This window comes from Leucoraja erinacea, chromosome 4, assembly GCF_028641065.1.
Source record: "Leucoraja erinacea ecotype New England chromosome 4, Leri_hhj_1, whole genome shotgun sequence".
Taxonomy (NCBI): domain Eukaryota; kingdom Metazoa; phylum Chordata; class Chondrichthyes; order Rajiformes; family Rajidae; genus Leucoraja; species Leucoraja erinaceus.
Window position 1 is genome coordinate 106,308,166 of NC_073380.1, and position 121,896 is coordinate 106,430,061.

Consider the following 121,896-nt stretch of genomic DNA (forward strand, 5'->3'; position numbering starts at 1 on the left):
AGGACACTTGTTATCCATTGTGAGCTGATCAAGCAGATCATATGGGTAGAGTTCAATAAGAAAAAACTGAGAGAATTCCCACTGTGTTCCCTTGGTCTTCTGCTGTTATTTAAACAGAAAACTTTAAAGGTGCAATAAAAACGGACGCTTTTGACTATTTATCTTGTTTGTCTTGGGGTTTCTGCAACCTTCTACCAACATTTCAGCAGGAGCTTATGAATTCTTTTGAGATTTTTGCTGCTGTTGATTTTCTGTGCCAGTGTTAGAATTTCAAACTAAGCTATTGGTATTTGAACTTGCAAAACATTATTAGGAAGGGTTTGGCAGCTGGTGGCATCATTGTAACAGGTGTCAAAGCTGGCACTTTTGGGACCAGAAGTTCTTGTGTTGATTGAAATTTAGCATTTTTATGATCAAAGTCCTTTGAATCAAGAGCAGAGCATCCAAATGCTTAATCATTAACAAGTATTATTCCTCACAGTTCAGTTCTTCAGTCTACACTATTTCAATATTTTAATGAACCATTTCGTTAGGTAATGCAAATTACAATTTTCTATAGTTTTCTTAAACATCAGCATTGACAATTCGGTATTCATTCCATACCTCCCCTCACCAGTGAGAAACAAACCTCTGCAAATGATTGTGCTTGCGTAATGTATACTGCTTAAAAAAGGAAAGATAACATCGCAAACATTATAACGTTCTTGCAATGAAGGTTCATTTGGAAACCAATGCCCAGTGGCGAGGCACAGGGATCATTGCAGGAATCTTTACGGATTAAAGAGAATCCAAAGAGATTTTATAAGATTATTAAGGCAAAAAAGGGTAACTACAGTGAGAATGAGGCCCCTGAGAAACCAAAATGCTCCATATGGCCCTTGTGGCTAAATGGATCAGGGGATATGGAGAGAAGGCAGGTACAGGATACTGAGTTGGATGTGTCGGGGCGGCCCAGCCGAAGGGAGGAACAATGCCCGTGTCGGGGCGGCCCAGCCTGAGGTACTCACGTGAGGGTGGCTGGGACGGTGTTCTGTTGGTGGTGGCCTGAGTCCGGGGTTCGGCCGCGGGCCAGCGGCTGCGTCTGCAGGTCTGGGTGGGCGGCAGCTACGACCACCGCGGGCCGCGGTGTTGAGTCACGGGACTGTTATAACATCGCCCGGGGGGGGGGATATCGCCTCAGCGCAGAGGGGGAAGACGAGGGAAGAGACTGCAGACCAAAGACTTTTGCCTCCATCACAGTGAGGAGGTGTTGGGTGGTCTCACTGTGGTGGATGTTAATATGTGTTTATTGTTGTTTTTTATTGTATGTATGACTGCTTAAATTTCGTTCAGACTTCGGTCTGAATGACAAATAAAAGGCTATTCTATTCTATGATCAGCCATGATCATATTGAGTGGCAGTGCTGGCTCGAAGGGCTGAATGGCCTACTCCTGCACCTATTTTCTATGTTTCTATGTTGGGGCAGTCCAGAACCAGGGGCCACAGTTTAAGAATAAACAGTAAGAACGGAGACGAGGAGTGGTGAGTCTGTGGAATTATTTGCCTCTGAGGCCGTTGGAGGCCGGTTCTCTGGATGCTTTCAAGAGAGAGCTAGATATGGCTCTTAAAAATAGTGGAGTCAGGGAATATGGGGAGAAGGCAGGACCTATTTTCTATGTTTCTATGTAACTAGAGAGCGAATGAGGCCCTTGAGAAACCAATATAGTGAAGCTGTAAGAGGTGGGCAAGGTCCTCAATAAGTATTTTTCCTCTGTTCTTACTGTGGCAAGAGACAGGACAACTCGGGAGCTTGGGAAAGTTAATGAAGATGTCTTTAGGACTGTCCGTATTGCAGTTAATGAGGTGTTAGACATCTTAAGACGTATGAAGGTAGATAAATCTCCCAGGCATAATCAGATATGTCGACAAATACTGTGGAAAGCGAGAGAAATGATTGCAGGAGACTTCACTGAGATGTACAAGTCATTGATAGACACAGGTGAGGTGTTGGATGATTGGTGGGTGGCTACTGTTGCACCTCTTTTTAAGAAGGGCTGCAAAGAAAAACTTGGGAACAGTAAACCAAACATCTGTGCCAGGAAAGTTACTGGAGATGATACTGAGGGATACAAACATTAGGAAAGACAGGAGTTGATTTTGGATAGTCAGACTTGTTTTGTGCATGAGAGACTATCTCAGGAATTTTTTTAAAGAAATAACCAAGGTTTGTTGAGGGCAGAGCAAGGGGGTGGTATATATAGACTGCAGCAAGGCCCTCGATAAGGTTCACATGGTAGTTTGCTCTGCAAAGTTAAATTGCATGGATCCAGGGAGAGTTAGTTAACCGCTTACAGAATTGGCTTCATGGTAAGACATTTACAAAGATGCTGCCAGGACCTGAGGACCTGAGCTATATGGAGAAATGGGCAGGCTAAAATGTTATTCCTTGGAGCGCCGGAGCTAAGGGATTATCTTATAGAAATCATGAGGGGAATAGATCGTGTGAATGCACAGTCTATTTCCCAGGATATCTGAATCAAGAACGAGAGAGCAAAGGCTTAAGGTGAGAGAAGAAAGATTTAATATGATCTCAAGGGGCAACCTTCTCACTCAGAGGAGGTGGGTGTTTAGTAAGAGTTGCCAGAGGAAGAAAGTGAGGCATGTACAAACATAACATTTAAAAGACATTCAGACATACACATGGTTAGCAAAGATTTCAAGGGATACAGGATACAGACAAATGGGACGTGCTTAGATTGGTCATCTTGGTCAGCATGGACAAGTTAGGCTGAAAGGCCTGTCTCCCTGCTATATGACTGAATCTTAGACTATACATAATTACTGGGGAAAGAGTGTTGTCCCATCAAGCGAGACTAACTATGTTGGATCTGCATTCCTTTGATTTTAGAAGAATGATGGGTAACCTTATGTAAAAATATAAGATCGTAAGGGGACTTGGTAGGGTAGATGTTGTGGTAATTCCATTAGTGGGACAGTTTGAGCAGGAGGACATATCACAAGATAAAGGGCCATTCATTTACAACTGAGCTTTATTTAGAGCTAGAAATTTATTTCAGAAGGTGGTGAGCTTTTGGAAATCTTTACCTCAACAGGTGGTGGAAACTGGATCTATTTAAAGTGGAGGTGGATAATTATTTGAGAGATCAAATTATAGGAAGGATGTCAACAAAATAGAGAGAGTACAGAGGAGATTTACTAGAATGTTGCCTGGGTTTCAACAACTAAGTTACAGAGATAGGTTGAATAAGTTAGGTCTTTATTCTTTGGAGCGCAGAAGGTTAAGGGGGGACTTGATAGAGGTCTTTAAAATGATGAGAGGGATAGACAGAGTTGATGTGGACAAGCTTTTCCCTTTGAGAATAGGGAAGATTCAAACAAGAGGACATGACTTCAGAATTAAGGGACAGAAGTTTAGGGGTAATATGAGGGGGAACTTCTTTACGCAGAGAGTGGTGGCGGTGTGGAATGAGCTCCCAGTGGAAGTGGTGGCGGCAGGTTCATTGGTATCATTTAAAAATAAATTGGATAGGCATATGGATGAGAAGGGAATGGAGGGTTATGGTATGAGTGCAGGCAGGTGGGACTAAGGGAAAAAAAGTTGTTCGGCGCGGACTTGTAGGACCGAGATTGCCTGTTTCCGTGCTGTAATTGTTATATGGTTATATGGTTATCAATGAATAGAGGGGTATGAGGACAAGATTGAAGGATCTGTGGAACTAGCACCAAAGAGATGTTGAGGCCAGCATAGATTAGTTGTGATTATGTTGAATCGTGGGGCAGGCTTGAAGGGCCTGGTAGACAATAGACAATAGGTGCAAGTGTAGGCCATTTGGCCCTTCGAGCCAGCACCGCCATTCAATGTGATCATGGCTGTGATCATGGCAATGTGATGATGGCAAACATCTGCTCATATGTTCTAGTGTGTTGTTGATAGTGAGAAGTATAGCCTTGGACTGTAGGATGCTTCCCCAGTTCATCAAGATCCTGTTATAATTTTACATAACTCTCTTCAGTGTCCAACGTACCACCAATTTTGGTGCGATCCGCAAACATCCACACCTTAATTATAACGTTCACTTCCATTTCATCCCACTTCATCCAGATCTTTGCTTCTAATGGTGTTGCTATCCTTCTATCCTTTGCCCATTTATCAAGCTGATAAATAACTGAATGCTAATAGTCTTGTAGTCCCGACTATCTCCTGCGTCTGATATATGTTCTTTATTTACAGTAGGGAAGTTAATGAGCAGCAATTTGAAGTAAAAAAATCTGACTAATTTCTACAGCCCTTCCTCTCAAGCCCAAGGACTTGTTGGATAACTGTGCGCAATAGAAAAATGACAGAAATAGAGTGTCAGACAGCTGAACATTTCAGGTTGATGATGTTAGAAAATAAGCATGTTGTAGTGAAACAGGAGTGATGGAGAGAACGAAGGTAATATCTGTCGCATGGTAGAGAATGAGAGAAAGTGAATAATGCTGAGGGGTTTTGGTGCTGGTGAATATTAATCACAACTGGTTAATCACAATATTAATCACATACTTAATGATACAGTTAGACCAGTAACAATGTCACTTTTAACTGAGAATGATTTGATATTTAAGCAGATTAGGCAGTTATATTGCAAGGGCAGTTTTCACACAGAGAGTGGCGAATATCTGGAACTCTCTGCCACAGAAGGTAGTTGAAGCCAGTTCATTGGCTATATTTAAGAGGGAGTTAGATGTGGCCCTTGTGGCTAAAGGGATCAGGGGGTATGGAGAGAAGGCAGGTACAGGATACTGAGTTGGATGATCAGCCATGATCATATTGAATGGCGGTGCAGGCTCCAAGGGCCGAATGGCCTACGCCTGCACCTATTTTCTATGTTTCTATGTTTCTAAGAGGAACTTTTACCGATCATGCGTTGAGCTGGATGAAATACAGAAGTCATTGTAGTGGGCAGTGGAAGATCTTGGATGGTATTTAAACGTCTGATTTCTTCGCTGAATCCCTCTGGTCCAACGGTCAACGAGATGTACGAGTCAATTCACATGAAACAACCATGGATTCACCCATTCTGAATGTATCCCAACAACCTTGAAAGAGTTAACAGTGCCATCATCATCATTTCAAAATACTGTTAAACTCGGAGCATTTTGAAATGAAAACGCTTGTTTTACAATCGTGATCAAATATCGAACTGAATTAATTTCCTTGATGATAATGGGCCAATTCCCTAAATCAGTCTGTGTAGAAACTTACAATGAACAGAATGAATGAAGGTAGTGTAATCAAAAGTGCATAGAGGAAAGGGGGTTTGTGATAATCAAAAGGCCACAGGTGTGATATTTTTATTATGTGCAATGTATCTCTAATGAGGCATCCAGCTGAGGATGTGTTGGCAGAATTCATGCATAAACAGGTCTCATAATATTTCTGGCAAAGGAACTATTTTCAACAGTTAAGTTGTTTCCTTGTTTTCTGTTGCAGAGCATATATATCGAAGAATAATAAGTAGGAATGGATTCGCCAGAGATCGTATCACCATAATCATTTTGCATCAGCAAGCAAACCTCAGTTGCTTGTTTATGACATGTGAATCTTGAGGTCACCCCACCGGGCTGCAGTCCGTGGGTCTGTTTGCCAAGATATTACAATAAACTGAAACTTAGTATTTGCCTATTTATCAAGTCAAAGGTGTTTCATTGTCATATGTCCTAAACAGAATAATGACATTCTTACATGCAACAGTGCAACAGAATATGTAAACATAGCATAGAAACATAGAAACATAGAAATTAGGTGCAGGAGTAGGCCATTCGGCCCTTCGAGCCTGCACCGCCATTCAATATGATCATGGCTGATCATCCAACTCAGTATCCCGTACCTGCCTTCTCTCCATACCCCCTGATCCCCTTAGCCACAAGGGCCACATCTAACTCCCTCTTAAATATAGCCAATGAACTGGCCTCAACTACCCTCTGTGGCAGAGAGTTCCAGAGATTCACCACTCTCTGTGTGAAAAAAGTTCTTCTCATCTCGGTTTTTAAAGGATTTCCCCCTTATCCTTAAGCTGTGACCCCTTGTCCTGGACTTCCCTAACATCGGGAACAATCTTCCTGCATCTAGCCTGTCCAACCCCTTAAGAATTTTGTAAGTTTCTGTAAGATCCCCTCTCAATCTCCTAAATTCTAGAGAGTATAAACCAAGTCTATCCAGTCTTTCTTCATAAGACAGTCCTGACATCCCAGGAATCAGTCTGGTGAACCGTCTCTGCACTCCCTCTATGGCAATAATGTCCTTCCTCAGATTTGGAGACCAAAACTCTGTAAACAATATAATGAACAAGAAAAAAAGTTCAGTGTATGCAGTATATATATCTATATTACTAAAAGTCTGATCTTGACTGCTTTTGGCCCACTGTGCTGGTATCGGAGAAAACGCCGCCACCTATGGCCGTCATTTTTGGCCACCTCGCTCAGAGCCCCCCTCCGCTTTCCGGGACCGGAGGATATTTCCCATCGATGAAAAATCAGAGAAATATTATTATTTTTTTTTTAATTGCCATTCTCTCTGCTGGCGGCAGGGCGAAGGGACTATAAAACCCAGAAGTGTAGTCCCTCACTCAGTCTCTGCCAGACCCAGGAAGCTAGACTCTTTGTTCGACACATTCCCAAATGCTGACCATGAAGATCTCCTAGCAATTTTACTCCATATTTTTCAGGGATTACAACTCTCTCTCCCCACATGACACAACCTTGATCTACTGAGAGTTCATTCCTATGTACATAGAATGGTTTCAGTCTGCCTCTGAATCCAGCAATTTGTTTGGCCATCCATATTCCTGCACTCTTGACAAAAGTTTGTCAGTGCGAGTAGCCTTCCGAATGTCTCCTGAAGTGATAGGTAACTCATCTATCTGAGCAATTTTCATTCCTACATCAAAGATTTTTATGTTATGGTTTATGGGAATAGGTTACATGGTCTTTTGAGTCCAAGATCATGAAGTTACAGATATATACAGCATGAAAACAGACTCTTTGATCCAACTCATCCATGCATGCCAAGATGTCAACATGTCAACATCTCCAAGTTTACGGATGACACGAAGCTGGGGGGCAGTGTTAGCTGTGAGGACGATGCTAGGAGGCTGCAAGGTGACTTGGATAGGCTGGGTGAGTGGGCAAATGCATGGCAGATGCAGTATAATGTAAATAAATGTGAGGTTATCCACTTTGGTGGCAAAAACAGGAAAGTAGACTATTATCTAAATGGTGGCCGATTAGGAAAATGGGAGATGCAACAAGACCTGGGTGTCATGGTACACCAATCATTGAAAGTAGGCATGCAGGTGCAGCAGGCAGTGAAGAAAGCAAATGGTATGTTAGCATTCATAGCAAAAGAATTTGAGTATAGGAGTAGGGAAGTTCTACTGCAGTTGTACAGGGTCTTGGTGAGGCCACACCTGGAGTATTGCGTACAGTTTCGGTCTCCAAATCTGAGGAAAGACATTCTTTGGTCTCCAAATCTGAGGAAGGACATTATTGCTATAGAGGGAGTGCAGAGACGGTTCACCAGACTGATTCCTGGGATGTCAGGACTTTCTTATGAAGAAAGACTGGATAGACTTGGTTTATACTCTCTAGAATTTAGAAGATTGAGAGGGGATCTTATAGAAACTTACAAAATTCTTAAGGGGTTGGACAGGCTAGATGCAGGAAGATTGTTCCCGATGTTAGGGAAGTCCAGGACAAGGGGTCACAGCTTAAGGATAAAGGGGAAATCCTTTAAAACGAGATGAGAAGAACTTTTTTCACACAGAGAGTGGTGAATCTCTGGAACTCTCTGCCACAGAGGGTAGTTGAGGCCAGTTCATTGGCTATATTTAAGAGGGAGTTAGATGTGGCCCTTGTGGCTAAGGGGATCAGGGGGGTATGGAGAGAAGGCAGGTACGGGATACTGAGTTGGATGATCAGCCATGATCATATTGAATGGCGGTGCAGGCTCGAAGGGCCGAATGGCCTACTCCTGCACCTAATTTATATGTTTCTATGTTTCTATGAATGGCGGTGCAGGCTCGAAGGGCCGAATGGCCTACTACTGCACCTAATTTCTATGTTTCTATGTTTCTATGTCTGTCCAAGCTGGTCCCATTTGCTTTCATTTGGCTGTTATCTTCTAATCCTCTTCTATCTAAGTACTTTCCAAATGTAGTTGTACCATTGTAATTGTGCCATTGTTTACAGCTTCCTCTGGCAGCTTGTTCCATATACCTACTACATTCTCTGGAAAAATTGATGCCCCTCAGGTTCCCTTTAAATCTTCCCCTTAAATCTATGTCCTCCAATTTTAGACTCCCCTACCCTGAAAAAAGAATATGACAACTCACCTTATCTATGACCCTCATGATTTAATACATTTCTACTTTATCCCTCTGCCTCCTGTTCTCCAGCAGTAAAAGTTTCAGCCCATCCAGCCGTTCCTTGAAGTCAAGTCAAGTTTATTCGTCACATACACATACGAGATGTGCAGTGAAATGAAAAGTGGCGATGCTCGCCGACTCGGTGCAAAAAGACAAACAAACGAACAACCAAACAAACTACAAACAGAATGGAACACCCATTTCTTCAATGCTATTTTCACACATTAGGAAGCTGAAATCTAACTATCAGAGATTTTAATGATTAATCAACAAATGCTTGACCATGTGCCAGATAAATGTGTAATTTGGAACCCCATAACCTGGGGTCCAACTGTTTTGCAAGTTTTTTTATTTTGTGGGCTACAAAATAGGATTCATTTCTCGTACATCAATCGAGTGAGTTGCTGGAGTGAATCCAGTGAAGAGCAGAGTTCCGCAGGGGATCAGTCGCTGCTCTTCACGTTGTATATTAATAATTTGGGTGAGGGGTTTGATGGCTTTGTGACCAAGTTTGCAGATGATATAAAAATAAGTGGAGGTGCAGGTAGTGTAGAGAAAGCAGAGACTTTGTAGAAGGACTTGGAAAGGTTGAGAGAGTTGGCAGAGAAGAGGCTGGTGGAATATAGAGTAGCAATGTGTGGAGTCATACATTTTGGTAGTAAGAATAAAGGCATAGACTGAGTGGGTTAACATATGCTGAGCATTTGACAGCACTGGGCCTGTACTCACTGGAGTTTAGAAGGATGAGGGGACTCTCATTGAAACTTACCGAATAGCGAAAGGCTTGGATAGAGTGGATAAGGAGAGGGTGTTTCCACTATTGGGAGTGAAATACTGAGACCATAGCCTTAGAATTAAAGGAAGGAGATGAGAAGGAATTTCTTTCAGAGGGTGGTGAATCTGTGGAATTCTTTGCCACAGAAGGTTGTGAAGGCCAAGTCAATGGATATTTTTAAGGCAGGGATAGATAGATTCTTGATTAGTACGGGTTATGGGAGAAGGCAGGAGACTAGGGTTAGGAAGGAGAGATAGATCAGCCATGATTGAATGGCGGAGTAGACTTAATGGGCTGAATGGCCTAATTCTTCTCCTATCACTTATGACCTTATGAATTATCTTTCACCCAGTGGATCGGTCTAGATAAAAATCAGAAGCTGGCCAGTGGTGTTAAGGCTGCATTCTATTTGATCTTTATAGCATCAGGAAGGAATACAGAGACCCAATCAAAATGAACCCCAAAATGAACCTCATTAAGCATGCAGGTACAGCAGGCAGTGAAGAAAAGGAATGGTATGTTGGCATTTATAACAAGAGGAATCAAATATAGGAGCAAAGAGGTCCCACCGCAGTTGTACAGAGCCCTAGTGAGACCACCCCTGGAGTATTGTGTGCAGTTTTGGTCCCCTAATTTGAGGAAGGACATTCTTGCTATTGAGGGAGTGCAGCGTAGGTTTACAAGGTTAATTCCCGGGATGGCGGGACTGTCATATGTACTTGGGCTTGTACACTCTGGAGTTTAGAAGGATGAGAGGCAACCTCACTGAAACATATAAGATTGTTAAGGGTTTGGACACGCTAGAGGCAGGAAACATGTTCCCGATGTTGGGGGAGTCCAGAACCAGGGGCCACAGTTTCAGAATAAAGGGAAAGCCATTTTGAATGGAGATGAGGAAAAACATTTTCACACAGAGGGTTGTGAATCTGTGGAATTCTCTGCCTCAGAAGGCAGTGGAAGCCAATTCTCAGTGTACTTTCAAGAGATAGTTGGATGGAGCTGGTAAAGAAAGTAGAGTCAGGGGATATGGGGAAAAGGCAGGAACATGGTACTGAGCGTGGATGATCAGCTATGATCACAGTGAATGGCGATGTTGGCTCGAAGGGCTGAATGGCCTACTCCTGCACCTATTGCCTATTGTCTATTGACTCCAGAACCTGGGGCCACAGTTTAAGAATAAGGAGTAAGCCATTTAGAACGGAGACGAGGAAACACTTTTTCTTAAAAATAGCGGATACAGGGGATATGGGGAGAAGGCAGGAATGGGGTACTGATTGGGGATGATTCCATTGAATGGCAGTGGTGGCTCGAAGGGCCTATTCCTGCACATATTGTCTATTGCCTATTGCATTTCAGCCAATTAAGGAAAATCTCACTCCCAAGTCATGTAGAAAACAAGCATTTCTTCTCCAACATTTTTTTGCCTTGTCAGGCAAAAGGTTCACGGTGATTGAATACAATGACCTGGAAAGTCATTTATGGAGCACCTAATTATTTTAATACGTTACTCTATTGAATTGAAGGTTAAATCATTTGCTAAATACGATCAATACATCCTAACATGCAGAGCACATAATGAGAAATTGAACAATGCACATAATGAGATGAAGCATGAAGGTCATTGTGTGCAGTGTTTCTGTCAATTGGCATACAACATGCTTAATATGGAGACACAAGGAACTGCAGTTGCTGGAATCTTAGGTAAAACACAACGTTCTAGAGTAACTCAATGGGTCAGGCAGCATCTCTGGTGGACTTTGATAGGTGACGTTTCAGGTTGGCACTTTTCGAGGACCCTTTGTCTTTCCATATCCTCCACAGATGCTGCCTGATCCATTGAGTTGCTCCAGCATTTTGTGTTTTGCATATGTTTAATATGACTACCAATGTGGAACTCAAGAAATCAACCCCCATAAGTATCCGGACGTGGCATCGAAGGATGAGAAGCCGAAGCAAAGAAGTGGAAGATAAATAGCCGAATAGAAACAAAGCTGAAAGGCCAACTAACCGAAAGGGCGGGACGCCTAAAAGCCAACTAACCGAATGGCAGCGTCACCTAAACGCAAACTCACCGAATGGCCGCTGTGTTGAAATGCCACCTACCCAAAAGGCTACGTCGCCTACAAGCCAACGAACTGAATGCCGCTCAACAGAAAAGTCAAATAACGGATATGACGTTGCCGTGGGGGAGGGACTTGTCATCGATTGGTCCCGACCCTCGCGTCCATCACATCTCTGGCCAGTGGAGACCGAAGGGTGGGGGTCATTTTCCCACACAAGTCATAGGTGACTGGGCAATCTGAACCCGAGTGCCAAGTTGTAAGCGGCTGAAGGTGACAGCCCCCACTCTCCCAAAGCCACGGCCGCCCTCCGCCTTGTCTCCCCCGTGTGGCCACACTGTGATGGGCTGTGGGTCGGGTGGAGCGGAGGTGTGGGACAGGCTGGTCCCTCCGCCCATCCAGAGTCACTGACCGCAGTGCTCCGCCATCGGACCCCAACCCCCACATCAGGGTGATTCCCCCCCTTCCGACCCCCAGACCCTGACACGCACACTGGGTGATTGACCCCCACCCCTGCAATGGGGACAGATGGCGCGGGACATAGTAAATCGCTTATAAAACACGGGGACACACACATTCCCTGGAGGGCCGATGACAAGTATGCATGACAACTAACAATTTTATCTCCTCCCACTCCCCCCAACCCGATAACAAGAAGCACGTACGTTTTATTTATTACCGTCTGGTTGCCTGCACAATGCACACAAGCGCCCACGCACAAAACACCTGATAATCTATAAACTATTTTAACCGAAGATGGAAAGACAGAAACTCAGCGGAACAGGCATCATCTGTGGAGAGAAGGAATGGGTGACGATTACACATGTAACATTTTTGTTTTTAAATCCGCCAAAGATCATAGAGCGGATTCACGTCTGACTACACTTATGCAGAGCGTCTCTGGAAGTTGAGAAAACTGGCACTGACAGCGGTCCATGTGAAAGGACAGCACCTACCAACAATGCCGAAAATATCCTGATTTTAAATTGTCTGACAATAATCTTAGTGTCTGTAATAAGAAAAAATATCTAGGGCATATTATTACAGAACAAATGACAGATGATGAGGATATTTATAGGCAACGACGCATGCTGTATGTACAGGCGAATATTCTCTTGCGTAAATTTGGTGCGTGTGCAGATGTGGTGAAGATGTCGCTATTTAGAGCATACTGCACACCCCTCTACACTGCGCACCTGTGGTCGAACTATTTAAAGACAAGTATGCAGAGACTAAAGGTGGCATATAACGATGCCATGAGAACACTGCTAAGGCAACCTAGATGGTGTAGTGCCAGTAATATGTTTGTGGCTGCAGGAGTCAGTACTTTAGAAGCTATCCTAAGACACCACATGTATAAATTCATTTGCAGGATAAATGACTAAAAATGTAATTATTGTGGCCTTGTCAAACATAAGGGTTAGCACTACACGCTACGAATCCCAGTTGTGGAGACACTGGTTTTGTTGTCTCGTTGTAGGACATTGGTCATCTTTTAATCTGGATTTTTAACTTAAGTATTGTGGGTTTAAATTATGATGTTTTTATGTGATATACCATGATTTTATATATATTTATGATAATTGATATGCAATGCATTTTTAATGTAATGTTGCCCCTTGTCTGGAGTCCGAAATAAAGTTGATTATTATTATTACAATGAAGGCGCTATGAAACCAGCTGCCGCAAGCCCTTCCCACAAGTTGGGGTTTTAACTCAGCATTAAAAATCAAAAAAGAGTTATATTGATTTTAAACCAAAAATGTTACATGTATAAATAGTTCTTACATTCGGGAACCTGGTTAATTAAGTGGTGGGATTATTTCCCTGTCCTAACTATGTCTTTGCTTTAGCCGGTGGTCACATCCATTCCATCCCTCCCTCGCAAAGATGTGAGATTTCATTAATAGCGCACTTGGTTGAATAGATGCAAGCGGCATGTAAAGCATCTCTTCCATGCACACAATACATGAAGCCGATGAAATGAGACAACTGTCACACCAAAGATAGACACAAAATACTGGAGTGACTCAGTGGGACAGGCAGCGTCTCTGGGGAGAAGGAATGGGTGGCGTTTCAGGTCGAGACTCTTCAGACTCAGTCTTCAGGCCTGAAGAATGGTCTCGGCATGAAACATCACCCATTCCTTCTCTCCAGAGATGCTGCTTGTTCCAATGAGTTACTCCAGCATTTTGTGTCCATCTTCGGTTAAAATAGTTTACAGATTATCTGGTGTTTTGTGCGTGGGAGCTTGTGTGCGATCCGCAGGCAATCAGACAGTAATAAATAAAACGTGCTTCTTGTTGTCAAGAGGGGAGGGGGGGGCGGGGGAGAGTGGGTGGAGATAAAATTGTTCATTGTCATGCACACTTGTCATCGGCCCGCCAGGGAATGTGTGTGTCCCCGTGTTTTAAAAGCGATTTACTATGTCCCGAGCCGTCTGTCCCCACAGCCGGGGTGGGGGTGAATCACCCGGTGTGGGTGTCAGGTTCTGGGGGTCAGGTGGGGGGAATCACCCTGGTGTTGGGGTTGGGGTCCGATGGCGGTGCACCGCGGTCAGTGACTCTGGGTGGGCGGAGGGATCAGCCTGTCCCACACCTCCACCCCACCCGACCCAGAGCCCTTCACAGTGTGGCCACACTGGGGAGACGAGACGGAGGGTGGCCGTGGCCGTGGGAGAGTGGGGGCTGTCCCGAGGGATGCGCACCTTCGGCCGCTTACAACTTGGTGCTTGGGTTCAGATTGCCCAGTCACCTATGGGAAAATGATCCCCACCCTCACGTCTCCACCGGCCAGTGATGTGATGGACGCGGGGGTCTGGACCAACTGCTGACAAGTCCCGCCCCCCCCCCCCACCCCCCCTGGCAACGTCATGTCCGTTATTTGACTTTTCTGTTGAGCGGCATTTGGTTTATTGGCTTGCAGGTGAAGCAGCCTTTCGGGTAAGTGGCGTTTCGGCAGAGCGGCCATTCGGTGAGGTTGCTTTTAGGCGACGCAGCCTTTTGGTTAGTTGGCGTTTTGGCTTCGTACACTTTCGGTTATTCGGCGTTTCGGCTTTGTTTCCATACGGTTATTTGGCTTCCACTTCATTGCTTCAGCTTCTCGTCCTTCAATGCCACGCCTGCACATGACCCCCATAATCTGCAGCTTTTTACATACGGTGCATTGGTTTTGCCAAAAATGCATATAAGCTAACAAAATGGAAATGCTACTTAAATGGAAAGATTTGACTTGAGCAGTGATTGTGCAATCTTTATGGTAGGCAACAATTTGATCTTTCCCTGAAGTATCGGACTGGAGATGAGGCATGTAATTTCCGGTTTTGGATGGAGGCAATAGATTGAGAGGAGAGCAGCTTCATGGCCACAACTGCTTGTATACTCCGCTGCCGTAAAGTCTGAGTGAGTGTTGAAGAAGTTTGTTTCCTGTTACCAAGAGCATCCTGTCAGTTCGGGTATTAGGTGATAGAAAGAATAGATAGGTGGATACCAGGAAAGAGAGCAGGCAAAGAGTTTAGGAATCCCGTATGGCCATTCCCCGGTAAAACATGCATAAGTGAAGGAGTTGAGAACCTCCAGTTTAGTTACTCCAACTGTGCAGGGACGTCACCCTGGCAGGTTTGCTGTACTTATCCAGCCCATGAAAACAATGTGTAAACATAGAAACATCGAAAATAGGTGCAGGAGGAGGCCATTCGGCCCTTCGAGCCTGCACCGCCATTCAATATGATCATGGCTGATCATCCAACTCAGTATCCTGTACCTGCCTTTTCTCCATACCCCCTGATCCCTTTAGCCACAAGGGCCACGTCTAACTCCCTCTTAAATATAGCCAATGAACTGGCCTCAACTACCTTCTGTGGCAGAGAATTACACAGATTCACCACTCTCTGTGTGAAAAATGTTTTTCTCATCTCGGTCCTAAAAGATTTCCTCTTATCCTTGAACTGTGACCACTTGTTCTGGACTTCCCCAACATCGGGAATAATCTTCCTGCATCTAGCCTGTCCAACCCCTTAAGAATTTTGTAAGTTTCTATAAGATCCCCCCTCAATCTTCTAAATTCTAGCGAGTACAAGCCGAGTCTATCCAGTTTTTCTTCATATTAAAGTCCTGACATCCCAGAAATCAGCCTGGTGAACCTTCTCTGTACTCCCTCTATGGCAAGAATGTCTTTCCAAAGATTAGGAGACCAAAAACCACTATAAAAGAAGGGGGAATTACATTACGGAGTTGACCCTCAGTATCTCGTACACACATAAATCGTTCCCTTGAAGCCCCAGGGGTACCTGACACTGCCCACCTCCACACACATCTATGAGTGGCACAGCTTCAATCTCCATATTTTTATGTATTTTTCCTGACTGGTCAGATTTAGCATCAATTTAATCACCAGTCACAAGAACACCATCCAAGAACTGAATAACACCCTGATATTAAATATCGTTCATGATAGCTCGGCTAAAGAATGATGAGCACAGGATGATCTCAGGGAATAGAAGGTGAAGTGTAAGAGGTGAAGATGATGGTACAACAACCTATATTTGAATTCTGGGTTGAGTATTTACTCGGGAGTTTGTTTTCTAAAACAATAGGACAATTGAAAGTACTATTGCAATCTTTGAAGGAAATATTCGGGATACTTGCAGCATAGTAGTTGTCCAATCGGTCTGACAGATCTGTGTGAGTATTTATGAGCCATCAGAGCAAAGTGGGAAGATTTGATTTAATGGTTACAATGCTGTACACTCCACATATTATTTTGTGACCCCAATTCTTTTCTCTGTGTGTTTATTTAACATCTATGCTACCTGCCTCAACGAAATCCCATAGAGGTGAGTTCAGATTCTAACCACAGTCTAGAAAAGAGAGGTTCACCAAAATGTATTTTGTTTTGATAATCAACACAATTGGAAAATATGTTCACTGTGGCTATCTGATTAAATCTTGTATAATCTTAAACAGCCTTAGCAGGTCATTTCTCAGCTTTTTGTTCATTTCTCTGAGGAGTCTCTTCAATCATTTCTTGATGTTAGAAACATAGAAACATAGAAATTAGGTGCAGGAGTAGGCCATTCGGCCCTTCGAGCCTGCACCACCATTCAATATGATCATGGCTGATCATCCAACTCAGTATCCCGTACCTGCCTTCTCTCCATACCCTCTGATCCCCTTAGCCACAAGGGCCACATCTAACTCCCTCTTAAATATAGCCAATGAACCGGCCACAACTACCCTCTGTGGCAGAGAGTTCCAGAGATTCACCACTCTCTGTGTGAAAAAAGTTCTCCTCATCTCGGTTTTAAAGGATTTCCCCCCTTATCCTTAAGCTGTGACCCCTTGTCCTGGACTTCCCTAACATCGGGAACAATCTTCCTGCATCTAGCCTGTCCAACCCCTTAAGAATTTTGTAAGTTTCTATAAGATCCCCTCTCAATCTTCTAAATTCTAGAGAGTATAAACCAAGTCTATCCAGTCTTTCTTCATAAGACAGTCCTGACATCCCCAGGAATCAGTCTGGTGAACCGTCTCTGCACTCCCTCTATGGCAATAATGTCCTTCCTCAGATTTGGAGACCAAAACTGTACGCAATACTCCAGGTGTGGTCTCACCAAGACCCTGTACAACTGTAGTAGAACCTCCCTACTCCTATACTCAAATCCTCTTGCTATGAAAGCCAACATGCCATTCGCTTTCTTTACTGCCTGCTGCACCTGCATGCCTACCTTCAATGACTGGTGTACCATGACACCCAGGTCTCGCTGCATCTCCCCCTTTTCCCAATCGGCCACCATTTAGATAATAGTCTGCTTTTCCGTTTTTGCCACCAAAATGGATAACCTCACATTTATCCACATTATACTGCATCTGCCAAACATTTGCCCACTCACCCAGCCTATCCAAGTCACCTTGCAGTCTCCTAGCATCCTCCTCACAGCTAACCCTGCCCCCCAGCTTAGTGTCATCCGCAAACTTGGAGATATTGCCTTCAATTCCCTCATCCAGATCATTAATATATATTGTAAATAGCTGGGGTCCCAGTACTGAGCCTTGGGGTACCCCACTGGTCACTGCCTGCCATTGTGAAAAGGACCCGTTTACTCTCTGTTTACTTATGTTGATCCTCTCATTTCTAAAATCATTCCAGTAATTTTGTTTCTTTCTTCGTGGCTTCCATATTTATCGATAAGATGGACATCATTACAATCTCAGCACTGCCCAGTTCATCTAGTCAGAAAAGTACCCATCCCTGCATAAGGACTGAAAGTAAGCATGCAGGTACAGCAGGCAGTGAAGAAAGCGAATGGCATGTTGGCCTTCATAACAAGAGGAGTTGAGTATGGGAGCAAAGAGGTCCTTCCGCAGTTGTACAGGGCCCTAGTGATACCACACCTGGAGCATTGTGTGCAGTTTTGGTCTCCAAATTTGGAGAATGGAGCGGCTGGGCTTGTACACCCGGGAATTTAGAAGCATGAGAGGGGATCTTATTGAAACATATAAGATTACTAAGGGTTTGGACACGCTAGAGGCAGGAAACATGATCCCGATGTTGGGGGAGTCCAGAACCAGAGGCCACAGTTTCAGAATAAAGGGGAAGCCATTTAGAATGGAGATGAGGAAAAAGGTTTTCACACAGAGGGTTGTGAATCTGTGGAATTCTCCGTCTCAGAAGGCAGTGGAGGCCAATTATCTGTGTGCTTTCAAGAGAGAGTTGGATGGAGCTGTTAAAGAAAGTGGAGTGAAGGGATATTGGGAAAAGGCAGGAACGCGGTACTGAGTGGGGATGATCAGCCATGATCACAGTGAATGGCGGTGTTGGCTCGAAGGGCCAAATGGCCTACTCCTGCACCTATTGCCTATTGTCTATTGACTTCATTACCTCATGGGAGCCATTGTACTGGTAGAGACTGACCTTCAAACCATGTCAAGATTGCAATCAATAACACAAGAAAACATGGCACAGAAACAATTTCCTGCATGTCCATGTTGCTTGTCAAATTTGGCATTTCTGTTGCAAGAGAAAGGATTTTATTTATATGTCCTTTTTTTTTCTGAGAATCACTTACAGCAGAAAACAGATTCTTCATTCCACAGAAGTGGTCTGGGGCATCCTGGTGAAGTGCCTGCGGGACTACCTCCATGCTAGGAATGTAATATACTGTCACAGTTCAAGGTACCCAGAGGCGTAGTGTATGACAACTAATGAGAACAGCTGTTACTTCAAGTACCTCTGTATTCAGTAGCTGACTGGAGGCGAACTCATTCCCCTACAGGTTGATGCCACAGCCCTTCCTTCCACCAAAGTATTTATTTTATTAGCCCCACTGCTGCCACATGACAGCATCAACAATTCTACTCAATGCTATGATTTAAAAAGCTGAATGAATTATATTTCAATCTAGAGTCATGGCATTCGAGGGCGTTAGCTGCCAATCACCAAGGTTCACTATGTAACAGTTGTTATGCTTCTCTTTAAAATATCATCAGTTTAGTGCCACCAAGTGGACAGAAGCCAATGTGAGGGAAGATTGCTACAGTTCAGGATGTCCTTTTTGTAAATAGATCTTCTCCTCCCACACACACAAAAATGAACTTTCTGATAATGTAAATAATTCAAATCAATTAGGAAAACATCTGCAATGTATCTGAGTTATGTAAGTATGTTGACTTTGTTTGTTTAACAAAAGGCCAATCTATCTTCTCCAAGTACTATTACATATGGGGCTGTTCCACTGTACGAGCTAATTCAAGAGTTATCCCGAGTTTCCCCTAATTCGAACTCGGAGAATTACGGTAATAGTCGCTCGTAGGTACTCGGGACTCTCGTGGACATTTTTCAACATGTTGAAAAATCTTCACGAGTCTTCCAGAGTCTTACCGCGTTCCCCGAGTACCTGCCGTTAGCGTTACGAGGCCCTAAGAGACGTCCCGAGCTCCAACGTATCCGCTACGTAATTCTACGTGCTCACCACGAGTTTGATTTTTTTTTTAAACTCAGGAGAGTTCTTGAATTACCTCGTACAGTGGGACAGCCCCTTTACACATCCATACTGCAGATGCCTACTTGTTTACTGTTAATAGCTTTACTTGCAAGGCCCATTAATGGTTTAGTAGATGGTGTGAGATTGAAACCATAGAGACCAAGAGCTCCGAGTCGTGCTGGGTTAGTTAACCTCAGCTGAGCTGATTGACAGCAGACTTGTATAATGATCTCAATGCTTTTGAGTTTAAAATGGAAAAGAGTAAAAGTACATCAAGCTGGTGACATTTATCACGTGAAGAAAGACCATTTGATAAAGGAATGGGAAGAGACATGGTTTGTACATCTCTGCACAAACCAATGACTGAAATATACAGTGAAAAAAAAGAAGAATATATAAGCAAGCAAAATTATTATGCTGAGTGGTGGATTCATATTTGATGCATTTGCACAATGTGGTCTATTTGATGCATTTGCACAATGTGGTCTATTAGAAGTATTTTTTTAATGGTTCATTATATGAATATAATAATTGTGCTTTATAATAGCGGGTAATGTAATACTGCAATAAAGTTTAATTTGGTTTAGTTTTGAGATACAGTGTGGAAACAGGCCCTTCAGCCCACGGAATCTGTGTTGGCCAACATTCACCCATATGCTAGTTCTATCTTACACACTAGGGGCAATGAACACAAACCAATAAACTTAAAACCTGCATGTCTTTTAAACGTGGGAGGAAGCCGGAACACCCAGATAAAACCCACGTGGACACAGGGAGAATGTACAGCCTCCGTATAGACCATATTTTCGTTGGTATCATTTAAAAATAAATTGGATAGGCATATGGATGAGAAGGGAATGGAGGGTTATGGTATGAGTGCAGGCAGGTGGGACTAAGGGAAAAAAAGTTGTTCGGCACGGACTTGTAGGGCCGAGATGGCCTGTTTCCGTGCTGTAATTGTTATATTGTTATATTGTTATATGGTTATATGGTATAGACAGCACCCGTAGTCAGGATTGAACCCATATCTCTGGGGCAATATAGCAGCAACTCTACCGCTGCACCACAGTGCCACCCTCTAAAGCTAGAGTTGTGGCTTAGATACCAGTCAAAGCTTTGCTTGGTAATTTTATAGATGGTCCACCCATGTGTCTTGATTATATTGTGCAGGTGCCTGGCATCATGCAGACCTCACCAGCCAGGTTCTGGATGTTGGTAGCCAGTTCTGTTCTACATTACCAGAACCCGGTGAGTGGAAGGTAATTGGGGAATGCAAGCAATGAGTGTGGGCCAATGGCTAAATCCAGGCAAGTGTATTTAAGAGTTTTTTTATATATTTGGTTTTATGTCAAATATTGAAGCAATTACTTTCCTTCTGTTTTCATACTTTGCTGTTTTAAAGATGCTCAGTCTTGCCCTGACTTGTTTTTGTTTTGTGGAAGAAACATCAAAGCAAATAGGCAGGATTATCTAATCCTGACAGATTAGGAAATTGGGAAGCAGAATATGAACAAGGTGTCCTTGTTCTTCAGTCGATGAAGTAAACATGCAGGTGAAGAGTCAAGGATGTTATATTGTCATATGTACTTATGTACTTATAATGGAACAATTAAATTCTTACTTGTAGCCGCATAACACGCATAACATAATACTCAATCAATTAAAAACACCAATACTGATGCAAAAAGCCCAAAGCCCTTAGTGCAACTAAGACAGCTCATAGTTCATAATTTAGTTAATGTTTTGTAGTATTCAAGAATTTGATGATTGATGGGAACAAGCTGTTCCTGAACCTGGAGGTCACGGTTTACAGACTCCGAAATCTTCTTCCCGATGGTAGGGGCGAAATGAGAGTGGTGTGGGTCTTTAATGATGTTTGCTTCCTTTTTAAGGAAGTGCCTTCCATAGATGCCTTCAATGGTGAGGAGGTCAATATCCATAATGAACATGTGGTGCCCACTGCATTGTGTAATCTCCCTTGTTCCTGGGCATTTCAGTTGCCGAACCAGGCCATGATATACCAGAGTATCAATATGTTAATATATCAATATGAACTAGTCAATATGTTCTCTATCATATACCAATAGAAGTTCAAGAGAGTATTCGTGGACAAACCAAATCTCCTCAATCATCTAAGGAAGTAGAAGGGTTGATGGACTTGTTTTTATGATTGTACCAATGTGCTGGGTTTAGGAATGATCTTCAGTGTTATGCATGCCCAGCAACTTAGAAACATAGAAACATAGAAAATAGGTGCAGGAGTAGGCCATTTGGCCCTTCGAGCCTGCACCGCCATTCAATATGATCATGGCTGATCATCCAACTCGGTATCCTGTACCTGCCTTCTCTCCATACCCCCTGATCCCTTTAGCCACAAGGGCCACATCTAACTCCCTCTTAAATATAGCCAACAAACTGGCCTCAACTACCTTCTGTGGCAGAGAATTCCAGAGATTTACCACTCTCTGTGTGAAAAATGTTTTTCTCATCTCGGTTTTAAAGGATTTCCCCCTTATCCTTAAACTGTGACCCCTTGTTCTGGACTTCCCCAACATCGGAAACAATCTTCCTGCATCTAGCCTGTCCAACCCCTTAAGAATTTTGTAAGTTTCTATAAGATCCCCTCTCAATCTTCTAAATTCTAGCGAGTACAAGCCAAGTCTATCCAGTCTTTCTTCATATGAAAGTCCTGACATCGCAGGAATCAGTCTGGTGAACCTTCTCTGTACTCCCTCTGTGGCAACAATGTCTTTCCTCAGATTAGCTTGAAGTTGTTGCCTCTCTCCATCCCCAACCTGCGATGTAAACCGGTTTGTGGTTCCTTGGCTTTCTTCTAAAGTCAGCTCTTTGGCCATGCTGATGTTGAGGGCAAGGTTGTTCTGGCACCAGATTATTAAACAACAATACAATACAATACAATACAATACAATACAATACAATACAATATCGTTTATTTGTCATTTGAACCTCACATGAAGTTCAAAAGAAATTTGGTTTCTGCAGTCATACAATTGAAAAGAACCAAGACACACACCAACACAATTCACACAAACATCCATCACAGTGAATCTCCTCCTCACTGTGATGGAAGGCAAAGTCTTGTCTCTCCCCTGCTCTCCATTCGTCTCCCGAAGTCAAAGTCAAAGCCCCGGCGGGTGCTAGCAAGTCCCACGGCCACTCAAAGCCGCGCCGGGCGATGTAAGGCCCTGCTCCGGGTCCCGATGTCGGAGCCCCCGGCGGGCGCTAGCAAGTCTGCGGCCATTTAAAGCCGCGCCGGGCGATGTAAGGCCCCGCTCCAGGTCACTCTCAACCCCGCAATTCGAGCGGGAGAAGTCGCCGCTGCTGGTGCCCCGCAAAGCGGTCTCCCACCGGGGACCCACGAGCTCCCGGCGTCACCACCCACCAGAGTCGGGTCGCAGCAGCGCGCCACCACAGCTCTCCACACTCCGGCGCCGGCCAGCTCCACGATGGTAGGTCCGCAGCTCCGCAGGCTCCGTGACTTGAGCTGTCGTTGCGATTGGAGGCCGCTCCACGGTGCTAGGCCCCAACGGCAACGGAGACCCGACAGGGAAAAGTTCGGGTCCCCGTACAGGGAAGAGATCTAAAAGTTTCCCCCCCCCTCCCCCCACCCCCCACACATACAGTCAAAAACCCACCACAAACTATACACTCAACAGGACAATAAAATTTAAAAAGACAGACGGACTGCAGAGGCCGCTGCAACGTCAGTCACGCCGCCAACCCTCTCTGCGCCAACCATCAAGCAACCGTGGTTTCATTGGTAAATTTTAAAATGGTTTTGGAACTCGGACAGTCATGGGGTATAGGCTGAGTAGAGCACAGATTTGAGCACACAGCCCTGAGGTTGTTCTGCACTGATAGTTATCAAGGAGGAAGTGTTGTTGCCAATTTGTACTGATTGTGGTCTATTGATGAGGGATGCACAGAGGCCGAGAGCTCGACAACAAGTTTGGAGGGGATGATGGTGTTGAACGGCAAGCTTTAGTTGATGAAAAACATCCTGACACATGTTTCTTCTTGACGAAGCGGTCCAGTATAGAGTGCTCACATCCCCTGTTAATATATTGGGATGGCAAGACTTTCATATGAACAAAGACTGGATAGACTCGGCTTGTACATGCTAGAATTTAGAAGATTGAGGGGGGATCTTATAGAAACGTACAAAATTCTTAAGGGGTTGGGACAGGCTAGATGCAGGAAGATTATTCCCGATGTTGGGGAAGTCCAGAACTAGGGGTCACAGTTTAAGGATAAGAGGGAAGTATTTTAGGACCGAGATGAGAAAATCATTTTTTACACAGAGAGTGGTGAATCTGTGGAATTCTCTGCCACAGAAGGTAGTTGAGGCCAGTTCATTGGCTATATTTAAGAGGGAGTTAGATGTGGCCCTTGTGGCTTAAGGGATCGGGGGTATGGAGAGAAGACAGGGATGGGATACTGAGTTAGATGATCAGCCATGATCATATTGAATGGCGGTGCAGGCTCGAAGGGCCAAATGGCCTACTCCTGCACCTATTGTCTATGTTTTCTATGACAATAGGCAAATTGTAGTGAGTCCAGATTCTTGTTAAAATAGGAGTTGATGTATGACATAACCAACCCCTCAAAGTATTTAATCACTACTGACGTTAGTGCCACTGGTCAGTCATCGATGTATCTTCCTCTTCCAGGGCACCGGTATTATGATGCCCTTTTAAAGCAGGTGGGGACTACAGACCTCATTAATCAGAGGTTGAAGATGTCCGCAAAAACTCCAACCAGTTGGGCCGCGTGGGATCTTGATCGATTGGGCAGATGGGCTGAGGAATGGTTGATGGAATTTAACACAGAGAAATGTGAGGTGTTGCATTTTGGGAAGTCTAACATAGGTAGGACCTACACAGTGAATGGGGAGGCTCTGGGAAGTGTTGTAAATCAGAGGGATCTAGGAGTGCAGGGAAAGTGGGGTCATAGGTAGATAGTGTGGTCAAAAAGGCTTTCGGCACATTGGGGTTCATTGGACAGAGCATTGAGTATAGAAGTTGGGAGCTCATGTTGCAGTTATATAAGACATTTAGAGTAGTGTGTTCAGTTTTGGGCACCCTGTTATAGAAAAGGTGTTGTCAAGCTGGAAAGGGTGCAGAGAAGATTTACAAGGATATCGCCAGGATTTGAGAGCCTGAGTTGCAGGGAGAGGTTGAGCAAGCTTGGACTTTATTCTTTGGAGCGTTGGATGATGAGGGTGATTTTATAGAGGTGTACAAAATTATGAGAGGAATAGATTGGGTAAATGCACAGAGTCTCTTGCCCAGAGGAGGGGAATTGAGAACTAGAGGGTATAGGTTTAAAGTGAGGGGAAGGGGGGGGAGATTTAATAGGAACCTGAGGGATAACCTTTTCATAAAATGTGTGGTGGGTGTATGGAACAAACTGCCAGAGGTAGTTGAGGTAGGCACTATCACAACATTTAAGAAACATTTAGACAGGCACATGGATAGGACAGGTTTAGAGGATGATGGGCCAATCTCAGGCAGGTGGGACTAGTGTAGATGGGGCATGTTGGTTGTTGTGGGCAAGTTGGGTCGAAAGGCCTAGAAACATAGAAACATCGAAAATAGGTGCAGAATAGCACCGCCATTCATTGTGATCATGGCTGATCGTCCCCTACCACTAACCCGTGCCTACCTTCTCCCCCATATCATATAACCATATAACCATATATCCCTTGACTCCACTAGCCCCTAGAGCTCTATCTAACTCTCTCTTAAATCCATCCTGTGACTTGGCCTCCACCGCTATCTGTGGCAGGGAATTCCATAAATTCACAACTCTCTGGGTGAAAAGGTTTTTTCTCACCTCAGTCTTAAATGGCCTCCCCTTTATTCTAATACCGTGGCCCCTGGTTCTGGACTCGTCCAACACTGGGTACATTTTTCCTGCATCTAGCTTGTCCGGTCCTTTAATAATTTTATATGTTTCTATAAGATCCAGTGAATACAAGCCTAGTCTTTTCAATCTGTCCTCATATGACAGTCCCGCCATCCCAGGGATCAATCTCATGAACCTACGCTGCACTGCCTCAATCACAAGGCCTGTTTCCATGCTGTATGACTCTATGACTCTATGACACTCTATGAGGAGTTAGATATTGTTCTAAGGTCTAGAAGGAGCAGAGGGTGCAAGGAGATGCAGGGTACTGAATTTGGATGAGCCATAATTGTATTGTATGATGCCACAGACTCAAAGGGCTGAATTGCCTTCTCCTGTTGCCATTTTCAATGTGTATGAATGTCTACCATTTTGTCACTGTGAAATGCAACAAGCGTACCGATGCATTTTTCAGTACCTACGAGAAAATATTGCAATTCAAACTAAATATGAATTATTTGGTTTGGAACCAGTTCAGTTTCATGCCACAAAAACAGCTGCACAATTGCCCCCTACTGACACCAGATAGTATAGCATGCTAAAAACTGTAAGAAATCCGATGAGATTAAAGGTGTATAAAACTTTCTAAATCTGCCAATATTTTTTAAACAAAGGATATGCTTTATCTAAATAATGCATACCCAGTCCAGAAGTGGACTATTCTGCCATGTACTCCATGCCTGTGTTAGTGCTGGAAACTTATCCCATTTCTCTTTGTCCAAATAAGGTCAGGATTGCCCGACACTGATTCACATGGGAATTATACCTGGAAGACTTTAACTGAGACTAACTTTAAATTAAAATGTTAACATAAAACAGGAACTAGAAATGCTCTCATATCGAGTATTGCTTTTGAATTTTCACACGTGAAAAATATCTAATACTGAATCAATTCACATACATTTTGTGTACAACGCATATTTACACAAATTTAATCCAGATCCTCTTGTGTCTAGTATGCTAGTACATAGATCCCTCAGACATGGAGACATGGGACATATTGGAGACAGGATTAGTTGGGCAAGACCTGGCTTGAGTCAGATCAATGCCCAGCAAAGGTCCGAGTAGGGAGGGGAACTCTCATTATCACAAGAGCAGGCCTGAATCCTCTGGTTTGGACTCATCAGAATAAAAACCCAGTCTGACCTAGATCTAATTCCATGCAGTATAAGTTATTCAGAAATAATGTGGAAAGGGAACTCTTTTAGAAAGGAGGACAAGAGCACAAGGTCAGAGTTTTAGTTATGTATAAATTGATAGATTAAAGGCGAGTTAATGTAAATGAGTGGTTGATAGTTGGCATGGATTCAATAGAATGAAGGTCCTATCTCTGTGCTTTATGACTCTGACCCTATGACTCTAACACGACTGCACAAGCATGATTTCCCCTTCGTAAATCCATGCTAACTCGGACCAATCCTGTTACTGCTATCCAAATGTGCGGCTATCTCATCTTTTATAATTGACTCCAGCATCTTCCCCACCACCGATGTCAGGCTAACTGGTCTATAATTCTCCGTTTTCACTCTCCCGCCTTTCTTAAAAAGTGGGATAACATTAGCTACCCTCCAATCCACAGGAACTGATCCTGAATCTATAGAACGTTGGAAAATTATCACCAATGCATCCACGATTTCTAGAGCCATTTCCTTAAGTACCCTGGGATGCAGACCATCAGGCCCTGGGGATTTATCAGCCTTCAGTCCCATCAGTCTATCCAACACCATTTCCTGCCTAATGTGGATTAATCAGTTTTCACCAATGGGAAAATCATTAAATTTCCAGATTTCATTCAGAGATATTTAAAGTAATATATGGCAATGTACATTCTATGTATTAATAGTGGAGCTGGGGAAAAAACAGTAGTTTTAAATATTAAGGCATTGGGGGTCACATAGTTTATTACAATAGAAGTTAACGGACTGAAAAACATTCAGGGCAAATAAAATCTCAATTACTAAGTTGTTGCCAATACAGAGAAACCTATTAAATCATTGAGCTGCATCAATGCAGAGCACTAAAGAGAAACTATTATCACCAAAAAGAAAGTGGCAGAAGCCTAGCTGGACTACATTTATTACGATATTGACACTTGTTCACTTAGTGTCCTGGGTTTCAATCATTTGCATGTTTATCATTCATGATAGATGAATAATTAAACATATCGAAGAGCTATCATTCTAATTGGCTGAAGAAAATTGCGGAATTGTTATAAGATGAAATGAGGTCATTTGACCCATCAATCCTGTACTGGCTCTCTGCAAGAGCAATCTATTCTCTCCATTCTCAGATCTCTCCCTAAGTACTGTTCCTCCCAGAGCCATCAAAGCTGGATATCCCCAAGATCCTTCTGGACAAGTGGTGCGGCAATGCCCAGCTGACTGCCTCATTTGGTTCCAGGCCCATCTTTTGCTACTTTCCTGGGATGTCAGGACTTTCAAATGAAGAAAGACTGGATAGACTCGGTTTGTACTCTCTAGAATTTAGAAGATTGAGGGAGGATCTTATAGAAACTTACAAAATTCTTAAGGGGTTGGACAGGCTAGATGCAGGAAGATTGTTCCCGATGTTGGGGAAGTCCAGAACAAGGGGTCACAGTTTAAGGATAAGGGGGAAATCTTTTAGAACTGAGATGAGAAAAACATTTTTCACACAGAGAATGGTGAATCTGTGGAATTCATTGGCTATTTAAGAGGGAGTTAGATGTCTGTCACAGAAGGCAGGTACAGGATACTGAGTTGGATGATCAACCATGATCATATTGAATGGCAGTGCAGGCTCGAAGGGCCGAATGGCCTACTCCTGCACCTATTTTCTATGTTTCTATGTAACACTGGAGACCGGTACAAGCTCAGCAGGTTATGTGACTTGGGACCTACAAATGCACAATACTTTGGGTCTATGTACAGCCTGATGCAGCATACACAAAGGTAGCCATCAGGATGAGGGCGGCATTGGGCACATTTTTGTCCCCATTGTCTGCTGACATGCATTGTGACCCATCAGACCTGCTCCATCCTTGATCCCAGATGTAGAGGAAGACTGCCACAATGATCGCTGAGGTAGAGGAGCAGATGGTCCACAACTGTAGTGAGAACAGCAACTCCAAGAGCACCTCACATGAGGAACATATTGTTTTCTGTTTATCAAGAAGGAGCGCTGCTTCGACAGACTCAATTTATGCATGACCTTTGCTATCCGCTCCAGCCAATTCTTGTTGCACATTTTGCCAACCCTCCCCCGAACGAAATCCCCAGCATGTTCAGGTAGTTAGACCTGATGGTGAAGTAGATGGAAGATCGATTGGGCCGGATGCCGAAGAGCATGGGCTCGGTCTTCCATTCGTTGACTCTGGCTCCTGATGCCAACTCAAACTGACTGATCAATCTGTGAATCTGAGCAAAAGGCAGCAACATTGTCCATGTACAGAGAGATTTTCATCTGTGTGTTACCACTGTCTGGCAATGTCACCCGGCTTATGCTCTCGTTCATCCCGATGGATTCAGCAAAGGTTCTCTACAGCATACAAACAATGTAGGAGAGTGGGCAACCGTGCCAGACTCCAGGCCTGAGGGCAAAGCTGTCCATTTCCCAACCATTGATTTGGACGGCACTACAGATATCAGTGTAAAGCACTTGGATACAGTTCCTGATTCCCTCTCCAAAACCCAATTTTGAAAGCATGTCCATCAGGTACGTGTGCTATCCTGTCAAAGGCCTTCTTCTGGTGCACTCTGACAAGTCACGTGTTCACCTAACTGTGCTGCATGTAAACGACGATATCCCTGAGCAGCACCAGGCTGCCTTAAGGGCCTGTCCCACTTGGCCGTCATTTGCCCATCACGTAGATGGCGTGCGAAGATTTTGTACATCATAAAATCCTGCGACGCCGCGCACGGCCGCCTGTCACTGCCTAAGGCATCGCGCACCATGCGTGCGTAATGTGCACCATGCGCGCATCATGTGTGTGTCAGGACACGTGCGTCGTGACGCGTAAATGATGTTGCGTAAATTACACGCAAATGACGGCCAAGTGGGACATACCCTTTAGGTTTTACTGCATAGGTTTGATCCTGCTGGAACTTGTTGAAAAATTCTCCCAAATTAACACCTTTGATCGCAAGTCCATCGGGCAGTGGTCTGCACAGAACATCGTACAGGCACTGCAGGTCAAGAACTCAATGGATCTTGTGGCGTGGTTTCCTGATCAGACTGCCCTGTTTGTCTGGCGAAAAGTCTTATCGCCAGAACGTCCCTGCCGAGCACGACAACCTTGCTTGGCTAGCAGTGAGAGTGGCCCTCTCAGTTTGATCCTTCCTGCACCATTGGAATCCTACTACTGATGCACACTGCCCTTGGGACGGCTGCTACAGAGAGGAGATAGTTGCCCACCTCTTCTCAGAGTGTCTAGAAAATGTTGCAAGGATCCTTGTCACTGTAGGAAGATTGTTCCCGATGTTAGGGAAGTCCAGGACAAGGGGTCACAGCTTAAGGATAAGGGGGAAATCCTTTAAAACCGAGATGAGAAGAACTTTTTTCACACAGAGAGTGGTGAATCTCTGGATCTCTCTGCCACAGAGGGTAGTTGAGGCCACAGTTCATTGGCTATATTTAAGAGGGAGTTAGATGTGGCCCTTGTGGCTAAGGGGATCAGGGGGTATGGAGAGAAGGCAGGTACGGGATACTGAGTTGGATGATCAGCCATGATCATATTGAATGGCGGTGCAGGCTCGAAGGGCCGAATGGCCTACTCCTGCACCTAATTTCTATGTTTCTATGTTCATCCCAGCTACGTAACAGAAGACTATCTGATTCACAGGCAGTTCCCCAGGAACACATTCAGAGTTGGGCATCAAGTCCTGCTGGAAGATCATCAACTCAGTGAAAGACCCTCTTTTGGTCACTGAACTTTTTATGTTGCTCATTATGTTGTTTCCAGATTGTTTACATATCTGTTGTGTTGCTGCAAGTAAGAATTTCATTGTTCCGTTTCAGGACAGAAGATAATAAGACACTCTTATACCCATGAACCTTGAATGTTGCCCACTAGCCCATTCCAGACTACTGGAGTATGTTCTGACACAACCATCATCAAGGCTCTGAGGAGAAGAACCTCAGTCTAGGGTGTCTTTCATCACTGGACATTGAGGGGGAGAATCTGGTGGGGACCCCCTCAAACAGCGGAAGGAATATTATCACCCCAGGTGGCCACATAAGTGACAAGTGTACACAGAAAAGCTGGAGAAACTCAGCGGGTGCAGCAGCATCTATGGAGCGAAGGAAATAGGCAACGTTTCGGGCCGAAACCCTTCTTCAGACTGATCAGGGGTGGGTGGGGACAAGAAAGGGAAAAGGAGGAGTAGCCGGAAGGCTGGAGGGTGGGAGGAGACAGCAGGGGAGCTGAGGAAGGGGAGGAGACAGCAAGGACTAACAGAATTGGGAGAAGTCGATGTTCATGCCCCCGGGGTGCAGACTCCCCAAACGGAATATGAGGTGCTGTTCCTCCAATTTCCGGTGCTGCTCGCTGTGGCCATGGAGGAGACCCAGGACAGAGAGGTCAGAGGCGGAGTGGGAGGGGGAGTTGAAGTGCTGAGCCACCGGGAGGTCAGCTAGGTTATTGCGGACCGAGCGGAGGTGTTCGGCGAAACGATCGCCCAACCTCCGCTTGGTCTCACCGATATAGATCTGCTGACATCTAGAGCAGCGGACGCAATAGATGAGGTTGGAAGAGATGCAGGTAAACCTCTGTCGCACCTGGAACGATTGCTTGGGTCCCTGAAAGGAGTTGAGGGGGGAGGTAAAGGGACAAGTGTTGCATCTGCTGCGGCCGCAAGGGAAAGTGCCCGGGGAGGGGGTGGACCGAGAGGGAAGGGAAGAATTGACAAGGGAGTTATGGAGGGAGCGGTCTTTGCGGAAGGCAGATATGGGGGGAGATGGGAAGATGTGGCCAGTAGTGGGGTCACGTTGGAGGTGGCGAAACTGACGGAGGATTATTTTTTGTATGTGATGGCTGGTGGGGTGAAAGGTGAGGACTAGGGGGACTCGGCCCTTGTTGCGAGTGCGGGGATGGGGAGAGAGAGCAGTGTTGCGGGGTATGGAAGAGACCCTGGTGCGAGCCTCATTTATGGTGGAGGAGGGGAACCCCCGTTCCCTGAATAGTGAGGACATTTCAGATGTCCTGGTGTGGAACGCCTCATCCGTGGAGCAGATACGGCGTAGACGGAGGAATTGGGAGTAGGGGATGGAGTCCTTACAGGAAGCAGGGTGGGAAGAAGTGTAGTCCAGATAGCCATGGGAGTCAGTGGGTTTATAGTGTATGTCGGTTAGAAGTCTATCACCTGCAATGGAGATAGTGAGGTCAAGGAATGGTAGGGAAGTGTCGGAGATGGCCCAGGTGTATTTCAGTGCCGGGTGGAAATTAGTGGTGAAGTGGATGAAGTCAGTCAGTTGTGTGCGGGTGCAGGAGGTGGCACCAAAGCAGTCGTCGATGTAGCGGAGGTAGAGGTTGGGGATGGGGCCCTGGTATGTATTGAACAAGGATTGCTCGACGTAACCTACAAATAGGCAGGCATAGCTGGGGCCCATGTGTGTGCCCATAGCTACGCCTTGTATTTGGAGGAAGTGGGAGGAGTCGAACTCGAAGTTATTGAGGGTAAGGACCAGCTCCGCTAGGCGGAGGAGAGTGTCAGTGGCTGGGTATGGGTTGCTTCTCTGGTCGAGGAAGAACCGGAGGGCTGTGAGACCATCGTGGTGGGGGATGGAGGTGTATAGTGATTGGACGTCCATGGTGAAGATGAGGGGGTGAGGGCCTAGAGAATTGAATGCGCGGAGACGACGGAGAGTGTCTGAGGTGTCTTGGACATAGGTAGGGAGGGATTTAACCAAGGGTGATAGGATGGAGTCAAGGTATTTGGAAATGAGTTCGGTGGGGCACGAACAGGCGGAGACAATGGGTCTTCCGGGACAGTCAGGTTTGTGGATTTTAGGGAGAAGGTAAAATCGGGCTGTGCGGGGCTGGGGAACGATGAGGTTGGAGGCTCGGTCGGGTAGGGCATTGGAGTGGATGAAGTTGGTGATGGTGCTGGAGATGGTGGCCTGGTGCTCGTCAGTGGGGTCATGGTCCAGGGGTAAGTAGGAGGAGGTGTCCGATAGTTGGCGCGTGGCCTCAGCTTTGTAGAGATCGGCGCGCCAGACTACCACGGCACCTCCCTTGTCAGCGGGTTTGATAACCAAATCTGGGTTGTTGCGTAGTGAGTCGATGGCAGAGCGTTCCTGTGGTGAGAGATTGGAGTGAGACAGGGGAGTGGAGAAGTTGAGGCGGTTGATGTCGCGACGGCAGTTATTGATAAAAAGTTCTAAAGCCGGAAATTGGCCACGAGGGGGGTTCCACGAGGAGGGGGTGCGTTGGAGACGGGAAAAGGGGTCATCAGTGGGGGGCGAGGACTCCTTCCCATGGAAGAAAGCTGTGAGGCGGAGGCGACGGTAGAAGCGCTCCAAGTCGTGGTGTGCGCGGAATTCATTGAGGTGGGGACGGAGGGGGACAAAGGTAAGACCTCTGTTGAGGACGGACCGTTCGGTGTTGGAGAGGGGGAGGTCGGGGGGGATGGTGAACACTCGACAGGGATGGGGGTTGGGTCCGGAGGAAGGCAGGTGGGGACGAGGCGATGTGTGGTGGGGGGGGGTGGTGGGTGGTCAGGGGGTGGGGGGGTGAGAGGGCTGTGGTGTGGGTGGGGAAGAGCAGGGGCCACACAGTTAGAGAGGGTGTGGGGAGGAGACTTACAGTTAGAGGGGGTGGGGGGAGGAGACTCAGTCGAACTGCCACTGAGGTGAGCAAGGCTGGGTCGACTAGCACTAGGACCCAGTGGAGTCAAACCCAGGAGAGAGGGAGTGAGCAGCGTGAGGGCTTCAGGCCCAGTGGAGAGTCCAGGCTCCAGGTAAGGCGACGGCTGTGGGTTGTTGGGGGGAGGTGGAGTGGCGCGGGTCAGCGGTCCCGATGGTGGTGGTCCAGAGGCGCGGGTCAGCGGACCCGATGGTGAGAGTCCGGTGGCGCGGGTCAGCGGACCCGATGTTCGGCGTCGATGGTCGGTTGAGTCGGGGTCCGCGGGCGATTTGTGGGAGGTCCCGGTGGGCGGATGGTCGGCGCGGCGGCAAGGCTCGGCTAGCCCGGGAACGCGACGAGATGAGCGGGGTGCGGTGCAGCGGCCATGCTGGGAAGGCCCCGGTCCCGCGGCGATGCCCGGTGGGTCGGGGTCGGGTCCGGCGGCGATGCCCGGTGGGTCGGGGTCGGGTCCGGCGGCGATGCCCGGTGGGTCGGGTCCGGCGGCGTTATTGGGGAGGCCTGGTGAGACGGCGGCGTAGGGTAGGCCCGGTGCGGCGATGAGGCTAGGTTGTCCCAGAGAGCGGCGAGGGTCGGAGGAATCGGCGGGGAGAAGAAAGTCGGAGTTACCGTAGCGGCGAGGCTGGGCGTTATCGGTGGGCAGGTGAGGGTCGGCGGCGGCAGCATCAGCGCGGAGGTCGGTGGAGGCGGCGTCCTGGTGAGTGTTGAAGGCGCTCCTCGTGGCCAAGATGGCGTCGCGGGACTCGGGCAGGCGATGCAGGGCAGAGTTGGGGCCCGGAGTCTGCGGGTGTTGCGGGCCGTCGGGAGAGGCCTGGAGGCGGGATAATTTGAGGTCCTTGGTGTAGTTCAGATGGGCCAGGACTTGTTGATTGAAGCGGTGGATCTTCCGGCGGATAAAATATAATTGGGGTCCGTTGCAGGTCTGGGTAAGTGAGGCCTGAAGTTCAGGGAGTGTAGATGTGAGTTCCTGCTGGTGCCGACGCATCGCGGCCAGGGTGGATCTCAGTGCCCGGTTGGAGAATTGCTGGGTATGCCGGTGGATGGCCAGTCGGTACCGATGGTCCGGTTGGGGTCCGAACTGGGAGGTAGGGAACTGTAGCTGGAAGCCATGGGGTATGAGATGGAGGCGCAGGCAGGCCCCGAGGAAGCAGATGTGGCTGTGGTATCGAGTCTGGGTAAGAATGTGGTCGTACAGTTGGAGGGCAGGAGGGATCACAGATGGGGGACAGTTAGAGAGGAGGTTGTGAAACTGTCTCCGGAGAGAAGAGGAGAACTTCTTCAAGGTAGGCATATCTTGAAGAGATAACGCAGTAGAGTGTACACAGTGTTAAAGAGGGAACTGCAGATGCTGGAGAATCGAAGGTTACACAGAAAAGCTGGAGAAACTCAGCGGGTGCAGCAGCATCTATGGAGCGAAGGAAATAGGCAACGTTTCGGGCCGAAACCCTTCTTCAGACTGATCAGGGGTGGGGGGTGGGGGGACAAGAAAGGGGAAAAGGAGGAGTAGCCGGAAGGCTGGAGGGTGGGAGGAGACAGCAGGGGAGCTGAGGAAGGGGAGGAGACAGCAAGGACTAACAGAATTGGGAGAAGTCGATGTTCATGCCCCCGGGGTGCAGACTCCCCAAACGGAATATGAGGTGCTGTTCCTCCAATTTCCGGTGCTGCTCGCTGTGGCCATGGAGGAGACCCAGGACAGAGAGGTCAGAGGCGGAGTGGGAGGGGGAGTTGAAGTGCTGAGCCACCGGGAGTTCAGCTAGGTTATTGCGGACCGAGCGGAGGTGTTCGGCGAAACGATCGCCCAACCTCCGCTTGGTCTCACCGATATAGATCTGCTGACATCTAGAGCAGCGGACGCAATAGATGAGGTTGGAAGAGATGCAGGTAAACCTCTGTCGCACCTGGAACGATTGCTTGGGTCCCTGAAAGGAGTTGAGGGGGGAGGTAAAGGGACAAGTGTTGCATCTGCTGCGGCCGCAAGGGAAAGTGCCCGGGGAGGGGGTGGACCGAGAGGGAAGGGAAGAATTGACAAGGGAGTTATGGAGGGAGCGGTCTTTGCGGAAGGCAGATATGGGGGGAGATGGGAAGATGTGGCCAGTAGTGGGGTCACGTTGGAGGTGGCGAAACTGACGGAGGATTATTTTTTGTATGTGATGGCTGGTGGGGTGAAAGGTGAGGACTAGGGGGACTTGGCCCTTGTTGCGAGTGCGGGGATGGGGAGAGAGAGCAGTGTTGCGGGGTATGGAAGAGACCCTGGTGCGAGCCTCATTTATGGTGGAGGAGGGGAACCCCCGTTCCCTGAATAGTGAGGACATTTCAGATGTCCTGGTGTGGAACGCCTCATCCGTGGAGCAGATACGGCGTAGACGGAGGAATTGGGAGTAGGGGATGGAGTCCTTACAGGAAGCAGGGTGGGAAGAAGTGTAGTCCAGATAGCCATGGGAGTCAGTGGGTTTATAGTGTATGTCGGTTAGAAGTCTATCACCTGCAATGGAGATAGTGAGGTCAAGGAATGGTAGGGAAGTGTCGGAAATGGTCCAGGTGTATTTCAGTGCCGGGTGGAAATTAGTGGTGAAGTGGATGAAGTCAGTCAGTTGTGTGCGGGTGCAGGAGGTGGCACCAAAGCAGTCGTCGATGTAGCGGAGGTAGAGGTCGGGGATGGGGCCCTGGTATGTATTGAACAAGGATTGTTCGACGTAACCTACAAATAGGCAGGCATAGCTGGGGCCCATGCGTGTGCCCATAGCTACGCCTTGTATTTGGAGGAAGTGGGAGGAGTCGAACTCGAAGTTGTTGAGGGTAAGGACCAGCTCCGCTAGGCGGAGGAGAGTGTCAGTGGCTGGGTATGGGTTGCTTCTCTGGTCGAGGAAGAACCGGAGGGCTGTGAGACCATCGTGGTGGGGGATGGAGGTGTATAGTGATTGGACGTCCATGGTGAAGATGAGGGGGTGAGGGCCTAGAGAATTGAATGCGCGGAGACGACGGAGAGTGTCTGAGGTGTCTTGGACATAGGTAGGGAGGGATTTAACCAAGGGTGATAGGATGGAGTCAAGGTATTTGGAAATGAGTTCGGTGGGGCACGAACAGGCGGAGACAATGGGTCTTCCGGGACAATCTGGTTTGTGGATAAGTGACAAGTGTGTTTTGTTTCAATTAAAGATAGGTGTGAACATTAGCGAGTATGACGCTAATTAATGTATACAGTAGATGCTGAGAATGTCTGAAGAGCTTTGCACAGTTTTTGTTTTGTATATATGTACATATTTTTCTAATATATATTTTATTGGAAGCAATTGTACAAAAAAACTTGACAATTGTACAACTTCAATTTTAACATTTTTTAAACAGAACATTAAATTAAAAAGAGAAGAAAGAGAAGAAGGAAAGAAAGGAAAGAAAGGAAAGAAAGAAGATATTTGTCACCCCACCCATGTGCCCGCTCACCCAGCCCTACGTTTGGAATTTGTGTTCAATTTGTATCAGTTTTGAATTTGTGTTCAACCATTGTATTGCTCAAGAAATCCAATAAAAGAGACCATATTTATAAAAATTGTTCCAGTTTATCATTCAAGACAAACCTAATTCTGAATAAGATTTATTGTATTTGTACATCTCTGGGACGGTTGACCACCTCTTCTGGAAGCAGAAGAGGCATTTTCAAGGTTCTAGAATCTGAAATGCAACCTGATAAATGCAGGCCATAACATGATGGAGGGAGAGAGGGAGATGTCGCAGGTGAAAGCAGCTGAAGTTTATAATTGAAAACTGTAAGACTGAATCTTGGAGGGTAAGATGATGTGGAAAGAAACCTGATGTAATGTCCTTTCCAGCATTGTGTCTGAGTGAAATCGCAGCTCTCCCTGACTATAATGGCTGCATCTAGTTCCATATCATTGGCTCCTGTTTCACTGTTTTATTGTTATGTGTGTACTGACAATTTAGCTAATTTAACTTCATTTTCCATTTTTTTTTGTACATTTTTATGTCTATTTATTTTCTCACAATGTATGTCCTCGCTTAACTTGAGAAGCCTTTGCTCTCAATTCTCTTTTATTGGTTTAACCTTGATAGATTTCTTGCAGATTTAACCTCCAACCACCTCGCCTGGAATATTTGTTCCTGTCATTTCTAACATTGTCCACTACTAAGGAACAATTCTAATGCTTTCATACTGAGGAAACAAACTCCCTTGGGAGAACAAGATCATCCTTTACGACCATAACTGATCGTTCCAATTAAATACTCCTAAAGAGTAATACTGATACACTGGAGGTGATTTGAATGTATTCACGAAGATACCAGAAGGATGCAGAAACAACAGTGTTTACACTTCATTCCCGTCTCTACTACTCACCACCACCACCGCAACAGAACTGCACTTCCATACATTTACCAGCATCTCCCTTGCTCAGCCTATAAAATGAAGACATTCTCAACTATGGCTTGGGGCCAATATTTCTAAGGTACGTTTAACCAATTGCCCTACAGCCTCCCCAAGCTTCATCTCATCCAAAATTCTGCTGCTCATCCAAGTATAAGTGGGTACAATTACGACTTTCAAGGCGTTTGGACACATATATTGATATGAAATGCTAATGAGATTGGGCCAAATGTGGGCAAATAGGAATAGCCCAGAATGCCAACTTGATTGGCTTGGCCAAACAGAAACATAGAAAATAGGTGCAGGAGGAGGCCATTTGGCCCGTCGAGCCAGCACCGCCATTCATTGTGATCATGGCTGATCGTCCCCAATCAATAACCCGTGCCTGCCTTCTCCCCATATCCCTTGACTCCACTAGCCCCTTGAACTCTATCTAACTCTCTCTTAAATCCATCCAGTGACTTGGCTCCTATTTCCTTCGCTCCATAGATGCTGCTGCACCCGCTGAGTTTCTGCTGGCTTTTTTGTGTACCTTCTCCACTACCACACCCTGGCTCCTTCCACCAAGCCAACGCTATATCCAATTGGCAGCTTCACCAATAATAATAATAATAATAATAATAATAATAATAATAATAATAATAATAATAATAATAATAATATATTTTATTGTCATTACACATAAGTGCAACGAGATTTGGGTTTGCAGCTTCCATCCGATGTCATACTTAAATAACTAATAACATTTAGGTTTAGATACCCCAAGAAACATGGTTTGTAAAAAGAACAGTACAACAGTAAAACAGTTCAAACAGACTAAAGTGCAGATGTGTCTGTGCGACGTGACCATCCGAGGGAGACAGTCCAGGGGGATGGGGGAGCACTCAGCAGGGCCGGTTCAGAGCCGCTATAGCTCTGGGACTGAAGCTGTTCCTGAGCCTGGAGGTTCGGGCGTAGAAGGCCTTGTAACGTCTGTCAGAGGGAAGTAGTTCGAACAGTCCATTTCGTGTGATCTAACGTTTGATACAATTTTTTTTTCAATGCCAGTTGAAGGATGTTGTGAGGAAAATCATTTGTTGTCACAAGCAAGATGAATCCTTGGATATTACCTGATTGCTCCACAGTTTAATTGTCCATGATAAATCTGCAGATCAAGAATAACTAGTCCATGTGTAGATAAGTTTAAAGCTCTTTCCCTCTACAATAACAATTCAGTAAAAAATAATGACAGGTCTAATCTAGTTCACCAAGGGAACCTGCTGGCATGGAAGCAATAATTGGAAAAGAATGCATTTGTCGAAATGATTCTTTTATATTATAAAATGATGAGTTATGGACCAGCCTGATCAAGCTGGCTGGTCAAGCTGGTGGGGCCCAACCCTGGCAGGATTAGAGATAATTACATGGAAGTTGAAGTTACAGTGAGTTAAGAGTTAAAAATTATATAAGATTGTTCGAGTACAAACACTGCAACAATTCTCATCAAAAAATCTTATTTTGTTTTGTAACATCTTATTATATTAATAAAAGTCTGTTCATGACCGGTTTTGGCGACCTGTGCTGCGATTTCCGAGAGAACGCCGCCACCTACGGCCGTCATTTTTGGCCACCTCGCTCAGAGCCCCCCCCTCCGCCACATGTGTGCCGAGGATTTTTCCAGTCGATGAAAAACGACAGAGATATTAATGATTTTACAAAATCCCCCATTCTCTCTGCTGCCCCCGCCTGCGGAAGGAGGGATGGATTACAAAACCAGGAAGTGGTGTGCCTCAATTAGTCTGCAAGCTGGAGGAAGGCAGAGGGTCACGTTTCTCTGAGCTGTGAATAACACTGAACACATGTCCACACAACTGTGAGTAAGTACCCTTAATGTGGATTGAAAATGAAAATATGGTTAAAGTAAAAAAGCACTGCCTGCAAATGGTTGTTTGGGGGGTTTGGGTTGAAATAAAAAGGCACTCTCTCCCCCCCCCCCCCTCCCTCCCCCTCCCCCCCCCTCCTCTCCCCCCTCTCCTCTCCCCCTCCTCCTCTCCCCCTCTCTCCCTCTCCCCCCCCCTCTAAGCCACTGTGTATCTTGTTATCCCTTGCTGTCGGAGCTTCTCCTCTCCTCTCCTCTCCTCTCCTCTCCTCCTCCCCCTCCTCTCCTCCATTCCCACATTCTCTCTCTCTCTCCACTCCTTCCCTCTCTCCCCTCCCCCCCCCCTCTCCCTCTCCCACCATCCCTCCCCTAAACCCCCTCCCCTCCACACACCCCTACCCCCTTCCCTCCCCCTAACCCCCCCCTGCTCCCCACCCCTCCCCCTTCCCCTCACCTGCCCCCCTCACCACTCCCCCACTCCCCCCTCTCCTCTCCCCCCCCCCCTCTCCTCTCTCCTCCCTCCCCTCCCTCTCCCCCTCCCCCCCCTCTCCCTCTCCCCCTCTCCTCTCCCCCCTCCCCCTCTTCCCCCCTCTCCTCTCCCCCTGTCCTCAACCCCGTCTCCTCTTCCCCCTCTCCTCCTCTCCCCGCCCTCTCCTCCTCCCCCTCTCTCTTTCTCCCCCTTTTTTCTCTCCCTCCTCCCCTCCATCCCCTCCCCCCACCATCCCTCCCCTAAACCCCCCTTCCCTCCACACACCCCTACCCCCCTTCCCTTCACTCTCCCTGCTCCCCCCCTCCCCCTCACCTCTCCCCTCACCTCTCCCCCCCCTGTCTCCCCCTCACTCTCTCACCCTCTCTCTTTCCTCCCCTCCACCCCCACCTTTCCCCTCTCACCCACCCTCCCTCTTCTCCTCCTCGTCCTTGCCACCCTCCCCCTCTTGCCCCTCTCTCTGTGTCTCTGCCCCTTCTCTCTCTGCCCTCACTCTCTACCCCCGCTCCCCCCCCCCCCTCTCTAAATGTGACTGCAAGTTGGGGGCTATGCGTCAGTAGACAGGGTGGTTATGGGGTAAAAGGAGCAAATTAATAATATTAATATAATATCAAGGGGGGTAATTTGCGTGAGTGCGGGGGGGGGGGGGTAGTTAGTGTGTGTGACGCTGCATGCCACCTCCCCCCCTACAACCGCACGTTGGGGGAACAGACCCAACGGGTCTGCACTTGGTCTAGTCTTATAATATAAATTGCCACATGTAATACATTGATATTGGTAAGACTTAGTTTCAATGAACCGGAGTTGTGCTGCTCCAAGTCCTGGCTTGCTTCACGTCACCCAGATGAGTTCAGGGCTGAACACAGATATTAGGTATCAGCAAGGACGACCTTCACCATCGATGTCAGATTGTTAGCCATCCAGGGCTTCATGCCTGTAACTCCTTACCCACAAGGTCACAAACTATGAGAGATTACAGTTTCTTAGCCGCTATTGACTAATTTTGAGCAGCCGCATCCATTCCAAATGCATTGGATTGAGTATGTACAAAGATGCCATGTGATGCCGAGCAGGTGGAGTCTGTACTTACGTACTGCATAAATACGTGGTACTCCACCTGCAACTGCTCGGACAGGAAGGCTCTGCAGAGGGTAGTGAGGGGAGCAGAGAGGATCATTGGCGTCTCCCTACCCTCGGTACAAGAACTGTTCCAGAGCCGCTGTCTGAAAAAAGCTCAGAGAATTGCTAAGGACAAACTGCACCCCCTCCACACACACCTGGATCTCCTGCCATCGAAGCATCAAAGCCCGGAATACAAGACTGCTAAACAGCTTCCTACCACAGGCTGTGAGGCTGCTAAACAGTCACTCTGTACTCACAGTCACCTGATTCTGCGGCTGGCACGGACACTTTAATAACTGGCACTGGCCACTCAAATCAGCGGCCCCGGACATTTTTATGATTGGTTTATTGTATTTTAACATTGTGTTTTTTTACCTGCTTTTAACTATTTATACTGTTCCATCAGGGACTGGATTGTTTTTTAGTGTTATTATGTGTGAAATGTTTTAAATTTCATGTGCAATGCTCCGCTATTCACTGGGAAACGTCTTTTCATTTTGCACTGTAACAACTGTTGCTTGCAAGATGACAATAAAGGTTGATTGATTGATTGATTGATTGATTGATGTGATAATGCAGAAGGGGGCAGCAGCATCTTCTATTCCATTTTTATTCATCTCTTTCTTGTTCAAGATATAGTTGCCCAGATATTGCATTTGTACTTTGAGTGAAACTGTCAGTATACACCGTCATGAAGCCATGAAGAGAACACTACCCCTTTGAGTGCACACGGGTAGCTAAATGCACAGATCCATGAAATGCTGTCAGTTCTTCCCTGCACAACCACAGCTACCACTAACACAGACTTTCATGGAATCATCTCCATAAATCGGTGAAATCGCAAACATATTCTTGTTGTAAGGATAGGAGCAGGGAGGTTCTACTGCAGTTGTACAGGGTCTTGGTGAGACCACACCTGGAGTATTGCGTACAGTTTTGGTCTCCTAATCTGAGGAAGGACATTATTGCCATAGAGGGAGTGCAGAGAAGGTTCACCAGACTGATTCCTGGGATGTCAGGACTGTCTTATGAAGAAAGACTGGATAGACTCGGTTTATACTCTCTAGAATTTAGGAGATTGAGAGGGGATCTTATTGAAACTTACAAAATTCTTAAAGGGTTGGACAGGCTAGATGCAGGAAGATAGCTCCCGATGTTGGGGAAGTCCAGGACAAGGGGTCACAGCCATATGTTTTAAAACCGAGATGAGAAGAACTTTTTTCACACAGAGAGTGGTGAATCTCTGGAACTCTCTGCCGCAGAGGGTAGTCGAGGCCAGTTCATTGGCTATATTTAAGAGGGAGTTAGATGTGGCCCTTGTGGCTAAGGGGATCAGAGGGTATGGAGAGAAGGCAGGTACGGGATACTGAGTTGGATGATCAGCCATGATCATATTGAATGGCGGTGCAGGCTCGAAGGGCCGAATGGCCTACTCCTGCACCTAATTTCTATGTCTATGTTTCTATGTAAGATAACCTGAAAATTCTACACTTTGTTGCCTGGATTGTTAAATGCTTTAATGGAACTTAAAATTTTAGATTTCCATTAAAGTTTTTAATGGAAATCTAAATCATAATATGTACTTTACAAACTCCACAACTCTAAAAATCTAATTTTATGATTGTCGATTATGTCTTTCAAGTTTTCTTCAAATTAATGCATTTTAAGTTATTCATTTTTATTCCTATTGAAATTGCAGTTTCCACCTTAACCTAAACTATGGCATTCGGTTAAAAAAAACCTTAAAATTGCACTTTTTTAATCCTAAATTGGCTCTTTAGCCAACCTGATGGTGGACAAACAGCTGGATGCTGATTTTTGAGGCAGGGACTGCGATAAATCCCCTCGATGGAAGGAAGGTCAGAGCTGATGATGGACTGGGCAGTGTTTACTACTTTTTGTAGTCTTTTGTAGTCCACTCTGCCACAATGCCAAATCTCATCCATTAGACCATCTCCTTCATCAACTTGTTGGCATGTGATTTGATTACCTTACTCTATGTGCCTATCTTTGATCCCTATTCCTTTTACACCTTACATAACAAGAATCTCAGTCTTCATCTCGGAAATAATAATAATAATAATAATAAGTTTATTTATATAGCACATTTATAGTCAATTTTCATTGACCCCAAAGTGCTTTACATAATTTAAAAATCAGTTCCATACAAAGCATAAAGATGGGTTAACAAAATAATAAAATGCATAAACAGGACACAACATGTAACATAAACATCCACCACAGCATTCATCACTGTGGTGGAAGGCACAAAAAATTTTGGCCGTCCTCCTCCATTTCCCCCCCCTCGTGGACAAGACCAGAGTCCAGAGTCCAGTCCAGGATCGGTCTTTCCTCACCGGAGACCGCGGCTTCAAGATTGTGTAGGCCGCAGGCCGGCGGTTGAGATTTAAAGTCCCCGCCGCAGCCAGAAGCACCGTAGACTGCAGGGCCGGCGGTCGAAGCTCCCCTCCAGGGGTGATGGTAAGTCCATGCCGGGCCCGCGGTAGAAGTTATCCGCGGGCCGGCAATGGCGGCTTCTTCTTCCCCCGGGTCCCCCACGAGGGATCCCGGGCTGTAGACGCCGCAGCAGCTGGAACTCTGCAGACCGCGGCTTCAGGCTGCGACTTCAGGCTGCCGGCTGCCCCGGGCCAGTGAAACGGAGCACTCCCCTCCGGCGAGCCCCAGCGAGGGCTCACCCGCTCCACGCCGAGTCCACGCTGCGCCTGCCGCTGAAGCCCCGGGCACGTCTCCGGGAAAGACCTCGCCGATCCTTGATGGTAGGCCACGGGGGAGGCGACCTGGAAAAAGTCGCCTCTCCATGGAGGAGGCGACCGAAGCGGTTTCCCCCTTACACCACCCACACCACCCCCCACACAAAACACAAAAAACCCCACTAAATACACACTTTAAAAAACATACTAAAAATAAAAAATAAAATTGAAAGGCTGATGCGCTGCTGCCATGGCTGCCACCAGAACAGCGCCCCCTTCACCATATCCAAATATCAAGCATTTTGAGGGATCAAGTTACTTTCATGTAATCCTGATGACTTTTTGAATTTGAATTTGATTTGATTCCTTTATTGTCATTCAGACCTTTCGGTCTGAATGAAATGTCGTTGCCTGCAGTTATACACAATAATAATAAATAACAAAACATCCAATAAACACATATTAACATCCACCACAGTGAGTTCACCAAGCACATCCTCACTGTGATGGAGGCAAAAGTCTTAGTCTCTGTCTCTTCCCTCCTCGTTCTCCCTCTGCGCTGAGGTGATTCAGGCCGTAGATGCCGCCCTCCAGTCCAGCGGACCTCCGTGGTGATGTCGCCGCTGCCGAAAGCTGGAATACAGTCTCCGCTCCGAGACGGCCCACCACAGCCTCAGCTCCGAGTTCCGCAGCCTCAGCGAGTCGGGCCACCGCTGCCTCAGCTCCGAATCCCGCTGCCTCAGTGAGACGGCCCACCACAGCCTCAGCTCCGAGCCCCGCTGCCCCAGCTCCGAGTCCCGCTGCCTCAGCGAGTCGGTCCACCACTGCCTCAGCTCCGAGTCCCGCTGCCTCAGCTCCGAGTCCCGCTGCCTCAGCTCCGAGTCCCGCTGCCTCAGCTCCGAGTCCCGCTGCACCAGCTCCGAGTCCCACTGCCTCAGCTCCGAGCCCCGCTGCCTCAGCTCCGAGCCCCGCTGCCTCAGCTCCGAGTCCCGCTGCCTCAGCTCCGAGTCCCGCTGCCTCAGCTCCGAGCCCCCCCGCTGCCTCAGCTCCGAGCCCCGCTGCCTCAGCTCCGAGTCCCGCTGCCTCAGCTCCGAGTCCCGCTGCCTCAGCTCCGAGTCCCGCTGCCCCAGCTCCGAGTCCCGCTGCCTCAGCTCCGAGTCCCGCTGCACCAGCTCCGAGTCCCACTGCCTCAGCTCCGTGTCCCGCTGCCTCAGCTCCGAGTCCCGCTGCCTCAGCTCTGAGTCCCGCAGTCTCAGCTCCGGGCCGCTGCCGAAAGCTGGAACGCCACATCAGCGAGTCGGGTCACCGCTGCCTCAGCCCCGAAGACGGCCAGCCTTGTGTTGGTGAGTCCTGGCTGGCTCTGCCTCCGGAGCCTCGATGTCGGTCGCAGGTTGGAGGCCGCCAGCTCCGCCATTAGGCCTCAGCGCAGACGGAGGCAGAGAAGGGGGATACTACAAGAAAGAGTCGCATTCCCCCGAAGGAAGAGACAAAAAAACATGTTTCACCTCCACCCACCCACCCCATAACACAACCTAATAAACTAAAATTTAGCTAAACAAGACAACAAAAAAACTAAAACAAAAAGTGAAAACAGACGGACTGCAGGTGAGTTGCAGCTGTTCAACAGTGCCGCCACTTCCAGACTTGCCTCTTAGTTAAAGATGCTGCTGCTCGCTTCTATATCATCACATGGCACCTTTGCACAAACTCAATCCAATACATTTGGAATGGATATAGCTGCCCAAAATGTTCCAATAGCAACTAAGAAACTGCAATCCATCCCAGTCTGTGATCTTATGGCCAAACATATTCTTCTCCCTGCAATTGGGATCAAGCCAGGAGAGTAGTTGGTTCTAGGATGAGAGCAGAAGAATGTGGGTGGAGCAGTGTCAAGTTTCCTCTAACAATGAGAAGCTTGGTGAAGCTAAACACTGGACTGCATGCAGGATAACCGCTGGAAGCAGCATGCTGGGGAGTAAAGGGCCTGTCCCACCAACATGGTCGCTTGAGCCGTACGGCCTCGCGGGGCCGGTCCCACTTCTATCGCCGGAGCTGTATGGAGTTGTGCGGAGCTGGTCCTGACATCGCGCGGGGCTCCGAAAAACTGACACTGTCCAAAAATCCCCCGCGACAACGGCCTGTCGCCCGCTGCTGCATTGAAGCCGTACGCAGCGTCTCGACGGGCGTACGCAGCGTCTCAATGTCGTACGCAGCGTCTTGACACCATACGCAGCATCTGGACACTGTATGTAGTGTCTTGATGGCGTACGCCTAGCACGCGGCGTTGCGCAATGATGTCACCGCCTGGCGTGCCATTGCGCGATGACATCACCGCCCGGCGTGCCGTTGCGTGACGACGTAACCGCCCCATGGCACCTTTGCGTCCAAATTCAGTCGGCCCGCCTCCTGCCCAGCTGATTGGTAAGTATGATGTCGGGACCAGCCCCGCACAACTCCAGACGGCTCCACGGTTGGAAGTGGGACCGGCCCCGCGAGGCCGTACGCCTCAAGCCACCACGTTTAGTCGCGCTAGACGCATGCAATCGCATGCTGGTGGGACAGGCCCATGTGATCTAAATTTCAATGGACAAGTACAAAGCTCATTGATCTCCACAAATCTAGCTGTGAATGGTGACGGACAATTAACTAGTGAATGGAAGGGGGAGGCAGCCCATAAATATCATCTTCCTCAGTGATGATCAGGCTCAGCACATGAATACCAAAAACATGGACGAAGTGTTTGCAGCCATCAGGCAGAAATGCAGAATAGCTATTCCACCTTGGTATCTATCCTCGTTCGATTTTCACCATCGTGATCATCAATATTCATTCAATTTGATTCACTGCATCTTATATCAAGAAAGGACTAAGAATGAGATGCAGCAAAGGCACTGAACTGTGCAATATCTCAGCTATAAAATAGAAACCTTGTCCACAAGAACATACTGTGACTCTGCCAATCTGTTCCATTATCAGATTTTGCACTTACAGATCTGAGACAACAATGGTCAGGCAAACGCCTCCGCTCCGTTGCCATGCGGTGAGAACGGAGAGGTTGAGAAGGAGTTTCTTCCCAGAGGCCATTCGGACTGTAAACGCCTATCTCACCAGGGACTAACTCAACAGAACGTTTTTTCTTTCATTATTTATTATGTAAAGGTATATGTGTGTTATGATTGTGTTTATAGTTTGTTTGGTTGTTTGTTTGTCTTTTGCACAAAAGTCCGCGAGCATTGCCACTTTCATTTCACTGCACATCTCGTATGTGTATGTGACAAATAAACTTGGCTTGACTTGACTTGGAAAATTGCCCAAGTAAAGAAAAAACAAAACAAATCCACCTATTATTCGAAGGTAGACAAAAATGCTGGAGAAACTCAGCGGGTGAGGCAGCATCTATGGAGCAAAGGAATAGGTGACATTTTGGGTCAAGACTTCAGACTGATGTGGGGGTGGGGCGGGAAGAAGAAAGGAAGAGGTGGAGACAGTAGGCTGTGGGAGAGCTGGGAAGGGGAGGGGAAGGAGGGAGAGAGCAAGGACTACCTGAAATTGGAGGTCAATGTTCATACAATGTAAACTACCCAAGCGAAATATGAGGTGCTGCTCTTTCCTCTATCACTGCCCCCCACCCCCCCATCCCTGTGATTCCCCCTTCCCTCCAATTGTACGTTAGCAACAACCTATTATTCCATCAGTTCACTCTCAGCTATCAGCAAATTGCTCCTCAGCAGAGCCATTAAGAGTGCTAATAAGATGCGTCTATGGGTAATCTATCCCCTGGTGTTTACCTGAGTTGAGAAGAATCACTGAACACTATCTCTCTTCCATTAGTGAAGGCAGTATTTCTGCAAGTTTGGCACTATACATCCTACTTCAGCAACTCAAAGATAAGTTCTCAAAGGCACAACCACATGTTTTATTGTGGGAGATGTTGCTTTTTAATCTCCATCAACTGCACTTAAACAATCCCTGAACACTTTTTGAGGAATCTGTTATGTTCTTCGAAAAGACTAACAGGTGTGGAAGCAGCAAAGACATCAGTGTAGCTGTCCAATGTATATATCTGTCAACAGTAATTCTAAAAACACTGATTGCAATGTGTAATGACAGGACAAATCCGGGGGGGGGGGGGGGGGGGGGGGGGGATACTACTGCTCCTGTGTTTTCTACATCATAGCAATGACTATGTTTCAAAAATGCTTAATTCACTGAAAGGCTTAATGAAAATGCAATTCTTTCTTTCTTGACGTTTGTTAGACACCAAGAACTAAATAGGGATAATCTTACATTTAGGTAACTATTGATTAAATGTCTTATTGTTTGACTTGGTTGGGACTTAATTATCTACTATTTTCTGATCTGAAGAAGGATATTGATCCAAATATGAAACTATCTTTTCTCATTTCACATTCTAAATGACAAGGTACATCTCCTTTTCTTTGTATAAATTACCTGGAATTTGAATGATGGACATTTTGTATTTGATTGCCTTATAAACAAAGTTAACCAAATCTCATATTTCATTCTCCTATCAAAGTTCACAGCGAATACAAAAAAGGCAATCTTTTCATTACCTTACTATTTAATGATTTCCAAACATAATCACGTTCACAGCTTAGGTTAAACTTCTATTTACTCTGCAGCGGTAGCGTGTGAAACAGGAAATCACAACTGTGTAATTAAGAAAACTACCAGTGGTAATATATTGGAACTGCAAGAAATATATTTAAAAAGGTTGAAAGTTAACCATTTCCCATGACATTGTGTGGAGTTGCAGTTCCATTGCAGTATTTTCCAAACCTCAGAAATGAGATACTTCTTAATCTCATTTTATGTCTATTTTTCCAGAGAGAGGAAAAAGTCGAGTGGTTGGAAGTTTAGTCTGATCTAGTTAGAACATGTAGGGGCAGTCTTGTTAGCTAAGCTCCAGTACATCACTGAGCTGCTTATTAACACACCTCAACACAAAATTCACATTGTGATCCTAGTTGCAAGAAGGGAACTTAACTGTTGGAGGTACCATCACTCAGATAAGATGTTCAATTGAGGCTCCATCTGTAAGTGGCTGAGAAGGAACCCATGGCACTATTTGAAGAGCAAGTCAGTTTTCTCTGGTGTCCTCATCAAAATATCATCGTCAATGGACCAGATTGTGCTTGCCTATGGCTAAGGTCCCTTCATGATACTGGGTCAGCACAAAATGTAATTAGCTGATATGTGGATGTGAATAATGACTTGGAGGAAAATCATCGCAGTGAAACTTTGCTGAGCTTAAACAGAATTTCCCTGGGGAAGAAGGACAATATCTCAGCGGGGAACCCTTTCTATCAGAAGATTATGCGTCAATGTCAGCTTCGATTCTGCCCAAATTGCGATTCTGCCCATTATTATTTATCCCTGAAATGCTATGTTGTGGAACTGCATGGGGGCTTCAAAAATAATAAATAACTCGGCAAAACTTAGCAACAGAGTCTACAGAAATTATGAGCATGAAATATATATAATTGACTTTCAGTAATTTTGGTCAAGAAATTGGATTTCTTATCGATATCATACACTTACTTAGTTGGAAGGAACTTTTCTTTTAACAGTCACAAATCATCTAAAAATGGAAATCTGTTACCATTCTTTGTCTAAATCTAGAACACCGTATGTCAATTGGGTGGAAATACCACTACCAGAAGGACTATAGCAGTTTCAAGGCACTACACCATAACCTTCTACCCAACAAGCTAAATCTCTCCTACATGGCTTATGTACTTCCGTGAATCAAAGTAATTCAACCTTCTTCAAATCTGCCCACAATGTATTGTGCGGTCCTTTTCTTCTTCATGGATTTCAGCACAGCAGACCCTACCATCTTTCCCTAGTCTAGCAGCTCTGAATATTTTGCTTAATGGGATCAATTTGCAACTAAACAATTCAATAATAACCATAGCAGACCTGAAAATAACATTTTCTTCAGCATTGCATTTTCAGCACAAGAAATCCCCAGGGATTCTTGCCCATTTCCCATAGTCACAGAAGGCACCTAAAGCCCATTCAACCAATTCAAGTCATTAGTTCCTCTATGTGCTAATAGAGGAACTAATATCTTCACTGATCTTCACTGGTATTATCTTCACTGATAACCACTCCAACGAATTTGATGCCATCAGCAAATATTGACATTTCATTCCGTGCACCTATACGCAAGTCAATTAAGTATGTATATTTTAATAAAGTAGTTCTAGCATTTACTTCTGGTAATTGTCACTGTCCTGAATCTTACAGTCAGAAAAACAACCATCTGTCAAAATATCTTCTGAAGATCTATGAAAGCAATACTAAAGCTCTGAGATCTCCCTGGCCATGCTATTGGTGGGCGTGGGGTAAAACCTTACATGCATGCCACTGACATTCTGCTCTGTCTCTGCTTCATCACTTTCCACAATCTTCATGCACTCAAATCACACTCAATAGACAATACTTCTACGACTCTCCACTTTCCCCTTCCCACCTCCCTTCCTAGTTTCACCATCCATTTTTGCTTGCTTCCTCCTATCATCTATCTGCCTCTATCTCCCAACTCCTTCCCTCCCCTTCCCCCACCCAGTTCCATTAGCCATCATCCTTTACTCCTCCACAGAGCACTAATCACCTATTGGCTCTGTCTCACCCATCTCCCTCTCCTTATACTAGCTATATTCCCTCTCCACGATCAGTCTCAATGCAGGGTTCCCTCACAGATCCTGCTCGGCCCATTGAGTTCTCCAGTGGTTTGTTTGTTACTTTTTGTTTCTAGCTCAGCTTTGGGTCGACTGAAGTTATCGCAGTCACTAATTCTGCTCATTCACAACTACTCCATATCTTTCCTCTAGACAATAGGGTGATTGCACGAAAGGTCACTGGGTCATAGGGCTCGACGCACGGAGCTGTTAAATCCAACTGGAAGTCATCCGTCACTTCCGGTATATGTTATTAATGCTAGAAACGCGTACTTTCCGACCTGTTAATAACCGCCAAAATGTTGAATTTTTGCACTGAAATAAATTGTGGGAGTCGGGGTAAGTGTGAGAGACACGTACCCAACTTCAGAATTCCAAACGTGAAGCGAAATGAAGGTAAAGAGAAGCAGAACTGAAGGGACACCAACAGCTAAAGTGCTTGGTAAACAATTGAAAATATTGGGAATTATCGCGTTTGCTCACTGCATTTCATCAAGGCAGGCATTATTTGTGTTTTATCTTGATTCCTTTGGCATTTAAAAATTATCAGAAGTGATAAATCTGGCTGTAAATTTTTCTTCAGATGTGTTTTCATTTTGTATGTTAAAACCCACGAGAACCATGGGCGATTTAAAAAAATTACAGCCAGATTTATCACTTCTGAAACTTTTTAGATGCCAAAGGAATCAAGAAAAAACACAAATAATGCCTTAGTTGATGAAATGCAGTGAGCAAACGGCCAATGTTCGCCAAGCACTGTGGCTGTTGTTGTCCCTTCCGCTCTCACTTCTATCTACAGTCATTTCTCCTCACTTTTGGAATTCTGAAGTATGCTAAATGTCTCTCACGCTTATCCCGATTTCCATAATTATTTACAGCGCAAAAATTGACAATTTCAGCGGGTTTTAACGGGCCCGTTACGCTGGAATCAATGGTAAGTGCCTACCTGCAGTTCATCGCGTGTAATCCATTTGGAGTAGCGTGGCAACAGTACGGGTCATGGGTCGTGACCCGACTGCCGTGAAACCTCCCTATAGACAATAGGTGCAGTAGTAGGCCATTTAGCCCTTCGAGCCAGCACCGCCATTCAATGTGATCATGGCTGATCATCCCCAATCAGTACCCCGTTCCTGCCTTCTCCCCATATCCCCTGACTCCGCTATTTTTAAGAGCCCGATCTAGCTCTCTCTTGAAAGCATCCAGAGAACCTGCCTCCACCGCCCTCTGAGGCAAAGAATTCCACAGACTCACCACTCTGTGAGAAAAAGTGTTTCCTCGTCTCTGTTCTAAATGACTTACTGCTTATTCTTAAACTGGGGCCCCTGGTCTGAACTCACCCAACATAGAAAATAGGTGCAGGAGTACGCCATTCGGCCCTTCGAGCCTGCACCGCCATTCAAATATGATCATGGCTGATCATCCAACTCAGTATCCTGTACATGCCTTCTCTCCATACCCCCTGATTCCTTTAGCCACAAGGACCACATCTAACTCCCTCTTAAATATAGCCAATGAACTGGCCTCAACTACATTCTGTGACAGAGAATTCCAGAGATTCACCACTCTCTGTGTAAAAAATGTTTTTCTCATCTCAGTCCTAAAAGATTTCCCCTTTATCCTTAAGCTGTGACCCCTTGTTCTGGACTTCCCCACATAGGGAACAATCTTCCTGCATCTAGCCTGTCCAACCCCTTAAGAATCTTGTAAGTTTCTATAAGATCCCCCCTCAATCTTCTAAATTCTAGCGAGTACAAGCCGAGTCTATCCAGTCTTTCTTCATATGAAAGTCCTGCCATCCCAGGAATCAGTCTGGTGAACCTTCTCTGTACTCCCTCTATGGCAAGAATGTCTTTCCTCCGATTAGGAGACCAAAACTGTATGCAATACTCCAGGTGTGGTCTCACCAAGACCCTGTACAACTGCAGTAGAACCTCCCTGCTCTTATACTCAAATCCTTTTGCTATGAATGCCAACATACCATTCACTTTCTTCACTGCCACATCGGGAACATGCTTCCTGCCTCTAGCGTGTCCAAGCCCTTAACAATCTTATATGTTTCAATGAGATTTCCTCTCAACCTTCTAATGTCCAAAGTGTACAAGCCCAGATGCTCCATTTTCTCAGAATATGACAGTTTCCATTAGTACACTATTTCTTTCATTCCTGCTCTCACTGCCAATGTTTTCTTAATGATACCTTTAAAAAAAAAACTTTCGAGCAATATGTTCATGTTATTTTTGAATCACTTTTTATCTTAGTTTCTTTTTAGTTTGCCTACACCGTCTACTGGCAGTACATGCCAATGGACCTAATGCACTCAACCTGCTTGCAAGTAAAAGAATGTGTTTGAACACAAGCAGTCATTCACCAATGAAGTTCCTTTACAAATTCTTCAGAACTAGAAGGTTTAATGGAGAACTTCAGTCCAGCTTAATTACATTTGAATGCAGAGGTAACTCAAACTGCTTTTATTCACTCTTGGTCTCTAACCCGATTTGTTTATGAAATTCTCCCAAATTTGTGGGAGTTTTCTATATACACGAATGGTTCTGGCTCTGAAAAGAGAAATTCTTAAGCTTTTTATACATTTATACATTAATTGATCTTCGACAATATTGGAGGAATGGAATACCTGGAGATGGGGCACAGAGTGTACTCTGGGTATGGGACTTTGGTGCGGCTTGGTTACACCTTTGTTGAGTCCCCTATCATCAACATTCTGGCACTGCCATTAATAGAAACTCACCTAAATCAGTCACAGATAATTTACTAAAATAGCAGGACAACAAGTTGCAATTCTGCAATGACTGGCATCTCCTGACACCCCAAAAATATTTCCACCATGAAAAGGGCACAAGACAGGAACATGATAGAGTGAGTGTCCACTTGCATTAAGTCTCCAACACCATTTAAACATCTCAAATATCTATTGGTTGGTACCCAATAGTTCACCACAATTGTTTATTCCCTTTACCATTGTAGCAGATCAAACAGAATGAAATATAAATGGGAAATGACAGGGAGAGCTTGAAATTGGCAGTTCTGATAGAGACTAGAAGCTGATTCCCTGAAGTTGTCGAGTGTTTTATGTTGGCCCAAAGGCTGTTTAGTGAGCTTCATCAAGATAAGCATTCCTAGACGTGAAATGCTAGTGAATTAAGCAATGATGAAAGGTCTTTAAAATTGAATTATCATTCCTTTGTCTCTAATTACATTTTTGCATTAATAGTATTTGTCAACATATCAGGTATCTTTCTTCAGACTGGTGGAAAAATATCAAACTGGAATTGACCCCTGCATGATGGACATTTTCTATATGGGGTGTTATTTAAACCTGGTTGGCTTCAAGGCTTGTCTGTCTTCAGTGGATTATGTCGCAGGTAAGGCCTCTTCTTTTTGCGTGTGACGTGCACAGCCTAAAGTTGAAAGATAACCTGTTCTGTTTGATCTTCTGTTTGTGCACGCCAGGTTGATTGCAATCTTTACATGGTCCACCCTGTTTCGACGAATGCAATCTCCCACCCCCAAGGTAAGGCTTGCTTCTATGTAAAATCTATACTGAGCTGGAATAAAAATATTTTTAATATGCTTTCAACAAAAAATGATTGTAAGCAGTCAGCTATAAAATCAGTTTAATTTTAATTGCAATTTAATTTTATCTAACTACAGATGATACACCTTATTCACTTTGGTTTGACTTGCTTCCTGCTCCTTGAATAAGGAAGAAAATACAACTAAGACGGCATAACTGAGACTGCAACTGAATATTTTACAAAGACTGAATTTGATGTAGCATCATGTGAAGAAGACTCCATGACAACAGAATTTCTGTACTTTGCTTCACTTTTGAGAATGGGTTTATAGCACATAGAGACAGCGTTTACTTGGGTAGCTATTATTGAAATACATCATTGATGGGCTGGATGCCTTTGTGGAGTAAAAAACAGTTCAAATCTAGGAATCTGCTTGGTGTTCTAGAGTATATTGGCTGGTTAAGATGCAGTTAATAATGATATATTCCAGACAACTGCATTTTAAAATGGAGCACAAATGATCAAAAACCTAAAATGTTTATAATGAAGAACACATGAAGGAGTCATGGGTCATGGATGCTATCAATTTGCTATATATTATACTATACAAGACATTGGGAGACACAAGAAACTATTCACACTGGAATCTTAAGCAAAGAACAAATGACTGAAGGAACTGAAGGCACATTTTGTATTTGATTTTTTTTGCAGACTGATGTGATCTAAGTGATAAAAGATTACCATCAAAAATAAAAATAATGTTAATAGTTGTATCAGACGGTGAAAGCATACGCAAATCCATTTTTCTCAAGTTACATGTCCCAAAAGCCTTGTAGCAAAACCAAACACTGACTTTCCTTCAATTAAACGGGGAATTTCTTTATTAGTTAGTACTTGTAACTTGGTAGGCACAATGTTTGAGAGCTGCTCCCCTCTCACCTGTTGAGAAATTGGGACCATGCATCCTCAGTGTAAGGATGCTGCCACATGATCCAATTTTAGACAATTCTATCGAAAATCTAAAACATGTTTATTTTAGCATAAAACAAAAACTGTGCTGTTGTGGTCTCGCTCAGCTTCTTACACTTCGAGTATCTCCAGGGATGAAATATGGGCTTAGCTCCGTTTAACATTAACCAGACATACACGTAAAATGTTATTTCCTCCAGCGACTGCAGGAAACTTTAATACCCTTTGTATTATTTACTATCTTTTGCTTGGTTACTGTTTATCTTTCCTAGCACATAATGCCTTTTTCTGTTTTCATTACTATTCTGACTCCTCCACATGCATTTTGTGCTACTTCAAAGGTAATTCTAAACTCTTGGCATTTTGTTGCTGATCTGCTTCCTTGAACTGCTTGTCAGTGAACAGTGAAGCTGCACGATGTTCTATACAATCCTGCACCAAACATCTGATTAATGAGCATTATATGAATCCTTCCAAATTCCTGCATTTCTAAACAATTTCTCTGGTTATCCTAAAATATGAACGACATACCCTGATTAGAGTGTTGAACACAATGGTTGAGGAATTCCAGAGCCCAGCTGCAACAGAAGATAGAGGGGGGGATTTTATAGAAACTTACAAATTTCTTAAGGGGTTGGACAGGCTAGATGCAGGAAGATTGTTCCCGATGTTGGGGAAGTCCAGGACAAGGGGTCACAGTTTAAGGATAAGGGGGAAATCTTTTAGGACCGAGATGAGAAAAACATTTTTCACACAGAGAGTGGTGAATCTGTGGAATTCTCTGCCACAGGAGGTAGTTGAGGCCAGTTCATTGGCTATATTTAAGAGGGAGTTAGATGTGGCCGTTGTGGCTAAAGGGATCAGGGGGTATGGAGGGAAGGCAGGTACAGGATACTGAGTTGGATGATCAGCCATGATCATATTGAATGGTGGTGCAGGCTCGAAGGGCCGAATGGCCTACTCCTGCACCTATTGTCTATGTTTCTATGTTTCTATGTCCACAATGACTTTTGAAAATACATTGCTGATGCTGTGTTCCCAGGCTGGTTTCGGAGGACTGGGATGGATGGTAGTCATGGGCCCAATTGGGGCAGACACGACTTCTAGGTATTCAAGTTTATGTTTGTTGCAACAGAAAGCAGAGCAATGCAAACAACTCTCACCCCGTAAGCACAATTGCAAGACCACAACAAATAAACATTTGAACATTTCAAATAACTTAATTCACAACTGACATCTGAGCCAGTTATAAGGAGGGTAATAAAATGGAGCCAAAAGAGATTGTTGCGCAGGGGACAGGGAATGAGTGATGGTTGACATTCCTGGAGGCGTGAATGGTGAGTAGCATGAGATTGGGCCCCCAAGTTCGGGAGTGGGGGGAAAAACAGATTGAGGCTGATGAAATGGTCAGTACAGTGTGGAATAATGAGAGTTGACCCAAAAGTTAAAAGGTGAGTAATTGAATCACCTGACAGGCACCTCAGTACATCATTGCTCTACAAGAGCCATGGCCTGTGAAATGATGGCTGCTCCCAGAACAGCTTGGTCCAGGTTGCTCTGCAGTGTTGTAAAATGATGCCATACTGTGTACACATACTGTATTCTGAAGGAAGCAAGGGTAGCTTGTGCCCAGAGGTGTTTGATTAAATTTGTAGGATGGCACAAAAACAACCCATGGATGGGATTATCACTCCATAGTAGTAAAACCATTGAATCGTGATGGCAGAGGGAGAATAATCATAATGGGAATAATTTTGTTTGTTTCCGTTGCAAGATCGTGTATGAAAAACTATGATGTAATTGAATCTGAAGTTGGCTAAATTGCTGCACAAAATTTGTTACCATGTAAACACAGCAATCCCTGCTAAAACGCCATGAGAGCTGCTGCAAAATGTAGTGTAATTAGTCAAAAATGTTGCAAGTGGTGTCACCGGTAGATAGGATGATAAAGAAGGCTTTCATCAGTCAGGGAATTGGGTATATAAATTGTGACATTATTTTATGGTTGTACAAGATGGTGCTGAGGATGTACTTAAAGTATTATGTTCAGTTTTGGTCATCCTGCTATGGAAAAGATGCCTACAGCAGGATGCTTATCCTGCTACCAGGGATGTTGCTGTGAGTCCTGGGCAAGGTGGTGCAAAGGATATTTGACGTCCATCTACAGGCAACATCTATAGAAAGGAAATAAAAATCACAGATTAACTGAGTAGTCAACATTGACACATGTGGCATGGATGAGATGTGAAATAAAAGAGCAGATTGCTACTGTGTCTTTTCCTATCAAATATTATTTTTCTTTATTCAGATTATTCAGATATAGTACAAGGAAGGGGCAAAATTAAATGTTAATCATGTACTGTTATGGTAATATTGTTTTGGAAAATTAAAACAAGTTTGTGACTTCAATCATAGTGAGCCAGAGAGACCCATTCTTTAAATGGCTGAAACATGACGATTGATAGCCAATTAGATTTTGTAGCAATTTTCTACTAGTTACAAGAGTTTATCAAGATAAATGATCAATCAAAACATGTTGCACTGCTGCTAAAGATCCTAGTGTAAATTATGTAATCATATAACCATATGAACATATAATAATTACAGCACGGAAACAGGCCATCTCAGCCCTACAAGTCCGTGCCGACACAACTTTTTTTCCCTTAGTCCCACCTGCCTGCACTCATACCATAACCCTCCATTCCCTTCTCATCGATATGCCTATCCAATTTATTTGTGAGTTCTGTTATCATTTGGATGATATCTGATATTTCCATGCTTATTGTGAATTTTATTTTATTTCAGTCACATTATATTCACCCTCATTTTCCTGGCATTTAATCATTTTCAATAGACAATAGGTGCAGGAGTAGGCCATTCGGCCCTTCGAGCCAACACCGCCATTCAATGTGATCATGGCTGATCATCCCCAATTAGTACCCCCCCCCGTTCCTGCCTTCTCCCCATATCCCGACTCCGCTATTTTAAAGAGCCCTATCTAGCTCTCTCTTGAAAGAATCCAGAGAACCTGCCTCCACCACACTCTGAGGCAGAGAATTCCACCACTCTCTGTGAGAAAAAGTGTTTCCTCGTCTCCGTTCTAAATGGTTTCTCCTTATTCTTAAACTGTGGCCCATGGTTCTGGATTCCCCCAACATCGGGAACATGTTTCCTGCCTCTAGCGTGTCCAAGCCTTTAACAATCTTATATTTTCACAAATTATGTGGTTCTTATTTCCTATCTTGGCCTGGAGACACAGGGCCCATGGCTGCAAAAGTACAGAAAGATTGATTTGTGGTTTGTCAGAATACTGGTATGTACATATGGAATATCCAAATGTCATAGAAACATAGAAAATAGGTGCAGGAGGAGGCCATTCAGCCATTTGAACCTGCACCGCCATTCAATATGATCATGGCTGATCAACCAACTCAGTATCCTGTACCTGCTTTCTCTCCATACCCCCTGATCCCTTTAGCCACAAGGGCCATATCTAACTCCCTCTTAAATATAGCCAATGAACCAGCCTCAACTACATTGTGTGGCAGAGAATTCCAGAGAGTCACCACTCTCTGTGTGAAAAATGTTTTTTCTCATCTCAGTCCTACAAACTGATGGTACTGACGGCTGATAAATTCACAGGGCCTGATGGTCTGCATCCCAGGGTACTTAAAGAAGGGGTTCTAGAAATGTTGGACGCATTGGTGATAATTTTCCAATGTTCTATAGATTCAGGATCAGTTCCTGTAGATTGGAGAATAGCTAATGTTATCCCACTTTTTAAGAAAGGCGGGAGAGAGAAAACAGGATATTATGGACCAGTTAGCCTGACGTCGGTGGTGGGGAAGATGCTGGAGTCAATTATAAAAGATGAAATAGCGGCACATTTGGATAGCAGTAACAGGATCGGTCCGAGTCAGCATGGATTTACAAAGGGGAAATCAATCTTGACTAATCTTCTGGAATTTTTTGAAGATGTAATTACGAAAATGGCATTTGATGCTATCGACCACACCATCCTAATTGACCGTCTCCGGTACGGGGTTGGTATTGATGGCACGGCCCAGAGCTGGTTCATCTCCTCCCTCAAAGGTAGGAGCTTCTCTACTAACATAGGCAACTCATTCTCCTTCCCAGCTAATCTCTGCTGTGGGATTCCACAAGGTTCCATCCTTGGCCCCATTCTCTTCTCCCTGTATATGCTCCCCTTAGGCCAAGTCATTTCCTTCCATTGCTACGCAGACGATACCCAACTCTATCTCCCTCTGAAGCCCAAAAACCAATCAAATCTGTTTAACCTTATAGCCTGGAGGATATAAAGTGTTGGATGGCCCAGAACTTCCTCCAACTGAACGAGAGTAAGTCTCTGAGGTCATCCTTCTCAGCCCCTCGGACTCAATCAAAATGATAGCAGGCAGCCTTGGAAGCCTTACATCATTACTGAAACCTCACGTCAAAAACCTTGGCGTGATATTTGACTCAGCACTGACATTTGACAAACAAGTCAATGCCGTGGTAAAAGCTAGCTTCTTCCAGCTTCGGACGATAGTTAAATAAAACAATTCCTCCAGTTTGATGACCTGGAAAAGATCATCCACACATTCATCTCCTCCCGCCTAGATTACTGCAACTCTCTTTACACTGGCATCAGCCAATCTTCCCTGTCCCGCCTGCAACTGGTCCAAAACGCCGCAGCGAGACTCCTGACGGGCACCCAAAAAAGGGACCACATCACCCCGATCCTGGCCTCTCTCCACTGGCTCCCTGTGCGGTTCCGAATAAATTTCAAGGTCCTCCTTTATGTCTACAAAGCCCTAAATGGGCTTGCCCCCACCTACATCAAAAGTCTTCTCACCCACCACTCCACCTCCAGGTCCCTCAGATCGGCCGACTTGGGGCTACTGAACATCCCACGGTCGAGGCATAAGCTCAGGGGCGACCGCGCCTTTGCGGTTGCAGCTCCTAGACTGTGGAACAGCATCCCTCTTCCCATCTGAACTGCCCCCTCCATTGACTTTTAAGTCGAGACTTAAAACTCATCTTTACTCGCAAGCCTTTTTTTAAACGTCCTCTGAGCGAGGGCTACATGTATGTATTTATGTATGCACTTAATCTATGAACCAATATTGTATAATGTTAGTACCTCCACCAATGTAAAGCACTTTGGCCAACGAGAGTTGTTTTTTAAATGTGCTATAATAAATAAAGTGACGTGACTTGACTTGACAAGGGAGAGCCAGTGGTTAAAGTGTACCTGGACTTTCAGAAAGCATTTGATAAGGTCCCACATAGGAGATTAGTGGGCAAAATGATACCATATGGTATTGGGGGTAGGGTACTGACATGGATAGAATATTGGTTGGCAGACAGGAAACAAAGAGTAGGGATTAACGGGTCCCTTTCAGATGGCAGGCAGTGACTAGTGGGGTACAGTAAGGCTCAGCCCTGGGACCGCAGCTATTTACAATATACATTAATGATTTAGATGAAGGGATTAATAGTAACTTTAGCAAATTTGCAGATGACACAAAGCTGGATGGCAGTGTGAACTGTGAGGAGGATGCTATAAGGATGCAGTGTGACTTGGACAGGTTGGGTGAGTGGGCAGATGCAGTTTAATGTGGATAAATGTGAGGTTATCCACTTCAGTGGCAAAAATAGGAAGGCAGATTATTATCTGAATGGTGTCAAGTTGGGAAAAGGGGGTATATAATGAGATCTGGGGGTCCTTGTTTATCAGTCACTGAAAGTAAGCATGCATGTAGAGCTGGCAGTGATGAAAGCGAATGGCATGTTGGCCTTCATAACAAGAGGAGTTGAGTATAGGAGCAAAGAGGTAATTCTGCAGATGTACAGGGATCCTAGTGAGACCAAACCTGGAGTATTGTGTGCAGTTTTGGTCTCCAAATTTGAGGAAGGACATTCTTGCTATTGAGGTCGTTCTGTGTAGGTTCACGAGGTTAATTCAGAGGCCTGTCATGTCAATAGAATGTTGAGGCTGGGCTTGCATACTCTGAAATTTAGAAGGATAGGAGGGGATCTTATTGAAACATATAAGATTATTAAGGGTTTGGACATGCTAGAGGCAGGAAACATGTGTCCTATGTTGGGGGAATTCAGAACCTGGGGCCAGTTTAAGAATAAGGGGCAAGCCATTTAGAATGGAGATGAGGAAAAACTTTTCAAAACAGAGGGTTGTGAATCTATGGAATTCTCGGCCTCAGAAAGCAGTGGATGCTTTCAAGAGAGAGGTAGATAGAGCTCTTAAAGATAGCGGAGTCAGGGGATATGGGGTGAAGGCAGGAACGGGGTACTGATTGTGGATGATCAGCAATGATCTCAGTGAATGGCGGTGCTGGCTCGAAGAGTTGAATGGCCTACTCCTGCACCTATTGTCTAGTTGGAATCATTTTCCAATTGTGAGCTGCCTTGGTGTATGTGACCATTTGGAGGCCTCAACTGTGCATAATAATTTACCATGGGCGATGTAAAGACAGTGCATGCCACAGTATGGGTGCTGTTCATGTGTTGCATGGAAAGGACATGATCAAATTTCCAGCAGGATCTTGTTGCATTTAAAATTCTGAATTTTTAGATAAAATTGATCCACTTAGCACAATAAATGTTAAGGTCTGCAAAATCATTCAGTCCTTCACACCCTCCAGAACATGTGATGGTTTTAAATTATGACTGTGCTTTATTTTAGCTGCTTTCTCTCCATTGTGTTCATCAAGTAATTGAAATGCAAACTGGTACAGTCTTCTTTCCCCCAGCTGTGCTACTGGCCACGGCCTGCATTGCCTTTGCAACATGTATTGTCATAGTTACAAGAGACATTTCAAACGCCCTCTCCATCAGAACACAGAATTGACTAGCAGTGTGATGCAAGATAAAATTCATCAATTTAGAACAAGTTATTTTTGAACAATTTTTAAAGAATGGTAATGGATATAGAATCATTGCGTATTAGATAGCAGAATCGAGAGATGTCTTACACCCCACCTCTCCCCTTGCAGATTGTAATTGCTTGTTGATGTGCTTTAAAACCTTGACAAGCTTCTCACTTTACCCATTGCAACTAATCTTCATTTCACCTAGTGATGTAAATGGTTTCAGTGACAATTGAAGGAAACTCATTTTGACAATTGGATTATTTAAAGCTTCAGAATATTTGTGCATTAGGGCCTACGTTTTGCTGCAGGCGAGGGATAATGGATTGTTATAAGTAGCAAACGTGTTCATTAATCCTGATGAAAAGTCAGCCTTGGGAGGAACAGCCAGGCTAATATTCATGAAGGCTTGTTTGTGCAGCAGTAACCAGAAGGTTTTTTTTGTGCATGTTTGCCAGTACAAATAGCAAAGCAAAGCTGTGGATCAGAATTTGACACAAGAACCTGGCTTCATTGTTATGATACAAATGTCCTTACATTTTTTAGATTCATCTGGACAAAAACAATTGAATAATAAAAACAAAGAATCCTGGAAATATGAAAGTAAAAAGTGTATGTTTGCAGAGCTGGTGAATGAGAGTTTACGGTTGATATTTGACTGAATCACCTTAAGACACTAGTTTGCTGCATCATTTTGCTGCAAATGTCTTCCCTTCATGATTCTCGATTTTATTTCCACCATGAAGTCCACTCAACCCACTCATTGCAAATCCCCGATTGCAATGCTCCAGCACACAAGGCCTGGGACAGCTTCGTCTATCCTGAATATTTAATTTAACTTTAATAATATTAATTTTCTTAGCAGTGTATAAGGAATATTTGTTCTAGTCATACATTCCATTTTGTTAAAGATCCTTTATATTAAACCATTGATTTGAGAAAATAGTGGTTAACCACTTTGCCCCTACTGTACTCCTTGAATTCTCACTGAGCACATGATAGGGATTCCTCCAAAATAGGTCTCCGAATTCATCAAACCTTAATTCAAATTTGTGTCCTTCAGTCTGCATTCGTAAACTCTAAGAAAAATAAATGTTGCCAATGTACTCAGCGCACGCATCTTTAAATCTTCTCTATAATTTGAATTCACTCACCTCCTCTGGTGAAACAAGGCCAATTTGATATTCTTCCATTCTGCACCAAAATGAGTACATAATTCTTTTTGGAGCTCATTATTATAGTAATGACATGGACCGGGGAACAAACAAATCTACTTAAAGCACTGCAGGTAATTTATCAAACTAGATTAACCAATGACAATTCTTCAGCTAATATTGCTCATATTGAGCTATGTACAGTGATAGATTATTTGCAGAAGATCCCAAATAATATGGTGGAAGAAAAGGTTACTTGTCCAAAGGTTAGTAACCTGTTCCAAGGAAAAGTTGAATAATAATCTTATATGGACATAAAATAAGCGAGAGTACACTTTATGCATTTAATAGCAAATATTGCCATTATTCAGGGTTGAATGTACAATTAAATATACAACGTTTTGTATTCATAACACAATGCCAATGTAATGAAATTATAACAATTGTATTTTCTGATAAAACATTGTGCCACAAGTCAGTTAAACTTCTTCCATGGGATTAGATTGATAACATTGATCATCATCTTGTGTATTCCATTAATCAATAAATATCCTGCACTTTTTCCAACTGAATTGCTTCTGCACTTAGATGTTTCAGTTTTGATTACGCTGCCTTCAGTCTTTTCTGTTCAGATTCTTTGAACAATTGCTGATTTTAGAAGGTAGATTATTAATTACAATATTTTAAGTTTGGTAAGTGGGGAAATATTGGATGCAAGTTGCATGTCAATGTATGTCCTGTGTGAAAATTGATCCCATGCATTTTACTTGAAGATGTAATTATGGGGAAGCGTACATATAAAAGAGGATAACCTATACAATGCTTGGTTTAGTGGTTTGCAGTTGCCTATTGCAGTTAGAATTTGAGCAAGGGTGCTAAATGCTGAAAACAGATAGTGAATTAAACCTAAAATACATCACAACCGCTGTCCCTTTATAGGCAGGCCCACAATAACAATGACTGTTGTGTGTACAATATCATTCCATTCATTTGGAGAAAAGAATGTGTTAAATAATGACACAAGACAACTGAGAAATGTTTCTTCGAATTTAGTTTAGTTTAGAGATGCGCCGCGGAAACAGGCCCTTCAGCCCACCGAGTCCACACCGACCAACGATCCTCATACATTAACGCTACTCCACATGCATTAGGGATAATTTACCCTTATACAAAGTCAATTAACCTACAAACCCGTACATCGTTGGAGTGTGGGAGGAAACCGAAGATTTCGGAGAAAACCCACATTGTCACGGGGAGAACGTACAAACTCCCTACAGACAGCACCCGTAGTCAGGATCGAACCTGGGTCTCAGGTGCTGCAAGGCAACAACTCTACTGCTGCGCCACCGTGCCGCCCAAACCCTTCTTCTTGTATTCTTCAATTCTTTTGTAATTTATTGGAGACCACTGTAAAAATATTTGCAACATTGTTTTCTTTCTGGAGAAGGTATAGATTTACCTGGTGCACATTGTGCTCCAATCAATTAATTCCTCTCGCTATTTGCTGATTTTGAACCAATGCCTGGTGCTTTAAACAGATTGGGATTTCATTCAGTGGAAGTCCAGCTAAAATAAGACATGTGGAAAAACTGCAGGAAGTAACAAGGATAAATGTTTGAATGCATAAAAGAAAATTCTGACCAGACATTAGACTCATAGGCCTGTAGTTCCCAGGTTTTTACCCTACAGCCCTTCTTAAATAGAGGCACAATGTATGCTACCCTCTAGTCTTCTGGCAAATCACTCGTATTTAATGATGACTTAAATCTCAGCCTCATACAGTGTCCTCTAATATACCTGATCAGGCCCGAGAGATTTGTCTACCATCATATGCATGAGGACCTTCAGCACCTCCTTGACCGTAACACTGATTGCTCTCAAGACACTCCATTGACTGCCCCAAGTTCCCTGATCCTCATGTCTTTCTCCATGGGAAACACATGAGAAATACACATTGAGGACCTTGCCCATCTCCTCTGGGACGCGAGTTGCAGCGGCCTCTGCAGTCCGTCTGCCTTTTTATTATTTTCTGTCTCGTTTCAATGTAGTTTTTATTTTTTTTTGACGGGGTATGTGTGAGGGGGGCGGAGGGTGGTGAAACTTTAAAATCTTTCCCCTGCACGGGAGACTGGACCTTTACTTTGTCAGGTCTCCGTTGTTGTTGGGGCTGCAACGTGGAGCGGCCTCCAGCAGGAACGACCTGGGGCTCCAGTCGCGGAGCTGCGAACCTACTCACCATCGCGGAGCTGGCCGAGTCCGGAGCGGGTGGAGCGGTGGTGGCGCGCTGCTGTGACCCGACCCCCGGAGATTCGGAGGCTCCAACCGTAGGTCTGGCAGAAAGGAACACCGGAAGCCCACGGGTCCCTGCTGGGAGACCGCTTTTCGGGGCTTCCGCAACAGTGAGTTGCGGGGTAGAAGATTACCCGGAGCGGGGCCTTACATCACCGCCCCGCGCGGCTTGGAATGGCCGCGGGACTTTGCTAGCGCCCGCCAGGGGCTTTGACTCTGACATCGGGGGGGGGGGGGGGGGGGGGGGGGGGGGAGGGGAGTGCAGGGGAGAGATACGTTTTTGCCTTCCATCACAGCGAGGAGATGCGCTGTGATGGATGTCTGTGTAAATTGTGTTGTGTCTTGGGTCTTTTTCTTTTTGTATGTATGACTGCAGAAACAACATTTCATTTGGACCTCAACGAGGTTCAAATGACAAATAAAATTGTATTGTATTGTATTGGCTCCAAACAGAGAAGACCTTTTGATTCCTGATGGCCCTCATCTCCCTGGTTACCCTTTTTCCCTTGATGTATTTATAAAATCTCTTGCGATTATCCAGAATACTATCTGCCCTCTTGAATTCCTTTTGTTCCCAAAACTCCTCCAGGGCTACACTTTATTGCAGCTGCCTGTACCTGCCCCATGCCTCCTTATCATTGATCAGGAGCCTCAATTTCTCTCGTCATCCAAGCCAATATTTTCGTACTATTGGGCTAGAGGAAAGTTTTTAAATTGCCACTAGAAACATTAACCTAGGCAAACATTAATTCACAATCCAGCGATGGACATGGATGTTGGCTTACCATTGCTTGTAAATTCTGGCCCATCATTTTATACTTTGCTTCCTCTTTCCTCACACGTTCAGCCATGAACTTGATGAATGGCAAAACAATACCAAGAGTCCAAATGCCCACCATTTCCTATGGAATAAACCACTAAAAATGAGATAAGAATCTTCCTGAGGTCAAAATATTTCAACTTAGAAATGTTTATTATAGTTGCAACATTCACATCTGTGCACCATAGTAATGCAGGTGACTCCCTGTGTTACAGCAGATCAGGTAATGCAAAAAAAAAAAAAGAATAATAATAATAATAAAAATCACCCTTACAGAATTCAAAAAATTCAGAAATAAACAATGGTCTTCAACTTGCATTTTTTGATCGTGCAGATGACATGGGTTTGCGGTTAAAAGATCACTACTTGCACCATTTTCTCAGAACAACCGCACACCCCTCCTCCCCGCCACATAATCCAGGGGTCACCTGCATTGCAGTTGCTTCTGTATTCCATCTATAAAATGACCAAGCTTTTAACAGACCTGCCACCTGCTGTTCGAAATCCTTGCAGCAGAGTTGTTTTATTTGTTTCTGTTCATAAGGCATATGTGATTTTTAAAACATGTCATACAAAAATTCAAAAGGGATCTACTTGAGCAGTCTCTATACAAAACATTTCTTACAATAGCTAATTCAGTCTACTTGAGGTAGACTGTCAATTCATACTTCCACTTCATTAGAACATTCCATATAAAATCGCATAGACAACAATATATTTTCTTTAGAGATCCTACAGAATTAAGAGATTGTTTTTTTTGCAGATTAAACTTTGAGGCTACGGTTTAACTTAAGTCTGAATTTACTTGATTATAACAAGAAACTGATTTTGTTTCATGCGATTTAAATTATACCATGGATTAAGAATAATGCTGCATTTTTATAGAATTCCAGTCCAGCTCTAACAATACGTATAATTGAGCAAAGTAGGAGTGCCTACAATCAATGCTCACATTTAATGTCATTATTTTTATAAAATGCTACAATGGGAATAACCCAACTTTCTGGACATTTTCTACAGCTCTACATTTTGAAACTTACATTCCTTTGTGTTCTCACTAACTTACTTCAACAGGTATCCCCACTGACATCCTCATTCCCGTCAGAGATATTTATTTTGCCCCGAGGCACTCAAGTCAAAGTCAACTTTATTTGTCACATACAAGATGTGCAGATAAATGAAAGTGGCAATGCCTGCGGATTGTGCAAAAACTACAGAACAGAATAGAACAGAATCAGTATTTACATGTTAGAATGTTAAAAAAGACGCAGCACAACAGTAAATTAGTACAGTAAATTAGTCCCTGGTGAGAGTTTACAGTCCTGGTGGCCTGTGGGAAGAAACTCCGTCTCATCATCTGTTTTCACAGCATGACAGTGGAGGTGTTTGCCTGACTATAACAGCTGGAACAGTCCATTGCTGGGGTGGTAGAGGTCCCCCATAATGTTGCTGGCTCTGGATCTGCACCTCCTGGTATATAGGTCCTGCAGGGGGGTGAGTGTAGTTCCCATAGTGCATTCGGCCGAACGCACTACTCTCTGCAGAGCCTTCCAGGCCTGGGCAAAGCAATTCCCAAACCAGGTTGTGATGTTGCCGGACAAGATGCTTTCCACAGCCCCCGAGTAGAAGCACTGGAGGATCCTCAGAGACACTCTGAATTTTCTCAGCTGTCTGAGGTGGTAAAGGCGCTGCCTTGCCTTACTCACGAGTGCGGCAGTGTGTGATGTCCATGTCATATCCTCAGAGATGTGGACTCCCAGATATTTAAAACAGTTCACCCTATCCACAGTATCCCCATTTATACTCAATGGAGTGTACGTCCTCGGATGATGTGCCCTCCTAAAGTCCACGATCAGCTCCTTAGTTTTTTTGACATTCAAGAGGAGGCTGTTGTCCTGGCACCAGAGTGCTAGATCAGCCACCTCCTCCCGGTAGGCCTTCTCATCGTTGTCTGAGATCAGGCCCACCACCACAGTGTCATCAGCAAACGTGATTATAGAGTTGGGAGCTGAACCTAGCCACACAGTCATGTGTGTACAGGGAGTACAATAGGGGGCTGAGGACGCAACCCTGGAGGATCCTGTGCTCAGGGTGAGGGACTTTGATGTATTTCTTCCCATCTTGACTACCTGGGGCCTGGCGGTGAGAAAGTCCAGGACCCAGGTACACAGGGAGGTGTTGAGCCCCAGTTCCAGCAGCTTCTCAGCCAGTCTGGTGGGGACTATCGTGTTGAAGGCTGAACTGGTCTATGAACAGCATCCTCACATAGCCCCCCTTCTGGCTGTCAAGATGAGAGCGGTGTGCAGAACCTGGGAGACCGCATCGTCCGTGGATCTATACGAATTGTAACGGGTCCAAGTTGCGAGCGAGGAAGGCGCAGATGTGGTTCTTGATCAGCCTCTCAAAGCATTTCATGACCACCGAGGTGAGGGCCACCGGTCGGTAGTCATTCAAGCAAGCGTGAAAGGCATTCTTTGGCACTGGTACAATGGTGGATCTTTTGAACCAAGCAGGGACCACGGACATGGCCAGGGAGAGGATGAATACTGTGGTGAGCACTGGAGCAAGCTGAGTAGCACAAGACTTTAGTACTCGCCCAGATATGCCATCTGGGCCTACAGCTTTCCTCGTGTTTATACACGTCAGAGCCCTCCTCATGTCATGCTCGGACACCGAGAATGTGTGCACACGCCCAGTGATGGACCTCCCTCCAGCCTTAGACGGCGAGCTAGGGGTGATGTTGCCCGTCTCGAATCATGTGTAGAAGGAGTTCAGGTCATCAGCTAGGGAGGTGCCGGCATTTCTGGGGCTGCTCCTGCTGCTCCATCTGCAACTCAATCCTGTCCCTGTACCTCCTTTTTGCGTCCTTCACCGCCTTTTTGCAGAAACGGCCTTGTAGCCTTTCCTGAATGGCGTGTAGCAATATCCAAAGTTCTTTCCCCCCTGGCGACACACGTGATGTGTTGGCAGAAGTTACGCATGACCTTTTTGTGGTTTGCCTTATTAAAATCTCCAGCCACCACCATAGCCGCATCAGGGTTCTTGTTTTGGTGTCGACATAACACATCGTGTAGGGCTGATAGTGCCACATCAGTGTCCGCATGCGGTGGAATGTAGACGGCTGTGATGATCACCGAGCTGAACTCCCGGGGAAGGTAGAATGGACGGCATGAAACTCATCCGCTACCTTCTCTGCAACTTGCTTCCTCTTTTCCAGTTTTGAAATACCTTTGATTTGAAATACCCACTCTTCCTTCTCTTTCCACAAATGCTGTCTGACATGCTGATCATTTCCAACATTTTGTTTTTATTTTGAATTTTCAGTATCAGTCAAGATTCATTCTCTTCCAACGCAGATTTCACATTTGGACAAACAATGAGTGTACTTCTCCTCATTCCACCCTCAGCAATAAAACACATATGGCCAGTTACAACACCAAAATTATCAGTACTGGTCCAAAAAAGAGGATGCAAGTTTCCCCATAAGTTATCCAAGCAATATCCACCAGAGATCCAATTTAAAGAATTGCTTCATTGCTGGCAAGACGAAGTTAGGGATGTCTCCTTGCTTCGGGATTTGCACAGGTACATTAACCCAAAGGGAGTGGGTGGAGACTGCCCATGGAAGTTATGCTGGTGAAAATTTGCAGCATTTAGAGGGAATATGAAAACAAAGCACAATTTGAACAATATAGGGGACATAACTCAAATCTCTTTTTTTTTTTGTTCATGAAAGTTAGAGCAATGAAATTTGAAATTAGTTCTTTACAGAATTTATTTATTGAAATTTCATCAGGTAAATTATTCTGTGGAAATGTTATTACAAAATTGCATTCAACAAATGTGCTATAAACATATAATGCAAAAGACATTAGTTTATTCAGAATGGCATTACTTTGCATTTCACCCAAAAGGCATTGTCAGACAAGTTTGGCACGTTAATCGATACATTTACCAGTGGAGACAATCCAACTACGATAACCAGAGCAATAAGGATTATTTCTGAGTTACGTTGACGACTCCTCAGTTTGGGAGGGAGAAGGTGAAATCGGATGTGTCAGTTTTGCAGCTGAGCAAAGGGGACAACAGAGGGAGGAACTGGCAAAGGTTGACTGGGAAAGGCTCCAAGCAGGGATGAGAGTGAACCAGCAATGGCAAGAACTTCTGGGATAATTTGGAAGCTGCAGGACCTTTTCATTCGAAAGAGGAAGAAAGATTCTAGGGGTAGCAAGTGGTGACCACGGCTGACAAGAAAAGTCAACGACAGTATAAAACTAAAAGAGAAGGCATATAACATTGCAAAGATTAGTGGGAATCCAGAAGACTGGGAAGCTTTTGAAGAGGGGAAGGTAACTAAAAAGGCAGTACGGGGAGAACATATGAAATATGAAAGTAAGCTAGCTAATAATAATAATATAAAAGAGGATTGCAAGAGTTTCTTCAGCTATATCAAGAGCAAGAAAGGGGCAAGAGTGGACGTTGGGCCGCTGGAGAATAATGCAAGAGAAGTGATAATGGGGAATAAAGAAATGGCAGAGGAGCTGAATAACTTTTTTGCAACAGTCTTCACAGTGAAAGACACCAGCAACGTGCCTGAAATTCAAGAGAGTTGGGGTGGAGTTAGTGGAGTGGATGTTACCAGGGAGAAGGTGCTTGGGAAGCTGAAAGGGCTGAAGGTGGATGTCACTTGGGCCGGATGGACTGAACCCTAGGGTTCTGAAAGAGGTGGCTTTAAAGATTGTGGAGGCATTGACAGTGATATTTCAAGAATCATGAGAGTCAGGAGTAGTTCCAGATGATTGGAGAATTGCCAATATTACCTCGCTGCACAAGAAGGGAGCAAAGCAGCATAGTGGGAACAATAGGCCAGTTTTCTGACTTTGGTGGTTGGTAAGATTTTAGAGTGCATTATTAAGAATGAGGTTTTGTAGTACGATAAAATAAGTCCACAATAAAATAGGCCGAAGTCAGCATGACTTTGTGAAGGGGAGGTCTTGCCTGACAAATTTGCTGGAAATCTTTGAAGAAATAAATAGCAGGACAGATGAAGGAGAGTCAGTAGATGTTGTATACCTAGATTTTCAGAAAGCCTTTGATAAGGTGCCTCATGGGAGGCTGCTAAGAAAGATGAGAGCCCACGGTATCAAAGGGCAGATACTAGCATGGATATCAGGTTGGCTGGATGGCAGAAGGCAAAGAGTGGCAATAAAGGAGGATTTTCTGGTTGGCTGCCAGTGACTAGCAGAGTTCCGCAGGGCTCAGTGCTGGGGCCACTGCTCTTCATGTTGTATATTAATGATTTGAATGAGGGGATTGATGGCTTTGTGGCCAAATTAGTGGTTTATACAAAAATAGATGGAGGGGCAGGTAGTGTAGAGGAAGCAGGGACTCTGCAGAAGGACTTAGAGATAGGTTGGGAGAGTGGGCCAAGAAGTGGCAGATGGAATATAGTGTAGCAAAGTGTGGAATCATGCATTTTGGTAGAAGGAATAAAAGCATAGATTATTTTCTCAATAGAGAGATAATCCAGAAATCAGAGGTGCAAATAGACTTGGGAGTGCTGGTACAGGGTTTGCAAAAAGTTAATCTGAAAGTCAAATCAATAGTAAAGAAAGTAAATGCAATGCTCGCATTTATATCAAGAGGGCTTCTATACAAAAACAGGGATGTAATGCTGAGACTCTATAAGGTGCTGGTCAGGCCTCATTTGGAATACTGTAAGCAGTGTTGGGCACCATGTCCGAGGATGTACTGCCTCTGGAGAGGGTCCAGAGGAGGTTTACACGAATGATCCCAGGAATGAGTAGGTTAACCTGTGATGAACGTTTGTCGGCACTGGGCCTGTACTCGCTGGAGTTTAGACGAAGTAGGGGGGACAGAATAGTGAAAGATTTGGATAGGGTGGATGTGGAGAGGATGTTCCCACCAGTGGGAGAGTATAGGACTAGAGGTCACAGTCTCAGAATTAAAGGATATTCATTTAGGAAGGAGATGAGGTGGAATTTTGTTAATCAGAGGGTGGTAAATCTATGGAATTCGTGGCCACAGAAGGCTGTGGAGGCCAATTCAGCGGAAATATTCAAGGCAGAGATAGATTCTTGATTAGTGCGGGTGTCAGAGATTATGGGGAGAAGGCAGGTGAATGGGGTCAGAAAGGAGAGATCGATCAGCTATGATTGAATGGCGGAGTAGACTTGATGGGCTGAATGGCCTAATTCTACTCCTATCACTTAACTGCAAGTCATCCACTGGCTATTTTTCTTTTTGCCAGCACCTGCATCCCCATCCAAGAGTACATGGGATTTAAGAAACATTGTTATAACAATGTAGAACATAGTATCACACTCATGAAGAACCCACATTTATGCACCATCTATTGCAATAATAATAAAAAATAAAACGTTATAATTTTTCACATTTAGTGTTTTAGGATCAAAATTCAATGATTGACGCAAGTCTCACGTTCCAATAAAACCTATAAAAATATCACAGCACCAATACCCCTATTGATGTATTGAATGTGAAGAATATGTATTGCATCCTTTATATAAAAGACTTAAGGGCCGGTCCCACTGCACGAGGTAATTCAAGAGTACTCTCGAGTTTTCCCCCCGATTCGAACTCGGAGAATGTCCGTAGCGGGTCTGTAGGAGTTCGTGGATGTCTCGTAGCGGCTCATACAAGTAAAAAGTAAACAACCAGTAAAAGTAAGGAATCTAAAAAAGGTAAGGCTAAGCAAGAAGGAAAGGGAAAGGGAATTGCTAATGATTCACACCATCACCTAGTTCTGAAAATAACTCTTTTAGAACTAGGTGATGGGTGTGAATCGTTAAGAATTAGGCACATTCCCTTTAGGTGCTAGATGCAGGAAGATTGCTCCCGATGTTGGGGAAGTCCAGGACAAGGGGTCACAGCTTAAGGATAAGGGGGAAATCCTTTAAAAACCGAGATGAGAAGAACTTTTTTTTCACACAGAGAGTGGTGAATCTCTGGAACTCTCTGCCACAGAGGGTAGTTGAGGCCAGTTCATTGGCTATATTTAAGAGGGAGTTAGATGTGGCCCTTGTGGCTAAGGGGATCAGAGGGTATGGAGAGAAGGCAGGTACGGGATACTGAGTTGGATGATCAGCCATGATCATATTGAATGGCGGTGCAGGCTCGAAGGGCCGAATGGCCTACTCCTGCACCTAATTTCTATGTTTCCTTCTTGCTTAGCCTTACCTTTTTTAGATTCATTACTTATTTTCTTTTTCTTAAGGCCCCCCTTTTCTGTGGGGCATTTTTTTTCTTCTTTGCTTTTCACATTTTCAAGCACGCAGTCTACTTACCATTAACATTCACTTGACGCCAACTACTGCAGACTACACTCCCACTACTTACCTCACTCTTTTCTTCTTTCTCTTTTTCCTTTTCTCTTTTTCTATTTTAGGTTAAAGTTTAAAAAAAAGTTGTACACGAAATGTAGTATGTTGCATTTTATGATTAAGATGTACATTGCTTCTAATAAAATTAAAAAAAAAATTTATTCCTCGCGAGTATTTTATTTTACTCGTGGACAATTTTTGCAGTGTTGAAAAAAACATCACGAGTTTACCGGATTTCCCGAGTATCTACCGTTAGCATTACAAGCCGCTGGACATCCATGAACTCCTACGGACCCGCTACGGACATTCTCAGAGTTCGAATCCGGGGAAAACTCGGGAGAACTCGTGAATGACCTTGTACAGTGGGACAGGCCCTTTACTGGTGGAAAAAGTCTTACTGAACTGCAAAGGAACGGGAAGTTGGAAAATCCTTGTACAACTTCTGGGCACAACAACCGAGGTGTAATTTTAGTGTAATTTTAACCAACAAAGGATTTAATCACACTGAAAAATAATGTGGATGTGCTGCAACGAGGAATAGTTTAGAGTAAAAGAGGATTCTTAATGCTTTGAGAGAAAATGATATGACCATGGGGCATCATGGAAGGACAGCAAATTAGAATGGAAATTCATATGGAGAACAAACAATATCATAGATTTGCCATTATACTTTTGAGTACATTCTATGTGATTCTATGAACAGTCAGTCACTCATCATTATTTATAAAGATATTCTTCCATTCAATTGAATGGAAGCCAATATTGCATGCATTCATTATTATAGTACATCCTCATAGAGATGTATTATTCAGGAAGAGTAAACAAGAATACAATGTGGTAGTCAACATAGACTATCATTGCATGTCCAAAGTCTTGCACAAAACAGAGGCTCAATAAAAATGCATGTTGCATTGTTCTGCAGGTTTAGCAATGGTAAGAGGTCAGTGGGCAAAATGAAAAGGAATAATTCAAAATTCAAATCTTGACACCCACCTAATTAGGCATAAAACCACAATTATAAAACACTTTCCTGGGGAGCATCACTGAGCTATATGTTTGTTTAGAAAAATTGTATATTAAAAATTTGTTTATATAAAAATCATATGTGAGTGGCAAGGTTCAGATTATAAGGCAAAAATGAAAATTCTGCATGTTAGCAATATTCAGAAATAAAAAGGTACAAGTCTGGACCTATTTTCTACTTTGCGATGTCTCTAACCTTCCTATTTTAAAGAAATGTTTAAGAAAGAAGTGCAGATGCTGGAAGAATCGAAGGTAGACAAAAATGCTGGAGAAACTCAGCGGGTGAGGCAACATCTATGGAGCGAAGGAATAGGTGACGTATCAGGTTGAGACCCTTCCTCGGACTTATGTGGGTGTGGGGTGGGCGGCAAGAATAAAGGAAGAGGCGGGGACATATCAAAGAAATAATAGTTTATCGTGAATGAAGGGGATATGGGAAATTTGGGCCACTGGACGGGAAGAGTCAACTGCAAATGGAAGACACATGCAGAGATTAACCATGCAAGCATGGTCCAGCTAGCTAAATCAATTATACCCGGACACATACACTCTCTGACTTGCATAACAGGCGAGTTACATAAACACGCACTTACATAAACTATTCACATTGGATGGTCCAGTTTTCTAAATAACCTGTGCATTGCAATGGAAGGATGGCGAGACCTTCCAGTCAGCTTCATATGTAAAATATATGATATATACAGGATATAAAAGTGTCACCTGGGCTCATTGTTCTTCCAGTTACAGCCACTGTTGGTGTGACAATGGGAAGGCGAGCAAGAACGAGGGAGGTGGTGGATAGCAACTCTCAGCCGAACCAAAACCATCTTCCACAATGTGCACCAGCAAGCTCGCCTTCACCAGCTGCCTCACTGTTCCACTGACGCGGCTATTGTTGTGGCTCACATTGTAGCCCCCGGCCGACAGCGCTTTCTCCAGGGGGGAGGAGAGCAGTGGAGTGGCAAAGCGTTGGGAGGAGGAGAGAGTGGACAAAGCAATGGCCAACAGGACAAAGCAGCAGCTGGTGAGCGGACTGGTGGGCCGGTGACAGAGCACATCCTGTTGGTGGCAGCAGCCTGAGGAAACTGCTGTACGGCCAGCGGCTATAATGTCAGCTGCAACAGCCACATCAATAGGACGGCACAAGTGGTGATGCAGGTCACGCTGGTATAGACCAGCAGCAATGAAGCCTAGTTTTAAAGTGAAACTAGAGTAACTCAGCAGACTAAAACAATCTAATGAAAGGTCCTGACCCAAAATGTCACCTATCCACGTTCTCTAGAGAACCGTCTCATCTGCCGAGTTACTCCAGCACTTTGTGCCATTTTGTGTATTAACCAGCATCTGCAGTTCTTCGTTTCTATCTAGGTTTAAGGCGATACCGACTTAAAAACTCATGCAAAACCTGACTTGCATAAGGGTTTATGGAATGTAACCCTTACGCAAGTCGGGGCAGTGTTTGTATGGTTTGCATCCACTGCAGAGGGGAAAAAATCTATATTGGGATCCTATTATTTGATAGAATTTGAGGTGCAAAACTATCCCTTCAGTTTCCTCATTATTTCCTGGCCAAACTGCCAGCACCAATCTTGATTTATTTACCCATAAACAAAAAATCTTGGGCTACCAGCAGTGGTCCTGGGTGGGTTCCTGAGTGAAGGTTAGATTGGGCAATGGGTGCAAGTGGGCAATTCGAGCCAAAATGGCAAATCTTTCCCCAGTGATGACATGCCATGCATTTTATGCCAGCAATGAGCATGCAAAAAACAATTTCTACCCTGTAATCTCTTCAGTGAAAGTAATATTTCTATTTTTGTCTTTAAACTGATTTGTAACAATCAATTTTGCTTTTAATCAATCAATGCAAAGTGGTGCCAATATTTCCTTCATGTGTCGTGTTCATTGATCTGCCACAAAAACCCGGTACCAGAAAGCTGCAGTCACTCCGGCTATTGCGGGGATTATCCAACCGTACCACCAGCTGTATGAAGAAACAAAAACACGTACAGAATTTAAAATTGGAAAGGCCTGAAAAAATATTTTTAAACATAAACATCCTAAGCAATCACAGCTGTTATCTTGTAGTTTGTGTGTGAATCTAGTACTTAACTAAAACTCTCATCTTGTCCTCTTCCAGTTTGTGTTGTTTTTACATTTGCGCAAAAACAGTATCCGATAGTGCTACGATTCTTCGCCACCTTACTCACCGTACTCCTATGCTCCAAGCGCACCAACATTTGTTATGATCGGTGGAATATTACAAAAGTTATGAAGGTTTAAAAATTTATGAAGGTTATGAAGTTTTGAAGTTATGAAGGTTTAAAAATCAGTAAGATCAGCAGATCGGTCTTCTTTCCTGTCTGTCGCCGGGACGGCAACGCCCCTTCCGGCACCCACTGTCAATCACAGGGGCGAGGAGAATAAATCCCCAGAGGCCGGTCCGAGTCCAGAAGCTGTCCAGAGGCCGCCCCGAGTCCGTGAGCCTCGAAGCCGTGAGGCCCGAGTCTGTGAGCCTGGAGGCAATGCGGTGTCGGGGAGCCTGGAGTGCAGTGCAGCCCGGAGCCTGGCCGACTGCGAGGCCAACTACTGCAACCTCGAAATCCTGGGGAAGTGAGTGTGGGAATTGAGGGTGCCGGGCACTGGCGGGTCTGGGGCACACCACCCCCACCCATACACCCCCTCCCCTCGCAGAGCCCCCCCAGTGGTAGATCACGGTAGTGCTACACCCCCCCCCCCCCCCCCCCCCCCCCCCCCCCCCCCCCCCCCCCCCCCAGTCCACTGCCCGAGTCCGCCTCACAACACCGGCCACTGCCTGAAACCACTGCCAGCCCCCGTCTAAAACCATCCTCCCCCTCACCCCGACAAACCCCCCCCCCCTGAAGCTGTCGCCATCCCCCGCTGCAGGACGCCCCCCCCCCCACCCTCAACAGCCCCTGACAGCCTCCGCCTTAAGCCGTCCTTCCCCCCCCACACACGAAGAGGGGGGGGAAGGGAGTGCCCGGGGATGAGGGGAAATGAGCCACGCCTGCGCAGTTAGGGGCTATGGGTGAGTGGTGGAATATCGCGTTGGGGGAACGGGTGAGTGGTGGAATATTGCGTTGGGGAATGCGTTGCATTGGGGGACCTCACGTGTGTCTGGAACAACTTAAATTTTCTTCTTTTTAAAATATTTTTATTAAAAGCAAACACATATTATAAACATTTCATGTATATCAGTCGTACATTATTAATATTATCAATTGTGGATTGGTTCTGCTTTAGTTTTTTTAAAGATAGGAAGTAAGAGAGAAAGAGGAAAAAAACACAAATGCCAAGATAAAAAAAAGAATGGAATGATTTACTAATAATACATCTTACAACTAAAAATTTGAGTGTAAAGAATGCATTTACAGCATTGGCATTGTTGTCAGGAATTTTGAGAATTATAAGAGGAGTAGGTTACAATTCAGTTAACCCTAGAGCTCACATACTGGGGAATCATGATGGGAAAATGGCCAAGAATGCAGTGAGAATAGCAAAGCTGAAACATTCTGCTGAAAACAAGGCTTTATAATCAGTAGGGGTGAGGATAGTCCTTCATTGCTCTGTCTAGGTTCTTATCTGTTGCAATCTTGTGATTACAGCTGTTCTTTGGCACTGTGCTTTGCAGGCAAGTCTCACAGAGGTTAGAAAAAATTACCTCTTTAACGAGGTAGAATCAAAGTCTCCTTCAACAGGGACATTGACGTTTATGGTATCTATGTGATAGATATATCGGGAGAAATTTTAAAAACAACAAGAAACATAAGATTAAAGTTAACTCTGGGGAAAGACAAAGATGACTGGTCTGTGGAATTCTCTGCCTCAGAGGGCGGTGGAGGCCAGTTCTCTGGATGCTTTCAAGAGAGAGCTAGATAGGGCTCTTAAAGGTAGCGGAGTCAGGGGATATGGGGAGAAGGCAGGAACGGGGTACTGATTGGGGATGATCAGCCATGATCACATTGAATGGTGGTGCTGGCTCGAAGGGCCAAATGGCCTACTCCTGTACCTATTGTCTATTGTTACCGAAACATTGATTAATGATGGTTTATTTCAACCCCACAAGTAACCGGTGTTACGAGGGTATGACAACTGTACAGTTACTTTGGCTTGTTGAAGCAGATTGAGCTTGCTCATACCATTTCCCGATGTGCATCACAAAGGCATTTAATACACTGACTTGTTCGATAGATTCACCACTGATCTATGAGCAGTTTAATTTTGTGTCTATCCCTGTCCGAGTAAAGTCAGACATAGGGTACGGGTACAGTACAAAATTCCCTCCTGCAGGCACTATTTCTTCCCTCACCTCAAAGATGCATTACTACATGTACGAGCTAGCTGCTCTCAAGCATTATAATGTTCAGGGAACAAAAGAATGAATGAGTTTGCAAGTGAATGTTGCATGGCTATGAATGAATACATCAAATCAACAGAGCCTGAAAGAGAAAAGAAATTGAAGAAAACCTTTTTTGAAATTAATCCAGAATTCTTGTCGTGGAATGCAATTTTGGTGAATTATAACCAAAGGAAATAAGGTAACAAAGGAAGCAAATCGTATATGTAGCCATGTAATAACACAAACAAAATTCATTGATAAACAGTTGCAACTCAAGTGTGGTTCATTATACAAGGTTTGATGATGCAATTTGTTTTTGGTGGAAATATACCAATCATTTAAAGAAGTTCCGAATAGAAAAAATATACCTTGATTCAGATGTCTCTGTAACAACAACTGGGTTCTGTAAGAGAGGGAGCAAGACAGTGATACACCCCATTAAAAAAAAAGGAATCTAAGCACAGAGGAGTTACCATTTGCATTTGCATGCTTTTCTTTAGATTTCATAAATTATGGCAATTGGTGAAATGTTAGATACGATGTAGCACTTAAATAACTTGACCAGACAAAGAATTCAGAAAATTAGCTCACATTAAAACGGATTGCAAATATGAAATCAGAATAATTCTTAATAAAAACAATACTTGGCATATAGCAGCATGAAGTTTCGAAAAGTAATGATATGCCATTTCTTAGAAAAAGGAAATCTGTGCTCTTTATCCAGATTGGCCCAAGTCCGCAATGTCACGTTAATATGTCCAACTCTTAAACAATTTAAACTGTGAGGGAAACCATTTATCCAAGCACTGCACCACTGCAGAGCAAGCCAAATAAATAGCACCCCCACTTCCCCATCCCTGGGTAACTAATGATTGGGAGTAAAAGCCAGTTACATATTCAAATTGATTTTTTTTTTTTTAAAGAAATGTTTGTCAAGTCAAGTCACATTTATTTATATAACACATTTAAAAAAACAACTCTGGTTGGCCAAAGTGCTTTATATTTGTTATAAGATTAGCACAACAAAACAAGCTACATACATATATACATGTAGCCCTCACTCAGAGGAATTCAGGAAAGGCTTGGGAGTATAGATAAGTCTTTAGTCTTGACTTAAAATAGTCAATGGAGGGGGCAGTTCTGATGAGAAAGGGGATGCTGTTCCACAGTCTAGGAGCTACAACCGCAAAGGCGCGGTCGCCCCTGAGCTTATGCCTAGACCGTGGGATATTCAGCAACCCCAAGTCGGCCGATCTGAAGGGCCTGGAGCTGGAGTGGTGGGTGAGAAGACTTATGTAGGTTTGTGATTCACGCACCATTCACCACTTTTCAATAAATATGATTTTTTTTTCCATTCCACTGCTGCTCATCCCCAACTAACCCAAAAACTTTGCACACCAAATACAGTGCTATATTCCAGTAGTGAGATACCAATGTCCCAATGGCAATCACACACTGCACTGGCGCAGCAAATTTCCTTTCATGTTCTACAAGAAAGATAGTAAGGGGGAACTAAGGGGACTAAGGGGATAGTAAGTGGGACTAAGGGGAAAAAAAAATTTTCGGCATGGACTTGTAGGGCCGAGATGGCATGTTTCCGTGCTGTAATTGTTATATGGTTAAGGGACTGGCTTTAAATAAAATGGGAGACCAAATTTGCAAAGCATAGGGACCATTCTCCTTTCACCATTTTCATCTGTTTTTCAACATATCACAAGACAACTGCAGCCAATAAACAGAATGAAGGAACCCATTTAGAACGGCAGAGTCTTTTAAGACCAAGTTGCATAGGAACAAGAATATACAAGCAGAAAAGGCCACTTACATAGATACATAGAAAATAGGTGCAGGAGTAGGCCATTCGGCCCTTCGAGCCTGCACCGCCATTCAATATGATCATGGCTGATCATCCAACTCAGTATCCTGGACCTGCCTTCTCTCCATACCCCCTGATCCCTTTAGCCACAAGGGCCACATCTAACTCCCTCTTAAATATAGCCAATGAACTGGCCTCAACTACCTTCTGTGGCAGAGAATTCCAGAGATTCACCACTCTCGGTGTGCAAAATGTTTTCCTCATCTCGGTCCTAAAAGACTTCCCCCTTATCCTTAAACTGTAACCCCTGGTTCTGGACTTCCCCAACATTGGGAACAATCTTCCTGCACTTGCCTCCTCAAGTCTGCCTCATTGTTCACATTGCTCAGGGTTAATCTGTCCCAGGCCTCATCTCTTCTGCCTCAGTCATCTCAGTTGTCTGATCTTTCCAAAAAAAAGTATCCATTTCCAATTTCCCCATTCTTACAGAATAAAAAGTTCACTTTACCTTCAGCGTTTGAAAAGCATCTCTGTCATCCTGGTAGAAGATGAAAAATTAGCAATTATTAAAACACAAACTGAATCGGTGTCTAACACTTCATCCTAATATCTTGACTTCCAAGCTATCATGAAGTGAATTAACTGTGAAAAGGACAGCAAGCAACCTCACAAGAACAAGCAGAGTTTAGCAAATTGGACAAATGGACTTGCATGGAAATTTAATGTAAAGAAACACAAAATGATATGTACTTGTGCAAATGTTATACGAGAATTTTGCCCAAACAGTCTGTGACCCATAGCATTGTGGCCGGTGGCGCTTTGTTTAAATTCCCACACGCTAAGCCAACAACGCTCTGTTTAAACCTTTGCACGCCCTGCACATACCGAGACAAATAGTAATTTTGTCCTCTCTTGCCAATAAAACTGATTTGCAACTAAACAGATGAGCGAGTCTTTTTTTCTGTTCTGCTAGTCAGATCCTTGAACCTGTTTCCTTGAAACAGCAAATTAGTGAGCAGTACATAGAAAATCTAATGGAGGTCAGAAGACGATATGTTAGATTTTAAAAAAAATGATTTGATAGTCTTGACAATTTGATAGTCTTGATAAAATTAATACATTAAAATGTTTAACATGTTAATTTCCTTTTGTTGATTGTGCCAGTTACTGAAATGTATAGGCCTTTCAAACTAAACCAAATTTCTACTGATCATTTTATCATCAACAAAACAAAATTAATTTAAGGATGGTAATATTTTGACTAATGAAAACCAAAAACAATTAATACTTCCAAAACAAGTAAAATTTAATAATTTATCAATAATTTTAAAGAAATAAATCAAAATAAGAGAAATAAGAATTGGAATATAGACCCAGATCTTTCTGAGACGATTGGCCAAATATCCTTTAAAAATGTTGCAAAAAAATACACTGATTTTGCATTGCAACAAGGCTAAGAGCTAGAATCAGAATAGCAACATTGCCATTTGATTTAAATGAACATAAATTGAACTGCAACACTATATAACAAACATTTAAAATAATCTGTTTTATCATAGAACTAAATGCATATAACCAACCATTGTCAAATAACGTAAATTAAAAAAAAATCAAAGGAACTTGATTCTCTACACAATGTCACCGCTTTGACTGCAATGGGCCCATAATGTTGACATTATGCTCAAGATTTATACTCGTCACAATTGAATGAAATCCAATTAATACCTGACCACTAATTCCAGCCTCCAAGTCAGCAAGATATCTTTGCAGATGGTTATTTAGGGTACAATTGCCATGAGCACTGGATGAGTAATATCAGAAAATACTTCTGGGAGGCAGGTGACAGAATTCCAATTCAGCAAGGAAGTGCTGTGCTCTGCATATTCTATTATTTTGCCTCAGATTTCAAACTGATGCTCCACTTACTCCCTGAACACTGGATCGAGGTGTTCTCTTATGACCAATGTTGATTCCTCCCCCTCCCCCAGAAAATAAAAAAGCCAACTAAATAAAGACATATTTGTATTGGTCATTTTGGTCCTCTGTCGATGTTAGATGCTAAATTTCTTATAAAAATGGCAACACAATGAATGTGCCTCATTGGCTATATCCTGCACTGCAAAATGAACTATGCTAAAGCAAGATTATTTTGTACGGCTGTCTCTATCAGTAGAGACAAAATGCTGGAGTAATTCAGCGGGACAGGCAGCATCTCTGGAAAGAAGGAATGGGTGACATTTCAGGTCGAGACCCTTTCTTCAGACTCAGTAGAGACCTGGATGTAGATTGTGGACTAGGGTATCTATATTTAATTTATTGTTAAAAAGCCACAACTTGAAAACATTTATAGCATGTATTTAAGTGTATACAAAGGCAGTTTTCCCATTAAGCACAATGGTTATTGTACTGTGGAAATCTGTCAAAGCAGTTATAATCCTCACCCACATTTGATAATCTAGGCCAGAGGAATTTCATTTCCCACCACTCCCAACTTGTGCCCCAGAGAAATGGATCACAGCTGAACACTCTTTGGCAATTTTCTTATCTCCAGATTCTCAAGTATTCTTCACACTATTTAGAACTCAAACAAACTCCTACACTGGCAACTTGTAGTTGCCCTCACACCTACCAATACTGAACCATAAATTCCTAGCGCACAATTCAATTCAAATTCAAATTTCAGAATTCTGCATTCATTTATAACTATTTCTACATCCTTCAGAGTACTAATAATTTTAACAATAGTATTCCAATAATGCTGGTTCCCACATAGCATCTTTTTTGTTACACCACCAGTCAATTCATTTAATTCCCCACTTCACACACACATTGCCGAACCCTCACATTATCTCCTCCGTTCTCTCTCTCCCGTCAAAATAACACTTGCAACCAAACAGAAAAATATTCTTAATTTCTTTCCTTTCTTCCATGTCTCTGAAGTGTCCATGGATATTATTTTGCTTGAAAAAGCTACATAAGTGAAACTATTATATTTATGAGCTTTCTTTTAAGAAGTTATTATCAAACTCACAGGGTGCAGCTCTCCTATCAGGTACTGTTTCTTCATTTCGTGTGCATCTTTGGAATGTCCAACGTCTTCAAAGGCTTCTGTAGCATCACCTCCTGCTTGTTCTATTAGCACTTCTTCTCCACCAGGATGCTGCAAGACATGAAATAGATTTAGGATGGGCCTATTAAAATAATGACTGGAATTTATACTGCCTCTTTTGCATCTTCACAATGCCCCTGAGCGGTTTTAAAAAGGCATACATTTATATTTATAATTTTAATTAAAAATTGTGTTACATCATCAGAAACAAAAAAACGATGTCCAATATGCTCACCGTTAAATCAAAACCTCATTTAAAATTCAACTAAACTGTACCGAATGTAAGAAATATTATAAAGTAAACCCTTGTTTTAACAGACCTCTTTATAATGGATTTTTGGTTAGCGGACAGACTTGCAGTGGCATGCCGGCTCACATGACCTCCCAGCCCTGGCTTCAGATGCCATACTCGGCGAAGTTTTCTCCACCCATCACACGATCCGGTTAACACACCATTGGCCCATCATTTTGTCCACTTCTCTTTCCTCCTCCTCCTCCTATTGCTCTGTCCAACCGGTCTCTTCCTCCTCCCCCAGAGTCACTGACGTACTCCACCTTTGTAGGTGAAGTGGCGAGTACGTGTAGCAGCAGCCGGCAATGGGGAAGGAGGAGGGGGAATAAATAAAAAGAGACCGCACGGTGGCCGGGTGAGTCTTGTCATTGGCGACAGACTGAGGAGGGAGTTTACAGCTGGTGGCTGTGGCACGGGCCACAGTAGTGGCCACATCGGCCGGACTGTAGAGTAGCTGATGTGGAGAAGCCCGCAGGTGTAGACCAGTGGCATCAGCGCATAATTGTAAGGTGAAATGAGCAACTTAGCAGACTGAATCAGTCTGAGGGGTGGGATCCTATACAGATTCTATATAGGCAGGTGAGAGGTTAGAAACTGGTATGGGGGGTGATGAGAGAAAGTCTAATGGACAGGATGGGCAGGATAAAGGCAGGGAGCAAGGAAGGAATGTTGGTTTAAATTGCACTTATTTTAATGCAAGAGGCCTGATGGGCAAGGCTGATGAGTTTAGCGCATGGATAGGTACGTGCGACTATGACGTTATATCCATTACGGAAACCTGGTTAAGAGTCAAGAGTGTTTTATTGTCATACTAGACCAAATGGGACCCGTTGGATCCCTGTCACACGGGAGGCCTGGTACCCCAACGCAACCTGTTCCCCCAACGCAATGTCCCACCACTCACCCATAGCCCCCACGGGAGACCTGGTTCCCCAATGCAACCCGTACCCCAACGCAATATTCCACCACTCACCCGTTCCCCAAATGCAATATTGCATCATTCACCCATAGTCCCCAAGTGCGCAGGGACGGCTCATTTCCCCTTATTCCCCCAGCACTCCCTCCCCCTCCTCTTCACCCCCTCTCTTTTTTACTGCCAGGACTCCGTGTCCTGTGGATTGTGATCGTAATGGGCAAGGCCAGCAATTGGATTTGGATTTTTTAAAGTGAGAAGTGAATAGTTAAATTTGTAAAGTTTAAAATGTGAATAACTTGTAAAATATACCATCATTCTGAACGAAACTTGATACAACGCACAACTGGACAACGGTGAGTAAGGTGGTCCAAAAATTGTAGCACTACCGTGTACCGTTATGGCGCAATTCAGGGCATGACACACAGACAGGCAAGATGAGAGTTTTAGTAATATACTAGACTATGTGGGACCCGTTGGGTCCCAGCATAACACGGGAGGGCTGGTCACCAACGCAATATTACACCTCTCTACAAATTCTAGTATGGGTTTTGCGGGCCGAGGGTACTGGTTTCCAGAGGGCCTGTATAGGCACTGTGGGCTGAATGGATTCTTGGGCCGCCAGTCAACGGTTGCAATGATTTAAAAAGCCAAGCCAAGGCAATCTATTTGGCTGCAGCCACCCGACAACCAAAATTAATTTTGTGAACACAAACTTTTTAAAAAGGCGAGGCAAACAATTGGGCAGCTGCCACCTTAAAGCCGCATCGAGGGGTCTCACCGTGGAGTAGAAGTGCGTTCAGTGTTATTCGCAGCTCAGAGAACCATGATCCTCTCACTTCCTGGGTCTGACAGACTGAGTGAGGGACTACACTTCCTGGTGTTATAGTCCCCCCCCCCCCCCCCCCCCCCCCGCCGCCAGCTGGGGCAGCAGAAAGAATGGGGATGTTTAAAAAAGTATTAATATCGCTCTGATTTTTCATCAATGCGAAAAATCCTCCGGACCCAGAAGGCAGAGGGGGGCTCTGAGCGAGGTGGCCAAAAATGACGGCGGTAGGTGGTGGCGTTCTCTCAGAAATCGCGCCACAGTGGGCCAAAGGCGGTCAAGATCAGACTTTTAATAATATAGAAGATAGATACTGGACCAAGTGAGACCCATTGGGTCCCTGTCACACAGGAGGCCTGGTCCTGTAATGCAACCCTTTCCATAACGCAATATTCCACCACTCACCCATTCCCCCAATGCAACCCGTTCCCCCAACGCAATATTCCACCACTCACACACAGCCCCCAACTGCGCTGGGGCGGTTCATTTACCCTTATCCCCCAGCACTCCCTCCCCCTCCTCTTCACCCTCCCTCTTTTTAAACTTAAAAAAAATTGATTTTTCACTTTTGAAAATCCATTTGCACTTGCTGGGAGGAATCATTGTCCTGTGATTTGCAACATTGTTATGGGCTGGGCCAGCAAGTGCAATTGGTTATTTTACAGTGAAAAGTTAAGTCGGCAGTTTACGTCAATGAGATCCCATTGTGGCGTCATAGCTGCTAACTGCCACTGCAACCTCAAGCGATTTTTTCCTCAAACTGGATTTTGTAAAGTTAAAAAGTGAATAACGTGAAACATACCATCAGTCTGAATGAAACTTGATACAACACACCACAGGACAATTGTGAGTAAGGTGGTCCAAAAATGGTAGCGCTATCGTGTACCGTTTTGGCATAGTTCCGGGAGCACATGGGCGTTTTAGTAATAAACTAGACCAAGTGGGACCCGTTGGGCCCCGTTCCCCGACGAAATATTCCACCACTCACCCATAGCCCCCAACTGCACAGGAGTGGCTGACATTTTTAAAGTTTAAAATGGCAAAAACTTGTAAATATAAGATCAATGCGAACGCATCTCACTCTCCTTCTTCAATCTCCTTTTCCCCTCCATTTTACTTCGGAGTCACGTGAGTGACTACGTGAAGAACCCCGCTTACGACGCATGCATGTCATATCGCTACACGCATTGCAACGAGTCACACAGGGGGAACGACGTTCCCCTAGCGGGAGAATTTGAAAGTCACGAACAGCAGGTAAGGGACTCTGCGTTCCTTCCACTTACCTTTTAGGTGGAGACATGGACCGGATCCATGAAGGCGGCGGAAAGCTGGCGGGGGAGAACCGCGGAGTGCGGGCAGCCGGCAGCAGCAGCAACGGCACGCGGATCTTCCGGAGAGGAAACACCTGTGCCCGACTTCGCTCCCGCACCGGCAAAATTTACTTCTCGGCCGGGCGGGAAGCGAAGCAAAAGAATTCCCGTATGCCATCTCAAGCGAGTCTGGCTTGGAGCAGTCGCTAGCGGCCAGCGCCGAGGCTGGAGGACAGAGAACAACCACGAGGGACCAGTGCTGTAAGTACCGGGGTTGGTCCGAGGGGTCCCTACGAGCAGGCGGGAGCGGCCAGTGCTGAGGGCATTGGAGCCGGTATGACCGGCTGCTAAACGACCGCAGAGGGACCAGTGCCGTGAGCACCGGGGTCGGTCCCAGCGGTCTGAGATAAACGAGCAGCCAGGAGCGGCCAGTACTGAGAGCGTTGGAGCCGGTTTGACCGGCTACACAGCAAAAAATCCCGACGACTCGGGTACAACCCCACGGACCCCATTGAATTGAGTGGTGGTGCAGGCTTGAGGGGCCGAATGGCCTGCTCCTGCACCTAATTTCTATGTTTCTATGTCCCTTACTATAGGTATGTGGGAAAATGGTGTAGACCTAAAATGGGGGTTTTCATAGAATCTGTTTGTTAATCCTTTGGTTAAAGTATTAGATGGGTCCGAGGCGCTGGAAGTGCGGAGAGGGTGCATCAAGGGCACTTCCGCAATGTCCTAAAAATAGCGACGAGCTGAGTACGAGTTGGACCCGCTAGCCCACGCTGGAGGAAGCCGGTACGAGTGGCTGCAGCATGATCAGCAGCCAGCACAGGTGCCTGTGAGTACCGGGACCGTGTGGAGTGGTGGACCTACATACAGGACCGGTGCGGTCAGCGGCGGGGCGAGGAAAACCCGCAAACCAGTGCCCGTGTGTACGGGGGACGGAAACAGCGGAGGAAAAAAGGAGCTCCTTCACAGTGGCAGTCACATGAATGTGGAGACTAGCCACAGTGGGCAGGAGGTAAGCCTCACATGGGTACCCCGTGCGGGACCCCTAGAGATCTCTAACTCTTTAAAAAAGAGTAGGCAGGACCCTGATGGGCCAGACCCTGACCACACAGGATTATATAATCCAGAAGCTGCTGGATGGTGGAGACTGGGATCCAAGGATGGCAGCCAGTATAAATCACATGACTGGCCATCAATTACAACAAATTTTCACAGAGACCATCTCCGAAATGGGTGGAAGAAAGAAAGAAATTAGCACCACCATCTCCGAAAGTGCAAATCACACCAAAACAGGTGGAAGTGGAGGAGCTCCTCCATGGTGGCAGTCCCATGAATGTGGAGGCTAGCCACAGTGGGCAAGAGGTAAGCCCCACAGCGGTACTCCGTGTGGGGCCGCAGAATATCTCTTACTCCTCGGAGGAGAGTGGGCAGGACCAAATTTGGTCAGACCCTGACCAAGGCACAGGTTTACATAACCCTGAAGGAGGGGAGACATCAGCTGTGCCGGATTTAAACCCCGCGCCGGGAAAATCAAATCCTAGACCAGGCGGGAATGCAAAGCGCAAAGTACATCACTGCGAAAATGATGTGGAGAAACAGCCTCCGGATAATACTTACTGATACCGGAGTAAGGATGAGCAGCTGCAGGATATAGCGCAGCCAGCAGCGGCCACTTTCGCGGAGCTGGGAAACCGGTACAAGAGGCTGCAGCATGTTCAGCCGTCAGCGACAGGTGAACCGGGACTGCGAGGAACGGCACAATTATATGGGGCGGCCGGGAGCGATCAGTGCCCGTAGGCATGGGGAACGGCTGTGGCAAAAAACGCGTGCGACTAGTGCCCGAGAGCACATAGGTCGGCAGGAGCGGTTGTTGGAGGAACTTCTCCAGAGTGGCAGGCTCCAGGATATGGACGATAGCCACAGTGGCATAGGTGTAAGTCCCTCAGCAGATTACCATAAAGGGCTGCTTGACATTTCATCCTCCTCGGAAGAGGGTATTGAAGGGCTGCCTGTGTTAGATTCTGAACCAGAGATGGAGCCACATTCCCATATGGAGGACGAGGAAACCAAGTTGCTGGACATGGTGGGGCAATACTTTCAGCAAGAACAGACTGGCAAAGATCTAGAGGCCAGGATGGCTGCCAGCATTAAGTACATGTCTACACATCACCTGCAAGCCAATACCTTTGCTGAGGTGTTGGCAAGACATTTACCTCCGGGAACATAACAGGACAAGGTATTGAACCGAAAGAAAGTTCTAAAGTCCTATCAGCGGGATATTATCGGCCGCACTATTAGAAATAGACATGACACTAGTTCACCAGGATGCACTGGCCTTATATGCAAACCTGGAACCTCCCTAACCACTGATATAGAATGTGGAGGTATTCATTACTTGCTCCTTAGTTCAGCATGTACTGAACTGAACGTCATTCAGACAAGGGAGCAACAAATTGAAGCATTATTAAACTACGTACACACATTATAGATGTTATGGAGACATCCAATAAGAATCACAGAAACTCGTGTACTAAATATCCTTATCATAATCAGAGGTGGTTGCCACTTCATCTTGGGTTAATGGAATACTTCGTACTTATATTCTTTCAGATGGGAACTTTGTGTCAGCTTCTGTATTGATCCTAGGGTACTATCTGGCGAGCATCGTACCAAGATGGCTGGCTAGATTACCAATTAGATGTACCCACATATGTGTTAACTACAGGTCATCTGCGGTTCACTGCTAACACAGTTCACATGGCACTGACTTTGCTGGTAAATATGGTACAGCCTTAATGGAAACTGGCAGGGAACAAACTATCCATCAGACTGCTAGTAGATTGGCATAGGGACTGTGTGCCAGCCATATAATATCAGACATTATCCAATTACTGAACGCAGTCACGCGTCATTCAAACTTACTGGTTCTTTCTAGCAACATGGAGAGTTACCCATGTTACTATCTATATTAACCTATTCATTGTAGAATTGAAAGCACCTCTTCTACACCTAGGACTGATGGACCATAGGCTGAATTTTTTCAGCGGGTCACAGACAGTCCACTCATTCAACAGTACTTGGTATCCTCTAGAAATAGGAAGTACGTTCATAACTATTATCATCACCCACAGATCTATGAACAGCCATCTGTTCTGGAATTCCTGGCAAGCCTCCATTACGATGAGAGGCTTAGTCATAGTACCACAATTGCGCCAGGAGTGCTCTGTCTACATACCTGTCGAAGGTACAGAGCGGCATTCTGTGGGGACACACACACTGGTAACAAAACTCATTAGGGGCATGTTAAAATTAATCCCCAAGAACTAGGTACATTCATATATGGGATGTGAGTTTTGTACTGACCAAGTTAAGAAACTGGTCTCCAGCTACAGCTCTATCATTACAGAAACTGACTATGTAAACAGTCATGCTGATGGCCTTGGTCACAGCACAAAGAGTCCAGTCACTACAGAAACTAAGGCTGGACAACATGATGATTTCATCAGGGAATTAAACCCGTCACATTAATCATAGGGTCAAACAGAACAGACAGGGGTCAGCAGGCCTAAAAACAAAGTACAGAGCCTATACGACAGATGGTCGTTGCTGTATTATAACTCATTTACTATCATACATGAAGTATGCTAGATCATCAGAGGAAGAAATGTCACGTTTATCAGCTACTAATAGCCACTCAAAACAGTGACAGTCCAGATCATCTCTAAATGACTAAGCAAGTCCTAACAAAGGCTGGAGTGGACACTAAGGAAAACATTTAAATCTTACTCCATCAGGGCTGCAACTACATTGGCAGCTATGAAGTTGGGCGTACCAATGTACAAACCCCTCAAGACAGTAGAATGGTCAACGGAGGAAACTATCCAATGACTTTATAACAAACCAGTTATTAAACCTGGAAGAATTGCAGAAACAATTTTAAGTTCTGCATATATAATTCACTGCACAATAGGGGCAATAATTGGATTTAATATTTTACAGTTGGGTTTCAATATCGTATTATGTTTAATGATGTTAACATCATTTCTCCCCACAACCAAGGCAGTTGTGAAGATGGACTCGTTCCACGGCATGAGGTCACAGAGCTTTGAAATCTTCACGTAGTCACTCACGTGACTCCGAAGTAAAATAGTAAGATTAAACGATAACTTACCAGTTTGAAGTTTGATCTGTATTTTATGAGGAGGAACGTTGAGGGAATACGTGCCCTCCGCTCCCACCCTCTTATGATCATATCAAAAACCTGTATCTCTTTCATAATCTTACTATGTTAGGTCAATATAGGATATCTGTGACCTCACACCGCTGCTTTGAAGGATGACACGCATGCGTCGTAAGCGGGGTTCTTCACGTATTCCCTCAACGTTCCTCATAAAATACAGATCAAACTTCAAACTGGTAAGTTCTCGTTTAATCTTACTATACTATTATCCCTCCTCTCCCCCCCCCCCCCCCCCCCCCCCCCCCCCCCCCCCTCTCCCCCCCCACTTTCCCTCCTGCATTACCTCGCCATCCCTCTTCTTACCCCTATCCTTCTCCATTCTCATTCATCGCCCAGCATTCCCTCCCTCTCCTCTTGACCCTCTCTGGCTCTCTCTCTCTCTCTGTGCATGTGTGTGTGTCTCCCATTTTCTGTCTCTTTCCCTGTCTCTCTCTCCCCAGTAGACCAGGCCCTGTGCCCCGGGCTCCCTGTGCATGTGTGCTCCCTCCCTTCCACCACACACATAGGTGGGTTCTGGTGCTGGTGGATCGACGGTGCTGCAGGGACAGGTTACGGTGCAAGCTTGACAAAGCAGGGCAAGCTGCAGGAATCAACGATTCAACCACTATCCCCCAGCTTTACACTGCCCGAGATCCTTTTTAATGAGATTTTGGTAGGTTGCTCTGGAAAATTAGATCGCATGCAATTCAAATAGATCGCTGAATGGATTAAAAATTGGCTTCATGGAAGGTGATGGTGGAAAGTTGTTTTTGACCGATTGAAGGCATGTGACTAGTGGTGTGCCTCAGGGTTCAGTGCTGGGCCCATTGCTGTTTCTCATTTATATTAATGATTTGGATAGGAACATGTATGGCATGATTATCAAGTTTGCAGTTGACACTAAAGTGGGTGGTATTGTAGATGGTGGTCAATAATTGCAGCAGGATCTTGATTGATTAGGTAGGTGGGCTGAGGAATGGTTGATGGAATTTAATACAGGGAAATGCGAGGTTGAATTTCAGGAAGTCTAACATAGGCTGGACCTACACAATGAATGGTACATAGAAAATATGTAGGTGCAGGAGTAGGCCATTCGGCCCTTCGAGCCCTGCACCGCCAGTCAATATGATCATGGCTGATCATCCAACTCAGTATCCCGTACCTGCCTTCTCTCCATACCCCCTGATCCCCTTAGCCACAAGGGCCACATCTAAATCCCTCTTAAATATAGCCAATGAACTGGCCTCAACTACCCTCTGTGGCAGAGAGTTCCAGAGATTCACCACTCTGTGTGAAAAAAGTTCTTCTCACCTCGGTTTTAAAGGATTTCCCCCTTATCCTTAAGCTGCGGCCCCTTGTCCCGGACTTCCCTAACATCGGGAACAATCTTGTCTGCATCTAGCCTGTCCAACCCCTAAGAATTTTGTAAGTTTCTATAAGATCCCCTCTCAATCTCCTAAATTCTAGAGAGTATAAACCAAGTCTATCCAGTCTTTCTTCATAAGACAGTCCTGACATCCCAGGAATCAGTCTGGTGAACCGTCTCTGCACTCCCTCTATGGCAATAATGTCCTTCCTCAGATTTGGAGACCAAAACTGTACGCAATACTCCAGGTGTGGTCTCACCAAGACCCTGTACAACTGCAGTAGAACCTCCCTGCTCCTATACTCAAATCCTTTTGCAATGAAAGCTAACATACCATTCGCTTTCTTTACTGCCTGCTGCACCTGCATGCCTACCTTCAATGACTGGTGTACCATGACACCCAGGTCTCGCTGCATCTCCCCCTTTCCCAATTGGGCACCATTTAGATAATAGTCTGCTTTCCCGTTTTTGCCACCAAAATGGATAACCTCACATTTATCCACATTTATCCACAAAAATCCTTGTTTTATACTCTAGTCCTCTCAAAATAAATACGAACATTGCATTTACTTTCCTTACTACCAATTCAACTTGGAAATTATCCTTTTGGCATTCCTGGACCAGCATTCCCAAGTCCCTTTGCACTTTTGATTTCAGAATTTTCACCCCAAATACCAAATAGTCTATGCCTTTATTCCTCCAACCAAAATGCATGCCTCTATTCTTTGCTACACTGCATTCTATCTGCACTTGCCTGAAGAATGGTCTCGACCCGAAACGTCACACATCCCTTCTCTCCTGAGATGCTGCCTGTCCCGCTGAGTTACTCCAGCATTTTGTGTCCACCTTGCCTGAATAACACTAGCTAACTACAATCAAGTAGCTTAACACCACCCAGGACAAAACATCCATTTGCTTGGTATTTTAGACTTCACACTAAACATTTTGGCATTCTACTTTAGTTTAGTTTCATTTAGAGATACAGCACAGATACGGGCCCTTCAGCTCACCGACTCCACACCAACCTGCGATCCCTGTACATTAACACTATCCTACATACTGGGAACAATTTACAATTTTACCAAAGCCAAATTAATCTGCAAACAGTACATCTTTGGGATACGAGAGGAAACCGGAGCACCTGGAGAAAACCCACACGGTCACAGGAAGAACGTACAAACTCTATGCAGACGACATCCTTAGTCAGGATCGAACCCGGGCCTCTTGCGCTGTAAGGTAGCAACTCCACCACTGCGCCATTGTGCTATTGTTGCTGCATTATTGGTTCACCAGAGAGTTTGCACTTGATCAAGAACCAACGCAACACCACCTTCTCAATAGCAATGAGGCATGGGAAATAAATGTGGTCCTAGCCAGAAATATCTTTTGTTAAAATAAATACAAAAATAACAAATAATGGCAAGTCACAGATCATCCACTCAGAATGACAAATACAATTGGAAAATCTGATGAAAATTGGAAATAAGATATGAAAAGCACATTGGGGGAGAATCATGATGGTTATTTCTCTTTGTCATCATAGCCATCATAATGGCTATTTTTCAGTTGCAAAATTGGTTCTTGGATGCAGGATTTAGCAGTGGGAGACTCTATGAAAGCTTCCGATCTACTTTATTATTGGCCCTGGGGACTACTTGCATTTTGCCAACATATTAACAAGCGACCTGATAAGTTTTGTGAAACAAACATAAATCTAGCTCCACCAGTTTTGTTCCAGTTTAATAGTGGTCCACAATATTCTGCTTTTTTGCTTTGAAAACTCCTTTCACGAAGTAATAGTTGTTCTCTTCGTTTGGGTTCATTAAAGACATGTTAACCCCCCTCCTGCTCTCTTCTCAGTTTGCTCGTGAAGGTTTGTTGCCAAGGAAACATACAGCTGACCTGCCATTTTTACCCCCTGGGTAAATTGCCTCCAACTTTGAGCCTCCGGCCTCAATACTCAGGCATGCAATTTAAACACCAGTGCATGCATTGTGCTGGTTTTGGTGCTAATAGTTTTTAAAGCCAATTTATATCGCAGAACACAGGACTCAGAATATACAGAATGTAGAAACAAAGAGCTGGAGATGCTGGTTGATACCAAAGATAGAAACAAAGTGCTGGAGTAACTGAGCGGGTCAGGTGGCATCTACAGAGAAGAAGAATGGGTGACGTTTTGGATTGAGTCCCTTCTTCAGAGCAGTTGCTGACGGTAATGTTGAAGAAGGGTCCTTTTCTTTAGAGATGCTGCCTGACCTACTGAGTTACTCCAGCACTTTGTGTCTATCTTCAGAAAAATACAGCACAGCTAACAGGCCGATCGGCCCACAATGTTTGTGCCGTACATGAGGTTAAAATAAATTTATCTCATCTGCCTGCACATAATCCATATCCATGTGCCTATCTAGAGCCTCTTAAACGCCACTATTGTATCACTTACCAACCACCACCCATGGAAATATCAGAAAGTATAAATTAAAACTGTGTTTAAGAAGGAACTGCAGATGCTGGAGAATCGAAGGTACACAAAAAAGCTTGAGAAACTCAGCGGGTGCAGCAGCATCTATGGAGCGAAGGAAATAGGCAACGTTTCGGGCCGAAACCCTTCTTCAGTCTGAAGAAGGGTTTCGGCCCGAAACGTTGCCTATTTCCTTCGCTCCATAGATGCTGCTGCACCCGCTGAGTTTCTCCAGCTTTTTTGTGTACCATAAATTAAAACTGGATTGTTTGTGAGACAGATGTAATATTCCCTTGGTTCACTAGTATTATTTGTGCATAATCTCAGTAGATGCAATGCTAAGACATTATTTATTCACCATCACAGGTGAACATTAGCATCACGACAAAAATGGAACTCATATATTCCATGTCATCGCTTCCTCCTGCAACTCAAAAACTCCATCACAAGGAATCAGTTACCTTGTTGCAATAAATTTCTCTGAGGTTTTCACTCATGAAGAGATCATTTGCATCTTTGACCGAGTGTAATTATGTATAGTATTACCTGCTGTATTAATTCAAAAGCCTGTACTTACTTCACCGTAATGTTGCCAAATGAATTGAAAATGAATGCTTGTTTGCAATTTGCATTATCTTCTTTGCATTTGGCCTCAATCTTCCAGCCTATTAGAGGGTGAAAATACTCCCACTGTTAATCTACTTTTTCAAATGTATTATGCAAAAATCTGCTGATGTAAACTAATAAGGTGACCACTATAGACTTGTTTTATAATCTGCAGTTATCTTTGTACATTAACAGGAATATTGAGGAAAATATCATTGGTGTGTAAAAGAAGTATGCAGTTTTGCCTCAATGTTTCCAAGTAGAATGTCTATCTGTGTACGAAGGAACTCCAGATGCTAGTTTACACAGAAGATAGATACAAAATACTGGAGCAATTCAGCAGGTCAGGCAGTATCTCTGAAGAAGGGTTCAGACCCCAAAACGGCACCTTATCCTTTTCTCCAGAGATGCTGCCTGACCCAGCTGAGTTACTCCAGCATTTTGTATATATCTATAATTTCTATCTGTTCATGAATACACACACATTGTCAGTACTTCACATTAGAAGATACTCTATGATGGGCAAGGTGACAAATGGACAAATGAGAGTCAAAGCCAGGCTTGGTTTTAAGACTGATTTGGTACCTTCATTGGCTGGTAACTTTCTAGATATTATACAAGCTCTGTAGTTATGTCTGTGAATAACAATCTTCAATGATGAGGAATTGTGTGTATGTTGTATCACTTAAGTAGTTCATGCTAAATGTTAGACAGTTTTGCAGTGAAAGAATATAAGAATGTAAAATTTTTGAATATGAATGACTTTTTGTTGGTGTCATTATTCAATCAATGCACCTTCTCTTTGGCTGATCGTAGCTGTTATGAAGAGAAAATTACATCATTATCCTGTAGAAAAGAAGCCTTTAACAGGAGGATTACACACGATTCTATTGAGTGGCTGGGTTGTGAACTGTCCAAGGAGTTGTACATGGCCTCCTTGGATAGTGTGAACTGTGTAGCTAAACAAAGAGATGGGCAGAGAGCAACTTCACTCACATCCAAATGAGAGGCCATGAGATAGATCATATGATCCAGCCATTGTGCCCAACCTTGGAACAGAATGTAGTTGGGAGGTCATTTTGCGGATATTTAAGGCCACATTTAAACTATTGTGTTCAGTTTTGCGCACCGTGTTATAGGAAAGATGTTGTCAACCAGGAAAGGGTGCAAAGAAGATTTACAAGGATGTTGTCAGGACTCAAGGGCCTGAGGTATAGGGAGAGGTTGAGCAGGTTAGGACTCCTTGGAGTGCAGGTGGTTGAGGGGTGATCTAATAGAAAAATTATGAGGAATAGATCAGATAAATGCACAGAGTTTCTTGCCCAGAGTAGGGAGATCGAGAACCAGAGGACATAGGTTTAAGGTAAGAGGTGAAAGATTTTACACAGAGGGTGGTGGGTATGTGGAATGAGTTCCCAGAAAAGGTAGTTGAGGCAGGTATTTTTGCAACACTTAAGAAACATTTAGACAGGTACATGGACAGGATAGGATATGGGCCAAACGCAGGCAGACGGGCCTAGTGTAGATGGGACATGTTGGTCGGTGCAGGCAAGTTGGGCCGATAGGACTCCACAACTTGCCTCAAACCTGCAGGATCCAGCGAAGAAAATATTAACAGTGGCTAAAGTACATGGTAAAAGTGCTGTTTCCACCCAAGCCACTTTAACAGGTATCTAAAGCTGATTCAACCAAAAAATTATCAAGGAATCGAATTCTTGCAGAAATTCAATAACACCCTACATGGAAGGTTATTTTTGAAAATGATATTATGTCCACTGATTTGTATAAAGGTCTGTGCTATAAATTGGTTGTGGCATCATGTTCGGCCACTGACACTGTGTCCGAAGTGCCCGTTCTTTTGCTGTGTTTCATGTTCTAAGAATATGTAAATGCCCACTAGTAAGGTTAGGAATTCAGATTTTAATTTATCGCATGTTATTGAATATTGAAGGAAGGGCACATTTTTGAGCATTTGCATAATTATGTTTTCCATTACTCGTATCACAATTATTGAATTATTGACTTACGACTGTGCCTTTCTTTAGGTAAAGGTTGTTCGTTTAAATTACATGTAAAAATGATATGAAGAAACTTTACTTCAATTCATCTAAGAACTGTGTCCATTCCTGGACTTCACACTTCACAAAGGTATCATGAAGGTTTCAAAGATGTTGTAGAAGAGATTCACTAAAAAATATTTGAGGGATGCTTGACTTTAATTAGGTGGACAGTGTGGGATCAAAGAGATTGTGAGGGGAACTGGTAGAGGCAATTAAAATCATGAAAGGTGAAGAAAAATCAAGTAGAGATAGACACAAAATGCTGGAGTAACTTAGCGGGACAGGCATCATCCCTGTAGAGAAGGAATGGGTGATTTTTCAGGTCGAGACCCTTCTCAGACTTGTCAGGGGAAAGGGAAACACGAGACAGTGATGTAGAGAGATACAGATATATAGATATATTTGTTCTATATCTCTCTACATCGCTGTCTATATCTCTCCCTTTTTTTCCCTTTCCCCCGACTAGTCTGAAGAAGGGTCTCAACCCGAAACGTCACCCATTCCTACTCTCCAGCATTTTGTGTCTATCTTCAGTTTAAACCAGCATCTGCATTAAGCAGAGAGAGATTTGTTTTCCTATTAGAGAAGAGTTAAGAAGCAAGGAGCACAGAATGGAAAGGACGCAAGGAAGATCTATTGCATAAAATGAGAGGTTACGGTCTGGAATACGATGACAAGGGTATTCCAGACCCTAATGCAGTGTTCAAAATGAAGCTGGAAAATGACTCAGAAATGAAAGAATGTGTAGGACACTGGAGAGAGATCAAGGGTGGGACTGGCTGGACTGCGGTTACATAGCAAGTAGTTTCTAGATAGATGTTTGGCCTTCTTACATCATTATTATTCTGAGACTCTACTGTTTTGAGTAGTGCACACATATGTTCATACGTTAATGTTATAGGAGCAGAATTAGGCCATTTGGCCCCATCAAGTCTCCTCCACCATTCAATCATGGCTGATCTATCTTTCCCTCTCAACCCCATTCTCCTGCCTTCTCCCCATAATAATCAAGAATCTGTTAATCTCCGCATTAAAAATATCCACTGACTTGGCCTCCACAACCTTCTGTGGTAATGAATTCCACAGATTCAATGTAACAATTAATGTAACAACTCTGGTTGTATTTTTCCAATTTACCCCACAGATGTGCACCATTAATAACATTTTTAAAAGGCCTGTGGCCCGAGAGGAGTAGAAGACCGTGAATACATAGAAAATAAATAGAAAGATTCAATACTCTCAAAATTAATGAGTGCACAGGAGAGATAGACTGTGTATACTCTTAAAATTAACAAGTCAGTATACAGGAGAGAGGTAGAACAGGTTGAGCTGTTGCTACAATAACAACCTCTCCCTCAATGTCAATAAATTCAAGGGATTATTCATTGACTTCAGAAAAGGAAAGTGTGGAGACCATGTGTAGAGTCTCATCTTTAAATTCCTGAGTGTTAACCTCCTGATTACCTGTTCTGGGTCAAGTACATAGAGGTAATCATGAAGAAGACACACCAGTGTATCTACTTGGTTAGACGTTTAAAGAGATTTGGCATGTCACCAAAAACGCTACCAAACTTCCACAGGTGCACTATAGAAAGTATCCTGAGTGGATGCGTCGTGGACTGGTGCAGCGATTCCAAAGCAAAGAAATGTAAGAGGCTGCAGAGTGTGGCGGACTCAAACATAGACCTCCCCACCATCAAAAGCCTCAAGAAAGTGGTATCTCTCCTCAAAATCCCCACCATCTGGGTCTTGCCCTCTTCTCACTGCTACGATCCAGCATGAAGTTTAGAGTTTAGAGTTTAGAGATACAGCACGGAAACTAGCCCTTTGGCCCACCGAGTCAGTGCTGAGCAACGATCACCCTGTACACTCAGCTACACACACTAGGGACAACTGTACACTTACATGTATTTTGATGAGGCACTTGCCAGGACTCAAGGGCCTGAGGTATAGATTGTATTCCTTGGAACACAGGAGACTCAAAGGGTTGATCTTACAGAGGTGTATAATAACATGAGGGGAATTGATGTATTCAAGAGAGAATTAGATTAAGCTCTTAGGGCTAACGGAATCAAGGGATATGGGGAGAAAGCAGGAATGGGGTCCTGATTTTGGATGATCAGCCATGATCATATTGAATGCTAGCTCAAAGGGCCGAATGGCCTACTCCTGCATCTATTTTCTATGTGTCTATGCTTCTCAATTGATGGATTGAATACACAGTCTTTTACCCAGGTAGGGGAATCAAGAACCAGAGGACAGAGTTTTAAGGTGAATGTGACATCGTGGGCATCTTGGTTGGTATGGAAGAATTGGATTGAAGGGCCTGTTTGCGTGCTGAGTGACCATATGACAATAAACCCATTTAAACTTGAAATGCAATCATCTTATTTAAAAGTCAGTCACAAAAAAAATTTAAATTAGCATTTTGGCTGACAATTATATACAGTACATACATAGCTTTTACATAATGGTACCAGTAGAACCTCCCTGCTCCTATACTCAAATCCTTTTGCAATGAAAGCTAACATACCATTCGCTTTCTTTACTGCCTGCTGCACCTGCATGCCTACCTTCAATGACTGGTGTACCATGACACCCAGGTCTCGCTGCATCTCCCCCTTTCCCAATCGGCCACCATTTAGATAATAGTCTGCTTTCCCGTTTTTGCCACCAAAATGGATAACCTCACATTTATCCACATTATACTGCATCTGCCAAACATTTGCCCACTCACCCAGCCTATCCAAGTCACCCTGCAGTCTCCTAGCATCCTCCTCACAGCTAACACTGCCCCCCAGCTTAGTGTCTTCCGCAAACTTGGAGATATTGCCTTCAATTCCCTCATCCAGATCATTAATATATATTGTAAATAGCTGGGGTACCAGCACTGAGCCTTGCGGTACCCGACTAGTCACTGCCTGCCATTGTGAAAAGGACCCGTTTACACCTACTCTTTGCTACCTGTTTGCCAGCCAGTTCTCTATCTACATCAATACTGAACCCCCAATGCCGTGTGCTTTGGGGAGTGTTGTAAAGCAGAGAGATCCAAGTGTGCAGGTACATAGTTCCTTGAGAGTGGTATCACAGGTAGATAGTGTGGTCAATGAGGATCAGTCAGATTATATAGAAGCTGGCCATGCTGCAGTTATAGAAGTCATTGGTGAGGCCACATATAGAGTATTGTGTTCAGTTTTGGTCACTCTGTGATAGGAAAGATGCTGTCAAGCTGGAAAGGGTGCAGAGAAGATTTACGAGGATGTTTCAAATTTTTTTCACAGGACTTTTTTCACACAGAGAGTGGTGAATCTCTGGAACTCTCTGCCACAGAGGGTAGTTGAGGCCAGTTCATTGGCTATATTTAAGAGGGAGTTAGATGTGGCCCTTGTGGCTAAGGGGATCAGGGGGTATGGAGAGAAAGCAGGTACGGGATACCGAGTTGGATGATCAGCCATGATCATATTGAATGGCGGTGCAGGCTCGAAGGGCCGAATGGCCTACTCCTGCACCTAATTTCTATGTTTCTATGTTTCCAGGACGAGGGTCTGAGCTTTCTGGAGAGGTTGTGCAGGATAGGACTTTATTCCTTGCTAGCAGAGGGGGGATGAGGGTTGATGTTATGGAAGTGCAACAAAATCACGAGAGGAATTGATCGGGTAAACGCACAGTCTTTTGCTCAGATTTGGGATATCGAGAACCAGAGAACCTAGGTTTAACTTGAGGAGGGAAAGATTTAACAGGTACCCGAGGGGCAACTTTTTTTTTTATACAAAGAGCGGCGGGTATACGGAACGAGCTGCCGGAGGAGGTGGAGGCAGGTACTATCACAACGTTTAAGAGGCATTTATGGATTGGATACAATACGTTTGGGGGCGGGGGGGGGGGGGGGGGGGAGATTTGGGCCGAATAAAGATAGATGGGGCTAGGGGAGATGGGGCATGTTCGTCGGCGGGGGTAAGCTGGGCAGAAGTTCCTGTTTCCACGTTGTACGACGATGACTCTAACTGCTCATTACACAGATAGTTCGCAAGTTGATAATGCTCCTGTGGGCAGAACTTGCACATAGCAAAAGTTGAGCAGCAACTTAGAAGTCCATACTGCCTGTGTCCCAAACACTCATATATACATATGTCTGAAGAAGGATTTCGGCCCGAAACGTCACCCATTTCCTTCGCTCCATAAGTAAACAATTGTAAAGCAGTAGATAAACATTAAGTGGGGGTTAATGTTTGTCTATTGCTTTACAATTGTTTACTTATGTTTGGTTACTTCATATATGAAGTTTGTATGTGTATAATAGTTGTATGTATATATATGTCTGTAGGTATTATGGGAAATTGCCTGGGGTAGTATTATTATTATTATTAATTAATTGATTTTTAAATATGGTAGAAGTGTTGGGGAAAAGGGGTGACATTTAATAAGTTATTCTTCTTCTCACTCCTTTTCGAGCTTGTACAGACACAGAGTTGGACATTGGAAATTTGCTTTTTGTTCTTTTCATTTGCTTGTAAATATTGATTGTAATGTCCAATTGTTTGACAATTTCGATTTTGTTACTATTAATGTCTTTACTTGTTCGGAATAAATAAAATAAATAAATAAATAAATAGATGCTGCTGCACCCGCTGAGTTTCTCCAGCATTTTTGTGTACCCTCATATATACAAGCTCTACGCACGAAGGAGAAAAAAGAAAACAAGGAGAGAGGGGAAATATTCCCCATCTTGGAACCCGAGGGGCAACCTTTTCCACACAGAGGGTGGTGGGTATATGGAACTAGCTGTCAGAGGAGGTAGTCGAGGCAGGTACTATATCATTTATAAGACATTTGGGCAGGTACATGGATAGGAAAGGTTAAGAGGGATGTCGGCCTAACACCAGAGGATAGAACAAGTGTAGATGGGACATCTTGGTCAGCAAGGGAAGGGTAAGTTGAGCCAAAGGGCTTGTTTCCTTGTTGTATGGCTCCACTACTTTAAGGATATGAAGACAAAGCAACAACAATTCTGAGGTTTTATTTTATTTCTCTTGGTTGTATTTATTGGTTCACTTCAGTTACTCCATTTTCCAGACTACCCCAAGGGCAATATCCTGTAAAAATGTTAAACTTTGCCCAAAACAAAGAAGCCTTATCTTTGTGTAAACAACAACAGGGTAGAAGCATGCACATAATCCTACTGGAGCGATTGGTATGCCAGAATAATATATATATATTTTAAAAGGGGCCAGATATTGTCAGATGCTAAAATCTACCTGTGGGGGGTTCCTCCAGGCTCGGGGAATATGGAAGGAAAGGGGAATAAATGTTGGCAAAGTCCTTTAGTCCTGGATGGGTGGTCTCGCAAGCAAATATCTCCCGATATAATATCCCATCAATGATAACAATGAAAACATTTTCTGCTTCAAAAGCAAGTTGGAAAATAAAACCTGGAAACAAAGTGTGGCAGAATAAAATGTCATGACTAAATAAATTTAGCAGTTGGGAAAGTGCACTACACATTATATTGCTAAAGACTATTCAAAGTATACATGGCCCTTGTTGAAATGAGATGTGGGCTCTCACATACTGTATTTCTCAAACCTTTACATTATCTAGCTGTGATTTCTTAATCTTCTCCAAAAGAGATGGTTATCAGGAGAAAAATGTTGTAATGTTTTACACAAGTATATTCTTCATAGGACAAACAAAGGCAAAATAGAGCACTTCTGTGCTGCATATTCCAATAAGGATGGGTGGGTTGGGACAGAGAGGGTGAGAAAGAAGGCATGGGGCAAGCATCCCCAGAAGATGAGATCAGCTTTGGAAAGGCGAGCAATTCTTACACCCAGAGTCTCAAAATAAATTGAGTCAATTCCTTGGGAGGTTCTTTATTTTGATAAGAAAAATGCCCATCATAAGAGTCAATGATGAAGAGCATAAACAAAAAGCCCTTCGGAGTACATGCTAATTATCAAAATTGCATTGATATCTAGGAGGAAATCATGTAGCCACTGGGAGAACATGCAAACTTCACACACACACACGTCTCAATGGAATCCTACAAGCACCAAATTAAAAAAATGTTAAATATAAATATTAAAAGAATGTAAAAGACACTGAACAACACAAGCTCAAAATTGATTTGCAAAAACAAGTTCCAGGAAAAAAGTTACATCAATAAACTAAAATTTAATGGGAACAAAATCAAACATGATTGCTTCAAACGTAAACATTTCAAAGCCATTTTCTGATGTTTCCCTTTAGAACAGTGCAAACTATGCAAGAGGTCAAGTAAACATGCAAAAGGAAATTCATTAACAAGCATAAAACCTTTCAACTAAAGAGATTTTCCTCATTCGTAAATTTCCAGAATATGTGTTGCACAAAACTGAACCCAGTTGCTAAATTATCATTAAAAAAAAGATCAAAGTACACATACGGCGCCTTCCATAATGTTTGGGACAAAGACCCATCATTTATTTATTTGCCTCTGTACACCACAATTTGAGATTTGTAATAGAGAAAAAAAAATCACATGTGGTTAAAGTGCACATTGTCAGATTTTATTAAAGGGTATTTTTATACAATTTGATTTCACCATGTACAAATTACAGCTGTATATACAGTATATAGTCCTATACAGTATATAGTCCTATACAGTATATAGTCCTCCTCCCCCCCATTTAAGGGCACCATAATGTTTGGGACAACAGTGCTGGAGAAACTCAGTGGGTGAGGCAGCATTTATGGAGCGAAGGAATGGATGACATTTCGGGTCGAGACCTTTCTTCAGGACCTCCACAGCTGATGACAGAAGAATTCTCTTTATAATAAAGAAAAATCCCAAAACACCTGTCCGACAGATCAGAAACACTCTTCAGGAGTTAGGTGTGGATTTGTCAATAACCACTGTCCGCAGAAGACTTCATGAACAGAAATACAGAGGCTACACTGCAAGATGTAAACCACTGGTTAGCCGCAAAAAATAAGATGGGCAGGTTACAGTTTGCCAAGAATTACTTAAAAGAGCAACCACCGTTCTGGAAAAAGGTCTTGTGGACAGATAAGATGAAGATTAACATATCGGAGTGATGGCAAGAGCGAATTGCTACTCCTGCGGAGGAGAGAAGGAACTGCCCAAGACCAAAGCATACCACCTCGTCTGTGAAACATGGTGGATGGGGTGTTAAGGCTTGGGCATGTATGGCTGCTGAAGGTACTAGCTCACTTATCTTCATTGATGATACAACTGCTGATGGTAGTAGCATAATGAATTCTGAAGTGTAGACACATGTGCCCAAGTTCAAACAAATGCCTCAAAACTCATTGGCCAGCGGTTCATTCTACAGCAAGACAATGATCCCAAACATACTGCTAAAGCAACAAAGAAGTTTTTCCAAAGCTAAAATATGGTCAATTCTTGAGTGGCCATGTCAATCACACGATTTGAACCCAATTGAGCATGCCTTTTATATGCTGAAGAGAAAAGTAAAGGGAACTAGCCCAAAAAACAAGCATGAGCTAAAGATGGCTACAATACAGGCCTGGCAGAGCATCACCAGAAAAGACACCCAGCAACTGGTGATGTCCATGAATCACAGACTTCAAGCAGTCATTGCATGCAAAGGATATGCAACAAAATACTAAACATGACTACTTTCATTCACATGACATTGCTGTGTCCCAAACATTATGGTGCCCTGAAATGGGGGACTATATATAAACAGTGCTGTAATTTCTACATGGCAAAACCAATATATATAAAAATGGCCTTTATTAAAATCTGGCAATGTGCACTTTAACCACATGTGTTTTTTCCTATTACAAATCTCAAATTGTGGAGTACAGAGGCAAATAAATAAATGATGGGTCTTTGTCCCAAACATTATTGAGGGCACTGTAGTTAAAACCCAGAGCAACCTGATGACAAGTCCAAGGTCCTTCCGAGTGGACTACGACCAATGTTTATTGAAGGACGATTACTCAGCATTGCAACAAACCCATAAACATTAACTTTAATACTCTACATAGAAATTTAAATGCAAGATCTAGTCTCAATCGCGTACAGTCAGTTAGTAATCCGTGATAATCCTCAATTTAACCAAGCCTTTTATACATCCTTATGATGACTTCAATATATCCCTAAAGGAAGTTTAACGCACGTATTTTTCAAATAATTCACAGACCAAGCCATGCTGAAACTGATTTTGGAATGAGAAAACTGTAATACTAACATTTTGGAAGAATGGTCTCACTGCTTCATTCAAAGTCCTTTCAAAACTGCTAAGTGTGGGTCATGTCTATGTGGAGACCCATTCAGCCTGCTTATTCCCATCCAAACATACAAAAACACCAACATGCTGTTAATAACCATGATTAGTAAATTAATAACCACAATGCTAGTGCAAAAGGTATTCTCTGGCTTTTGTTATGATTGCATCGATGTGATGGCCCTGGCCATCAAATATTCAGAGATATGCACCCCAGGATTCTAGACGTTGCTGACTCTCCACCACCCACCCATCGATGAGGACAGCTTCATGGTTCATCAGGTTCCCCCTTCTAAAGTCAACAATCAGCTTCTCGGCATTGCTGGCATTGAGAACAAGATTGTTGATCCGGCATAATTCTATCAGATTTTTAACTCACTTATACTCTGGCTCATCATTAATCGTTATTAATTCAACAATGGAGAGGTATCAAGGGAATTAAGAGTGTTTTGGAACAGTGACTGGCTACACAGACATGGCACAGGTAGTCTTGCTATAACATGCTTTTCAACAAAGCAAATTGGATATAATGGAATTGATGATTGGAAAGACTATTTGTATTACACGGTTGGTTAACACAATTCCAATTGGGAACTAGAGAATCACTTAAAAATGAAGGAAAAAAACAAACAGACGTGGGTGAAAAAATGTCAGGGAAAATAAATTGTTTCCATGCAACCTTCCTGCATTAATCGGACACCATTGCTTCTGCTGTCCCCCCCCCCCCCACCCCCACCCCAGATTTACGCTCATGACAGGTGGCCATTTGCACTTCATGCTGCTGCAATAAAAGCAGCCACCATAAATCAAGGATCACTTATGCCCCGAACATTCCCGCTGCTCCTCTCTCATGTCGGGTAAAATAAAAAACTTTAAAGCTTGTACCACGTGATTCATAAACAGTTTCTTCTCAGCTGTTATCAGAAACTAAATGGACCTTTCATAACATAAGAGTTTAGTCCCGATCTCCCTACCTACCTCATTGCGTCACTACATTTTCATTTTTTTTATATTCTGCGCTTTCTTTGTAACTTTAACATTGTAGCATGGTATTGGCATTGTAGCATGGTAATCAGGGAAGGTAGTACATCCATGGATAACAAGGGAAATCAGGGATAGTATCAAAGCGAAGGATGATGCGTACAAATTAGCCAGAAAAAGCAGCATACCGGAGGACTGGGAGAAATTCAAAGACCAGCAGAGGAGGACAAAGGGCTTAATTAGGAAAGGGAAAATAGATTATGAAAGAAAACTGGCAGGGAACATAAAAACTGACTGCAAAAGTTTTTATAGATATGTGAAAAGAAAGAGATTAGTTAAAACAAATGTAGGTCCCTTGCAGTCAGAAACAGGCGAGTTGATCATGGGGAACAAGGATATGGCGGACCAATTGAATAACTACTTTGGTTCCGTCTTCACTAAGGAAGACATAAATAATTTGCCGGAAATAGCAGGGGACCGCGGGTCAAAGGAGTTGGAGGAATTGAGTGAAATCCAGGTTAGCCGGGAAGTGGTGTTGGGTAAATTGAATGGATTAAAGGCCGATAAATCCCCAGGGCCAGATAGGCTGCATCCCAGAGTACTTAAGGAAGTAGCTCCAGAAATAGTGGATGCATTAGTAATAATCTTTCAAAACTCTTTAGATTCTGGAGTAGTTCCTGAAGATTGGCGGGTAGCAAACGTAACCCCACTTTGTAAGAAGGGAGGGAGAGAGAAAATGGGGAATTACAGACCAGTTAGTCTAACATCGGTAGTGGGGAAACTGCTAGAGTCAGTTATTAAAGATGGGATAGCAGCACATTTGGAAAGTGGTGAAATCATTGGACAAAGTCAGCATGGATTTACGAAAGGTAAATCATGTCTGACGAAACTTATAGAATTTTTCGAAGATGCAACTAGTAGCGTGGATAGGGGAGACCAGTGGATGTGGTGTATCTGGACTTCCAGAAGGCTTTTGACAAGGTCCCACATAAGAGATTAGTATACAAACTTAAAGCACACGGCATTGGGGGTTCAGTATTGATGTGGATAGAGAACTGGCTGGCAAACAGGAAGCAAAGAGTAGGAGTAAACGGGTCCTTTTCACAATGGCAGGCAGTGACTAGTGGGGTACCGCAAGGCTCAGTGCTGGGACCCCAGCTATTTACAATATATATTAATGACCTGGATGAGGGAATTGAAGGCAATATCTCCAAGTTTGCGGATTACACTAAGCTGGGGGGCAGTGTTAGCTGTGAGGAGGATGCTAGGAGACTGCAAGGTGACTTGGATAGGCTGGGTGAGTGGGCAAATGTTTGGCAGATGCAGTATAATGTGGATAAATGTGAGTTTATCCATTTTGGTGGCAAAAACGGGAAAGCAGACTATTATCTAAATGGTGGCCGATTAGGAAAGGGGGAGATGCAGCGAGACCTGGGTGTCATGGTACACCAGTCATTGAAGGTAGGCATGCAGGTGCAGCAGGCAGTAAAGAAAGCAAATGGTATGTTAGCTTTAATTGCAAAAGGATTTGAGTATAGGAGCTGGGAGGTTCTACTGCAGTTGTACAGGGTCTTGGTGAGACCACACCTGGAGTATTGCGTACAGTTTTGGTCTCCAAATCTGAGGAAGGACATTATTGCCATAGAGGGAGTGCAGAGACGGTTCACCAGATTGATTCCTGGGATGTCAGAACTGTCTTATGAAGAAAGACTGGATAGACTTGGTTTATACGCTCTAGAATTTAGGAGATTGAGAGGGGATCTTATAGAAACTTACAAAATTCTTAAGGGGTTGGACAGGCTAGCTGCAGGAAGATTGTTCCTGATGTTAGGGAAGTCCAGGACAAGGGGTCACAGCTTAAGGATAAGGGGGAAATCCTTTAAAACTGAGATGAGAAGAACTTTTTTCACACAGAGAGTGGTGAATCTCTGGAACTCTCTGCCACAGACGGTAGTTGAGGCCAGTTCATTGGCTATATTTAAGAGGGAGTTAGATGTGGCCCTTGTGGCTAAGGGGATCAGGGGGTATGGAGAGAAGGCAGGTACGGGATACCGAGTTGGATGATCAGCCATGATCATATTGAATGGCGGTGCAGGCTCGAAGAGCTGAATGGCCTACCCCTGCACCTAATTTCTATGTTTCTATGTTTCTATTCTGTTCTCTGGTTATTTTCTCTTTGCATTGCTTACACATGGTTTAATTGTTCTTGTGCATGGTATGATTTGACTGTTTCTCGGTACATAGGAGAATAATAAGCCAATACTACAGACATTAACAAGAATCATTTTTATTGAGACTTATTCAATGATATTCCATTAAATAATATAATATGCAGCCTTTAATTAAAATGCGATTTCCAGTAACTTTACTTCCAAAAATCCTGCAGAAAACAAACGTTGTTAGTGCAAGTCAAATTCTAGCCCTGAATCTCCTTTTTCCATCGACACACTTCTTTCTTAAAAGATGATTTTCTATAATCGTAAGGTGTCATAATTTAACTCGAGTTGTAGCAGAACTAAGATTGACACAAAATGCTGGAGTAGCTCAGCTGGATTGGCAGCATCTCTGGAGAGAAGGAATGGGTGAAGTTTCGGGTCGTGACCCTTCTTTAGACTTCATCAGAACTACATGCACAACAATTATCTTTGCTGGGAGTCTGTGTTGAAGCATGTGCATCTTATAGTGTTGACCATTACTTAAAGCCTAAACCACACCAGTAACCCTCCTCCCATCTTGAATCAAGCCGCTGTAGATTACCTCTAGAAACGAATGCACAAACTGAAGACCAGCACCCCCATACCTGCACTCAGTCTCATTAGTTTCAAAAAACAGTCCACCGGGGCGTCCGGGGCGATGGCTGCCCTGCCGTCAGTCTATTCGTTTTTCCATCCTTTTTGTTATTTTCTTAGTGTGTTCAAAGTTTGTTTGAATGTTCTTCGGTTTGTTTTATGTGGGGGAGGTGGGAGGGGATCTGGGAAACTTTTTTTCCAAGCTCCTACCTTGCCGGAGGTGATTATTTTTCGGATCACATTCTCCAGCGTGCTCTGCGGCCTACCATCGCTGGAGCTGGAAGCCTCCTCAGACTGTCGTGAGCCCCACCGCGGGGCGCAGACTTAACACAGAAGCTGATCCCTTGCCTGGGATCGCTCCCACTGCTAACTTTACCATCAAGAGCTCGCAGTCGGGAGAGGCTAGACGGGAGCTCCAATGTCGCAGAAGGTTCGACCAGCCCCGACGCGAGGTTCAATCGTCCAGCGCGGGGGAGCTGACATCCCCCCCAATGCGGGAGTGGATCGCCTCGACGCGGAGGGCCCGAATGCCGCTGGCTATGGGAGTCAAGACAGTCCCGTCAAGGCTCACGACCGAGGAAGAACTAAGGGAAGGGACTTGAACTCCAAATTCCACGAGTTTGGTGATGAGCTTGGATGGGATAATGGCGTTGATAGCAGCACGGTAGTCTATGAATAGAAGTCTGATGTAGATGTCTCTCTTACCCAGACATTCCTGGGATGAGTATAGGGCCAGGGAGATCAGCTGCTGACCTATTGTGGCAGTAGGCGAACTGCAGTGGGTCAAGCCTGCTTGGTAGACTGGATTTAATGCATTCCATAACTAGTCGGTCAAAGAGCTTTCTGATGGTGGATGTCAAGGTCACTGGATGGTGGACATTATTGTACGAGATCTTGCTTCTCTTCAGCACCGGCATGATAGCGGTCTTCATGAAGCTGGGGGTACCTCAGAACTGACTCGGGAGAGATTAAAGATGTCTGTGAATGCTGCCACTGGTTGGATCATGCAGCTACGAAAGAAAGGGCAATGGACTACATCTGAGTCAGTTGCTTTTCATGGGTTCACCCTCAGGAAGGCCGATCTACTTCTACACCAGTGATCCTGGGAAGTGGCATGGTTTAGTCTGATGAGACGGATGCCAATGCCCTGTCATTTACGGATGCCCCACCCTGTTGGCCTTCTGCTCAAAGTGAGCATAGAAAGCATTAAATACATCAGGTCGGGCCGCACTATACCCAGTGATGTTACCCGACTTCACTTTGCAACTAGTTATAGTCAGAGCCTGCCACATTCTGCAGGTGTCCAAATGATGATACCGTGACTCAAGTTTGTCTCGGTATTGGCTCTTGGGATCCTTGGTAGCTTTGCAAAAATCATAGTGAGCTTTCTTGTACCGACCGCTCAGGATCATTTGATTTGTATGCAGCAGACCTGGTCTACACCTGCACAGTTCATCCAATGGTTTTTAGTTGGGGAACACCCAGATGGACTTTGTCGACACACACTGCTTTACACACTTGTGTAGAGGATTACAGACCAGGTCACGGATTCATAGCAGTCGCATAGGTTATCATCCGTGTCCGCCGACCAGCATTGAACAACTCTCTGTACCAGATACTCCTGCTTCAGTATTGGTTTGTAGAGGATTACAGACCAGGTCACGGATTCATAGCAGTCGCATAGGTTATCATCCGTGTCCGCCGACCAGCATTGAACAACTCTCTGTACCAGATACTCCTGCTTCAGTATTGGTTTGTAGGTAATATAAAACAGAGTTGTGGGAAGTTGGAAAGGGCAGATGAATTGTAGAACATTTTCATCCTTTTCCTCTGTATACTTTACTCCTGTTTATTCGGTTTATAAAATAAATCAGTTACTTGCTACACAATTGATTTTGCCAAGTCACTTCTAATAAATTAGCTGACAGCACTGGCACAATCAGCAAAAGTTGACAAAACACATTTTGCTAGTTGTATATTGCATATACATGAACCCAATCAGTCCTAGATATCATAAATGCAATAGCTTTTTTTTATCATAGAAACATAGAAAATAGGTGCAGGAGTAGGCCATTCAGCCCTTTGAGCCTGCACCGCCATTCAATATGATCATGGCTGATCATCCAACTCAGTATCTGTACCTGCCTTCTCTCCATACCCCCTGATCCCTTCAGCCACAAGGGCCACATCTAACTCCCTTTTAAATATAACCAATGAACTGGCCTCAACTACCTTCTGTGGCAGAGAATTCCAGGGATTCACCGCTCTCTGTGTAAAAAATGTTTTTCTCAACTCGGTCCTAAAAGATTTCCCCCTTATCCTTAAACTGTGACCCCTTGTTCTGGACTTCCCCAACATCAGGAACAATCTTCCTGCATCTAGCCTGTCCAACCCCTTACCATACCACTTTTTTTTGAGAAGTTTCTCAAACATTTTATTGCAAATATTTAAGTGCTTTAACAGCAAACAGCATATGCAGTTAACTCCTATTTAATTGCTCATCAACTCTCAGTCTTGCCGGATTTTCCTTAATTGGAAACAAATGCAATTTGTCAGGAAGAGATGTTTCAGCACAGATTGTTTCTACAGCCTTGAAGGAATGTTAAGATAACTATGTTTCAAAAATGTTAAACATTTCCCTTAACAGAATTTCACAATTTATTTGCAAGCCCATGAACATCTTGTCACTCTCAATTCTGCATTGTATTCAGGAGGAGGGAAAAAAAGCTGACAAATTTGTAGCGATCTTAATCTTCAAAAAGTATTCAACCATGACCGATCAGAGAAATTAAATATAGCATTAAATCAAAAGGGGCTAAAAGTTGCCAAAACTAACAGCAGGCCAGAATATTGGAATATTTTAAGAAATCAAGATTTTTTATTTTTTTTTTTAAACTGAAAATTGAGCAGATAAAAAAATCCAAGATGATTTTGATGAATAATGGAACAGCCTTAATGGGCCAAATGGCCTACTCATGTTCCTGCACCTATATACATTTAATATGGACACTAAAAAGGTTGCTTGCAAGGCACAAACACATAATCTTGGGGTAACACATTGCCATCAGTAGTAGACTGTGCTTTCTGTTAGAATGCCATTTTCTGGTTACTTAGATGTGGCATTAAAAGCATCTGTACTTGAATTGGAATTTACAGTCTACAAGGAGCCATGAGGCAGAGTGGTCAAATATATTTAAGACGGTAAACAGATATGGAATAAAAGGTAGTGACTGGTTCCAGGGAATAGGCACAAAACAAGATCAACCACGATCCCTCTGGATGACAGCTCCGTCTCAAAAACCTGCATGACTCATTCCTGCTCCAACTTCCAGCACTAGCAAACATTTATCAATTTATTCCCTTCTAAATACTTTCTATTAACAACCTGGTCCATTTAAAAAAAAAGACTGGTGCATTTGAAAGTTTAATTCAACTAGACATGACATTTCTCATGGTTAATATATCTGCTAGCTATAGAAGCATAGAAATTAGGTGCAGGAGTAGGCCATTCGGCCCTTTGAGCCTGCACCGCCATTCAATATGATCATGGCTGATCATCCAACTCAGTATCCTGTACCTGCCTTCTCTCCATACCCCCTGATCCCCTTAGCCACAAGGGCCACATCTAACTCCCTCTTAAATATAGCCAATGAACTAGCCTCAACTACCCTCTGTGGCAGAGAGTTCCAGAGATTCACCACTCTCTGTGTGAAAAAAAGTTCTTCTCATCTCGGTTTTAAAGGATTTCCCCCTTATCCTTAAGCTGTGACCCCTTGTCCTGGACTTCCCTAACATTGGGAACAATCTTCCTGCATCTAGCCTGTCCAACCCCTTAAGAATTTTGTATCCCTTATAAGCCTATTAAAACCAATATCAAAAACTGTAAAATACATATTACCAATATTGACTTTTGTAGAGGTCTCACAAGATATCCCTGGGCCTATTGACCTCCAAGGATTAAATAATAGAACACAGAAAACCCAACTGCCTGGACCAGGAAAATTATTATAGATAAGAAAATAGCCATATTGTTTCACCAAAAGCAGTTCATGGCAGACAAATTATACTTCCTTGGCTACTTTTTGAATGTAACTCTCACTGCAGAGATGTGGAAGAAATGGTGGAGACGCATTTTTAAGAAAAAAGTGTTAGGTAAAACTATTATTTGCATATGAAGATACTGTGATCTTTCTCCTTGCATGCCAATGGGACTTAATTGGCAGATATACAGAACGGCAAAAAAAAAAACCCCATACGAGTTGAGGCCCTACAATACAAAAGTATAGAAAGCATTACAAAATATAAGATCTACACCCAAAAGTCAACTCTAGCTGTGAACTACCATTGACCTTTGAAATGTCAACTCTCTCATGTCACAGATGCTGCCTGGCCTGCAACTTGTTTTTTTAAGAAAACTTGGAGCAAGAGTTGATTCGAGTGCAACGAGATTCAGTGGGGGAGAAAAAAACCTCTCCAGTGCGTTCCGTAAACGTTCAAGAAAGTTTTACTCATCCATTAATGCCGTAAAGGGCTTTCCAAAATGGCTAGGAGACAGCACGCTGAGTTCCTCCAGCATTTTTGTGTACCTTCGAATTTCCAACATCTGCAGTTCCTTCTTAAACAGGAGACAGCACTAATAGTTTCCAAGAGTCATATACAATCCCTATGCGGTTACAACCGAATTTGAAGATTGTAAATTTCAGATGTAATAACATGAACAGCGCACTGCACACTATTACCCCTACAAGTAGACACGAAGTAAATGCGGGGGCTGAAGTCGGAGGTTGAGCAACAGAGTAGCCGAACACTCCCACTGAAGGAAATGTATCCAAGTGCTGAGTAAAATACCTGATCCAGAAAGTTGGTCACGTCATATATGTGGTTATTAATGTGAACCCACGCGCTGTTGCCATTGCAATGCTGCTTCAACTCTTCCAGTCGGTAATATTTCACTTCCTCCTTGTTCTCAGCCATGTTGTCCCAACTTGCACCAAGTCCACTAATTTACACTCCACGCACAAGAGGCTCATCTCATTTTATTGGCAGCTACCGCAACACGCAGTCTCACAGCTCCATTGGTTACTTGACGTGCTACTCAAATGACGTTACAATATCTGACACGGACACAAAATGCTGGAGTAACTCAGCAGGACATGCAGCATCTGTCCCGCTGAGTTACTCCGGCATTCTGTCTCTATATTCGATGTAAAACAGCTCTACATTTCCTTCCTACAATATCTGACGTTCCAAATGAGAATATTAAAGTCCGCTGGTAAAAGTCAAATGTTTTACTTCTGGTTTTCATTGCAAGAATTGCATTGTCCTATCAGGGACACATGACAATAAACTCTCTTGAATCTTGAAAACTGCGGGGGCGTCTTGTTGCACTGGGACTATGTCCCTTTGTGCAGTCGAAAAGCATATCAGTCTTAAATGCATTTAATAGAAAGTTGCTCCGTCAGTTAATGTTACAAAGTTGGCAAATTATATTACTTCTTCCAAGAAATGAATATTGTCTGTCAAAAAATTGATTGATAGTAACTGTAAAGGTTCTTGCAGAACTAAGTACTAAAATTGCCAAACACCCGAAGTTGATGTTCAAAGGGACCTGAATGATACCTTTACGCAGGTTACTGAAGACCAACTCGCAGAAGCAGCAAATGATGATGATTATTAAAAGTTGTCTGGCTTCTTAAAAGTGCCGCCACTCCTTCTCCTCCCCCCCCAACCCCCCCCCTCCCCCCTCTTTTAAAGGACTTGCGTACACTGTGCCTGCCGTCTTTTACCTTCCTCTTCATCGCGGGTGTGAATTTCAGACAGCGTTCCCCACTCGTGTGTGTGTGTGTGTGTTGACGGTCGATCCAGCTCGTGGTTTTGCAGGCGAGTGCCCTCGAGCTTGAAGGTCGAAGACAGTCGCTGAAAAAGTTACGTAAGTGGGACAGGCCCTTGAGCCTTTATTATGAAAGATTACAAGAGTAAGAAAATCTTATTGCAGTTGTGTGTGATGACAGTTGGACTATTGTATACAGTTTCTGGCTTCCTCACCTAAGAACAGATATAGTTACCATAGAAGGAGTGCCATAAAGATTCATTAAACTTGTTCCAAGGTTAGGGAGCAATAGACTAAAGAGGAACTGTATTCTTTAGAATTCGGAAAGATGAGCGCTTCCATTGAACTTTACAAAATTCTTGGTGGAGTTGGCAGATGAGATGCATGGAAGATGCTTCCACTGACTGAGTATTGAAGTCCTGGTGTCTCAGTCTGGGAATAAGGGGTAGGCCATTGGTACAAAAATGATGAGAAATGTCTTTACAGTTTGGTTTACTCTAATTTATTATAGTCTTGTGTACCGAGGATTAGTGAAAAGATTTTTGTTAAGTGCAATTCTGTCAGTGAAAAGACTATACATGATTACAATCAAGCCATCCAGAGTGTTGAGTTACAGGATGAAGGGAATAACGTTTAATGCAAGATAAAATCCAGTAAAGTCTGATTTAAGATAATTCGAGGGTCTCCCATGAGATAGATGGTAGGCCTGGCCTGGTCTCGAGTTGGGATGGTTCAGTTACCTGCCAAAGATTTTATAGATATGTGAAGAGAAAAAGATTAGTTAAAACAAATGTAGGTCCCTTGCAGTCAGAAACAGGTGAATGGATCATGGGGAACAAGGACATGGCAGACCAATTGAATAATTACTTTGGTTCTGTCTTCACTAAGGAAGACATAAATAATCTGCCGAAATAGCAGGGGACCGGGGGTCAAATGAGGTGGAGGAACTGAGTGAAATCCAGGTTAGCCCGGAAGTGGTGTTAGGTAAATTGAATGGATTAAAGGCCGATAAATCCCCAGGGCCAGATAGGCTGCATCCCAGAGTACTTAAGGAAGTAGCCCCAGAAATAGTGGATGCATTAGTGATAATTTTTCAAAGCTCTTTACATTCTGGAGTAGTTCCTGAGGATTGGAGGGTAGCTAATGTAACCCCACTTTTTAAAAAGGGAGGGAGAGAGAAAACAGGGAATTACAGACCAGTTAGTCTAACATCGGTAGTGGGGAAACTGCTAGAATCAGTTATTTAAGATGGGATAGCAGCACATTTGGAAAGCGGTGAAATCATTGGACAAAGTCAGCATCGATTTATGAAAGGTAAATCATGTCCGACGAATCTTATAGAATTTTTTGAGGATATAACTAGTAGAGTGGATAAGGGAGAACCAGTGGATGTGTTATATCTGGACTTTCAGAAGGCTTTCGACAAGGTCCCACATAAGAGATTAGTATACAAATTAAAGCACATGGCAGACAGGAAGCAAAGAGTAGGAGTAAACGGGTCCTTTTCACAATGGCAGGCAGTGACTAGTGGGGTACCGCAAGGCTCAGTGCTGGGACTCCAGCTATTTACAATATATATTAATGATTTGGACGAGGGAAGTGAATGCAACATCTCCATGTTTGTGGGTGACACGAAGCTGGGGGGCAGTGTTAGCTGTGAGGAGAATGCTAGGAGGCTGCAAGGTGACTTGGATAGGCTGCGTGAGTGGGCAAATGCATGGCAGATGCAGTATAATGTGGATAAATGTGAGGTTATCCACTTTGGTGGCAAAAGCAGGAAAGCAGACTATTATCTGAATGGTGGCCGATTAGGAAAGGGGGAGATGCAACGAGACCTGGATGTCATGGTACACCAGTCATTGAAAGTAGGCATGCAGGTGCAGCAGGCAGTGAAGAAAGCGAATGGTATGTTAGCATTCATAGCAAAAGGATTTGAGTATAGGCGCAGGGAGGTTCTACTGCAGTTGTACAGGGTCTTGGTGAGACCACACCTGGAGTATTGCGTACAGTTTTGGTCTCCTAATCTGAGGAAATATATTCTTGCCATAGAGGGAGTGCAGAGAAGGTTCACCAGACTGATTCCTGGGATGTCAGGACTTTCATATGAAGAAAGACTGGATAGACTCGGCTTGTACTCGCTAGAATTTAGAAGATTGAGGGGGGGTCTTATAGAAACTTACAAAATTCTTAAGGGGTTGGACAGGCTAGATGCAGGAAGATTGTTCCCAATGTTGGGGAAGTCCAGAACAATGGGTCACAGTTTAAGGATAAGGGGGAAATCTTTTAGGACCGAGATGAAGAAAGGATTTTTCACACAGAGAGTGGTGAATCTCTGGAATTCTCTGCCACAGAAGGTAGTTGAGGCCCGTTCATTGGCTATATTTAAGAGGGAGTTAGATGTGGCCCTTGTGGCTAAGGGGATCAGGGGGTATGGAGAGCAGGCAGTACAGGATACTGAGTTGGATGATCAGCCATGATCATATTGAATGGCAGTGCAGGCTCGAAGGGCCGAATGGCCTACTCCTGCATCTATTTTCTATGTTTCTATAATACTGTCCCTGAATCTGGAACAGGCACGTGCCGTCATGGTAGGCAGGGTATTTTACACACGGAAGTATGTGGTACTCACGTGCTGTCGACGCTGCTTCAAGCCATCAGTGGCAACGGTCTATATGGCAGCTGAAATTCTGCCTTTACACCATGGACCGTGCATGTGGTGCGTATGCACATCAGCCTACTGCGCATGCGCAGAGCAAGTTTCTTGGCGGGTTTTTCAAAGATAGATAGTGATTATCTTAAAAGTTTCTCTAAGTAATCTTATGAGGAAAAGACCAAAATAATTAAAAATGCCAGACCAATGCCAGAACTTAAAGAACTTAAACAGCGCTAAGGAACAAAAATAATTAGGACATTTAAAACAGCTTGGTACAACAGGAAAGAGTGGCTATGCGGTTGTATTTCAACAAATAGAATGTGGTAAGTAAATTTCTTTGAGCTATATGTTTTTAAATACTTTAGAAGACAAGTTACTTTATAAAAGTCGAGAGAACAATCTGTGCATGCGCAGTTTTCAAGATTTGTTTTTAAAGCCGACTGACCAAAGATACTGACTGCCTACCCTGACTAATTACTCATGGCATGTGCATAATCTGGAGGTATGCATTTTCATATTTCTGTACCTCTTGCCTGATGGGGGAGGGAAGAAGAGGGAATATCCGGGGTGAGACTCGTCCTTGATTATGCTGGTGGCCTTGCCCAGGCAGTGTGAAGTATAAATTCAGTCAATGGAAGGAAGGTTGATTTGTGTGATCGTCTGGGCTGAGTCCACATTTCTCTGCAATTTCCTGCAGTCTTGGGTGGAGCTGTTGACAAACCATGCTCTGATGCATCCTGCAAAAATGCTTTCTACGGCACATCCTTAGAAGTTGGTGAGAGCTGTTGGGAACATGCCAAAATTTCCTAATAGCCATGTCTCAAGTTGCGAGTTGACACAAGAGGTACCCCGAGTTAAAACTCGTGGTAATACCGTACGATTAACGTACGGAACTCGTGGACGCAACTTAGAGACTCGTGGCGCTAACGGCAGGTACTCGTGAAACTTGTCAACTCTTGCAAAAAATCAAACATGTTTAAAATTTTCAACGAGTCAATTTTACTCTTGTGGTTAAGAATTGAAACATTTTAACTCGTTGTAATAACATAGTGGCCCGTGCGTTTACCTTAGTGACTCTTGAGTCTACCGTGGGAAGTCCTAGGCACGGTGAACCAGGCAGCTGGACAGAGGAAAAGAAAGGTGAGTAAAAAAAAAAGGTGATTTCAATATCACCACGTGACCTGGGTCAATCAAGGGCGTTTCACCTCATTGCTGGTGAATCTTTTTGAGAGGAAGACCGGTAGAGATGGCTCCAAGAAAAGTACCACGAAAGGGAAGAGCAGAGCCTTACAGAAAACCTGCCAATAAGGCTTTTGTCATACAGGAGGAGGAGGAGGCAGCAGGAGAGGCAGGAGGAGAGGCAACAGGAGATGCAACAGGAGATGCCACAGGAGAAGTCAACACTGCCTGTGGGCTCCTTGGAGCAGTGAAACAGTGAGTTAGGTAATCTGCAGATTGCCTCTCAGGCAGCTGTGTTGGAAAAATCCTCAGACGCTGATGGAAAGGGAAGATGGCATAAAGTCCTTTTTTACCCTTCTGCCTTCACACAAGTGTCCTCGCATCACACAAAGGTCTGCTGCATACAGCACTTGAATAAAAAACATCACTAATCCTGGACTCCAAAAGCCTTCTTGCAGACATGTCTCCAAATGAGCCAATTTAACCAAGGGAGGATTTTTATAGTGTGTAAAAAAACACATCACATCATTTGTACCATGTGATGATTTTACAACACGTCGATAGACAATGTTTGCTCAAGATTAACGGGAGAGGAACTTGTTAACTCAGGAGACGGAATTGGAACATCGCAGAAATGACTAGTAAACGGAAAACTGCCGTCTACCCGTGGGAACTCGGTTAAACTCTTGGTCTTTCACTTGGTATCTTGTACACAACCACGAGTCTTTCACTCGGGGTACCTCTTGTGTCAACTCGCAACGTGAGGTTCAGCTTAAAGGCTTCTAACAAAGTAGAGGTGTTGGTGTGGTTTCATGGTCATTGCCTAGATATGGTAGGTCCAGGAGAAGTTGCTGGTAATATTTACTCCTAAGAACCTGAAGCTTTCAACTATCTCTACTTCAGTGCTGTCAGTGTATGTGTATGCTTTGCTTCCTGAAGTCGATCACAATCTCCTTTGTCTTGTTGACATTGAGGGAAAGATTGGTGTCTTGACAACATGTTTGCATTTAGTTTATTGTCACGTCCACTGAGGTACAGTGAAAAGCTTTTATTGCATGTTAACTAGTCAGCGGAAAGATAATACATGATTACAACCGAGCCATCCACATTGCACAGATACATGATAAAGGGTACAATGTGAATGTCTTTCAGTGCAAGATAAAACCAGTAAAGTCTGATCAAAAATAGTCTGAGGGTCTCCAATGAAGTAGATAGTAGTTCAGGACTGCTCTCTAGTTGTTGGTAGGATGGTTCAGTTGCCTGATAACAGCTGGGAATAAACTGTCCTTGAATCTGGAAGTGTGCCCAATGGAAGAGTGAGTGGCCAGGGTACGACTCATCCTTAATTCCGCTGCTGGCCTTGGCGAGGCAGTGTGAGGTGTAAATGTAGTCAATGGAAGGGAGGTTGGTTTGTGTGTTGAACCCCCGTTGCTCCAGTCCCTTTGAACTCTCCAGGTTTACTGAAAAGAATAATTGTACTACTGTGTATCAGCTAAAAATGAATTTAAAGTTTAATAAAGGGTATTAATAGATTAATGTCCGTAGCCTGTGAATCTGCCAATAGAGCATCATGAAAATCTCGAGGATGTATTACTGTAGTTTCCTGCTGAATGTAAATTAAGATTTTTAAAATATAACTAGACTAAGTGGGACCCGTTGGTCTCGTCCCCTCAGCGTGCGGTTATGGGTGGGGGTGGCCTGTGGCGTTACACACACACTAACCCCCCCCCCCCTTGATATTATATTAATATTATTCATTTGCTCATTTTTCCCATCCCCGTCCATTCCACTCACGCTTAGCCGCCAACTGCGCAGGCGTGGTTAGAGAGGGAGAAGGGAGGGAGAGGGATGGGGTAGAGAGGGAGAGGGTGAGGGTGGGGGGGGATAGAGTGTGAGGGTAGAAGGAGGGGGAGGGGATAGAGTTGGAGGAGTGGGGCACGACATCACAGGGGACGGCTGGTCCCTGAATGCAATACTCATAGGTCCCAATACTCACCACTCCCTAGAGAGGGGGGGGGGGAGGAAAGGGGGGGCAGAGAGGGGGGAGGGGTCAGAGAGGGAGGGGGAAGATAGGGAGTAGGCAGAGAGGGAGAGGGTAGAGAGGGAGATGGGAGAAAGGGAGGGGGCGGTGAGGGAGAGGGCAGAGATGGAGGGTTCAGAGAGGAAGGGGGCAGAGAGGGGGGAAGAAGAGAGCAAGGGGGCAGAGAGGGAGGGGGGCCAGAGAGGGAGGGGGACAGAGAGGGAGGGGGACAGAGAGGGAGTGGGCAGAGAGGGAGGGGGCCAGAGGGGGAGGGGGACAGAGAGGAGGGGAGGCAGAGGGGGAGGGAGAGGGAGGCAGAGAGAGAGGCGGGGTGGCAGAGAAGGGATGGGGCAGAGAGGGAGGGGAGGCAGAGATGGAGGGGGGCCAAGAGGGAGGGGGTGGAGGGACGGGAGGGGGGTAGAAATGGGGGGGGGGGCAGATAGGGTGGGGGTGGAGCGGGATGGGGTGGAGCGGGAGGGGGTGAGGGTGGAGAGGCAGGGGGGTAGATAATAATAATAACTTTATTTGTTAAGCACCTTAAAAAACAACCAAAGCTGACCAA

General features: G+C 44.3%; 1 protein-coding gene across 1 annotated transcript; it reads right to left on the reverse strand.

The window, feature by feature from the left end:
- Positions 1-69,662: 69,662 nt before the first annotated feature.
- LOC129696745 (cytochrome b5-like) lies at positions 69,663-114,693 on the reverse strand. Its single transcript, XM_055634887.1, has 5 exons — positions 114,501-114,693; positions 83,497-83,625; positions 80,974-81,003; positions 79,018-79,052; positions 69,663-76,273 (listed from the first exon to the last, which is right to left on the reverse strand). Exons 1-5 carry the CDS (start codon positions 114,624-114,626, stop codon positions 76,192-76,194), a joined length of 402 nt encoding a protein of 133 aa, XP_055490862.1. The 5' UTR covers positions 114,627-114,693; the 3' UTR covers positions 69,663-76,191.
- Positions 114,694-121,896: the final 7,203 nt, after the last annotated feature.

Excerpts from the sequence above, each read along its gene's own strand:
- LOC129696745 (XM_055634887.1), bottom strand. The coding sequence starts at position 114,626 with ATGGCTGAGAACAAGGAGGAAGTGAAATATTACCGACTGGAAGAGTTG. Across the intron at positions 79,053-80,973 it reads ATGCTTTTCAAACGCTGAAG|AACCCAGTTGTTGTTACAGA; the intron begins GTAAAGTGAACT and ends CCTCTCTTACAG. Across the intron at positions 76,274-79,017 it reads ACAGAGACATCTGAATCAAG|CTGGTGGTACGGTTGGATAA; the intron begins GTATATTTTTTC and ends TTCTTCATACAG.